We start from the raw sequence: 144,179 nt of genomic DNA, 5'->3' as shown, positions 1-144,179 counted from the left end.
TAGACAACCAGTGTTTTAGAAGGTCCGGGTTCGAGCCCAGTGGCCGGCGAGGGCCTTTCTGTGCGGAGTTTGCATGTTCTCCCCGTGTCCGCATGGGTTTCCTCCGGGTGCTCCGGTTTCCCCCACAGTCCAAAGACATGCAGGTTAGGTTAACTGGTGACTCTAAATTGAGCGTAGGTGTGAATGTGAGTGTGAATGGTTGTCTGTGTCTATGTGTCAGCCCTGTGATGACCTGGCGACTTGTCCAGGGTGTACCCCGCCTTCCACCCGTAGTCAGCTGGGATAGGCTCCAGCTTGCCTGCGACCCTGTAGAACAGGATAAAGCGGCTACAGATGAGATGAGAACCAGTGTTTTAACTGGGAAATTCGTCACTCTTATTCTTCATACAAGCTCATAAGCCTGCGGTTTCACGTGACGTCATGTCATATCCACCTCATTAGTTATTCAGAACTTTAGCCGGTGGTCTACCGAAGCTCAGTTGATGAAGTGTTTGTACGGAGAAGGTGCATTGCTTGTATGAAAAATGCCTTACGCTTGCGTTGGTTTAGGTTGATCAAACCGTGAAACTGATAGAAGTTTCTTCAGGGATCCCCGTGAACTAATAAAGGGTGAACGAACACAGGATTTCACAAAGACATCTAGAAAGGTGGCTTTCGAACCTCTGACTGAAATCGAAGGGAGCCGAATAGTTTGCCGTGATCACTTGGTGAAAGGTTTGCATTTCCCTCTCAGCTCTGTCCTTAGTGTTTTCCAAGTACTTTTCTTGCTATATGTCGTTATTTTACGGTACTTGTTTTAGTCATGAAGCGCTAAAGTCCCCAGCTGTTTCTTTGTTTCCTCCTCACAAAGTCCATATGCATGAAGGTTGCGACAAAATTCTTCCCCAGCTGTACAGTTACAATGCGCCGTGATCACTTCTCCGTCTTGTTTAACTAAGATCCAGGTCTTTAAAGGGGTTTCTGATGATCTTTTATGAATGATTTAGCTGAGAGATAAGAGCCAACACAAGTCAGAATCAAGCCAACTGTTTGTTTACACTTCAACTTGCAGCGCTTCGTTGTAAAGATGTGAATGAAAAGCTGAAAAAAAAATACTGACACGGGCAAAAACAATACAGGATTCATTGGGCAGCGATTTGATACCGAGGTTCTTTACCCAGCTACGTACAAAAAAAGAAGAAAAGTTGTAAGCCTCCATACTCTTCCACGCTTTCATCTGTTTTGCGGTGTAGAAGGACGTCTGCAACACCAGATAGTTCGAGATGTCGGGGAACTCGACTGAAGGGTAGTTTTCCAGATCGTATGACAAATCCTTCTTTCCCAGACTGTAGGGGTCGATTCTATTGCACACAGCTATCTTCTGAATATATCTAAAGCCAGCAGTGGCGTCTAGATTACGAGCGTACTCTGATAAGTCATCGCTACTTGTTTGCACTGCGGCAGCTGTTTTGGTTTGCTAGACCTCCAGTTGTTTTACCAGAAGTGAAATTGTCAAGAAAAGTCACGTGCCAGGAACAGAATGGAGGTCAAATCACAACAATGCCAATTACAATATCTTCCTATTTCTATAGTTATTACTCATTTTCAGAGGGGGAATTAGGAGATATGTATGTGCAGAAAGTACTCTGCATTAGAGGTCTGCGCGGGACAGAATTTTCAGTCCCGCTCCCGCCCGCATTGTGCAGTCCCGCCCACTCCCGCAAAGAATTATGATTTTCAGTCCCGCTCCCGCCCGCACCTGCCATATTTTGTCCCGCTCCCACCCGCAAATCCCACATGATGCAGACGTTCGCGTTATTTCTCACGAAAGTTCTTGTCATTGGCTTGGGGAATTAAATATGCTGAGCTTAGCTGAGCTCTCCACTGACCGATACTTCATTTATTGTAAGTTTATTGTTTAGACTCTGACATTCTGCTGACACATTCCAAGTTGAGCGCTGCATGCGCTCATGATTGACAGCTCTCGCTTTGCGCACTCGCACTCCCACTTCCGAGTCTGTGGCGTTATGATTCCAACCGCGATTTCATTCTCCTCTCATATGAAGTGCTGCGCAACCACAACCAGCTCCTCAGATTATACACTGTCTATTTCTCGCTTTAAATTGAACAATCTGTGCGATACACAGTCCTTTTTAATACTTAGGACTAATAATGACTTTTTAACAGTAAATGTACCTCTTTTTTTAAAGCAGCACTTACTTCTGAAGCACTGTGAGCTTCACTAGAGGAGCTCTGCTCTTCTGCCGTGATCGGAGATCTCAAACACGGAAGAGCGGAAAGGAATCGGAAACGTACGCGAGATTAGACCACATCCGCAAATTTAGGCATCTTAAAATGTTATTAATGCCAAATAAAATATCCAGCACAAATTATATACGATAGACATAAATTAATAATTTAAATTTTATTTTAAACACGTTTTTAGTTAGCGGGACTGCAGCTTATCACCTCTCCTGCCCGCTCCCGCATTGTGCACTCCCCCTCCCGCCTGCAATGAGCTTTCAAAATTTGTCCCGCGCCGCACTGCTTTGCGTCGGGTCCTGCGGAACCCGCGGGAGTGCAGGGCTCTACTCTGCATTGTTCAATTTATGGTATTGATTTTTTTTTTTTTTGGTGTGCAACTGACAGAGCAGCACTGACATCACACAGTGCAGCAGAGCGCCACATATCCACGCTTTGGGGAAAGCCCTAATTTATTTAAGATATTTAAATAAATTAGAACATCTCAGGAAACAACCCAACTATAAGTCTCTTGAGTACTGATATGTTGCTCCCAGAGTAAACAGGTCACTCAAAAACATGAATTATTAGTTCCTTTGTATCAGTAAATCTCTGCAGAGGACCCTCATGTTCTGGAGTAATGAAGGGTTTCCCGGGAGTATCAGAGTTTCATGAAGTCACTCTGGCATAATAATTTGGTCTGTAGTACCGTTAAGTTGCTCTAGAGCAGTGGTTTTCAAAGTGGGGGCGCGAGGGGGGCCTCAAAGTTGGAGGGACGATAAAAAAATTGCGAAAAAAAATATACTTTTTAAAAATGATTATTAAATATATTGTAATTAGTTTTTTAATCATTATAAAATATAATTATTAATACATCATATCGAAACGCTGTTTGCCATGCTCATCTCTCCGATTGCGTGAGATGTTGCGGTTTGCGCCATTTATCAAGCTGCTTTGCTCCTCAAGCTAGCGTATTGCTAGCGCAAAATGGACAGGTTTTTGAAGAAGAGACCGAAGGAACAAACCAACAGCCCTGCTGTGGAGGACACTGCTGCGAAAAAAACTAAGAAGTCCTGGCCAACTAAAATCCGAAAATATGAGGCAGCATACATTAAGTATGGCTTTACAGCTTTACAGAAAAACAGCCATAATTGCCCGAAATGCGTCCTCTGTCTGGAGACCCTGTCAAACGAGTGCTTAAAACCTTCGAAACTTCAGCGTCACTTAGTACAAAAACATCCGACAGATGCCGAAAAAACAGTCGATTTCTTCAGACGCAAAGAAGAGCATTTGGTCAGGCAATCTGCTGCATTCACCCAGCAAGCTACTGTCCCTGAGCGGGCCCTGGAGGCATCATTTTTAGCCTCGTACCACATTGCTCGTGCTAAAAAACCTCACTCAATTGGAGAAGATTTGATTTTACCAGCCACCAAAGACATTGTCCGAGAATTGCTTGGTGAGGATGCTGCCAAAAAAAAAAAAAAATCGATGCTGTCCCACTCTCTAACACCGTGAGCCGACGGATTGGTGACGTGGCTCAAGACGTATCTGCTCAGCTGTTGGAGCAGGTGAGAGCCAGCGAATACTTCGCACTTCAGCTGGACGAGAGCACAGATTTATCCAGTGAGGCCCAACTGCTTGTGTACATCAGATTTATTTCACAGGAAAGATTTGTGGAGGAAATACTATTTTGTAAAGCACTTGAAAGAAGAACTACCGGGAAAGGCATTTTTTCAAGTTTTGGACGATTACATCGAGTCTAACGGATTGGACCGGACCCGTTGTGTGGGGGTGTGTTTGGACGGAGCCACGGCAATGACCGGGAAGATCAGTGGAGTGACTGCGCTCATTAAGCAGAAGGCCCTGCATGTAGTGGCCACACTGCATGCTCCATCGCGAGGCACTGGTCGCAAAAAGGATGGATAACGAGTTGAATCAGGTACTACAGGAGGTTATACAGTTTATTGTTCAGAGCGAAAATGTGTTGAAAACATGTTAGTTAATAATATTCTTACGCTAAACAAATGTAACAATTATTGACTATTGAATAAAAGTAAGAGAAAACATTCTAAAAGTTGAGGTTTCTTTACATATTTTGTAGCATTGTCTGTGGGTTTGCAAAGGGGGTCCCCGGCCAGAAGCTAATGCTGTTTGGGGGGCCTTGGCATGGAAAAGTTTGGGAACCCCTGCTCTAGAGTACCTTTAAGTCGCTCTGGAGCAATGAAGCCAAGTCAATAGTACAAGTACATTGCTCTAGGGCAGTGGTTCTCAAACTGTGGTACGCGTACCACCGGTGGTACGCGAGCGCTCTCTGGTGGTACGCGGGGGAAAGTCATATTTTCGCATTAACATTTTCAGCTAAAAAAAAAAAAACCCTGAAACATACAGTGCATAATAAATACAACGTTTCAAAAGAAATGTGTAGCTACGGGTGAGAATGTGAAAAATTATGTCTGGCTTTTACATTTTTGTGGCAATGCAAGTCTTCAGGATTCATTTTTTGTGCTGAGATGTTTGATGTTTCACATATCTTCTGCTGAGAAAAAAAAAGACTTGATGTTTGTGTTATTTGTGGGCCAGATTAGGAGCATAATTTTGTAGAGGTCGAATATGTACTGTATGGCTCTGTGCCATTTTCATTCAGTTGCAATTTGAGTGTGTATTGCGCTGTGTATGTAGGAGTATGTGAGAATTGTTGGACAGAGTTGTAAATGTCTGATTCGGTGTTAACAGCTATCAATAAATAACCGTAATAAGGAATAAACATCTCTCCTGTGTGGCTGAAGCTAATAGGGAAGGCCTATGCTGCTATATTATAATGGTGGTCATCATGGTGGTACTCAGAGAGCTCAATATTTTCTCAGGTGGTACAGAGTATAAAAAGTTTGAGAACCACTGCTCTAGGGTACCATGAAGTCGCTCAGTAGTACCAATACATCTCTCGAGAGGATCATTAAAGGTAGACTGCCTTTCAGATTTTTCAAGTGGAGGTCATATTTAAAAAGAAAAAAAAAAAATTCCCCCAACGCTCAATTATTTGTGTTTAGTGGACTGAAAACTACTGAATTTGAAGCACAGACTTCCAATTTTATTACTTTTTTTTAAAATGGAGCAATGAATGAATTTATCTCCACATGTCCCTAAATTCTCTGCTATTTTTTTCCTGCTTCACCATGACCCAATACAAGATACGTCATGCATCACATCACGTGGTGGGCTTTCCCTGTTCATGCAAGGCATTGTGGGATACAAATTTGAAACAGGAGAGAAAAATGGAGGACGCGAGTGTGCGAATGAAACATGAAAGACCGACTACAGTAACGGAAAGAAAGCGAGAAGAAAAGACGTTATGTTATATACGAAGGAAAGGAAACGCAGGACCAAACTAATAAATATCGGCGCTCAGTGAGCACCTCGGTGTGATCAGCTGTTCGTTTAGTGACAGAATGATGGAACTGTCAGTGCACGCTCAAAGGGAAACCTGTAGATGGCAGTAATGCAACACTGTGGATGCAAAAGAAGGTAAACCTGCGCATGCACACACGGACTTCCTCTGTCTGCTTGACTGCGCGACGCGAGCGATTTCATGCACATTATTTGCTTTAATTCCCTCAAATTAAATAACTTCCCAGCCACAGAACAGAACAGCCTGATATTTTGTGAGATATTACAGAAATAAACATCTATATCAATGACCACATTTCAGACGGAACTAAATTTCACTGATTTTATGAACTGGAGGGGCGGCACGGTGGTGTAGTGGTTAGCGCTGTCGCCTCACAGCAAGAAGGTCCTGGGTTCGAGCCCCGTGGCCGGCGAGGGCCTTTCTGTGTGGAGTTTGCATGTTCTCTGTGTCCGTGTGGGTTTCCTCCGGGTGCTCCGGTTTCTCCCACAGTCCAAAGACATGCAGGTTAGGTTAACTGGTGACTCTAAATTGAGCGTAGGTGTGAATGTGAGTGTGAATGGTTGTCTGTGTGTCAGCCCTGTGATGACCTGGTGACTTGTCCAGGGTGTACCCCGCCTTTCGCCCGTAGTCAGCTGGGATAGGCTCCAGCTTGCCTGCGACCCTGTGGAGCAGGATAAAGCGGCTACAGATAATGAGATGAGATGAACTGGAAAGGCCGTCTCGCTTTAAGAGAAGAATGACACCAATGTTTCACAAAGTTAGTTTTATGCATTAGACTAATTTATTGAGTAGTTTTTGCACTTTATTTTACCTTTAATGATTACATGTCACACAGTACAAGATGATCCCAAGAAGAACACTAGAACAGACTGTGTAATAACATGTGACCTTCAGTCAGTGACATGGAACTAAACACACTGCAGTATAAGCAGATATGAACAAACACTAACTAAAGAAACTCACTCACTACATTCGGCCATACCGGAATGATGGAATGCATAAACATCGCTTCATGTAGTCATAACAGTAATAAACCCACGGTACACAGTGTTTGTGTGCCGTTATCGAACTACAAACCCGAACTGCAATCCTCTTTTTTTTACATCACTTCCCTTTTTGTCCCGTCGTGACACAAGTCCGAAGAGCCGTTACAGCTACGTTCTGTCTGCTGCTGCTGCTGCCACAGTTCATCAAACTGTTCTTTTACATCCTCATCTTCAAGCTCGGTCTCCTTTCCGAATTCCAATCCGTCTTTCTCACTGTCGAGCACTTTGCAGCGTATGTACTGGAATCTGTATTTCTGCTCCCGAAGTCGTCTTCGAACGGTGGACTGTGACACCATCACTCCCGCCAAGTGGAGGTTGTAGGTGATGTTACTGACCGTTATTTGTGGGTTTTTCTTCACAGCTCTTACGATGTTCCTGTCGTCGACTGCTGTCGTTTTCCTCGGCCGTCCCGTTCGGTGTCTGGTTGCTAGGAGACCGGTGGTTTCGTACTTTTTCAGGATGTTCCAAACTGTTGTATTGGCGATGCTTAATGCTTGTGAAATGACTCGGATCGATTTTCCCTCTTTTCTCAGCTTCAGAATGTCTTCCTTTTCTTCCATCGAGAGCTCTCTGGTCTTCATGTTGGTTTATCCTTTTCAACAACGAATCCCTTTTTCACAGACGAAACCCAGGACTGAAAACAAGAGCAGATAGTCGGAGCGATTAATTGTCAATCTATTAATATGCACCTGGGCAACAAGAAAAAACCCATCAGTCACAGTTAGGGTTGCAAAGGGGTGGAAAGTTTCCGGGAATTTTGAAGGGCCCGGGAATATTGGGAGTTTTCAGGAATTTTCAATTTTGGCATTTATTAAGTTTTAAACATTTTAAAACATTTCATCACCCAGAAAAACAAATTAATACCCATGTTAAGCCTTTCTTTCAATTATGTACTGTTTTGTGCTAATTAAGAATAGGACATATTGCTAAAGGCCAATTAATAAAAGGCTTTTAGTTTTTCAATATTAGTATTGTATTCAGATTTTTCAGTGAAAAATTATTCTCAATTATCTAGTCCGAGGGACACTTAATAGAAATCCAGTCGAAATTGTCAACAGTCAAATGCACATTCCGAAGTTCCCGACCATAAAAGTGTAGAAGGTCTTGTATCCCTTGGTCTACTACACATATTTTGAATAAATTTTTTTGTGTGTTGGGGACCTCTCGACTCTGCATTTGAATAGATTTCTATTAAGTGTCCCTCGGACAAGATATCTAGTAATTTTGAATTGAATAGATTATTTTTCTAGAGTGTACCGTTTGGTAAGAATTAACTGGAAATCTAACTCATTGCATAACAGGTAGTGATTTCTAAAAATCTTGCAAAAACTCAATTTTGACCATTTTTATTACAATTTTACAAAACTTGAAGACTTGTCTACAGATTTAAATCACAAAGGTATCACATCATAAAATGACAAGGAATATTTTAAAAAATGTAAAATTTTAAATTTCTAATTACTAGTAGTCTTAAAGTTTTGCTGCTTGTAAAATATTAGTGCCACTTTTTGCTTTGAATCTGGAGCAAGGCTGCTTAAAGGAACAGTCCACCGTATTTCCATAATGAAATATGCTCTTATCTGAATTGAGACAAGCTGCTCCATACCTCTCCGAGCTTTGCGCGACCTCCCAGTCAGTCAGACGCGCTGTCACTCCTGTTAGCAATGTAGCTAGGCTCAGTATGGCCAACGGTATTTTTTGGGGCTGTAGTTAGATGTGACCAAACTCTTCCGCGTTTTTCCTGTTTACATAGGTTTATATGACCAGTGATATGAAACAAGTTCAGTTACACAAATTGAAACGTAGTGATTTTCTATGCTATGGAAAGTGCGCACTATAATGACAGGCGTACTAACACCTTCTGCGCGCTTCGGCAGCGCATTGATACGGAGATCAGATATCAATGCGCTGTTGAAGCGAGCAGAAGGTGTTAGTACGCCTGTCATTATAGTGCGCACTTTCCATAGCATAGAAAATCGCCACGTTTCAATTTGTGTAACTGAACTTGTTTCATGTCACTGCTCATATAAACCTATGTAAACAGGAAAAACGCGGAAGAGTTTGGTCGCATCTAACTACAGCCCCAAAAAATACCGTTGGCCATACTGAGCCTAGCTACATTGCTAACAGGAGTGACAGCGCGTCTGACTGCGTCTGACTGACTGGGAGGTCGCGCAAAGCTCGTCTCAATTCAGATAAGAGCATATTTCATTATGGAAATACGGTGGACTGTTCCTTTAATGTCATTGTTTTAATAGCATTGTATACTCTAATCATTACTTCTGATAATTTGCAAGCAAATTACTTGACAGGATATGGTTTACAAACCAGTTGCAAAATGGAAAAAGTTGTTGAAGTATAATTAGTAAACAAAAAAGTTACAGGAAGCAATCTTCAAAATCATAAGTAGAGTTAAAGTTGCTTTTGAAGAGAAGTTCTCACAAAGTCTAAGGTTATTATTTAATTCATTATACATGTACCAGGGAAAATCCGTATTGATTTTGTAAAACATTTGGTGGTTATTAATTTTCTCAGTTGTTTAATTAGTTACATGCTTGTTTTTGCTTGTATGTTCTTCTGAACAGAACAGAGACCCAGAGAAATATCCTAATCTGAATAAAAAGGACCTTATTTTTTTGTATCAATTTTTAAGTAAATTTGGTTTTGAAAGTTCCCCAAAATTCCCATAAATTCCTGTTAATTCCCAAAATTTCCATGGAAATTTTCCACTCTGAAAATACAGTGATATTTTTTGTGTGCACGTGACGTCACGCTTATTTTCTAAACCGGAAGTCCACCATGTCAGATTATAAGCAACCACCAAGATGGTGGCGTGTCGTGATTTGCTATTGATTTCATTGCCTTTGAAGAATGATGTGTGTGGGATATAATCGCGGTAATAATGCTACTCGTGACAAAAACGGTTCTTCAGAAAGAATTCCCAAAATAATTAAAAACGGCAACGAAACAGATGAAGAGCTGTCCAGAGAACGCTGTGGTTCATACATCAAACATGCATCACAAGGACGTAACTGAGGAAAAAGCTAATTACACGTGTGTGTGTGTGTGTGTGTGTGTGTGGTGACCACGTTATACCTGGTAAGAGTTTCTTGCTAATTAAAGCTCTGTTTTCTGCTGATTAAATTGAACTTTTGAGCTTTAATGCGAACGCTCTGCTTCTCGCCTTGCAGGAGCTCCGGCAAACCTACGCGATAAAACAAATCCAGATTGGGCACCGACACTCAGTTTAGGACACGATGAGATCAGGACAAAAACTCATCTCAATGAAAGATCTGCCAAGAAATCCAGATTAGAAGCAACGCGAGAAACCGTAGCGAGTTCGGATACACAAGGAGAACGATGTGGGTCAGCTTCACCAGGTGAGATGCCGTTCCAGTAACTTCGCTTTTCTTATGCACTTTTTGTTTTACAGACGTCGAACGAAATTGTGCCTGAGAGCCTCCCAGCAGAGACGCACGCTGTAAGTGGTGGCAGACGGAACTCACTGGGTTACAGATATCCCAAATGGAGCAGCGCAGTCGAGATCTGACTTGTGAACTGGTGGAACTTAAAGCGCATATTCTGGACCAATTTCGTTGTTTTTTTTATATGAAAGAATGTCCCTTTACACACTCATCCAGAAGGGTAATTTTGCGCAAGGCCATCTGTCTACAGTAGAAAAAAATAAAATAACAAAACATGTCTGGAAAAATCCCAAGGGAGTCTGGAGCCAGATTCGTGACGTCACCTGCGGAAGCGTCGGCAGGCTGCGAGAGCTTTGCATGGTTTCAGTGCACAGCCTGTGTAGACCAAGCGCTCCCATTTCTCTCTCATTGTCCGGTCTTTTGGGAAACGATGAGTACTAATCCCATCAAGATTGGTGTTGCTACACCCTCCTACGATACATCTGTTAACCATTTTAATAATTACGTGATAACGTTGAAGAAATTTGCAGAAAACCACCAGGTCATTTTCTCATAAACAAACCAGCGCTGACGTAGGATTCAGAGGGAGGCGTCCCGCACGCGACGTCACAAAAATCAATGTTTGCCGGGAAATCCAAATGCCGAGTTTTTTCAGAGGCAGACCAATTCACCTCAAATGGCTCGATTTCAACTGAATTTTTCTGGTATTGCGCAAAGTAAAAAAAAAAATGCACAATGTTACAGATATTTGACAAGTTTAATATAAAATAGGAGAATTACATTGATCTTGCTCCTGAATTTACCCGTGATATGCACTTTAAGAAAAAATACTGGAATCTGATTGAACTTTGCCAAAGTATGCTGTGTCTTGTGTAACTTCTCTCCATCGACTTTTGATTACAGCGATTTGTCTAAGAAAAGGAAATAATTAGCATGAAATAGTACTACTTGCCTGGTGATGTTTTCATTGCATGCTTTTAGATTGTTTTTTTTGTACTTTTTTTTTGGTCAAAGATCTTTATTGTCTGAAATGTAAAGGTTTATTGGGTTAATAATACAAAAACAAGAATAATCAGAATATCAAAAGATTGGCATTCTGGATCTGGAGATCATCCGGTGTCATACGTCACACTGTTCGTGCCACATGGTTGCACACAAAGAATGCACACTATATAATAAACACTGAGCTCTACGTAAAATAGAAAAGTCTGCAGTAATCATCATTTAAACTCGTTTTTCTGCAATACTTCGTTTGGAAAGCAGTTTTCAAAATGGCGGCGCTGATGCTTCACGTTTCGAAGTCTCGCACAAGTCTCGTGAAGATCGTGTGGATAAGCGACGCCTGCCGTGGACCAAACGAACTGAATTCAACACGGATAAAAACCGAACAGGCCGATAAGTATAATATTTAATTGCGATTAGTTGCCAATACGAGTCACGATATAAGGTTACTAAAACCCAAAACGTAATTGAATAACACGTTAATTAAGAAATAAAGCAAGTTTAAAAATGACTTCAGTTCTCCTTTAAATCAGGGTTGGTCAGATTTCCTGGTCAACGGCTTATTTCCCAGACAGCATCCGATATATAGAAAACAAAGAAAAACTGAAATAATCTCTGTATAAAGAATTACAGTAGTAAAAGAGCTGTTCAAAAAAACGATCAGAGACTGGACTGGGGGGGGGGAACCCACTACAATAAGAATGAAGGGATGCACTATAAAGATATGTAAGGAATGGGGGGGTAAAGTTGAGAAAATAAGACAAGGTCATGAAAAGAACTAAAAACTCAGGAGACACTTTTGGGGCAAATTTGATCGGACACAATGGTTGAATATATAAACCAAATCCACGCGATGTGAGTGGTAAGATGGCGGCCAGATAGCTTCACTTGTCTCTACAGCGGGGAGTAGGGTATTCACCCCTTTCACATATCCCACAATTCACTGCGCAGTTGGGAATTCCAGTGGCCACGCCCAGGCTGCTGATAACGGTACAAAAACAATACTGGGCGATATAATCAGTTTCGACGTTCAAATATTATTACATGTTTACATGGTCTTACAGATTTTTTTCAAGATTAAAACTGCTCGAAATGACTGCACATCTACAATGTGTCATCAATATAAATGTACAGGGTTCAACATTAACTTTTAAACCCACTTGGCCTGGGGGGCGAGTGGGGATTAATTTCCACTTACCCCCCAATATTATCACTTGCCCCCTATTTTGTGAGTACTACTTTTTTTTTTTTTTTTTTTTTTTTAAGAAAACTGTAGAATAGTTGTGAATTGCAACATAAAATGACATGATCACACATGCCCCTTTTCCACCAAAGCAGTTCCAGGGCTGGTCCGGGGCCAGTGCTTAGTTTGGAACCGGGTTTTCTGTTTCCACTGACAAAGAACTGGCTCTGGGGCCAGAAAAACCGGTTCCAGGCTAGCACCAACTCTCTGCTGGGCCAGAGGAAAGAACCGCTTACATCAGCGGGGGGCGGAGTTGTTAAGACTAACAAGACCGCGAAAGATCGCCATTTTTAAGCGACGAGAAGCAGCAGCTGTACAAACGCGAAGTCCTCCATTATTGTTGTTGCTGCTGCTTCTTCCGTGTTGCTTTTGCTTCGATATTCGCGCCAAGGTTTAGGCAAACGTAGCGACGTAACTGACGTATACAGTGACGTAACTGACGTGGCTCCCCTTAGCACCGTGAGCTATGGAAAAGCAAACTGGTTCTCAGCTGGCTCGCAAGTTGAACGAGTTGTGAACCAGCACCAGCAGTGACCCCGAACCAGCCCTGGAACTGATTTGGTGGAAAAGGGGTATCATTGAGTTGAAGTTTGGTTATTGAAACACAAAACATGTAGTTTTGTCTGTTTTATTGACAAAATTGATTGACCTGAGTATTTCCAGAATGCCTAACTGGACTATCAAAACATCTAAAAAGGTAAACATGGTTTAAAAAAAAAAAAAGTCCAACCACGCAAGACGACTGACTAAGGCCATGTACACACGTAGCCGGGTATTTTTAAAACCGAACATTTTCCCCCCCTCCATTTATAAAAATTTTTTTCCACACCACCTCGTCTTCGAAAAAAATCCCTTCCACACATAACCGAACATCTGCGTTTTCAAATCACATTCATAAGCATTCCAAACCTGAAGATGGCATTATTTCCCCAAATCCTACCCCCTAATCACATCAGAATAGCCCTCTGTTGGCGTCACTTCCGCCTAAACATAAAACATGACGCCAAGCTCGTTCGTCTGGACAGACTCGGAGACAGAATTGCTTCTAAACACAATTTTGGAGTATAAACTTCAAAAGACGCAAGAAAACGTTGATTGGGAATCTTGTCAGTAGTTGGGCTTCTAAAATTAAACATGTAAATAGCACCTGCACAATAATTAACGCTTTCAAGGCACTACTCCGATCCTTTACTCTTTGTCCATGCTTAATCTGGCTTCTGCATTAAACAAAGGTCGCACGTTTGACGTCAGGGCAGATTTGTTATTTTTTTGGCACAGATTGTGACGTTCTAAAACGCAAACCTCCGGTTGTCTCTGTCTACACGAAAAGGCATACATGGAGTTTTCAAAAATCTTCACTTTGCCCGGAGTTTTTTTAAATATTCGTTTTTGATGTGTTTTCATGTGGATGACAGGCCAAAACGTAGAAAAATATCTTCGATTTAGCAGATACCCGGCTATGTGTGGATGGGGTCTGAAGCCCCGTCTACATGATCATACATTTGTCCAAAACATTATCATACAAATGTATGATGATGTTCAAGTTTGTATGATCATGTTGTAGATTTCTGTCCACACGATCATACATTCTCTTCCTTGGGGGCTGCCATTTTGTATGTCACATGACAGGCAGTGCAGATCACATGACCCGAATTAACAATCTGATTGGTGGATGACCCAAAATGTTGTGAACATTTGTTGGAAAGTAGAAACACAATTCTAAAAATTTGAACATCATACAACCTCATACAAGTATGACGTTGTTCAAGTTTGTTGGGAAAACCGTCCACACGATTTTACATTTGTCCATGAACAACATCATACATTTGTATGACGATGTCCATGGACAAATGTATGATCGTGTAGACGGGGCTTAAGACAAGTAAGAATTCAAACAGGACATCTAATTACAGAGCTATTTTCACTCTATCATTTATACAGTGATGCTTATTATTGTTAAAACAATATCTGAAGTTTTATTTGTAAAATAATATCCTGCTCTAGACTTTCAAACAATATTGTAAGATTTTATTTTACAGGGATCCCAGCAGTAATTGAAAAAAAATAGAGGAATGTAAGAAACTATCACCGGGCGGCACGGTGGTGTAGGCTAGTGGTTAGCGCTGTCGCCTCACAGCAAGAAGGTCCGGGTTTGAGCCCCGTAGCCGGCGAGGGCCTTTCTGTGCGGAGTTTGCATGTTCTCCCCGTGTCCGCGTGGGTTTCCTCCGGGTGCTCCGGTTTCCCCCACAGTCCAAAGACATGCAGGTTAGGTTAACTGGTGACTCTAAATTGACCGTAGGTGTGAATGTGAGTGTGAATGGTTGTCTGTGTCTATGTGTCAGCCCTGTGATGACCTGGCGACTTGTCCAGGGTGTACCCCGCGTTTCGCCCGTAGTCAGCTGGGATAGGCTCCAGCTTGCTTGCGACCCTGTAGAAGGATAAAGCGGCTACAGATAATGAGATGAGAAACTATCAGCAGGGGTCAAGGGGGCTGCCTGAAGCTGTTGAGATTTTAACATTTAAAGATGCCACAGAACTCATTTTTTACATAGATTTAACACAGAAAAGCAACAGAATTTAACCATAATGTGTATCTACTGTATTTGATGCCATATTTTGTAATCTATGACATAAGTGGCAAAAAAAAAATTATAAAAATTAGACGAAAATGTAGCTTTGAAGAATATACTTGCCTAAATATTCCACTGATTGTTATAACAATAGCATCCATAGTTCATCTCATTTGTTTATTTTTTTTGTTTCAAGTTAATGTCAAAACTAGTCTAATATAAGCCACATTCATTTTTCAAAAATCATGAATATGAGCAGAAATCAATGAGTCAGTAATATTAGATATATACATATGTACAGCAAATACTGGAGATATTTGATTTAAACCTCTCTTTGAAAGATTTCACTGCAAAGGAATTTAATGCTCTTTTCTGGGGGTGCATTCTGTCTTTCCTCCAGTTTTCTCTGCTTTTGTTTCTCTGATCTTTCCTTCTGCTTTTCTGATGTTCCTGCAGTGCTCGGAATTAAGTTCAACGCATTAGAAACAAAAGCACGAACGGAGTTAAAACATGTTTTCTAGCAAATGGGCGCAGCCATATTGTTTTCTTGTTCTATCGCGTACAGTCTCGTGGTCAGTGTTGCCAGATACTCCTGACGTTTTCCAGCCCAAAATATGTTCAAAACCCGCCAAAATGCACTTGAAACCCCCCAACTGGGCGGAGAACCGCGCAATCTAGCAACACTGCTCGCGGTATTTACATCAATTTAACTTCCGAGTGTTCCCGAATGTCAATGAGAACAAACGAAGCCGACAAAAACATCGCTAAACAAGCAAACCAAATCAGAACGTATTCTGCTGGTCATTTTACTTAAACATATTTTTAACGGACATACAAGAGATTTAAAAAAAAAAAAAAACACTTTCGCTAGAAAATAGCAGAATTCCGCTAAATAGCGGACGTCTGGGATCCCTGATTTTATCTAATAGTGGATGGTACAATAATTATGAACGCGAACAGAATCGGCGCATTCCAGTTGTAGCTGTAATCCTATAGTAACTACAAATCACCCTTATAATAATATCAATAAACGGTTAATGTTCAGTTCCCTCTTCATTTATTCTCGATTCAAAAGGCACAAATGAGTCACACAGGTTGATCAGTGTGTAGCGGACAATAACAATTTTATCCAAAATAGTTTTTCCTGCCTTAGTCCATTCCTTTGTTTCACACGCGTGCAGCTGGTGTAAAGTTCAGTGTGTGTGTGTGTGTGTGTGTAGAACTCTCTCACATTGCAGGTTCATTTCTACACTGACTCCATGGAGACATTTTGCACAGAAACAAAGCTCCAGCTCTCTCTGCTCTTAATCTGTTCTGTTCTTTCAGGATTTATCACACGTCACTCTTTGTGGAGTTTTTTATGTCTGAGTTGTTTGAAACCAATCTGGGTTTTCTGTGTCGAATAAGGAAGCGGCTTCACCTGTAAGAAAATCAAACTCTTTCATGAAGGCGCTGACTCGAATGCGAGCAGAAAAAAATAAAACGAGATTCTTAAGAAAAATCTTCCATCCTCACTTCTGACTTTGTTTTTGTAAAATACATTTTAAATACAATCATGAATTTCTCTGGAGTTTTCAGGCTGCACTGAAAAAAGTGAAACAAAGCTGTTGTTCATTTAATTTCAGATGCTTTCTGTTAAATAATTAATATTGTCTTTACATTTTTTTATAATCTTTACTTTCTCTGCATGTTTTAAATTTACTTTAACTTTATTCTATTTTATTCTTTATTCTATTCTGCTGGTTTCTTTTTTCTCCTCCTATTTAAACTACTACTTCATTTTATTATTTTATTTTTACTATTGTTTAATTCTTATTTTCTTTTAATTCTTTTAATTAATTGTTTTAGAATAAAAAAAATTATTTTATGTAATTTTATTTCTCTATTGTTTACTGTTTTTTTTACTTCTGTAAAGCACATTGAACTGCCATTGTGTATGAAATGTGCTATATAAATAAACTTGCCTTGCCTAATGTATTTGTTTTCATTCCAGTGAATAAAAAAAAAAAAAGTTTGCTCCCATATTCAAAAGTTGTTTAAATGAATTTAAAATATTCAGGTTTAACAAAGATTATTTACATTAAGTAATAAAACCAATGTATTTGGGGACGCCGTAGCTCAGTCGACTAAAGCGCCATACCATAAATGCAGGGACCCGGGTTCGATTCCGACCTAAGGTCATTTCCCGATCCCTCCCCGTCTCTCTCTCCAGCTCATTTCCTGTCTCTACACTGTCCTATCCAATAAAGGTGAAAAAAGCCCCCAAAAAACTATATTTATTTTAATTTAGGAAAATCTGAAATAATTGCTTTGGTTCAACCATCAGAAATTGGTTTACATGAAGTTAAATATTTCAAATCAAATGAATTATTTATATTGTATAACACTACAATATTAGGTGTGATCGATTACCTCAATTTTTTTAATTTGAGCCAATGTTTAATTTTTTTCAGTGTGAGCGCCTCTCCTCGTATTCTTTACCCTCTCATTTCCTCGTTCTTGAAGCATTTGCTTCTATTTGTTAACATTTTTCTTGATAGCGGGGAGACGGTGATGCCTTTTATCCATTTCTCTGTTTGAAGAAGCAAAAACAGCACAAAAATTAACCGTACTGAAGACAGATTAAGCTGCTTGAATGAAAGACGGTGTCTGTCTGACCCCAGCTGTAATTATCACGTGATGCCATGCACAAGGGATCTATAAACAGTACGTGTACCATACTACAACAGCGGGGGGATATAAGAGAACTTGCAAAGCAGGAAATGAAACCGAGATAAAGAAAACAGCCAAGACATAATGGCGGATACGTAGTGAGGGACGCTTTTAAGAACTGAAAAAAATAAATAATAAAAAAAGCCTCATTTTTGTGGTGCTAGTTCGTAATATATGCTCATTCCAACTTGCCCGGTCGGGCATGTCAGGGTCATACCCCGCTTGCCCGAATGCAAGTTTCACTTGCCCCGGGCAGTCCTTAATGTCAAGCCCTGAATGTACACTTAATATTGAGCACTGTCGCCCAGGGCTCGACATTAACGCTTGTCCGGGACAAGTGATACTTGATGTCGGACAAGTTCATCATCTCAGTTACTTGTCCGATCGGACAAGTGCCAAAATACGCCGATATCCAGGTTACATATCAAATTTATCAGTTTATTCACATGATTTCCGAAGCAAATTCAACCAATCCCCGCGAATTCAGGGCGGTGTTGCAATTATATCCAATCACCGCAACTTTCCCACAAATTTGACCAATCGTTGGCGTCGTCTTGAGGTGACGTCGACAAACTACCTTCCGCCTTACTTCCGTGTATACGTTCAAGAGAAGCAGCATGTGCGAGTCAGTGTTGTAGGCTTAAACTCTGTTACTGAAAGTGTGTTGTGTTTACAGTGAAGGACTGTGCGCACTTTATTTTTTTTTTTTACTTAATACAAGAAATTAATGGGTGCCAACATTTTTGCCAAAATGGTATTTTATTTTCCATTGTTTAGGCAGCTTCAGCATCATACTGTGAGATTCTGTTCAAATTGCTTTTTTTCTTCTATGAAGCCTGAGCCATTTATTTTATTAGTTTATAATTATTGTGTAATTTAGTCTTCAGGAGAGACTGCCTGCACACAGTACTAGTATTAATAGGTTTTTTCTTACATGAAAGCTGAGGCATTTATATTATATTTTAAGGGAACTTCATGTTGTGCTGTGAGGTTCTCTGCACTTTAACTTTTGAACCAACAGGTGCATTTGGATAAGTAAAGCCTATTTTTCTGCATTTTTGTAGTCCTGGTAATCTTTTATATTGGTAAAGTTGTTTATAGGACCATTTCTTAGTATCTTTGTTTTTTTAATCAATAGTTTTTCAGTAATAACAATATTTAACATACTCAATTTTAATCACAAAAAGAGAAAATCGCAACAATTTCTCGCAACTTTCACTTCCTCCCGCAATGTAATCGCAAGAAAACCCTAAAAAACACCGCAACTTTCATCGCAACCATTAAATACCATACAGGAGCCACACTGAATAATTAGACAACAATTAATCAGTGGAGGATATATATTCAAAGTTAATAATTTAAAAATGAAAATATACTGTATAATTTTAATTTTCTGGTTTTCAATTTCTCATAAATAAATTCATGATTGATGGAGTCCAATTTTTTTCCGCAGTGAATAGATTTTTGTGTTAAAGTAATTCTGGTGAAATTAGTTTATTACAAATAGTTTTTGGTTTTTTTCTCTCAACTTCACATTCGGACAAGTAAATTTCCTTTCAACTTGCCCGATAGGACAAGTGGTTTCAAAAGTTAATGTAGAGCCCTGCTGTCGCCTCACAGCAAGAAGGTTCTGGGTTCGAGCCCAGTGGCCGATGAGGGCCTTTCTGTGTGGAGTTTGCATGGGTTTCCTCTGGGTGCTCCAGTTTCCCCCCCCACAGTCCAAAGATTAACATGGGGCGGCCTTGGGCTGAGGTGCCCTTGAGCGAGGCACCTATAGTTGTGCTCATAAGTTTACATACCCTGGCAGAATTTTTGCTTTCTTGGCCTTTTTTCAGAGAATATGAATGATAACACAAAAACTTTCCCCTACTCATGGTTAGTGGTTGGGTGAAGCCATTTATTGATAAACAACTGTGTTTTCTATTTTTAAATCATAATGACAACAAAAAACATCCAAATGACCCTGATCAAAAGTTTACATACCCCAGTTCTTAATACTGTGTATTGCCCCCTCTAACATCAATGACAGCCTGAAGTCTTTTGTGGTCGTTGTGGATGAGGCTCTTTATTTTCTCAGATGGTAAAGCTGCCCATTCTTCTTGGCAAAAAGCCTCCAGTTCCTGTAAATTCCTGGGCTGTCTTGCATGAACTGTGCGCTTGAGATCTCCCCAGAGTGGCTCGATGATATTGAGGTCAGGGGACTGAGATGGCTACTCCAGAACCTTCACTTTGTTCTGCTGTAGCCAATGACGGGTCGACTTGGCCTTGTGTTTTGGATCGTTGTCATGTTGGGACGTCCAAGTACGTCCCATGCGCAGCTTCCGGGCTGATGAGTGCAAATTTGCCTCCAGTATTTGCTGATAACGTGCTGCATTCATCTTTCCTTCAACTGTGACCAGGTTTCCTGTGCCTTTGTAGCTCACACTTCCCCAAAACATCAGCGATCCACCTCCGTGCTTTACAGTAGGAATGGTGTTCCTTTCATCATAGGCCTTGTTGACACCTCTCCAAATGTAACGTTTATGGTTGTGGCCAAAAAGTTCAATTTTGGTCTCATCACTCCAAATTACCTTGTTCCAGAAGTTTTGAGGCTTGTCTCTGTGCTGTTTGGCGTATTGTAGGCGAGATACCTTGTGGCATTTGCCTGGTTTTAACAGAGCCCCTGATTTTCTATTTGTTAATCACAGTTTGAACACTGCTGACTGGCATTATCAATTCCGTGGATATCTTTTTGTATCCCTTTCCTGTTTTATACAGTTCAACTACCTTTTCCCGTAGATCCATTGACAATTCTTTTGCTTTCCCCATGACTAAGAATCCAGAAATGTCAGTGGCTGGATGAAAGATGCAAGAGTCTGTCTGGATCCCAGAAACTCACTCAGCTTTTATGCACACACACTGATTACAAGCAAACAGATCACAGGTGAGGACGTTGCCTTTAGTAGCCATTCAAACCCATTTGTGTCAACTTCTGTGCATGTTATCAGGCCAAAATCACCAGGGTATGTGAACTTTTGATCAGGGTCATTTGGGTAGTTTCTGTTGCCGTTATGATTTAAAAAGAGAAAAAAAAAGTCGTTTGACAAATGGTTTCACCCAACCACTAAGCATGAGTGGAAAAGATGTTTTTGTGTTATCATTCATATTCTCTGAAAAATGGTCAAAGAATCATAGATTCTGCCAGGGTATGTAAACTTATGAGCACAACTGTACCCCCCAAACTGCTCCCCAGGCACTGTTAGCATGGCTGCCCACTGCTCTGGGCGTGTCTGTGTACTCGTTGCTCATATGTGTGTTCACTGCTTCAGATTGGTTAAATGCAGAGAGGAATTTCACAAGTGTACGTGTGATGAATAAAGTCTTCTTATTCTTCTTGGCCAGAGATATAGTGCTGAGTAGTTGGAACACGTATTTCACGTAAGCACAACTTTATTCATTCATCACACACTTGTGAAATTCCTCTCTGGATTTAACCCATTTGAAGCAGTGAACACACACATGAGCAATGAGCACGCACACACACCCACACACACACACCCAGAGCAGTGGGCAGCCATGCTAACAGCGCCCGGGGAGCAGTCGGGAGTTCGGTGCCGCGCTCAAGGGCGTCCCATATAAACCTAACTGCATGTCTTCTGCATGTAAACAATGCAGAAAGTGAAAGTGCTGTATGAGGAATAAATATAAGGACGACCGATTAAAAGCTTCTGTGCTGATGAAAAATACCATGGAACCAGCAACTAGACATATAAAAGTAATCTAATAAATTGTAAATATGCAACCATTTCAAGCCGTGTTAATCTTGGGGAAAAAAAAAAATCTGCGAGACCATGTAAACCTGTAATAATATTTGAACATAATCAGTGTCCTCCCCAGAGCACTTTTGCGTGTCGGGGCTGACACACACTTTAATTTCATGCCGACACTTTTTTTTTTTTTGCTCCGACACTTGCTGAAAAATCATGTCAAATTTCTACCTTGCAATGTTTGGGGCATAATTTCAAGGGGAAATTTTTTTTTTTTTAAATCAGTGTTTTGGGCTGGTTTACTGGCATGATGCACTCAGGCAGACCAGGGAAACCCCCAGTCACAACAAACACCCTCAATCACTTTGCTGCTGCACTGGTGCCATGATGCTTCAGTGCGCGGCGAGCTTGTGGTTTATGGTTTTTGTGTGGTGGGTATACGGCACATCTCCACGTTTCAATCATGCCGAAAAGAGGCTGCAACACATACAGCACATCTGTCCCGCACTTACACTTTGTTGAATTAATTCAATATCATAGTCGCCACTGAAGTCCACTCGATCCTTGTTTACCGTCAATGGATCGCTCACTCGTCAAACAGTCCGCCAGAATCCGAGTAGGGAATGGCTGAGCGTAGCTGTCAGTCAAACACAAGTTAGCCAATGGGAATGCATTCCTGGACAGCCCACCCACACGTGAAGTTTGTGCCAAAACTGCAAGCAAAAAGTCAGAGAGCGCAAACGAGAAAGCTGGAATCGCAACCAAAATAAATTACGCCAAACAAAACTGAGAAAGACGCGGAACAAAAATAAAAGGTTTCTGAAGAGTAATAGACTGATATTTTGCACGATTACACGAATAATTTGTTTGCCAGTCTAAAAAAAAGTGACTTTTTTTCTTTTTGTGTATTTTGATTTGTCGTTTTTGCTTGATATTTCAAAAGTATTGTATGAACATTTTGGCACAAAATTGATTCCATACTAAACCACCAGATACCTCAGCGGGTGATCAAATGCATCGTGGGTAATGGGTTTTTTTTTCTTTAATGCTGAACAGATGAAATAATTCCTACGTACCAGGCAGGGACTGCGCAGGGCTCTTTCTGATGATCCTTCAGAGAGTCTGGATGAACAGGATAAACAGCAACCTAAACAAAATAAGCCACAGATTAAACACTGTGTATTAAAAAGTGTTGTAAATGTCTATGGGATGAGGTTTTGGATTAAATGGTGCACACAGACCCCCTCAGGAGTGCACTGATGGACCGGATGTAGAATTATACCTGCAGAGAGAGAGACCATTTAAAGTAAACATTTAGCTTCTAATAGTACAAAAAGAACCAAGTCCTAATCAAACTAACAAAACAAGCCCTGCAATCATTATAAATATGCACAAGTTTTCTAAAACTGAAAAGCGCATTCCTTATTCTATCTGAAAGTTGGAAAAGAAACAGGAGCTGCTGAAAGAACTCTCCACAGCTAACTGCTAAACTCTCCACTGAAGAAACAAAGCAAGAGCTAGCATACAGCTTGCTATAGCTAACAGCCGGTTATTATTAACATATTCAACAAAAATATATATTAAATATAACTTCTACTAAATCAACTTTATTCGTTGATAAAACCTCATAAATCTCCACAATTATTTATTATTTTAAAAATTGCTTTCTTTCTCACAGCTCACGGCGCTACACTGGATACAAAAATGGCTGCACTGATACGTCAGACGCAGCTCACCGCGTCGACCAATAGGGAAACACGTTTGACTCGACGTCATGAAACACGGAAGTAAACTTCCATATATGTAAACCATACCCTTCTTTCTTCTTCTTTTTTTGGTTTTTATGGCGGTTGGCAGCTTAGCGTAAAAGCAGCATTACCGCCACTTGCTGGACTGGGGTGTGGTTCAGAAGCCTATTCTATCCCTATAAGGATGGGAGTAAATAAATAAAATAAAGAAATAAAATAAAATAAAATTGGGAAATAATATTCATTCATTATCTCTAGCCGCTTTATCCTTCTACAGGGTCGCAGACAAGCTGGAGCCTATCCCAGCTGACTACGGGCGAAAGGCGGGGTACACCCTGGACAAGTCGCCAGGTCATCACAGGGCTGACACATAGACACAGACAACCATTCACACTCACATTCACACCTACGATCAATTTAGAGTCACCAGTTAACCTAACCTGCATGTCTTTGGACTGTGGGGGAAACCGGAGCACCCGGAGGAAACCCACGCGGACACGGGGAGAACATGCAAACTCCACACAGAAAGGCCCTCGCCGGCCCCGGGGCTCGAACCCAGGACCTTCTTGCTGTGAGGCGACAGCGCTAACCACTACACCACCGTGCCTCCCGGGAAATAATAAAAGAGGGAAAAAGAACTAAATTCTGTGAATAAGGCCTGTATTTTTTGAGAAATCTAAACACAAAGTTGAAGCAAATATCTCCTGAACTTCTTCGTAAATAGACTGGTACCAAAATTCAAAAAAGTGCTTGTAACGGCCAAAGTAGAATTCATATAGATGTGAATTACAATTTATGTTAAAAAGTATATATATTTTCATTTGAGTGTGTAATTTCATATAAGTAGTTTATTTCATGATTAAGATGATGAATAATATGTGGCAAGGTTAAAAGAATTAGAATCAGAATTCATATGTAGAATTAGAACAAGAATTAGAACTGTCTCACACTTCTCAAGAATTAGAATTAGAATTCATTCAGCTATATAAGAACGGTCTCACGCTTCTCAGGGGAGATCTCGAGAAGCCGTGGAAGCGAACAGTTTTTCTTATCTGACTCTCTGACTCACCGACTCTCTGTATCTTAGAACCTTTGTAATTGTTAAACGAGGATTAAAGTTCAACTTTCAAGACGTTTCAAGTGGATTTATTGCAAGGCACACGGACACTGAGAGTGGAAACAGTTACTTTGGGACAGAGACTTCGTCAGTGTAAGCTATAGCACTTTTCTCAAGGTCTCACTACGAACGAGCCTCTACAGTGCTTATTTAAGGAGTTAAAGGCATTTTTGAGACGAAGTCGGCAAACAGTCTTATTTTGTCAATTTGGGTGTGCCGAATTCAAATCTGCAATATGCCGAGCTCTATCTGACCTCTGTTGACCTCTAGAGGTCATTGAACTTTGGGCCTGTAAACGTCTCAGCTGAACCCAGTTTCTCAGCTTTCTAAGGAATGAAATGTGCTAAAATGATTAATGAAGTTAGCAAATGGCCTTGTTTGTTAAATGTTTGGGTGCTGAATTCATTTTTCATTTGTAAAACGACATATGACCTCTGATAACCTCAAGGTCATTAAACTTGGCCTATAGGCCTATGCATTTAACGGCATTTTTAAACTGACTTTACTCCCCCAAAAAGAATATGAACAGACAAAAAACGAATAGAAAGGAACAAATACAACATTAAATGCCAGTCCATGTACATGTGACTTACTTTTCACAATGAGAATGCCTAGGCGATCACCTTACATAACATTGCATTACATTTAGCGGTTATTGTTTATACAAAGCTACTGAAAAAAGGACAGATTCAGCAGCATACAAAATGTGGGGGCATACAGGGTATACAGGTTAATCAGGGTTAGTATATATGAGAGTTTTTTTTCTTTGTTGTTTGTTTTTTGTTTTGTTTTAAATGGGGTAAAGCCTTTACAAAAAACAAACAACAAAGAAAAAAACTCTCATATATACGAAGTGACAAAGTGGCGTTTTAGTTCAAGTTAGGCAGTGCTCTGTTTACCCCACAGTAATGCTGACTGTGAGAGAGTTTTCTCTCAAGTCAGGAAGATACACACAGAGAGCAGAAAGAACCTGAATGCAGACACACTGACCTGGCCTACTGCAGTGTAAGATCAACACAGACACTTGCTGTGACATGCAGCCTAGTGAGGGATTGGTGCAGAGTGCTAAAAAAGCTGTCATGCGCCTCTTTTCCACCAAATCAGTTCCAGGGCTGGTTCGGGGCCAGTGCTGGTGCTGGTTCACAACTCGTTCAACTTGCGAGCCAGCTGAGAACGAGTTTGCTTTTCCATAGCTCGCGGTGCTAAGAGAAGCCACATCATTACGTCGCTGTATACGTCAGTTACGTCGCTGTATATGTCATTACGTCGCTGTATACATCAGTTACGTCGCTACATTTGCATAAACCTTGGCACGAATATCGAAGCAAAAACAACGCGGAAGAAGCAGCAGCAGCAACAACAACAATAATAATAATAATAATGGATGACTTCGCGTTTGTACAGCTGCTGCTTCTCGTTGCTTAAAAATGGCGACCTTTCACCGTCTTGTTATTGTTGTTGGTCTTAACAACTCCGCCCCCCCGCTGACGTAAGCGGTTCTTTCCTCTGGCCCAGCAGAGAGTTGGTGCTAGCCTGGAACCGGTTTTTCTGGCCCCAGAGCCAGTTCTTTGTCAGTGGAAACAGAAAACCCGGTTCCAAACTAAGCACTGGCCCCGAACCAGCCCTGGAACTGCTTTGGTGGAAAAGGGGCAATGGAGTACAATTCAGAACATTAGAGTGACACTTTGTGTTTTTGTCAAACATCGGAGCTTTGTATTCATTCTGAAGGTTTATTGTTATTAATATTGAATAAAAAATAACTGGGATATATCATTGTTAATTATCATTCAAATTTTAGGTAAATTATTTTAATTTGCATCTTATACGGATTTTATAAGGGAAATAAGGATTTTGGAAGTTGGTTATACAGGTTTGATTGACCAAAGGCTGACATGTATGGTGTGTGCTTCTCCCATAGTATGTCAAGAACTGCTCGACTAAGTAAAGAGAAACGACATCTATCATTCCTTTAAGACATGAAGCGTCTTTTATTTAATAAAACAACAAAGAAAAAACACTGAATTACAAGGTTTGTCCAAACTTTTGACTGGGACTGGATATTCGTTTAATATAATAATAGAGATACGGTATTAATCCAGGGGCGGCACGGTGGTGTAGTGGTTAGCGCTGTCGCCTCACAGCAAGAAGGTCCTGGGTTCGAGCCCCGGGGCCGGCGAGGGCCTTTCTGTGTGGAGTTTGCATGTTCTCCCCGTGTCCGCGTGGGTTTCCTCCGGGTGCTCCGGTTTCCCCCACAGTCCAAAGACATGCAGGTTAGGTTAACTGGTGACTCTAAATTGAGCGTAGGTGTGAATGTGAGTGTGAATGGTTGTCTGTGCCTATGTGTCAGCCCTGTGATGACCTGGAGACTTGTCCAGGGTGTACCCCGCCTTTCACCCGTAGTCAGCTGGGATAGGCTCCAGCTTGCCTGCGACCCTGGAGAACAGGATAAAGCGGCTAGAGATAATGAGAGATGAGATGAGGTATTAATCCATCCGTGGTATAAATTCATATGCCCTTATATATGGTCCATTACGGTGCCGGGCTGGGAGTGATGTGTTTTCCTCCTTTCCGGAAGTGTGGAGTGAAATCTGTAACACAGCCCAGGTTTAGGAGAAGATCAGCACTTTAACGGGTTAGTAAGTCTATCTTTATAAGCTTTTGTGTTGATTATTGCTTCCACAAACTAAGTTTAATGCATTACCCATTCTAATAAATTTGTTTAGAGTAAATCTAAACGTTTGGAGTTTTCTCCAGATGTTGAGGTGAAGCTGGTGTTTATTATGACGTCACTAACTAAGTGCAGATTATTGATTATTTACTGTCAGTATTTGAAAATCAACTGTAAAAAGATTTTGTATTGTTGAGAGTATTATTCTCACTATAATTTGCTTCCTGCATGCTGTCCGTGTGTGACGTCATCAATGGAAAATTAAAGGGGCGGTGAAGGGATTCGAAACAGACCCATATTCATCTGGGACACAGGAATGAGTTATGATGAGTTGCCTTTTTTTTTTTTTTAAAGTTAAATCCAATCCACAGAGTATCATACAAACTGACCCAGGAACTGATCTAATCAGAGCAGTTGGGGGTTCAGCCATTCCTGCTGGTCCAGGGACTCAAACTGACAACCTTTTGGTCCTAAAACTGCTTCTCTAACCATTAGGCTATGGCTTCTCCACAACTTTTGACTGCTGTAGATGGTCTCACATGGAAAACTGCTTCCCAGAAACAGTTTACACCCCATCCGAACCCTTGCTTCAGGGTTTATTCTCACGGGGACGCTGTAGAGTCGCTGCTTTAATCATGAAGACTGTCCTGGGCTCATCTCGGAGCTCTTCTTGACAGTGGGCCATGTTCAGGACACTTCAGTTGACCGTCTGGGTGTGCCATTCAGATTATTCAAATCACCTCAAGTTTGAATTCAAATCCATGTGTCTGTTTGCACTTCTGCTCCTTTTTGTTTGCCGGAGCCAATGTTTGTTGATAGAAATTGATCAAATTTCATTCCATTTCTTTTGCTTTAAAGCAAGATCTTGGAAATGGAAAAGTCAGCAAAAACAGTTATTGTTAATTTTCTGGGTTCAGTCGCAGAGGTGGACAAAGAACCCAACTTCATTACTTAAGTCAAAGTACAGATCCCGCTGGTCAGATGTGACTCCGATACAAGTGAAAGTTCTCCAGTCAAATTTTTACTTCAGTTAAAGTACTGAAGTATTTGCTTTTAAAAATACTTAAGTATTAAAAGTACATTTTCTGTCAAAACATTGTTGTATTATTGCCACAACGCTTACAAAACTTAACACCGTTACCAAAGACAGAAATGTGAATTCACAAAATGAACGCATGCTGTGCATCATGGTGGTTTAACGTTAAGCTAGCTAGTCAGTGACGCTCCACCTGACATGCTAGCAAACTCTTTTCAAACTCGAAATCATATTGGGTAGCTAACGCTACTGGAAAAGAAAGATTTCTACATTTTGTTTATTTGGCGAGATTATGCTAAAACATATATTTCTGAAAGGACTTCAGATAAATTAACGTTATTCATGTTAGCATAACTCCGTTTTTACATGCTAACTAACAGTGTCCAAGTTAACTAGCTGTGTGTTAACGTTAGCCGTGGACAAGGTTATGGCAACGTGGCGGGCAAATCCATTGAAAGTCATGTGACTAACCAGACTGTATTGCTATTGCAACGTTATCGCTAGCTCTAAAAGCACAGACAACTTCATTACAAGCTTTCTCTTGGAATAAAACGTTTATATCCCTCAATATGCTTCCGCAGGTCGGACGGCGAGTTTTTGTAGGCCGTGATGTGGTTCGTTTTCAGTAAAGAGCAAGCATTTAAAACGAAACAAATCTTTATTTCTTTCAGAAAACTGAAACATGGGTTCTCGGTAAAGCCATGAGTGCGTGCGTTCCCCAGAAGAACCGCCTCCTTCCATTCTGCCATCGACTGATCGTGTTAAATAACGCTGCGGAGAAATCACTGAGCTTGATTTTATCCGGTCTACGGACGTGATGTGACCCAAGTGATTACTGATCGGCTCTCAGTGTCACCTGCGGAAAAAACAATCACGTTTTAGAAAAGGGGGGAAAAAAACCAATATCCACTTTCAAAGCTGCTTCATAGTAACGAGTAACGAGGACCTTGATAGAAATGTCGTGGAGTGAAAAGTACGATATTTGTCTTTCAAATGTAGTGAAGTTAAAGTCATAAGTTTCCAAAAAAATAATACTCAAGTAAAGTACAGATACTCAAAAAGTGTACTTAAGTACAGAACTCAAGTAAATGCACTTCGTTACTGTCCATCTCTGTTCAGTCTGGAGAGAAATCAGGAAGCTTTGTGTCAGTCAGATGAGGAAAAAAAACACATACAGTGGAAAATAACAAATTGGTAAATGCAGGGCTTTCTACAAGCGCCGGCTGCTGGCCGTACAGCCGACTACACAATTAAGTCCAGCCGGCTACTTTAATGACTATTATTTTTGTAGCCCACAGGCTCTAAATATTAATTTTCGATTTTAATAAAATTAAATGCTTATCTAACGGACTGACAATAATGTCAAACTGAACCGCACTCATTTAAGTTGTGATTCGCACTGTTTGTACCGATAATAACCACAAATTCCCCGCCGACTTCGTTGATCAAGGGAGAGTAACTCATCCGCGGCCCCGACATGCGGTGTGTGTGTGCGCGCGCGCACTCGGCGGAGGCAGTAGTGTGTCGGAGGGAACAGAAGCAGAGATAACGCTTATTTTGTCTCCGGTAAACCAGTCTTCTCTCGTTCAATTACGTGCTGGCATCAAAAGACACCGTTGGTTGTAAATGAACCCAAACTGAGTGGTTGGAGTGTATTTTCATACACAAATGGAGAAATGTTCGCTGAGTGTGTAATTGTGTCGCCCCACTGCAGACCGTTGTCGTTGTTAATTCATAGCATGCTCAGCTGCGTGAATGTGTCATGCACCAAAAATAAGAGATTTACAAGCCAGGAACGCCTCATGATGCAATACGCAAGAAAGGAAAGAAGATTTACTGCCATTTTACTTTGTATTTGAGGAAAGTGAATAAATAAATGGTCTGTGGAAAATACATTTAATCCTGGGAACTACGTGCACAGGAGTTTATTTTGTGTTTACTCCCCCCGGCTGGCTACTTATTTGTCATGGCTGGCTAGTATGAGCCTTAGTGGAAAGCCCTGGGAATATGAGAGGAACAATAGAAAAAGGTGAAGAATATAAAGAAATCTTTCCTGTGCTTGGTAACCGTTTGAGCGTTTTGCTTGGACAATAGACTGGAAGGACCAGCGACGGTAAAGAAAGACTCACCCTGGGATTAGTGGCTGGTGATAAATGGATGCCATGACAGTGGATTTCTTCCAAGCCAATAGCTCATTGGTTGTGCTTTTGTTGTGGAGATGTAGAAAACCCCAGGACTGCCAGAGAGACTTATGGTACTCGAGCAAGACATTTAACCCTGAACTGTGCTACTGAATGAATTCTGCCGCTGGATAATTAAGTTGTTCCATGAAGGTGAAGTGAATATCTGTGAAACGAAGTCGAGGTTATTATTCACCGATATTCACCGAGTATGAGGTGGATAATTGTTTGTTTTTGGATAAATATATAGGTGATTTATGTAAAAAAAAAAAAAAGAGAGAATCGCATGAAATTATTTCAAGCGTCAAAAGCGGTATGTAAATGTAATAACTGTGCGGCGCAGACTCATCACTGATCTACGCCGAGTCACATAAAATACTTTGTTTTGAAATCAGTAAAATAAATCCCAATCCCACCTTCCCTTTCAACAGTTTTAGACCAAACTTTGGAGCATCTTTAGTGCTTTTATTTAAGAACAGCATTTTCTTTCATTATCTGTAATTCTTCCTCCCTTACGGTGACGAAGCAATTGGACGCCATTTTGCCGAGTCGCTTGAGGTGATTGGTCGAGAAATTCGGACTATTTCTCAATAATCAGTGTGCACGATTTCCTACAGTCACCTCCGTATTTATCTCATTCATCTCATTATCTGTAGCCGCTTTATCCTGGTCTACAGGGTTGCAGGCAAGCTGGAGCCTATCCCAGCTGACTACGGGCGAAAGGTGGGGTACACCCTGGACAAGTCGCCAGGTCATCACAGGGCTGACACATAGGTGGGGTTTACATTAGACCGTATCAGCGGATCATCAGATTAACGTTTTTAAAACGATTAGTGTGCACACAGCAACACTAATACACGATTCGCGTGCACACAGCAACACCAATACACGGATACGCTCGGCTCCGCAGGCATCCTGCGCTCCAAATCACTCCGTCCTGAACAGCGAGTGCCCTCTGGAGGGTGCGCACTCCGGCCCTGCGCAGCTCACACAGCGCGCGAGTGAAGTGCACGAGCAGTGATTCGGGACTGAGCCGCTGTGTGTGATCCCAGTGCATATCACTTACCACTTGCAAGTGGAAGGATGGCAAGCCTAAAGACAATCATAACTACACAATGGGCAGTATTTGCATCAGTATTTGCAGTATTTTCATACTTTTATACTCTTTAATGAAAGGTGATACAAGGCGGAAGTCCGCGCCGTTTTTCAGCAGTCGTGTCACATGACCAACGCCAGCGAATCAGGAAGGTGGATGTCACAGTGACGTTGTCCAATGACGACGCCAGCTAGAGCTCAGCACAGCGTATCCGCATATTCTCAGTGTTTACACAGCACCGGACCACACATGATCAGGATTGAATACGTGGACCCTGGCAGATTCCCGTTTCCCGGCGTTTCCAGGCGTTTTAATGTAAACGGACAGTGCATCCGCGAAGAAAACGAGACAGATACGGTCTAATGTAAACTTGGCCATAGACACAGACAACCATTCACACCTACGGTCAATTATTGGCCCTTTTCCACTACCCTTTTTCAGCTCACTTCAGCTCGCTTCAGCTCACTTCAGCCCGACACGGCTCACGTTTCGACTACCAAAAACCAGCACGACTCAGCTCGCTTCAGCCCTGCTTAGCCACTAAAACTCGCACCGTTTTGGAGTGGGGCTGAAGCGAGCCAAACCGAGCCGAGTGGGGCTGGGGGCGTGAGCAGACACTCCCCTGTGCACTGATTGGTGAGGAGGAGTGTCCTCACATGCCCACACACGCCCCGCGAGCGCGCTGGGATCTGTGAACACCGCAAACCCGGAAGAAGAAGAATTACGAATTACGAGAATTTCTGAAGCCTTATGCGCCTCCTCGCCTCATCTATACACTCTTGCCAGTATCTGTCCGCGTTGTCGGTGACAACAAGCCACAGCACCAAGACCAGCAACACTAACGACTCCATGTCCTCCATGTTTATTGTTTACTATCCGGGTCGTGAGACTACCGCTTAAAAGCTCACTGATGTCACTGTTTGTGCTGCTTAACGACATCACCTGACGTCCACCCACTTTCGCTAACTCCACCCAATGTGTCCACCCACTTCCAGCCAGCACGGTTCAGCGCGGTTGTAGTCGAAATGCAACTCCAACAGCCCCGCTCAGCTCGACTCAGCACGGCACGGCTCAGCCCGACTCAGCCGCGTTTGTAGTGGAAAAGCGGCATTAGAGTCCCCAGTTAACCTAACCTGCATGTCTTTGGACTGTGGGGGAAACCGGAGCACCCGGAGGAAACCCACGCGGACACGGGGAGAACATGCAAACTCCACACAGAAAGGCCCTCGCCGGCCACGGGGCTCGAACCCAGGAGCTTCTTGCTGTGAGGCGACAGCACTAACCACTACACCACTGTGCCACCCACTCCGTATTTATACTAAAAGCCATTTTTACTTCCTTCTACTGTAAAAAGCAAAAGCAATTTGCATAATTAATAATAAAAAGGCTACTTTTTTTTTTTAAACATTGTCACTGTTTTGTGAAATTGTAGGCCTTTTTTCCCCAGAAAGAAACTCAATGTTTATGGCATTTTAAAGCAAATTGATTAAATTAAATTATCTTCTTTCTGTTATTTAACATTTTTAAACCTCTTTTTCAAATTTGTAATATTTTATACCTTTTAGCCATGTGAACTAAAGATATTTGTGGGATCACTGTATTTAAATTTGTGAAGGAAATCACTTAATAGCCAATAAAAATACAATAAGGGCAATACGAAGCTCAAATAATTATAAATATGGTCAAATCTGTAATGATATTACTGAAAGGCGCTGACTGAAAAGTTATCTGACGTTTATTTGTTATTTCTTTTCTTGTGTATGGTATTTTGCTCTGTCTCGCAAGAACAATATCATGCGGACGAATGGGATGCGATCATTTTGATGTCCTGAGGGTCTCCGTTTTGGGACCGACTTCCTCCCTCTTGAGGTAAACAAGGTAAATGACACTACGGAAACGGGAAACAGCCGGGCGCGAGGGAGGAACTTTAACTAATTAGCATAACTATGGAACTGCGTCACACCAAGATGGCGACGCCTCCAAGAGAACATCATGATTCTGCATCAACATCGACCCTCGGAGAGCTCGGAGTCGCAGAGATGGAATTTGTGGTTGACATTGGCGAATAGATCCGTGAAACAAAAGATGAATATTTATATCTTTTCTCTGTTCCTGCTTTTGTCATACATGTCAACCTTTGGTCAATCAAACCTGTATAACCAACCTCCAAAATCCGTATTTCCCTTATAAAATCCGTATAAGATGCGAATTAAAATAATTTACCTAAAATTTGAATGATAATTAACAATGATATATCCCAGTTACTTTTTATTCAATATTAATAACAATAAACCTTCAGAATGAATACAAAGCTCCAATGTTCGACAAAAACACAAAGTGTTATCAGCGTAGCTACGAAGGAAATACTTCGTTGTTTGGAGACAGGTTTCACCGAGCGGCTATTATGCGTGAGACTTCATATTAGCCACAAAGTCAGAAAAATCTTTTCGTAAAATTACGTTATAATGACCAAATACAATGAAAAGTATTTTTCCAGTCTCACCTGTGAAAGGTAATCCCATGTGATCTCGTTTGGACGGTAAACCTGTTGGTACAGTTAAACGCAGCACATGAATGAGGCATCTTTATTCTCGGCTACTGTCTAGACGCTATACCAGAGACGGGTGAAGAATCTCCACTTTGCCACATCCAATATGGTGGCAAGGATGACGTATGATTCTACGCAGAAGGCGGCGTCTATGTTTATATGTCTATGACTTCACGGTTGGCGGGATTCTCGCAGTGCGGTGTGCGCATGATCAAAAGTGGAACGAAGTCTCGCTACCACAAGATAACGCGCGATTTCATAAGACTCTTTACTGGCTGTGTGTGGTGTACAGTACGTTTGTAAATGTTATGCGCTCTTTTATCATCGTGGGAATTGATTATAGCTCTAAATAAATATTGAAGTTTTTTTTAAAGAATCCGTATAACTTTATTTATACGCCCGTATACTACGTTTATTGAATCAAATCCGTATAAAATACGGACATTCCGTATAGGTTGACATGTATGTTTTTTGTGTTCTCGTTTCTTTCTCTGAAAGATCAAAACATTAGGTGTGTAATTCCACACTCGCGGCCGGGGAGTCGAGCCCATGCACTGTAAGGCTAAGATAGCTAAGCGCTAGCTAGAATGATTTAGTTAACTGTCCAGAAAAATGGCACGTCAGAGCAATAACCTCGCTCTATCTTGCAGTTGCACTCACTGGGCAGACGTTCCTTTTCTCTTCCGCTGGAGGGAGAGCCGAGTCCGACACGTTCACCCACACTGACTTGTTTTGGTTAAAAGTAGCTCAAACACGCCCCATGGTGGTCACATGATATGATGTTCGCTTGCTTTGGCGATCTCCGGAATTGTAAAACGTGGGACGCTTTTTATCTTAAACATTTACACACAGGATACTGTGTGTGTGTGTGTGTGTGTGTGTGTGTGTGTGTGTGTGTGTGGCAGTGAAACATCTTCAAACTCTAACTGGAATAGAAATAGAACATTCTACCCAGAATTCAACTTTGCAGTTAGAAACTTTAAGATAACCCAGTAGGGTTTGTGGTGGTGTCAGTCATTCATCGTGTTTTACCATTAGGATGATGAAGACGCTTATTTTAATTCACATTTCATTTTAAAATCTGTTTTCTGTTGTTTCTGGAGATGAGTTTATATCATTTGAGGGACAGTTTCTCCTTATCTTTAAATCAGGAACCTTTGTGGGGGGGCAAAACTTTTGCATTGAACCATATTGCTGTTGTCAGGTGAGCAAAGTTCAAAGGTCTTCACTGTGCTGTTGATGCACTTTCGTGTGGAATGACGACACACTCCCACTCAGACCAAACGCAGCTCTTCAGTGATCTTCATTCTTTCTTTCTAATCTCCAGAAGCTCATCAGAGAAGCGAGTTCCTCCAGAGATGAAGGAGGTCACGCCGCTTCAGCCGGACTCGAACCCCGGGACGGAGGCTCTGCGTTACTCACGCTGCACTGCTCGGAGTCTGGAGAACCGGATCCTGACCCAGGCCCCATCGCTTCTCCTCCAGCCGCCTCCATGGGCAAACCTGACCTCGTCGTGTCCAGCTCTCTGCCCGTCCAGCCTGTCCTCCACAGCCTCGTCCTCTCCTCTGCTGTCCACATCATCCAGCCTGCTGTCCTCGTCTCTGCTCAGCACCGAGAACACTCAGCTGAAGTACGACCCGCTCACGCTCTCGTCTCTGTGCTCTTCTCAACCTCTGAGCTCACTGATTCAAAGCACAGCGCCACCTACTGGTTCTGAAGCTCATGAGAAACATGCGGAGATGAAAATGGAGGAAGGTGAATCATGCTCCACTGACGAATTCTCTTCATACAGCGAGGAGCTAAATGAGGTAATTTTTCCCCATCAGCTTTAAAACATCTGTTAGGAGAATTTACCGGAAACGTTTTTACGTCAGGGTTTTATTCAGTACTTTAAAGGAACAGTCCACCGTATTTCCATAATGAAATATGCTCTTATCTGAATTGAGACGAGCTGCTCCGTACCTCTCCGAGCTTTGCGCGACCTCCCAGTCAGTCAGACGCAGTCAGACACGCTGTCACTCCTGTTAGCAATGTAGCTAGGCTCAGTATGGCCAATGGTATTTTTTGGGGCTGTATTTAGATGCGACCAAACTCTTCCGCGTTTTTCCTGTTTACATAGGTTTATATGATCAGTGATATGAAACAAGTTCAGTTACACAAATTGAAACGTAGTGATTTTCTATGCTATGGAAAGTGCGCACTATAATGACAGGCGTACTAACACCTTCTGCTCGCTTCAACAGCGCACTGATATCTGAGCTCCGTATCAATGCGCTGCCGAAGCGCGCAGAAGGTGTTAGTACGCCTCTCATTATAGTGCGCACTTTCCATAGCATAGAAAATCGCTACGTTTCAATTTGTGTAACTGAACTTGTTTCATATCACTGGTCATATAAACCTATGTAAACAGGAAAAACGTGGAAGAGTTTGGTCGCATCTAACTACAGCCCCAAAAAATACCATTGGCCATACTGAGCCTAGCTACATTGCTAACAGGAGTGACAGCGCGTCTGACTAACTGGGAGGTCGCGCAAAGCTCTGAGAGGTACGGAGCAGCTCGTCTCAATTCAGATAAGAGCATATTTCATTATGGAAGTACGGTGGAAAGTTCCTTTAAAGAGAAAACAGGAATTACTGATTTAATGTCCTGTACCTTTTAAATGTCAACCAACATTTAAACCTTGTTTTGGAGAAGAAAATATGCTAACATTTAATATTGACACACACCCCCCCCCCCCCCCCCCAAAAAAAAAAAAAAAAAAAATTTAAATTAAATAATAATCATATCTGAGCGTTGCGACTGACCTGGAGGGCCCTAAAGGCTGCTGAGGGGTCTGGGGCCATGCTCCCCTGGAAAATTTTGAAATTGGAGACTTCAAAGTGCGCATTCTGGTGGCATCTCCGGCTGATTTAGGCACAATTCAGTTATTAGTTACTGTTTTTTACCTTGTCAAATATTGCAAGGAGCAAAATTTGATTTTAAAGGAGAACTAATTTATCATCAGAATACTATTGATCTCATGTTATTAAATATCGGAATGCATGTTTGGTCGCTATTTTGTCGCTGCTGTAGCAAGTTCTGAGTGTGTGAAATCTGCTCTGTAATATATCAGTCCATATGTCAAAGCAACGGCCGTAAACGAGATTCGTTGAGACCTGTGCGAGACATCGTAGGACGGAAGTAAAACGTACAGCGGAAATCAAAGCGACCGACATCTGCCGACATTCCCTGTGTCTGAAATCACTCACTCGTTCACTACTCCCTACTCTCTATATAGGGAATTACTATATAGAGGACTATACAGTGAGCTCATTGGTAAAATGTAAAAACTCTTTCGGACACTAGTCCGTCACGCCGGTATTTACGTCATTACTGTCGCACAATTAAACCGTGTCGGATCAGTCGGCTGGTGGGTTTCAAAATAATAAATCCATGCGTGTGTTTTTGTGATAAATCCATATTATACTGAGCGCATTTCACACATTAATCAATACAAAGTACCTGCAGCTTTCAGTTCTTTTAAATCAAGGCTGAATACTTTCTTCTTTGCCGCTGCCTTTTATTAAATCACATTTGAGACTTTTAATTTGATTTCTTTCAGCGTGACCGCAAAAAAAGACGCGCGCGCCCTCTTTCGAATGCTGATGTAATCAAGCCGGAAGTTTTGTTTGTTTTGATAGCAATCAGGAAAATTTGAAAAAAGTCGGCAGTAATCGTCATTTAAACTCGTTTTTGTGCAATACTTCGTTTGGAAAACAGTTTTCAAAATGGCAACGCTGACACCTGGCTGACACTTCATGTTTCGAAGTCTCGCACAAGTCTCGTGAAGATCGCGCGGATAAGCGACGCCTGCCGTGGACCAAACGAATTAAATTCAACACGGCTAAAAACCGAATAGGCCGATAAGTATAATATTTAATTGCAATTAGTTGCCAATACGAGTCACGATATAAGGTGACTAAAACCGAAAACGTAATTGAATAACACGTTAATTAAGAAATAAAGCAAGTTTAAAACTGACATCCGTTTTCCTTTAAATGGAAACACTGGAAACAGCTAGTTCAGAGAAATATTTAATTTTATTGCACAACAAAAAAAATGCAGAATATTGAACAATATAGGAGCTGAAATTGGAACATTAGCAGTACGGCTCGCAAAAGTCACACACATGAGCCTGCAGTATAGTGCCAGGAACAGAATGGAGCTCAAATCACTCAACAGCGCCATCTACTGATCAGCACTGAGAACATGGTTTTATGTATGGTAGTGAATGACGGTGCACACTAGGGTTCTGACTGTGAAAGTGTTTTTCAAAATTTCTACTTTCCTGATGTTGCATTTGATGAACTTTTACTCATATATTACTTTTTTGAAGTTATTTTTATTGGGTCATGCAAAAACCTCCCGCACCCAACATCACCTCACTTTTGATAAATACATGTATATTAAATAAATAAATCTCATCTCATTATCTGTAGCTGCTTTATCCTGTTCTACAGGGTCGCAGGCAAGCTGGAGCCTATCCCAGCTGACTACGGGTGAAAGGCGGGGTACACCCTGGACAAGTCGCCAGGTCATCACAGGGCTGACACACAGACACAGACAGCCATTCACACTCACATTCACACCTACGCTCAATTTAGAGTCACCAGTTAACCTAACCTGCATGTCTTTGGACTGTGGGGGAAACCGGAGCACCCGGAGGAAACCCACGCGGACACGGGGAGAACATGCAAACTCCGCACAGAAAGGCCCTCGCCGGCCACGGGGCTCGAACCCAGGACCTTCTTGCTGTGAGGCGACAGCGCTAACCACTACACCACCGTGCCACCCAATAAATAAATCATGATTATTAAATAAATTCATTGAAAGATGTGTAAAGTACTTTTATATAACAATAAATTGCTTAACAATTGTTGTAATAATAATTATAATTGTTAATTAATATTAATTAACAATTATTGTTATATATTAATCTCATCTCATTTATCTCTAGCCGCTTTATCCTTCTACAGGGTCGCAGGCAAGCTGGAGCCTATCCCAGCTGACTACGGGTGAAAGGCGGGGTACACCCTGGACAAGTCGCCAGGTCATCACAGGGCTGACACATAGACACAGACAACCATTCACACTCACATTCACACCTACGCTCAATTTAGAGTCACCAGTTAACCTAACCTGCATGTCTTTGGACTGTGGGGGAAACCGGAGCACCCGGAGGAAACCCACGCGGACACGGGGAGAACATGCAAACTCCACACAGAAAGACCCTCGCCGGCCCCGGGGCTCGAACCCAGGACCTTCTTGCTGTGAGGCGACAGCACTAACCACTACACCACCGTGATGCCCTTATATATTAATTATATATATTATGTTATATAATATTAATTAACAATTATAATTATTACAACAATTGTTAAGCAATTTGTTATATAAAAGTACTTTACACATCTTTTGATGAATTTATTTAATAATCATTTATTTAATATACATGTATTTATCAAAAGTGAGCTGATGTTGGGTGCGGGAGGTTTTTGCATGACCCAATAAAAATAACTTCAAAAAAGTAATATATGAGTAAAAGTTCACCAAATGCAACATCAGGAAAGTAGAAATTTTGAAAAACACTTTCAGTCATAACCCTAGTGCACGCAGTGAAACCCGTTTTCACTTCTGGGTTGAGTAGCAGGATAGTCTCGACCTATATATTCCAATATCTTCCTATTTCTATAGTTATTACTCATTTTCAGAGGGGAATAGGGGAGATTTAGGTGTAGGGAAAATACTCTGCATTTTTCAATTCATGGTTTTTTTTTGGGGGGGGGTGCAAGTGACAGCATGGCGCTGACATCGCACAGCTGCGTTCGGTCCGTACGGTATGACCTTGAGCCAAATGTTTTCCCATCCGGCCCGACCTGACTGTCAATAAGCATTTTATCATATGACCTTTTTGAACTAACATACACAGCATAAAACGATGAACAACGGCGTCTGAAAAATGAACCAATCAATTTTTATTTGATTGACAGCAAACCGTTTATATGCTGAATCACATTTGCACAAGTTTGAAAGAAGTTTCAGTTCTACAAAATACAACTGACTTTACTGTTCTCTCAAGGCAAGGCAAGTTTATTTCTATAGCACATTTCATACACAGTGGCAGTTCAATGTGCTTTACAGAAGTAAAAGCAAAACAGTAAACTATAGAAAATAAAATTACATAAAATAAATGGGGAAGAAAATTAATAAGAATTAAACAGTAGTAGAAATAAAATAATAAAATGAGAAGTTCAATTAAAAAAAAACAGCAGAATAAAATAGAATAAAAGTTAAGTAAAATTTAAAACATGCAGAGACTGTAAAAGTAAAGCGTTTAAAACATGTAGAGATGGCAATATTAATAATTTAGCAGAAAGCATCTGAGAACAGCTTGGTCTTTAGTCTAGATTTGAAGCTGCCAACAGCAGGAGCATTTTTAATGTCCTCTGGCAGTTGGTTCCATAGCTGTACTGCATAGTAGCTAAAAGCTGCTTCACCACACTTTGTTTTAACAACTGGTTTTAATAGTAAATTTTTCTGTTGCGATCTGGTAGATCTGATTGGGTTAGGCCGCTGCAACATATCAGAGAGGTAATTGGGCCCTGTACCATTTAGAGATTTGTACACCAGCAGCAATGCTTTAAAGTCAATTCTGTAGCTTACTGGAAGCCAGTGAAGGGACCTTAGAATTGGAGTAATGTGCTCTGTTCTTTTTGTTCGTGTGAGAACCCTAGCCGCTGCATTTTAAACCAGCTGAAGTCGTTTGATGGTCTTTTTTGGCAGGCCTGTGAAAAGGCCATTGCAGTAATCAACCCTACTAGAGATGAAGGCATGTATTAGTTTTTCCAGATCATTTTTTGACATAAGTCCTCTTAGACCCCGTCCACACGTAGCCGGGTATCTGCTAAATCGAAGATATTTTTCTACGTTTTGGCCTGTCATCCACATGAAAACACATCAAAAACGAATATTTAAAAAAACTCCGGGCAAAGTGAAGATTTTTGAAAACTCCATGTATGCCTTTTCGTGTAGACAGAGATAACCGGAGTTTTGCGTTTTAGAACGTCACAATCTGCGCCAAAAAAATGACAACAAATCTGCCCTGACGTCAAACATGCGACCTTTGTTTACTGCAGAAGCCAGATTAAGCATGGATTTAAGCTAGCCGCACACCACGGCGATCCACGCGGTACCGAACCGACCCATTTCAGAGCCGACTCCCGACTGTTGACGAGTGCAGTCGCGATTGAAGCGACACGTGACAACTTAATAGCTTTGTGATTGGCTATTGGATATCTCCTCGCATCTCATTATCTCTAGCCGCTTTATCCTTCTACAGGGTCGCAGGCAAGCTGGAGCCTATCCCAGCTGACTACGGGCGAAAGGCGGGGTTCACCCTGGACAAGTCGCCAGGTCATCACAGGGCTGCTATTGGATATAGTTACTGTTAAATCCAACACTTGAAGATGCTACAGGCTGAATTACAAATGACACAACACGGAATATGTAGCGCACTATCTAGGCTGCATGAGCTATTATTCCCAACCTTAAATAGTGCACTTATATAGGGGAGTTAAAGCGATTTGGAATTCAGCCACACAACTTGAGCAGAGTGGCTTTCCAGCCCACTGTGTCTATGGATAAAGCTTCAGTCTATGGAATTACAGTATATACCTGCATTAGGTGCTACCAACACGTATTTCTCGCGCTAGAAATTGTGTTTAATGATGTCACGTGTTATATGCGAAAGATATGATTGGCTATTGCTAGCGACTCTCGCCGATCAGTCTGGCTCCCGATTAGTTTTTCGAATCGGCTGTGAGATGAGTCGGTACCATCGAAAACTAGTCTTTACGCCTGACTCGCGACTTCAGTTGGCTCGGTACGCTGAAAATCGGCGTAGTGTGCGGCTAGCTAAAGAGTAATGGATCGGAGTAGTGCCTTGAAAGCGTTAATTATTGTGCAGGTGCTATTTACATGTTTAATTTTAGAAGCCCAACTACTGCTCCAAGAGCACAGGCGATGTGATTAGGGGGTAGGATTTGGGGAAATAACCATCTACAGGTTTGGAATGCTTATGAATGTGATTGAAAACGCAGATGTTCGGTTATGTGTGGAAGGGATTTTTTTCAAAGACGAGGTGGTGTGGATAAAACATTTTTATAAACGCAGGGGGGGGAAATGTTCGGTTTTAAAAATACCCGGCTACGTGTGTACATGGCATTAGTTTTATCGCACCGCTCCTGTGAAGGACGGCCCCATGAGGACAGTTGAGGGTTATACCTGTTAAAACTGTTAATATTATAGTCAGGCTGTCTGTTGTTGCCCAAATGAGGATGGGTTCCCTTTTGAGTCTGGTTTCTTCCTCATGTCGTCTGAGGGAGTTTTTCCTTGCCACCGTTGCCACAGGCTTGCTCATTGGGGATAGATTAGGGATAAAATTAGCTCATGTTTTAAATCGTTCAAATTCTGTAAAGCTGCTTTGCGACAATGTTTATTGTTAAAAGCGCTATACAAATAAACTTGATTTAGTTTGGAAATGTTTTTTAGGTGATAAAATGACGATTTAGTGATTGCTTTCATATAACTGTCAAAGTTTAGCTCGCTGTCAATGAAAACACCAAGATTTTTAACCATATCTTTAGTTTTAATCCCTTTTGTGTCAAGAATAGTGGTAATCCTGAGTCTTTCATCTTTTTTTCCAAATAGAATTACTTCTGTTTTATCTGTGTTCAGCTGAAGAAAATTTTGTGACATCCAGTTGTTGATTTGGTCGATACACTGGTAGAGACATTCAAGGGGGGCATAATCATTAGGTGATAGAGCAAAATAAATTTGGGTGTCATCTGCATAGCAGTGATACAAAATTGAATTGTTCTTGATAATTTGCCCAAGTGGGAGCATATAAAGGTTGAATAGTAATGGTCCAAAAAATGGTCTCAAAATGAAAACGATTTGAAGAGAACATCCTTAAAGTCAGTTGAGACTCGGCTCAGCTCATGGAGACGCCGTTAATGCAAACCGACGAAGTCGATACAAAAGAACTTTGATTTGAAAGCAAAATAGAGTCGAGTCAGTTGACTCTTCATCTGATGATGACTCAATAACAAAACGTCTTTCTTTTTTTTCGGAATAATGGATCGGCTGGAAGAACAAGACTTTGTATATTTATTACACCAGTGTTTTGCTCCAGTAAACAATCCGCTCCCTTCTGCCTCTGGCGCTTTTCTGTTTTAAGCTTTTCCATTTTTTTTCTGACGTCTCTGTGCTTGCACTTCAGGACTTTTTCAAGTCTTTGTCTTTCAGGATGTTTGTCTGACTGTTGTCGTCGTCAAGGTAGCGTTGAATACTTCGCGAAAAGGAAGACAAAATGTCAGGTTCGTAGTCTAAAATTTTTTTTTTTCCCTTCGCTTGGAGATAGAAACTACATCGCAAGCTGTCGAGCTCCTTAGAGGGGATGAGTGTTGCGTCTCTTTCCTCCTTCACCTCAGCAAGAAATCTTTTGAAAACGTTCACGTCATACTTTAGTATTTTTAACGTTTTTTTTCAAGTGAATTTCTTCACTCGAAAGTACCCCTTCTTATTTATTTATTGAATTAATTTATTTACTTATCCATCCCTCCATTTTCTTCAACAACTTCAGCTTGTTGGGGCGTCGTGGCTCAGGTGGATAAGGCGCCATACCATAAATCCGGGGACCCGGGTTTGATTCCGACCCGAGGTCATTTCCCGATCCCTCCCCGTCTCTCTCTCCCACTCATTTCCTGTGTCTACACTGTCCTATCCAATAAAGGTGAAAAAAAAAAAAGCCCAAAAAGATATCTTAAAAACAATTTCAGCTTGTTTAATGAGGCCTGTGTCTGATATATCGTTTGCATAATAAAACCCGCTTTCACTGTGCTCAGTCGTGTCACCCATTTTTTAATTTGGAGCAAAACGAAAACTGCGGAATCAAGCAAGAGAAACGGCTCCGGGGTTGCTTGCGGCTTTTTCCGAACCGGATTCAAAACTCCACATCTCCCCAGTCACATGACTTTTCGCAATGGTTTTATTAAGCGCGCACATGCAGGTCTGTACAGGTCATATGATAGTCATATGACCTGTAATGATATTTTGAGCAGATATTTTTTTCTGTTAAAGCTATACTGACTTTCAGAGTTTAAGTGTAGGTCATAAGAATTTTCCCGACACCCAATTTATTTTTGTTTAATGGACTGAAAGCTACTGAATTTGAATCCCAGACTTCCAATTTTATTATTTATTTTTTTTTTAAATAGAACAATGAATGAATTTATCTCCACGTGGCTCTAAATTCTCTGCTATTTTTTTTCCTGCTTCACCATGACCCAATACAAGATCCTACGTCAAGCATCACATCACGTAGTGGGCTTTCCCCGTTCACGCAAGGCATTGTGGGATACAAATTTGAAACAGGAGAGAAAAATGGAGGACGTGAGTGTGCGAATGAAACGTGAAAGAGCGACTACAGTAACGGAAAGAAAGCGAGAAGAAGAAAAGACGTTGTTATAGACGAAGGAAAGGAAACGCAGGACCAAACTAATAAATATCGGCGCTCAGCGAGCACCTCGGTGTGATCAGCTGTTCGTTTAGCGACAGAATGATGGAACTGTCAGTGCACGCTCAAAGGGAAACCTGTAGATGGCAGTAATGCAACACTGTGGATGCAAAAGAAGGTAAACCTGCGCATGCGCACATGGACTTCCTGTGTCTGCTTGACTGCGCGAAGTGAGCGATTTCATGCACATTATTTGCTTTAATCCCCTCAAATTAACTAAATAACTTCCCAGCCACAGAACAGAATGGCCTGATATTTTGAGATAGAAATAAACAGATATCACAATGGCCACATTTCAGACGGAACTAAATTTCACCGATTTTATGAAATCAAAAGGCCGTCTAGCTTTATTGCGTGTAGTTCATAATATAACTGATGATGAGAATGTCCGTGACGTGCACTATGAGTGCGTGAAGTCTGTATGTGTGCTCTTAAAGACCTTCGATCATGAGGAACAGATGGCGATGGAGGTTGAGGGTGAGCCCCCAGCTGAGATGCCTGTCCTGAATCTCAGGCTTACTGAGGAAGAGGAGAAGCCAACGCTTGACCTGGATGAAGGGTTTGGAGAGTTCGAAGCAGGCTCAGATGAACAAGCAGAATTACTGAAGGAAAATAAGGTGGGTTTAAACTTTTTTTTTTTTAGTTCAGTTTGTCTCAATTTTCAGATATAGGATGGTACGAAGAAGCTCTTTTGACTGTTCTGATGTTCTGCAAAGCTCTTCTCTGAGGAGTGAGAATGGGACGAGCAAGTGTTATTTGCCTTATAAGCAACAGAAGACATTTCTTGTACTGTGTGTGTGTGTGTGTGTGTGTGTGTGTGGTTTATCCAATCAGTATAAGCTGCTGAATGTGGTGTGCTGCTCCATGGTGCACAAGACCAATTTTCCTGGACAGCAGGACTGGGATTCTAGTGGATCTATGTGGAACAGAATAAAACTCCTGGGTACCCATATCACTCTTCATGACCCGGAGTTCCTGCTCAAGGTATGCTTGAGGTGCTGTGTATGCTTTTCTATGGTGTGGTGTCTGTGATGAGTTTAGAGGGGACACGTACTTTTGGAAAGTATCCTCCTCTATTCCCGATACAGGGCTGTAATGAGTAGATCATCTCTGAAATCCTGGTTCATTCCCAGTTCTGTAACTTTACTGCACCAGGTGGCTGTTTACACCAGACAGGAACTGAACATCCGCATCACAGCTAACTTCCTGCTTGCCCTCGCTGCTCACCTGCCCAACTCTAAACCGCACCTGAGGAGGTATTTCTGCTCCGCTGTGCAACTGCCATCCGATTGGCTGGAAGTGACGAGGATATACAGCACGGTACGCTGAGTGTTTTTATTTATTTATTTTTTATTTATTTATTTATTTATTTATTTTTTTATTAGAACGTATAATGTTCATATGGTAGTGGAATAGTGGTGTAGTCCAAAAAAGTTGGGGTGCTGTGTGAACTGTAAATAAAAACAGAATATGATGACTTGTAAATCACGGAAACCCGATATGTCATTGAAAAATGGTACAAAGACAACATATCAAATGTTGAAACTCAGAAATTTTGTTTTTTGAACAAATTTGATGTCAGCAACACGTTTTAGAAAAGTTGGGACAAGTGCAACAAAAGACTGAAACAAGTTGTGTAATGCTAAAAAAAAAAAAAAAATTGGTTAATTAGCAGCAGGTCAGTAAGATGACTGGGTATAAAAAGAGCATCCCAGAGAGGCGGAGTCTCTCAGAAGTAAAGACGGGGAGGGGTTCAGTGAACGACTGCGTGGGCAAACAGTGCAACAATTTAAGAATAACGAAACATTCTCAATGTAAAGCTGCAAAGGATTTCGGGATCACATCATCTATGGTCCATAATAATCATTCAATGATTCTGAGAATCTGGAGAAATCTCTGTATGCAAGAGACAAGGCTGAAAACTGACACTGGATGCCTGTGATCTTCAGGCCCTCAGGAGACACTGCATTAAAAGCAGACACGTGTCTGTAGTGGAAATCACTGTATGGGTTCAGGAACACTTCAGAAAACCATCGTCTGTGAAAACACTTCATTACTGCATCCACAAATGCAAGTTAAAACCAGATATAAACAAGATCCAGAAACCCCGCCACCTTCTCTGGGCCTGAGCTCTTTTACAATGGACTGAGGCGAAGTGGAAAACTGTCCTGAGGTCTGATGAATCAAAAATAGAAATTCTTTTTCGAAATCACGGACACCACGTCCTCCAGGCTAAAGAGGAGAGGGACCATCCGGCTTATCAGTGCACAGCTCAAAAGCCAGCACCTGTGATGGTATGAGGGGGCATTAGTGCACATCTGGGAAGGCATCATTAATACTGAATGATCTAAACACATTTCAAAGCAATATGCTGCCATCCAGACTAAATACGGTACATGACCTACTCATTCTAAACCTGCCAAGCTTCGCCAGAGAAACTCTCAACCCCAGAGGGTTAAAATACGATGGAAAAAACACTGTTCAGGGTCCAAACCCTGTAGTAGTCTATTTTCTTTTAGCATTTATGGTAAACCTACCCAACTGATAACAGCATGGCGTGGTGTCGGACCAGAACGCGGTCCTATTCGCTGATCAGAGGCGACTTGTCATCGAGAGCCTCTGTGATCGGCCAATCACAGGCCTTGTTATGACATGTAATGTATTCGCCCAGTGTCACATTTGGAAGAAAATTAGAAGTAGACCCATATCTTTACAATTTTTCATGGGCCATCCGGTTTGATGCTTTTGAAATACAAGTGGACTTTTTTGTCTGTTCTGTTCCTATGTGGTCTTGCACTTTAAGGTTAGCTTATAATTTTGTTGTACTTGGTACAATGTCAAATTGATTTCTGATCTGAAATACAAAAATTACCGGTCAATGTCCGCCGGTCCCACCTTATTTCCCACACTGGTACTGTATATTATACCGTACTATACTGCAATCATGCCTATATACGGTAGTTAGTACAGTAATAAGGTATGAAATATCACAATATGGCATTAATATAATTAGAATAGGGAGGGAAAGTGAAACACAGCGTTCCTAAGCCGAGAGCCATACTATTGAAAATCCCATAGACCCAATTAAAAAAAAAAAATCCCACGAAGTTATGATGTGGAACTTGTACACCCCCCAAAAATACGTTGTATATGTTGGGATTATCTACTAACTGTGAAAGTATCAGGTGAAATTTCGCTGTCTTTTTAAGAGATCGAAATTGCGCCTAACCTGTCAGAAACGGACGACAACCAAACTGTCTCGTCAGAGTCGCTCATATTACATCAGCAGTAGGCTTGGTAAGTTTTGTTCTTCATACTCACCCTTACGAGTGCTGACAGCTCTCCCTGTGAATAGCGGCAGTTGACTACATGCCCTGATCTGTAATGGTTATCCCCACGAGGGATGCATTTTTCTTATTGGTACAGAAATACTTCGCCAACCACGCTATACAAATCGGCATGTTGATGTAGGCTACTCGCCGGCCGCTACCTGCTACAGATTTGGAAAGGCGCTAGACTTGCGGTGGCGTCATATACGCTACCGTTCAAAAGTTTGGGGTCACCCAGACAATTTTGTGTTTTCCATGAAAAGTTCCACTTTTATTTCCCACCATAAGTTGTAAAATGAATAGAAAATATAGTCAAGACATTTTTTCTGGCCATTTTGAGCATTTAATCGACCCCACAAATGTGATGCTCCAGAAACTCGATCTGCTCAAAGGAAGGTCAGTTTTATAGCTTCTCTAAAGAGCTCAACTGTTTTCAGCTGTGCTAACATGATTGTACAAGGGTTTTCTAATCATCCATTAGCCTTCTGAGGCAATGAGCAAACACATTGTACCATTAGAACACTGGAGTGAGAGTTGCTGGAAATGGGCCTCTATACACCTATGGAGATATTGCACCAAAAACCAGACATTTGCAGCTAGAATAGTCATTTACCACATTAGCAATGTATAGAGTGGATTTCTGATTAGTTTGAAGTGATCTTCATTGAAAAGAACAGTGCTTTTCTTTCAAAAATAAGGTCATTTCAAAGTGACCCCAAACTTTTGAACGGTAGCGTACGCGACGTCGGGTCCGTGTAGTCTTTGATCAGCTTATTAAAAAAACATTTCAAAACAATTCAAATCGGTGGAAAAAATAAAGTATGATCAGCAGGATCGATAGAGCTGCCCGATATGCACACGCATGGAAGCCGTTGTCTTAACTTTGAAGTGTAACCCGAAATGTAACTTTTTGAAAAGGTATTCCCATTCATTTTGCCATAGATCAGTGGTTCTCAAACTTTTTTCACCAAGTACCGCCTCAGAAAATACTTGGCTCTCCAAGTACCACCATAATGACCAACATTAAAATACAGTAGCGTAGTAGGTCTAAGCTGGGTGCGATTTGCTGGGGGGGATGGTGGGGATCATCCCCCCCCCCCCCCGGTTTTTATCTCTGCTGAAAAAAAATCCTCGGGGACAACCCCGTCAATAAAACAAACAAACCAAAAAAAAAAGTTGACATGACAGGCATGTTGTGAGACAGTTTTCTATGGTCTACATTGCACTCACTTTCAAAATGACCCGAAGTGGCAGCTTTGATGTTCACGAACGTCCCCAGCAAATAGATACATTGTAGATAATAATAATATCCGGAGTGTGAACGTGGATTTAGCACCATGAATCACATCCTTACTGATGAGCGCAACAGAATGAATGTATCCACACTGAACAGCCTTCTTTTCCTCGCTGTCAATGGGCCAGACGTGCGCTCCTTCCCTGCTGAGAAATTCGCAGAAATGTGGATTAAAGAAGGGTGAAACGCGGCGGATAGCGCACCGACGGGAAAGCAGAAAAGGCCACATGAACTGCGCCATCAGAGCAAACTGTTCATTTAGTATTCATGTATTTTAGTGATTTTCGAGTCACTGTCCATTTAATCCGGAGGGAGAGAAACATCACAGCAACGCGACAAGCAATGCGAACTTTGTTGTGTTAGTGTTCGTGTATTTAGTCAGAGAGATAGGAAGATGAATTTACTATCTCTGGTTTAGTGTTCGTTTTCATTTAGTGTTATTCATTTGATATCATCGGATGTTATTGAGCTGTTAGCCTATTGTTACCTTAATTTTGTGACGTTTCATGATTTAAAAAAAAAAAAAATCCCCCCTTCTGTCTTTTTGACAAATCGCACCCTGGGTCTAAGTATTCATTAAAAACAAGGCGGAGGTTTTATTTAACAAGTATATTTAATATTGTTGGCCACTGTAACATTACACACAGTACTTTGAACAGTAACACTGTGTTTAAATATAGGAAAATAAAACACTGTACTTAAATAATGAATCAAATAAAATTAATTGCACATAAAAGTGAAATAAAACATTGTACTAAAATAAATATTAAGACAGTTCTTAAAGATTAAATGAAAATGTACTTAAGTTAAATAACTGTACTGTACTTAAATGTTAAGTAAAAAAAGTACTGTACTTGATGTACTTGAAAAAAATCAAAACAGGCTATGCATAGCTGCAGTTCTTGCCGTTTCTTAACTCCAGTGACTGCTTTCTGAAACAGAAGCACACACCCACAAACAGAGGAAGAACAATAAGATTAAGAATAAAACAAGTGAGGAAAAGCATTAAGAATAACAGCTTATAATGTTAAATATACACAGACTATTGACTGATTTTGATTACTGATTGACAACTTACTGAGCTTAATGTGATGGGTGTGCATGCCTCTGTGAACACAGTCCTGCAACGTCCAATCCGAGCCATGCTCCTGGATGAACTTGTTCAGTAACTGGAATATTTGCTCTGATGTAGTTCTGGTCTCCAGTGATTTACAGAACATAAAGTCCTCCTGCGCCACACCGTCATATTCATATCTCACATAAACCAATAAATTGGCCAAATCTGCAACATCTGTAGTCTCATCAAGCTGTATGGCAAAATATCTACTGTTCTTAATGCGCTCCATCAGTGTCTTTTTAACATCGTCAGCCATGTCGTTTATTCTCCTTGACACGGTGTCATTTGAAAGCGGCACCAAGTTTAACTCTCTGGCAGCTTTCTCTCCACACATGATACGTGTCATCTCTTTGGCTAATGGTAAACACAGCAGTTCCCCGATTGTGTGCGGCTTACCGGCTCTGGCGATCAGGAGGCTGGCACGATATGAAGCTTCCTGTGCTTTGGCTACGGGTGTACCATAGGACAGAATGGTGGACTTGGACTGCTTCAGTTCATCACGTTTTCGTAAAAAAAAAAAAATCCATTGGTTTGCCCTTTAGTGCTGTGTGTTTGGTTGTAAGATGCCGTTTGAGATGCGATGGTTTCATGGACTCATTGCTCAGAACGTCCCCGCATACAACACACTGCAGCCTGGGCAGCTCCTCTGTCCCGCTCCAAATGAATCCCAGTTTTATGTATTTTTCGTCATACTTCCTCTTTACTGGTTTCTGCCGTTTGCTAGCAGTTCTGGGGCTGGTTTTGCCACTGTCGTTAGCATCCGCGCTCGGCTCACACACGTCCTCTTCAGTTCTCCCTCTCTCCTGATCCACGCTCCCATTCGCGGATTTAAGCCACGACAGTAATTTTGTCGTACTCGTCATAATTAGCAAAGCCACCTCCACCTTTTCTCATCACAGCCTAGTCTACCAATGGCGGATAACCGTCTGTCAGCGGAACCGGCGGGAATGCGTACATACGCTACGTATGGCTACCCAGAAGCACTTGCAAACTTACAAATTAAGTTAATAATTTTAATCTCCTTTCATTTTCTTGTCATCGGTTGATAAGATATTTTCATCCATTCGGATATTATGGATAGTATTTCACGTTTTATTTTTTAAATTTTATTTATATTTAATTGATTCTTTGGCGTACCACTAGAATGGAGCCCGCGTACCACAGTTTGAGTGAGAATCACTGCCATAGAGGTTGGAACGCATCCAGTAGGGGGCGATGAGATTACTTTCCCTCCCTATATACAAACCCCATTTCCAGAAAACGGGAAGTTTTCAATGCAAAATGCCATAAAAGCAAAAATTAGTGATAATTCACGTGAACCTTTTTATTTAACTGTCAAAAGTACTAAGAAAAGATTTTCAGTAGTTTTACTGACCAACTTAAGTGTACTTTTTAAATATAAACGAAGTTAGAATTTGATGCAGCAGCACACTCAAAGTTGGGAGAGAGACAAAATAAGACTGAAAGGTTTATCAGATATTCAAATCGCACAATTTTGGAAGATTCCACAATAAGCAGGTTAATTGGTATCATGATTCAATTTAAGAAGGAGCAGCAACAAAGGCTCAGTCTTTGCAAGCAAGGATGGGGCGTGGCTCACCGCTTTGTGGCAAAATTCATGAGCGAATTGTTCGTCAATTCAAAAACGTTTTTCAACGCAAGATTGCAGAGATTTTAGGTCCTTCACAATCTACAGTGCATTATATTGTGAGAAGATTCAGGGAATTCGGAGACACCTCGGTGCGTAAAGGGCGAGGTTGGAAACCACTGTTGAATGGGCGTGACCTTCAAGCCCTTGGGTGGCACTACCTGAGAAACCGTCATGCTAATGTGACAAATATAGCCACATGGGCTCGGGAGGACTTCGGAAAACTGGTGTCACGTTACACAGTCCACTGCTGCATCCAGAAATGCAACCTGAAACTGTATTCCACAAGGAGGAAGCCATTCATCAGTTCCATACAGAAATGCTGCGGAGTTCTCTGGGCCTGAACTCCTCTCCGGTGGACTGAAAGACAGTGGAAATGTGTGCTGTGGTCAGATGAGTTCACCTCGTTTTCAGGAAAACCAGACATGGAGTTCTCTGTGCCAAAGGTGAACCAGTTTCAGAGAAAGGTGTAAAAGCCAGCACCTGTGATGGTATGGGGGGGCATCAGTGCCCACGGTATGTGTGAACGTACTACTGACGCAGAGGTGTATATTGGGATCTTCGAGAGACATATGTTGCCATCAAGGCATCGTTACTTCCAGGGAAGTCCGTGCTTATTTCATCAGGACAGTACCAGGCCTCATTCTGAAGAGGCTACAACAGCGTGGCTTCATAGACCGAGTGAGTGCATGCGCTTGACTGGCCTGCTGCCAATCCAGATTGAGTGTCTCCTATTGAGAATGTATGGCGCATCACGAAGAGGAGAACCAGACAACGGCGACCATGGACTGCTAAGCAGCTGAAGGTTTTTTTTTTTTATTTATTTATTTATTTTTTTTAAAGTTATGCAGTATTTCATCGAGTCATGTTTCTTGTGGTTTGTTGTGTCAGTGTTTCAGCAGGTCTCTGCCATCGGGTCTGAAAAAATCTCTGACTGATAAATTCAAGCAGTTCAGCGAGTATCAACTGGCCAAGTATAACACACGCAAACACCGCTGTAAACACAAGAAAAAACGCAAAGAAAAGGTATACAGACACAGCCATTAATGTTCCTGTTCTGATCACCGATTTATCAATGTTGAGTCTTGCTGATGCTGTGTGTGTGTGTGTAAAAGTGTGTGCAAAAGGTCTCTCCTGAGCAATGGGATAATTGGGCGTGGCTCGTGCTTGCAGAACCTTCTGCTCTTAAGTCATATGTGAGTGTTTTCCTCATGTCCTCTTCTACTGGCTGCATGGCCGTTTGGTTCATCATGTTTTTTTGTTCTTGTTGACTTTTTTATTATTATTTTTTTTTAATATTAAAATATTCCAAGTATTACAGAGCAACGACAATAATAATATATAAAAATTGTGTGTGTCTGGCTTTAGCTGAAGATGGACCAGAGACCAGCGGTGGATAAAAAACAAAGCGAGTTTAATATGAAGAAGCTGATAAAACGACTCCACATCAAACAGCCGGCCGAGTTCGTCATGAGCATCCTTGGGAAAAGGTACGAACTGCAGTGCTGTCAGTCATCCACATAGAGTCAGGGGTGCAGAGTGTAAAGGCGTGGCACGAGCTGCAAACTGTAGTGCTGTTTAGTCATAATTTCTAAGTCTGATTCAGAAGCAGGAGTCAGGTGTGATGACACCGAGAACAGAAAAAGGCCCGGAAAGGCTCGATCCCCCTCGCTGAGACCCTTCCAACAAGAAACGTTTGGAAGTAATCAGAAAATAAATTTTCTCTATTCATATTATATTGTATACAGACTCTAATAGAATCAATGAGCCAAAATAATTGGTGATCTTTTTTTAATGGGCCCTGACTCGTTACAAGTATGAAGAGGTTCCTTAAAGGAGAACTGAAGGCAAACTTTTTTTTTTTTTTTTTTAAATTATCAAAATTCTATTGATCTCATTTTATTAAATATATCGGAATGCATGTTTGATCGCTATTTTGTCGCTGCAATAGCAAGTTCTGAGTGTGTGAAATCTGCTCTGTAATATATCAGTCCATATGTCAAAGTAATGGGTGTAAACGAGATTCGTTGAGACCTGTGCGAGACATCGTAGGACGGAAGTAAAACGTACAGCGGAAATCAAAGTGACCAACATCTGCTAACGTTCCGTGTCTGAAATCACTCACTCGTTCACTACTCCCTACTCCCTATATAGGGAATTACTCTATAGAGGACTATACAGTGAGCTCATTGGTAAAATGTAAAAACTCTTTCGGACACTAGTCCGTCACGCCGGTATTTACGCCATTACTGTCGCACAATTAAACCGTGCCAGGTCAGTCGGCTGGTGGGTTTCAAAATAATAAATCCATGCGTGTGTTTTTGTGATAAATCCATATTATACTGAGCGCATTTCCAACACTAATCAATACAAAGTACCTGCAGCTTTCAGTTCTTTTAAATCAAGGCTGAATACTTTCTTCTTCGCCGTTGCCTTTTATTAAATCACATTTGAGACTTTTAATTTGATTTCTTTCAGCGCGACCGCAATGCATGATGGGATATATTGCTTTGGTTAGTGACCATCATTGTACACGACTTTTCATGAAGCGTTCTGGGATACTTTTGAGTGCACTATATAGGGTGTAAATAATCCTCACTAAGGTTTTGGACGGCACTACAAAATGGCATCCTCACAATATCGTGAATAGGGAGCGATTTCAGACACGGGTTGTCAAAAGCCGCGCGCGCCGTCTTTCGAATGCTGACATGATCAAGCCGGAAGTTTTGTTTGTTTTGATAGCGATCAGGAAAGTTTGAAAAAAGTATGCAGTAATCGTCATTTAAACTCGTTTTTGTGCAATACTTCGTTTGGAAAACAGTTTTCAAAATAGCGGCACTGACACCTGGCTGACGCTTCACGTTTCGAAGTCTCGCACAAGTCTCGTGAAGATCGCGCGGATAAGCGACGCCTGCCGTGGACCAAACGAACTAAATTCAACACGGCTAAAAACCGAATAGGCCGATAAGTATAATATTTAATTGCAATTAGTTGCCAATACGAGTCACGATATAAGGTTACTAAAACCGAAAATGTAATTGAATAACACGTTAATTAAGAAATCAAGCAAGTTTAAAAATGACTTCAGTTCCCCTTTAAAGTAGAAAAGGTTGAGAACCCATGATCTAAAGGGATAGGGAGAGAGCTAATGGTGGTAAAGAGAGTTACACTGAGTAAGGTAGAAATGTCCAGTTAGAGGAGGGAAATATCTCTCATCCTTTTTTTTTTTTTTTTTTTTTTTTTTTTTTATCACATGTGATGGTCATTCTTCAGCTTTTACACCCGAGACTGACTGACTTTATTGCTTTGTGTCCAGCGGAGACAAAACACATGGCGTTCGTCACCATAGGAACCGCGATGTGAGGAATGGACAATACATGACGTGAACAATTTGCACATGAATATAATTACAGAATAAAATGCACAAGACTTCTGACACACAGATACGCAGGTTGTGTTGCGAGCGTTTTATTAAAGAAGCGTTCCAAAGTAAAAATTCAGTAATGAATTGAGCTGGAGTCAGTGAGGCTCCCGGAATATAGTGTCTTTATTTACGCCACAACTGAGCAGGGTTTCAATCTACAGCTAAGCACACGGGTGAAAACGTTGCAGAATTCTCCAATCACAGCGTGAGGGCGGAGACTACGACAGGAAGCAAGAACTGAAATGGAACCAAACCATGTTCAAGTTGCCACAGGAAAATTTGTACATGAAGAAGGAAGTGTGTGTGTGTGTGTGTGCACGCAGATACCCGGCGGATGTGAGGGCGTTCTGGCGCAGTGGGCTCAGTGGGGTGTGGCAGAGTGAAAGAGCCAATCAGAAGATGAGACTGAAGCAGCCGGAGACGTGGGAGACACGACTGAGTCAGGAAGGAAACAACGCCAGAACCTGGGAGAAGCTCATAGGTTAAAATAATAATTAATATCTTTCTATCTGTCTGTATTTTTTGATTGATTTTTATTTCTTAAAGTGAGACGGCCTTTCGATTTCATAAAATCGGTGAAATTTAGTTCCGTCTGAAATGTGGTCATTGATATAGATGTTTATTTCTGTAATATCTCACAAAATATCAGGCCATTCTGTTCTGTGGCTGGGAAGTTATTTAATTTGAGGGGATTAAAGCAAATAATGTGCTTGAAATCGCTCGCTTCGCGCAGTCAAGCAGACAGAGGAAGTCCGTGTGTGCATGCGCAGGTTTACCTTCTTCTTTTGCATCCACAGTGTTGCATTAGGCGGCACGGTGGTGTAGTGGTTAGCGCTGTCACCTCACAGCAAGAAGGTCCGGGTTCGAGCCCCGTGGCCGGCGAGGGCCTTTCTGTGCGGAGTTTGCATGTTCTCCCCGTGTCCGCGTGGGTTTCCTCCGGGTGCTCCGGTTTCCCCCACAGTCCAAAGACATGCAGGTTAGGTTAACTGGTGACTCTAAATTGAGCGTAGGTGTGAATGTGAGTGTGAATGGTTGTCTGTGTCTATGTGTCAGCCCTGTGATGACCTGGCGACTTGTCCAGGGTGAACCCCGTCTTTCGCCCATAGTCAGCTGGGATAGGCTCCAGCTTGCCCGCGACCCTGTAGAACAGGATAAAGCGGCTAGAGATAATGAGATGAGACAAAATGCACAAAATCAACACTCAAATCTCAAAATCAAATCTGACTCGGCGAGATAACGCATAATCTACAGTGGGGCAAAAAAGTATTTAGTCAGCCACCAATTGTGCAAGTTCTCCCACTTAAAAAGATGAGAGAGGCCTGTAATTTTCATCACAGGTACACTTCAACTATGAGAGACAGAATGGGGGGAAAGAATCCAGGAAATCACATTGTAGGATTTTTAATGAATTAATTGGTAAATTCCTCAGTAAAATAAGTATTTGGTCGCCTACAAACAAGCAAGATTTCTGGCTCTCACAGACCTGTAACAACTTCTTTAAGAGGCTCCTCTGTCCTCCACTCGTTACCTGTATTAATGGCACCTGTTTGAACTCGCCATCAGTATAAAAGACACCTGTCCACAACCTCAAACAGTCACACTCCAAACTCCACTATGGCCAAGACCAAAGAGCTGTCAAAGGACACCAGAAACAAAATTGTAGACCTGCACCAGGCTGGGAAGGCTGAATCTGCAATAGGTAAGCAGCTTGGTGTGAAGAAATCAACTGTGGGAGCAATTATTAGAAAATGGAAGACATACAAGACCACTGATAATCTCCCTCGATCTGGGGCTCCACGCAAGATCTCACCCTGTGGGGTCAAAATGATCACAAGAACGATGAGCAAAAATCCCAGAACCACACGGGGGGACCTAGTGAATGACCTGCAGAGAGCTGGGACCAAAGTAACAAAGGCTACCATCAGTAACACACTACGCCGCCAGGGACTCAAATCCTGCAGTGCCAGACGTGTCCCCCTGCTTAAGCCAGTACATGTCCAGGCCCGTCTGAAGTTTGCTAGAGAGCATTTGGATGATCCAGAAGAGGATTGGGAGAATGTCATATGGTCAGATGAAACCAAAATAGAACTTTTTGGTAAAAACTCAACTTGTCGTGTTTGGAGGAGAAAGAATGCTGAGTTGCATCCAAAGAACACGATACCTACTGTGAAGCATGGGGGTGGAAACATCATGCTTTGGGGCTGTTTTTCTGCAAAGGGACCAGGACGACTGATCCGTGTAAAGGAAAGAATGAATGGAGCCATGTATCGTGAGATTTTGAGTGAATACCTCCTTCCATCAGCAAGGGCATTGAAGATGAAACGTGGCTGAGTCTTTCAGCATGACAATGATCCCAAACACACCGCCCGGGCAACGAAGGAGTGGCTTCGTAAGAAGCATTTCAAGGTCCTGGAGTGGCCTAGCCAGCCTCCAGATCTCAACCCCATAGAAAATCTTTGGAGGGAGTTGAAAGTCCGTGTTGCCCAGCGACAGCCCCAAAACATCACTGCTCTAGAGGAGATCTGCATGGAGGAATGGGCCAAAATACCAGCAACAGTGTGTGAAAACCTTGTGAAGACTTACAGAAAATGTTTGACCTCTGTCATTGCCAACAAAGGGTATATAACAAAGTATTGAGATGAACTTTTGTTATTGACCAAATACTTATTTTCCACCATAATTTGCAAATTAATTCATTAAAAATCCTACAATGTGATTTCCTGGATTCTTTCCCCCCATTCTGTGTCTCATAGTTGAAGTGTACCTATGATGAAAATTACAGGCCTCTCTCATCTTTTTAAGTGGGAGAACTTGCACAGTTGGTGGCTGACTAAATACTTTTTTGCCCCACTGTACATACCGACGCAATCAATCCCATTGCCATAGCAACACGATTCTTTGTCTAAAAAGATTGCGTTTCTAAGTGAATAAAAATGAACAAAAGCATGTCGCGTAAAATGATCAATGAGCCATCGATGCAGTGTAATAAATCCGTGTTCTCGTTATCATCGCAGTAAATTCTTTATTTATATCTTCAAGATGGAGCCAAACCTCACAAAAACAACCAGAAAACCACAGTGAGAATTCTTCTCAAAAAGGGGAAAAGGGGGGGAAAATAAAAAGGGAAGCGCTATAAACTGCTAAAACTTTTGTGCTTGACCTTGTCGAGGGTTCGGTTTACCTGACCGCTTGCTCTCCGGTATGATGTTGCCATGTGGTCGGCTAGCTGCAAAGAGCCGGTGAAAGAGTGAGATAAAAAGAGCGACTGGTGAGGGAACTGTTTATAGCTGCTTTAACCCAAGTGAGAACAGGAACCAACTTGTTCAGCAACAAGCAGACGCACGATGGAAAGTAGGCCGGGTTATTATTTAAAGCTCGACTGCCTTTCAGATTTTTCAAGTGGAGGTCATAAAAAGAATTTTCCCCGACACCTAATTATTTTAGTTTAGTGACTGAAAGCTACTGAATTTGAATCACAGACTCATCTCATCTCATTATCTGTAGCCGCTTTATCCTGTTCTACAGGGTCGCAGGCAAGCTGGATCCTATCCCAGCTGACTACGGGCGAAAGGCGGGGTACACCCTGGACAAGTCGCCAGGTCATCACAGGGCTGACACATAGACACAGACAACCATTCATACTCACATTCACACCTACGCTCAATTTAGAGTCACCAGTTAACCTAACCTGCATGTCTTTGGACTGTGGGGGAAACCGGAGCACCCGGAGGAAACCCACGCGGACACGGGGAGAACATGCAAACTCCACACAGAAAGGCCCTCGCCGGCCACGGGCCTCGAACCCGGACCTTCTTGCTGTGAGGCAACAGCGCTAACCACTACACCACCGTGCCGCCCACATTTTGTATTTTGTTGATGGTAAAAAAAAATCCACATGGTTGCAGAATTTCTGATTAGATTTTTAGAATTGGAAGCTTTTTATTTTTTGTCACACACACAGCTGATAGGGCGGCACGGTGGTGTAGTGGTTAACGCTGTCGCCTCACAGCAAGAAGGTCCGGGTTTGAGCCCCGGGGCCGGCGAGGGCCTTTCTGTGCGGAGTTTGCATGTTCTCCCCGTGTCCGCGTGGGTTTCCTCTGGGTGCTCCGGTTTCCCCCACAGTCCAAAGACATGCAGGTTAGGTTAACTGGTGACTCTAAATTGAGCGTAGGTGTGAATGTGAGTGTGAATGGTTGTCTGTGTCTATGTGTCAGCCCTGTGATGACCTGGCGACTTGTCCAGGGTGTACCCCGCCTTTCGCCCGTAGTCAGCTGGGATAGGCTCCAGCTCACCTGCGACCCTGTAGAAGGATAAAGCGGCTAGAGATAATGAGATGAGACACAGCTGATAAAGGGGAAAGAGCTGAGAGGAGGAGGGAAGCCGAGCTTCGTGTATATATCGCAGGAAAAGATGGAGCCAAAAACAGCTATATACCACGAAAACTTTTCATTATGGAGCTTTTGGAATTACAATAAGTGCTTTTACAACTTTTATTTTTTAAATTGGTCTATATAGTTTGCGAAGTCGCTGTGTTGTTGTTTGGCCGCAACGATCCAAACGCTGTCTGTTGAAAGTGAATGCCTTCGCGATCAATTTTTTTTTTTCCTGTAAAAATGAGCCGAAAGTAAACTTCGAAAACTACACTGACCGTTCTTCTCGAAAAGGGATGAGATTAAACGCTGTAAAGAACGCACTGCTGAAACCAGTTCTGTGCTTGACCTTGTTGAGGGTTTGTTTACCTGAACGCTTGCTCTCCAGTATGGCGTTGCTATGTGGTATCCAAGCATGTGACCTCGAGCTACAAGGAGCCTGTTTATAAGATGAATAAAGCGCAGCATGTCCTGCTCCTGAGAAACCACAACGCGTTAAACTCCTCCTCCTCCTCGGTCCTGAGCCTTAGTTTCGCCCTGACACTGGAGACCCCTTCAGTAAATGTTCAACATCTCCTCCTTACAGATGTTTACTGATTTTAATCCGTTTACGTGTAGCGTCCACTGGACACGTCTCTGTTAACGAGGTGTTACTATAGAAATGAGAACGCGTTAGAGCGAGCGTGTTAATTTATATAAACCTGTGATGATGTTCTGCGCTGCTGTTGTAGAAAATGAACGAGCAGCTTCTGACCAATCAGAATCTAGAACTCGGGCCTGATTCTCAGTGTGTCTGTGTGTGTGTGTGTTGTAGATAATAACTCTCTCCCCTTCATGGCCATGCTGAGGAACCTGAGGAACATGATCACGCAGGGCATCAGCCACAAACACCACGACAAGATCCTCAAACGCCTCAGCTCAAAGGTGGCTCACTCATTCACTCTCACGCTCTCTCAAGCATGTGCTCTCTCTCTCTCTCTCTCTCTCTCTCTCTCTCTCTCTCTCTCTCTCTCTCTCTGACACATTGTGTGTGTGTGTTTTCAGTCGGCTGTGATCCAGAGCCGTCAGTTCCCCTTCCGCTTCCTGTCGGCTTATAAAGTCATTCTGCAGCTCAAGAGTTTCAGTAAGAAGTACAATCTCACTTCACAGGAAACATCCTGAAGTGCCCTTAATCTATGGAATCAATTTTGTGCCAAAATGTTCATACAATACTTTTGAAACATCAAACAAAAACGACAAATCAAAATTAAAAAAAATTAAATAAATAAAAAGTCACTTTTTTTAGACTGGCAAACAAATTATTCGTGTAATCGTGCAAAATATCAGTCTATTACTCTTCAGAAACCTTTTATTTTTGTTCCGCGTCTTTCTCAGTTTTGTTTGACGTAATTTATTTTGGTTGCGATTCCAGCTTTCTCGTTTGCGCTCCCTGACTTTCTGCTTGCAGTTTTGGCACAAACTTCACGTGTGGGCGGGCTGTCCAGGAACGCATTCCCATTGGCTAACTTGTGTTTGACTGACAGCTACGCTCAGCCATTCCCTACTCGGATTCTGGCGGACTGTTTGACGAGTGACCGATCCATTGACGGTAAACAAGGATGGAGTGGACTTCAGTGGCGACTATGATACTGAATTAATTCAACAAAGTGTAAGTGCGGGACAGATGTGCTGTATGTGTTGCAGTAGTGCACGTTATGCAGGCGTGTTTAACGTTAGCAAGACAGCTATTATATTGGGTAGTGGAGCGAAGTCTAACATTTGACTTGCCACGAAACACCTGCATAATGTGCACTACTGCAACACATCTGTCCCGCACTTACACTTTGTTGAATTAATTCAGTATCATAGTCACCACTGAAGTCCACTCGATCCTTGTTTACCGTCAATGGATCGGTCACTCGTCAAACAGTCCGCCAGAATCCGAGTAGGGAATGGCTGAGCGTAGCTGTCAGTCAAACACAAGTTAGCCAATGGGAATGCATTCCTGGACAGCCCGCCCACACGGGAAGTTTGTGCCAAAACTGCAAGCAAAAAGTCAGGGAGCGCAAACGAGAAAGCTGGAATCGCAACCAAAATAAATTACGTCAAACAAAACTGAGAAAGACGCGGAACAAAAATAAAAGGTTTCTGAAGAGTAATAGACTGATATTTTTCACGATTACACGAATAATTTGTTTGCCAGTCTAAAAAAATTGACTTTTTATTTTTTTATTTTGATTTGTCGTTTTTGTTTGATATTTCAAAAGTATTTTATGAACATTTTGGCACAAAATTGATTCCATATTAATATACTGTTCACTTGTTCTAAATGAAACACAGCCGTCGTCATGGTGATAATTTTGGTCACTTTGTGGAATGTGGTGGTTGATGATGAAATAATGAAAGAATGAATCTGCACTGTTTAAATCAGATCACCTTTGACTGGCTGGTTATCACTTAATTTAATTTTGTTTTAAAAAAAAAAATTCAGTAAGTAACAAAAGCACAAACCAAAAAATAAGTATATTTATCAATTATTCCACCAAATGGAGCCGTACGCGAGCTGATAGCCGGCGAAGCGCGTAGCACCGAGTTGTCTAGAATCCGTGTACGACGAGATTGAGTGGAATAACTGTTTCATTTTATTCACATTCACTGGATTTTGAGGAACTTTTTTTTTTTGCAAATTCAATAAATAAAAACTTTTTATACAAAGCATCTAACAAAATCATTTCCGCTTAGAATGTAAACAAACCGGCGAAACGACAGGAGCAATTTGTGAAAAATGCGATAATTCTTGAAAGAATTAAAAAAAAAAAAAGTTCTGACCATCAAATACTTTTTATTTATTTTTAAAATTCTTTAGGGTTTTTTGGCGGTTGGCAAACCAATTTAAAGATGCATTACTGCCACCGACTGGGCTGGAGTGAAGAACAGGAGATACTGGGGGGGGCGCTATATTCTTTTAGCCATTTCTGTTTCTTTTAAATACTTGATAATTTTTGGGATTTTGTTTTTGAGTTGAGTTTTTATTTCGTCCTCAGTTGGTTCAGCAACACGCGCCGCCATTTTGGTTTTCTCTACTCACAGTATAGACCCCTTTCACTGACGTCACCCGAAACCGGAAGTAAACAGACCCTGCGCCATTTTGGAAGACCAACAAACTCGTGATAAGGGGATAATAACGGCAGCGGTATGTGAACCCACGAGAATAAAGTGGAGTGGCAAACGACTTAAACAAGCAAATCTGAGCTGTTTTATTTATGATTTATTGGCCCAACAGTAGACTTGAAAGAAACCTGTGTGAGACTTGGCAAAAAACTGTGGATAGAATGGATAAGTCTGTGCATGATCTGCGGACACTTTGAGGTAAGCAAACGCAAGAAATTCAGATTTAAAACATGCTAAAGTGGCCCCAAGTTGATAACTGTATGAGGAGCAAGCCTCCCAGACTTCTACAATTTAATAATAATAATAATTTAGGATGGTTTGGGGCTTGCTCGCTGCTGCCAGGTTGGTTGTTGAGTAGCCTGACTTTTTTTTTTTTTTTTTTCTTGCGTGTGGTATCATTGTTGACGCGAGGTTGTTTTTTGAACATGCCAATGCGGACACGATTTCCCCTGATGAGTTATGACGTCAGACGCGATGCGTGTGTGGAGGTGTGGAGTCCGCGTGATATGTGTGTAAGATAGGCTCCTCATGTGTTTGGAGATCCGCGCTCTGAGAAAAGCGCAAGCCCCCCCCCCGGAAAAAAAAAGGACCCCCCGAAAATATCGGCATAGTTCGAACACTGAGTGTAGGCACTGGGTGTAAACAACAAATAGTTTATAATGTCTGGGTAGCAAACAGATGGCAGAATTGGTGTCCGGTCCTCCTTATGTTTCCATTCTCCCTTGCCCCGAGTCTTATCATATGGGTCAAACCCATCAATCACAGCCAGTTTCTCCACATACCGTGCCCTTTCTGCAGCTGGTAATGTACTCACATAACCAGAATTATCAGCCATCGTGTCACTTTACTCTCGCTCGTACTTTGTTTTATACTGTGAGTGCATGTACTCGGTCTTCCAATATGGCGCCTAACAAAATCTCGCGGTGCGGTGACGTCATGTGAAAGGGGTCTATATGAGCTGATAGCCTAGTAGTAGAGTAGCCAATCAGAGCATGCGATTTGCTCATATACAGTGAATGTAGATAGAATAAATGTTGTTTAGGAATATTTTATGCTATTTAAAAATACTTAACTAAAATACACATGACAATTTGCATTGAATAAATGCAAGGAAATTTATTTATTTTTATTTTTAAGATTTATGTAGGCCAGCTTGATTTTTTTTTTTTTTTTTTTTTTAAATCTCTGGTATAATTTCAGTCTCTCGCCTCACCCACTTCATGCATTTATTTTTTTTAAATAAAAGATTTAACCCGTTCTAATCAGTTCCTTTTGTGTGCCGTTGACTCCTCATGCTCCTGCTGTGTTTTACTCTTCAGTCAGTGATGAGAAGGCGAAAATCATCAGGAAGAATGTCCTGCATGAGATTTTGCAGAAGATACCAAGGAATCCAAAATGTAGGCGAACTTCTTGGTCGACAGTGAACCGGAGCAGGCTACGCCTTACACTCCGGATTCCTTTTATCCGTGGTTTCTATCGCTCAAAACTCAAAGCGCTACAGAAAGTCAGGTCTGTATAGAACAGTGATTGTTCATGAAAATGTGTGGATTTTTTTTTTTTTTTTTTTGTAAATTGCTGCTTGCTATGTGTTCTTTGATATACTGCTGCATGTTATTAGTATGAGTGACCACCAGGGGGCACTGTGGCCTCACTACAGAACACCTGAGATTCATATGCCCAATCCCAATTCTAATTTCTACCCCTACCCCTCCCCCTTCCCCTCTCCCTTCCCCTTGGCCCTTCCCCTTGAAACTGAGCTACAAGGGATAGGGCTTGAAATTCAACCCTTACGTATTGGGATAGCCCTTCAACGATCGCATACGTCATCGCGTACCTCCATCAGCGTTTACGTTAGCAAAACGCGACCAAATGCGTCATTGGCTGCGACCAGCCGCTACAGTCAGAGCCAGAACCAGAAATCTCTGCTGGCAGGGTGTGATTTGTTAACTAACACCACTGAATGGGATATCTTTGGCGCTTCGTGCACCACATCCGACAGAATGAGGTGTCAGAACACTCATGTAAACAATAAAAGCGAGAATAACAGAACAAAACGTACGCAGTCAAGCAACCGAAAACAATACTCACTCCCAAAGCTTTTTAGCAGCAGCTTGGATTTCAGAAATCGCTGCTCATTCTCAGCTCGAAAGCGAATCAAGCGGCGTGTTTCCTCTGGATAACAACTTAAAACACGTAAATAATGGAGAAAATACATTTATGACAATCTTTCGCCGCGGGAACCGCCATCTTTCTGAAATCCGCATGGCATTGTGGGAAATCACTCAAACCCCTTCGTTCGGAGTCAGCTCCAGGAAAATCTCCGTTTGGAGGGGTACAGAAGCCCTACCCCTTCCCCTACCCCTCCGCGTTAACTGGGATTGGGATACCCCTACCCCTTCACGTGAACGCGCAAAATGGAGGGGAAGGGCCAAGGGGTTGGTCCAAGGGGTGAAATGGGATTCGGCCATATTCTGTTGTCACAGCTTTATCTGGAGAAGAGTCGTACCACAAATGTAATTACACTGGGATTACTGGGGGGGGGGGACATAAAATGCAAGACACAGGTGGTGCATTAGCAAAACTTTGACTTCATCTCCTTGAGTAAAAAATAATCCGCAAATCTGACTTTTTAAATAATTACACACAAACTTGGGTCAGCTCTGAATGCAGCTCCTTACTGCATTGTGTTTTTTCACTTTCATCACTACGTTGCAGTCGTGCTACACTGAAATGCAGTCACACTGTCCAATCACTCAAAGCTTTGCATCCATTACCACCCCAAACCTCCAATCCTCTCCACCCCCTTCAGTATTACCGTATGGGCTATTTTGTGTAGATTCATGACCCACAGTGCCCTCCACAATTATTGGCACCCCTTGTAAAGATTAGAATAAAATCCACCTTTTGGTGAAGCCACATCATCTCACACTAAAAAAAAAAAAAAGTCCAACCTTTACTTGAAATCAGTTTATTCAAAGCAAAAACAAATCCCTCAAGAAAATCATTTTCAACAAAAAAAAACCGCGCCACTATTACTGGCACCCCTGCATTTAATACTTTGTACACCCTCTCTTTGCCAGTAAAACAGCCCAGAGTCTCTCCTATAACATTTTTTATAAGGTTGGAGATACAGCACAGGGCATTGAACCCATTCCTCTTTACACAGTCTCTCCAGATCATCCAGGGTCCTCGACCCGCTCTTCTTGTGCCCTCTCCTCTTCAGCTCAGCCCCTAGGTTTTCAGCTCCGGGGACTGAGATGGCCACGGCAGACGCCTGAACCATTTTTGTGTTGATTTGGACATCGGATCATTGTCCTGCTGGAGATCCAGCGACGACCCAGTTTTAGTTTCCCCTCAGAGGAGCCAGATTCTGATTTAAAATGTCCTGGGATTTTATGGAGACCATGATGCCATGGACCCTAACAAGGTTTCCAGGGTCTTTGGAGGAAAAACAGCCCCAAAATATCACAGAACCCCCACCATATTTTACAGTAGGGTTCTTTTCATTATAGCCGTCCTTCTTTTGACCCCTAATCCACTGCGAGTGTTTATTAAAAAAAAAAAAGCTCCATTATTGTTCCCTCAGACCAGAGAACATGGTTCCAGGCAAAGCCGTTGTAGCTTTTCACAAACTTCAGGCGCTTACGTTTGTGGTTAACTGACACAGGTTTTTTTTCTGGAACCTTCCAAATAATCTGTTGGCGTGGAGATGGAGTCTGATGGGGGGTTTTGGAGACTCGGACACCCCAAGATTTTACTTTTTCTTGCAATTCACCAACAGTGATCTTTTTGCCTCTCTTACCCTCCTCCTCACTGTACATGGGCCAAAATAAACGCGGCTCATCTTCTAGGTGATTCTGTAACAGTTCCACTTTTTGGTGTCCCCTTTTTTATTATTGCTCTAACAGGATCTAGGAAATGGCCGTTTTCAGGCGAGGAGCTATTTTTTTTGTAACTGTTCCCTGATTTATGAAGATCGACACACTTCTCCCTCGTTGGGTTTGTGTGTCTCTCTTCTCTTTCCCGTGTTGATGTTGAGGGAATGTGGCCTCTCTGTGCCCTCATGTTTGTTCCCCAGTTAATCAGGATGTCATGGATTCCAGCGTGAAAGTTCCTCCACACTCCAGTCAACTCAGAAACACTGCACAGTGTAAATGGGAAACATGCTTCAGTTACATTGGACTGACCGTGTCTGAATCTATTCCCAGTTCTCTATATACAGTGCATAAGTTTTCACCTCCTTCAACATTTCTACGTTTCACATTTTCCACTGAAATGACTTAATTCAGATTTTCTGGTGCCTTCCACAATTATTGGCACCCCTTGTAAAGATTAGTTTAAAAAAAAAATCACAAATTTCCAGGGGTGCCAATTTTTTGTTTTTTTTTTTTTACTTTTGAGAGACTCTCTGCATTGCTCTCTAAACTTAAAAAAAAAAAATCATGGAATTGATAAACTGGTCTCCTAACGAAATTGACAGTTTTCTCGACAAGAAGCCTGGGTTCGGGGGAACCCGCCTGTCCTGCTGGAACGTTCGTGGCTGGTTACACGATGGATGCGTGGGAGCGGTGGTGGGTCGTGTGCCTGGCGATTCTTTCTGTGGAGGACATTGAAGACATTTACCTATTCGGAACCTAGATTACAGGACTTTTGCCGATTGGACTAGGCATTGCCCTGGTTTATCGAGGAAATCAGACAACAGTGACAGCTGTTCAAAGCCCCATAAAGCTGCCCGATATGATTGAAGCGGTGGGCAGAGCTGTTGGCACTCAGACTGTGGCTATTCAGAACTTGAACTACAACATGGATGACCTTATGGAGAAGCTTTCGGCTTTGCAAAGGAAATGTTTTTCGGAGACCAAATTGGACAATATGGACAGAATGGACAGAAATGGACGAACGGAGCGGACATGCATAAAATGCATCTGTTCGCCCCAAGACCAAACAATCCCAATCTTATCTATTTTCGGCTCCCTGAGACAGCACTGGCCTCGGCCAAGGCTGTTGCTGGGACAACATCTCCCCCTGAAGGTCACTGCTGTGAGACGCTCTCGCATTCCTCGCATTCCTTCCCCCACTTCCCGTGGTCGCCGCTTTCACCCCCAGTGTGACAAGCGGGTGCGTGACTAGCGCCCTCATGGCTGCAGGAGCGGACGGCTGCTTGCTTGCGCTGGGTTACTGCTACCTCCTCCCCTCAAGTCCCGTGTTTTCATGTTGTAAAGTGTATTTGTGTTTTTTGTGCTTATGTGCTGAGGTTTTTTTTTAATGTTCCCACACTGTACCCCTCGCAGGACCATAGAGTGGGGGTTGCTCTTTTCTCCTCTCCTTTCCTCATGTTCTCTGTAATTTTTCTTTTTTTTCCCTGTCTTCCTGTCCTGTCTACTCCCCCTCGTATGGTATGTATGTATGTATGTATGGACAGGTTGATGGTCAATTTCACTGGTACAGTGATAATAAAGGGTTCATTCATAATAGTGGTACATGAGGTTTTTTTTTTTTTTTTTCTTCCTCTGAATACATTTTTCAGTTAAAGGTTGGATCCCCCCCGGCAGAGTGAGATGAAGCGATTTTCACCAAAAGGTGGATTCTTTTTTTTTAAACTAAAGTTAGGAAAAAAATCCACCTTTTTGGTGAAATCGCTTCGTCTCTCACTGAGAAAAATCCAACCTTTTAACCGAAATTTATTCAGAGAAAAAAAAAATTCCCTCAAGAATTTTCAACAAAAACTCATGTACCGCTATTACTGGCACCCCTGGAAATTTTCATGAATTTTTTTTTTTTAAACTAATTTTTATGAGGGGTGCCAGTAATTGTGGAGGGCAGTGGAAAATCTGAATTAAGTCATTTCGGTGGAACATGTAGAAATGTTGAAGGAGGTGAAAACTTATGCACTGTACATAGAGAACAGGGAACAGATTCAGACACAGTGAATCAAATCAAGTATACAGAGTTTAAGGAAAAAATATTCTCACGCATAGGGCACAATTAAAACAAAGAGTAACACTAAAGCTTCCTCGGAGACATCTTGACCCCCACCATCTCTCTCTCTCTCTCTCTCTCTCTCTCTCTCTCTCTCTCTCTCTCTCTCTCAGACTGAAACACTACACTCCAGAGCTGCTGCAGCGTTACTGTCAGGCCCTGGACAAGGCCATACAGATCTCCTGCAGGTTCAACATCCCTCCTCTGTCAGGACACACAATCATCATCATGAACGCTTCCTGCATGTATAAAACAGTGCCAGAAGCTGATTTCTGCCTCCCTCCTGAGTCTTCAGACGGAAACCCGGAGAACACAGACCTCTCACCTCGGGTGAGGAAAAATAATCCGACCGTTCTGTGAGCGTGGAGTTTGTCTCAAACGCAAGCCATATACAGTCTCCAAAATTCGGAACATATAAATATTATGTTATTATAGTTAACAATTATTTGCCAAAGGTGAAGTGAATATTGGTGAATAATAATCGAGACGAAGTTGAGATGGTTATTTAAAGGGGAACTGAATGCAAGTTCTTTATCAAAATTCTATTTCTCATGTTATTAAATATCGGAATGCATGTTTGATCGCTATTTTGTCGCTGCTGTAGCAAGTTCTGAGTGTGTGAAATCTGCTCTGTAATAGATCAGTCCATATGTCAAAGCAACGGCCGTAAACGAGATTCGTTGAGACCTGTGCGAGACATCGTAGGACGGAAGTAAAACGTACAGCGGAAATCAAAGTGACTGACATCTGCCAACGTTCCCTGTGTCTGAAATCGCTCACTCGTTCACTACTCCCTACTCCCTGTATAGGGAATTACTCTATAGAGGACTATACAGTGAGCTCATTGGTAAAATGTAAAAACTCTTTCGGACACTAGTCCGTCACGCCGGTATTTACGTCATTACTGTCGCACAATTAAACCGTGCCGGATCAGTCGGCTGGTGGGTTTCAAAATAATAAACACATGCGTGTGTTTTTGTGATAAACCCATATTATACTGAGCGCATTTCCCACATTAATCAATACAAAGTACCTGCAGCTTTCAGTTCTTTTAAATCAAGGCTGAATACTTTTCTTCTTTGCCGCTGCCTTTTATTAAATCACATTTGAGACTTTTAATTTGATTTCTTTCAGCGTGACCGCAATGCATGATGGGATATATTGCTTTGGTTAGTGACCATCGTTGTACACGACTTTTCATGAAGCGTTCTGGGAAACTTTGAGTGCACTATATAGGGTGTAAATAATCCTCACTAAGGTTTCGGACAGCACTACAAAATGGCGTCCTCGCTATATAGTGAGTGGGGAGCGATTTCGGACAAAGGGGTTGTCAAAAAAACGAGCGCACCCTCTTTCGAATGCTGATGTGATCAAGCCGAAAGTTTTGTTTTTGATATTTTGATGGCAATCAGGAAAGTTTGAAAAAAGTAGGCAGTAATCGTCATTTAAACTCGTTTTTGTGCAATACTTCATTTGGAAAACAGTTTTCAAAATGGCGGCGCTGACACTTCACGTTTTGAAGTCTCGCACAAGTCTCGTGAAGATCGCGCGGATAAGCGACGCCTGCCGTGGACCAAATGAACTAAATTCAACACGGCTAAAAACCGAATAGGCCGATAAGTATAATATTTAATTGCGATTAGTTGCCAATACGAGTCACGATATAAGGTTACTAAAACCCAAAACGTAATTGAATAACACTTTAAGAAATAAAGCAAGTTTAAAAATGACTTCAGTTCTCTTTTAAATAATATTAGCTGGCTTTTTTGTGGTCTATCAGATATATTCCATTCAGCTAGCATGATACTGAACGAGTTGAAGACGAGTAGCTGAATGGAATCTATCTGATAGACCATGAAAAAAAAAGCCAGAGATGATTATTATTATATACGCGCACACACTCACTCTCTTCCAGTTTTTCGATGTCTGTTGGTATGTTTTTCTCTTGTAATCAGAGGGAAACTATCAGGGCCTTCTTGACCTTCAGAGAAGCCCAAACATATCAGCATTTCAAATGTGACATTTAATTTCTTTCATTGTAATTATTCTCTTCTAATTCGGCCTCATTTTCTATCAAATGTGCTTCAGAAATGAAAGGGTTACTGTCCTGAAGACATTAAAATCGAGTTATCTAATGAGATTTTGTTTGTTGTCTCTACGGTAGGCTGAGAAGAGTTTAGAGCTGCTCACTCATTGGTTAGGACTTCATTGCTGGGACAGAAGGCCATGGCGGTGTATGTTTATATAGGAAGTAACAGATGACTGACTGGTTAAATCAGATTTTGATTTATAGGGGGGAGGGACTAAAAATTTTTCATCCTAGGCCTCTCGAAGGCCAATGCGAGCTCAACTATGAATCAACGCTGTCAGCGCAACAGTGAGGTCACCTTCCAGCCAGTGTAGTGTTCATCAGTAGTGTTAGCGAATGCTAATAAAGCAGTGAAGCCAGTGCTATTGAAAACTACAGGCTAATGACTTTGAAACTAAGATTTCTGTTTCCAGACTCTTCTTCCACGCTGCACACTCGCTCCAGTATTTTTCACTCAGACTTGAGTATTCATTTCCCTGTGTAATTTACTGAGTTACTTTTAAAATCAACAGCGACACACAACGGTGCGACCTGGCAGCCAAAATTCTCTCAATCTTCCATATTTAACGAAGCAAACCTGCCGGCCATGTTCGTTTACAAATTTTTGCAGTCGCTCGCGAGCACGGAAGTTTTACGTTTCCAATGTGTGACATGTCTTGACAACCATGCAATATCGTAATATTTGAATATGGTATTCAACGCTCATCCTCCATTCGGTAGAGTGACGTAATACATGTAGGATAAACGATACGCTAACAATATTGCATGCTATCAAACCAAATGAATGAAACCTGCTAGAAGGGAAACGGAACATGTTTTTATTTGACTGAAAGTGTCCTGTGTTTATAATAATCACCAATATTCACGGAGCCTGAGGCGGATGGTTGTTTTAGTATAAATACACAGGTGAGTTTTATTTTAAAATAAATCGTATTAAAAAATAATTTATTTCAAACTTCAAAAGCTTCATGTAAATGTAATAACTTTGCAGCGCAGACTTGCGTCACTTATCTTCGCCGAGTCGCACAGAATACTTTGTTTTGAAATCGATAAAATAAATCACAATTCCATCTTTTGAATAGTTTTAAACCAAATTTGGAGCATCTTTTAATGCTTTTAGGAACAGCATTTTCTTTCTTAATTTGTAATTCTTCCTCACTTACAGTGACAAAGTGATTGGATGCCATTTTGCCGAGTTGCTTGAGGTGATTATCGAGAAATTTGAACTATTTCTCGATAATCAGAATCATAGTGCGTGATTTCCTAGAATCACCTGTGTGTTTTATAGTAAACAGTAATCCATATTCCATCCTCATTATTTGTGTTATGCTGTGTAATAACATTCACTGTCTGAAACAATATTTTTACTTCTATTTCAGTTGCAAGTATTTTATTAGTGCAATATTTAGTTGTGCACAGTGGTGCTTGAAAGTTTTTTGAACCCTTAGAATTTTCTATATTTCTGCATAAATATGACCTAAAACATCATCAGATTTTCACACAAGTCCTAAAAGTAGATAAAGAGAACCCAGTTAAACAAATGAGACAAAAATATTATACTTGGTCATTTATTTATTGAGGAAAATGATCCAATATTACATATCTGTGAGTAGCAAAAGTATGTGAACCTTTGCTTTCAGTATCTGGTGTGACCCCCTTGTGCAGCAATAACTGCAACTAAACATTTGCGGTAACTGTTGATCAGTCCTGCACACCGGCTTGGAGGAATTTTAGCCCGTTCCTCCATACAGAACAGCTTCAACTCTGGGATGTTGGTGGGTTTCCTCACATGAACTGCTCGCTTCAGGTCCTTCCACAACATTTCCATTGGATTAAGGTCAGGACTTTGACTTGGCCATTCCAAAACATTAACTTTATTCTTCTTTAACCATTCTTTGGTAGAACAACTTGTGTGCTTAGGGTCGTTGTCTTGCTGCATGACCCACCTTCTCTTGAGATTCAGTTCATGGACAGATGTCCTGACATTTTCCTTTAGAATTCACTGGTATAATTCAGAATTCATTGTTCCATCAATGATGGCAAACCGTCCTGGCCCAGATGCAGCAAAACAGGCCCAAACCATGATACTACCACCACCATGTTTCACAGATGGGATAAGGTTCTTATGCTGGAATGCAATGTTTTTCCTTTCTCCAAACATAACGCTTCTCATTTAAACCAAACAGTTCTATTTTGGGGCGGCACGGTGGTGTAGTGGTTAGCGCTGTCGCCTCACAGCAAGAAGGTCCTGGGTTCGAGCCCCGGGGCCGGCGAGGGCCTTTCTGTGTGGGGTTTGCATGTTCTCCCCGTGTCCGCATGGGTTTCCTCCGGGTGCTCCGGTTTCCCCAAAGACATGCAGGTTAGGTTAACTGGTGACTCTAAATTGACCATAGGTGTGAATGTGAGTGTGAATGGTTGTCTGTGTCTGTGTCAGCCCTGTGATGACCTGGCGACTTGTCCAGGGTGTACCCCGCCTTTCGCCCGTAGTCAGCTGGGATAGGCTCCAGCTTGCCTGCGACCCTGTAGAAGGATAAAGCGGCTAGAGATAATGAGATATGAGATGAGTTCTATTTTGGTCTCATCTGTCCACAAAACATTTTTCCAATAGCCTTCTGGCTACTGCAGAAAATCTTTAGCAAACTGCAGACGAGCAGCAATGTTCTTTTTGGAGAGCAGTGTTTCTCCTTGTAACCCTGCCATGCACACTTTGTTGTTCAGTGTTCTCCTGATGGTGGACTCATGAACATTAACATTAGCCAATGCAAGAGAGGCCTTCAGTTGCTTAAAAGTTATCCTGGGGTCCTTTGTGACCTTGCCGACTATTAAACGCCTTGCTCTTGGAGTGATCTTTGTTGGTCGACCACTCCTGGGGAGGGTAACAATGGTCTTGAATGTCCTCCATTTGTACACAGTCTGTCTGACTGTGGATTGGTGGAGTCCAAACTCTTTAGAGATGGTTTTGTAACCTTTTCCAGCCTGATGAGCATCAACAACGCTTTTTCTGAGGTCCTCAGAAATCTCCTTTGTTCGTGCCATGATACACTTCCACAAACATGTTGTGAAGATCAGACTTTGATAGATCCCTGTTCTTTAAATAAAACAGGGTGCCCACTCACACCTGATTGTCATCCCATTGATTGAAAACACCTGACTCTAATTTCACCTTCAAATTAACTGCTAATCCTCGAGGTTCACATACTTTTTTGCCACTCACAGATATGTAATATTGGATCATTTCCTCAATAAATAAATGACCAAGTATAATATTTTTGTCTCATTTGTTTAACTGGGTTCTCTTTATCTACTTTTAGGACTTGTGTGAAAATCTGATGATGTTTTGGGTCATATTTATGCAGAAATATAGAAAATTCTAAAGGGTTCACAAACTTTCAAGCACCACTGTATATTCTGTACGTCACCCATATCTTTTTCTTTACTGTTTTTTATACGTGTGGGGTTTTTTTTTTATTTTTTTTATATACTTTTTATTGCACTCCCCCATTTATTTATTTATTTATTTATTTATTTATTTATTTTTGTTACTGTTTCTTCCTGACTTTTGTTTGTTTAATATGTAATTTTCCCCACTGAGGGATGAATAAAGTTTCTCGTCTTAACATTGTGCAAACATGTAATTAGTATAATTCAGCAGTTGAAGTGTCGCTGTATGTCCTTGTAAACCTTAAATATCCAGGCATAGGGTCGTTGACAATCGGTTAATCATACACACTTTAGATTTAATTTGAGATGATGAGCAGGAGGAGGTCAGGGGTGTCGGGGCAGAGGTCACATGACTCGCTCTGTGTTTTTAGTTGGCGGAGGTGGCATCGCTGCTGGCCGTGATGATCAGCTACTGCAGTGAGCACACACAGTTCCTCCTGGGAGACGATGATGGTTTACAGGAGATCCAGTTCGAGTCTGATGGGCTTTTGGAGAACGCGAGAAGAGTGGCCAAGCTGGTCTCGGTTAGTCATTTTATATTATATATGTCATGTTTTTTTGTTTTAGCATTTTTCATTGTTTCAGTGTGGTATAAAAATCTGACTCGACTATCAAGAACTATTTTTAATTATACTAATTTACGATAAATTTGAACACCTATATATTGCCTAATTAATTTTCTAACATTAGCCTTATTTATATAAAGCTAATGTTATCATGATTCCAGGAAACACGTAATTACATAAAATATGAAAAGTGAGAAATGAGAGCTTCATGGTTATACCATTGTACTAGATCATGGAATGCTGAAATGTTTGCGTTCACATTTATTCTAACACCATTTGATTTGACTTTTGATCTCCCCTCTCTCTCTGTCAGGAATGTCCAAAAGCGTCTCGGAAGATCATGCACGGCAACTTCTTCTGCAAGCTTCTTGAAGAGAAAACAAAGGTCTCCACTTAAAGTTGACATGAACCCTCATATATTTTTAATACTTTTTTTTAAAAATGGCATTTAAATATAAATATCCTTTTTTTTTTAAAAATATTTTGCATGTTATTGTTTGGTCCCTCAGGTGGATAACATCATCGTGGTGGGTGAATACTATTGGGATCGGGAGACGAGGCATGCGATTCAAAGATTTCGGAAACTCTCCGTCAACGAACCTTTGGTGGTGAACATTTTTCTCAGCCTGGGGTAAGTTCTCTTCAGTTTATGATTTATAGAATAAAGAGAACACACTGAAGATGTGTTCCAGTGGATGATGTGGACTGGAACACAGTGGCAAACTTTTATAAAATGTTTCATTTTTACTGAAGCCATAATAAGTTCCTTTTACTAAATACTATACTTAATTTTTGGTTGTAATACAGTGTCATTGTCTGGATCAGTTTTCATGTTCATAATTAAACTGGAAATGGGCGTGGCCTTGGCGGTACGGTGGTGTAGTGGTTAGCGCTGTCGCCTCACAGCAAGAAGGTCCTGGGTTCGAGCCCCGTGGCCGGTGAGGGCCTTTCTGTGTGGAGTTTGCATGTTCTCCCCGTGTCTGCGTGGGTTTCCTCCGGGTGCTCCGGTTTCCCCCACAGTCCAAAGACATGCAGGTTAGGTTAACTGGTGACTCTAAATTGACCGTAGGTGTGAATGTGAGTGTGAATGGTTGTCTGTGTCTATGTGTCAGCCCTGTGATGACCTGGCGACTTGTCCAGGGTGTACCCCGCCTTTCGCCCGTAGTCAGCTGGGATAGGCTCCAGCTCGCCTGCGACCCTGTAGAACAGGATAAAGCGGCTAGAGATAATGAGATGAGATGGGCGTGGCCTTTACTGGAAACCCTACCACTATACTGAAAAATCGTAAGTTCCGAAACAACAGTGAGCCTCATTTACCAAGCTGTACATGAACAGATTTATGCATAAATAATTTGTATTGAGCATTTACACCAGAAATTTCATATTAATGGAAATCCCATAAATTTGGAAAACGTTGGTATTGTACTCCTGAGTGTGTGTAAATTTACACATAAGACGACTAACTAAAGTAAACCAACTTTATTGACTTCATATAATTGGATTACTGCAAGTGTTTTTTTTTTTTTTTTTTTTTTAATTTATACTAATATATCTCGTCTCATCTCATTATCTCTAGCCGCTTTATCCTGTTCTACAGGGTCGCAGGCAAGCTGGAGCCTATCCCAGCTGACTACGGGCGAAAGGCGGGGTACACCCTGGACAAGTCGCCAGGTCATCACAGGGCTGACACACATAAAATGCAGGGCTTACCCCAAAGTGCAGATAAATGGCACTTCAGCATTGCGCTGCTGCTTGCACACCAAACAAACAAAAAAAAAATCAACCCCGTAAATTGAACAATGCAGAGTACTTTCCATACCTAAATCTCCCCTATTCCCCTCTGAAAATGAGTAATAACTATAGAAATAGGAAGATATTGTAATATATAGGTCGAGACTATCCTGCTACTCAACCCAGAAGTGAAAATCAAGGGTTTCACTGCGTGCACTGACTGCCATTCACAACCATACATAAAACCACGTTCTAGGCGCTGGTCACTAGATGGCGCTGTTGCGTGATTTGATCTTAATTCTGTTCCTAGCATTGGAAAATGAAGAGGCGTGCTACGAAGTGTTTTTTTCGTTTCAAATCTAATTTTGCCCTTTGACGTTGCCCCTTGTATATTTGACGAGGTAAAAAAAAACCCAGCAAATTTAATAATGTTGAATTGTGCCTAAATTAGCACAACTCTGAGGATTGGGTTTTCCAGCAGGACAGTGCTCCATGCCACACAGCCAGTTCAATCAAGGTGTGGATGGAAGACCACAAGATCAAGACCCTGTCATGGCCAGCCCAATCTCCAGACCTGAACCCCACTGAAAACCTCTGGAATGTGATCAAGAGGAAGATGGATGGTCACAAGCCATCAAACAAAGCTGAGCTGATTGAATTTTTACGCCAGGAGGGGCATAAAGTCACCCAAGAGCACCGTGAAAGACTGGTGGAGAGCAGGCCAAGACGCACACAAGCTGTAATTTTAAATGTCAGGGTTATTCCACCAAATATTTATTTGTAAACTCATTCCAAGTTCAAACGTGTTGTTTAAAGTTGAACATGATCTTGAGTTCTATTCTGCATTCAAGGTCTGGAAACACTTCATCTTTTTTATTTTGACCAGTTTTAATTTTCTGCAATTAAATGCTCTAAATGGCAATATTTTATATGTTGAATTTGGGGGAAATGCCAGTAGTTTATGGAACAAAACAAAAATTTTCATTTTCTTCAAACGTACCAATAAATCGTAAAACCAGAGAAACTGACGATTTTGCAGTGGTCTCTTTAATTTTTTCCAGAGCGCTGTTTTTCTGTCCACTTTCACTGGCTATGAGCAATTGCACGCTTTGATAGGCTACTCTACTATTAGGCATATACCATGAGGAGAGAAAGGAAAATGGCGGCACGCATCAAGTTAGATATTTAAAAGTCAAGTATTTCAAAGAAACCGAAATGGCTAAATAAAAGAATATAGACACCCCCCCCCCCCCCCCCCCCCCCCAATCTCCTGTTCCACACTCCAGCCCAGTCGGTGGCAGTAATGCACCTTTTTAGGTTGGTTTGCCAACCACCAAAAAAAAAGAAAAACAAAATGGCGGAGTGTTACACTGAACCAACCGAGAACAAAATAAAAACTCTACTTGAAAACAAAACCCCAAAAAAAAAAAAAATATGGAATGAAAAGTATTTGATGGTAATGTATCTTATTTTTCAAGAATTATTATTATAGCATTTTTCACAAATTGTTCCTGTCATTTCTCAGGTTTGTTTACATTCTAAGCGGAAATGATTTTGTCGGATGTTTATATAAAGTTTTTATTTATTGGATTTGTAAAAATAAAAAATGCTCTGTTTCTCAAAATCCAGTGAATGCGGATAGAAATGTTATTTCCCAGCTGGGAGGTCCGTATGGTGAAATACCGTGACCGAGGTCTTGAAAGTACTGAGCGAGGCCCTCTGGGCGGAGGTCAGTATTCAAGGCCGAGGTCACGGTATTTCACCATACGGACCGACCTTAAGCTGGTAAATAATATATTTTATTTTTTTCTTTATCAAATTCTAACAGAAAACGAGAGCGCCCGAAAGGGAAAACCGAGCCGGGCCGCCATTTTGAATCCTCATTCACGGCTGTAATGCAAATGGCTTCCTCCTCGGTATACAAGTGCACTTCCATGGCAGGAAAAAAACTACATTTTGCCGCCTATGTAGTCCCCTATTTATACAAAATTTGAGTCATTCAGGATTCAGCCATGTTTTTGCTCGGCGTTAGCAACAGTTACAGGTTTTTAGCTTTCTCCTGAAATGTTTTCTTTTATTTCTTCTTCCTCAGGGTAGTAAAACTCGCTTTCGCTGTGAACACTGTCGTTATCGCTATCCATGCTGTAAAATTAATGCTGTTCTCCTGAGAAATGCGAAAATAAAGGATTTATAAGATTTTTGATAATCTTATAAATAAATCTTATAAAAAAAAGATAAACGTTGGCAAAAAATGCTACTATGTTTGTTGTTGTGAATGAGCGAGTCACCAGAGGTCCGTAACTGGGGTCCGTATCGTAGGATACTGACCTGCTCGCCAGCCAATCAGAGCGCAGGATTTGATGGAAACCGGACCGCAAAAAAAAAAAAAAGTTATTCCACTCAATCTCGTCGTACATGGATTATAGACAACTCAGTGCTACGTGCCTCGTTGCCCAGCAGCTCATGTACAACTCGATTTCGTGGAATAACTTTTGCGGAGACGGAGTTATAAAGCTCTGTGCACTGTCTGTGTACGCTATATGGAGCAGTGGCTTAAAATATGAACACCTCTTTCCTTTGTTTGTGGAGAAATATGATGTGGGGTTTTTATTTTTATTTATTTAGTTTTTGAAACCTCAGTGTGGCATGTGGTGAAGATGTATATAATGTAAATCAAAGTCTTAACTTTTTTTTTCAAGTATGTTTTATCTGCTCAATCCAACTGATGTATTTGTATTTGGTTACACTTCTATTTTCTTGATTTTCAGTAATATTTGGGACGACACTGAAGCGGATTCTAAAATGGTGAACTTGCACGGCTTCAGCGAGCAGATCCTCAGGTAACGCCACATCCCTTGATGATCTGTCACATTGATGATCTCGTGGTATATTTACAAATATAGATTTACGACACATTAAAGTCCAGTGTGAGCAGGATGGAAAATATTTACTAATTATACTGAAGTGAAAGTGTAGATACTGTTTCAAAATCTCGCTCAGTTAGACATGAACGTTTCCAGCTAAAGATGTGCTCACGTGACACTCAGTGGCCCTTAAATGGCCCTAGGTTATTAAATGATGTGTGGTCTAAAACTAATGTCCATAAATTCCATCAGCAGATGTCTGTCTGGTCAAACTCGCGTCTGATGGTGTGTAAATTTACACGTGGCATTTTAACAGCCTGAAAAATGCTCCGTTAGTGCAGTCATTCAGTATCCATATTTATATTGAGTATAGCAAGTAAAGCGATATACTTCACAATCAAACGGCAAATAAATTGAATAATCGTAATTGCACCTGTAGGACAGAATGTCAGTGATGGGGTTTAGCTGGAGTTTGTGTGAATCAGAGGTGCAGATGTGGCTCGGTTATTGTATTGTGTCGTTGTGTATTGCCTCATGGTGATATTAAAATGAATTCTTTTCCTGCAGGTTCATTTCTGAGCGCGGTTCCTCCAGATTTTTGGATCATGTAGAACAAATCGACAAACTGCACAACATTCCTCCTCCAGCAGGTTCTACGGCAAAACCAGAGAGAACCAGCGATGTCATGCCCCTGCCTGCGGTTCCCAAACTCCGGTACCTCCAAACACATCATTAATGAAGAAAATGTCTGTGTATGAATGAAGTGCCAGAGTCCAGCTCCAAAAAATACAAATAGTGGGACAAAGTAAAGGAAACAAGTTTAAAAAATAAAATAAATAGTGCAGAATAGGAAATAAGACTTGAATAAATAATGAAGAACATGGGGGGAAAAAATCTGAAAAAGCAAAAGTTAGTGATGGAAATGAAGTGCGATTTAAAAATGTTCTATATCAGAAGAAAAAAGGAGAGAAATAAGGGTGAAATAATAATAATAATAATAATAATAATAATAATTTATTATTATTTTTAATTGTTTTTAAAGGGGGGGGGAGGGGTGTCAGACAAAAACAAAGTTCAGGAAATAATGATTTAAAATAAAGTCTATGAGAGAGAATGGAGGAAATGTCTGAAAAAAGGAAAGGGTAAAGAAATAACTCTCTTATTAAAAAAAAAAAAAATCTCAGAGAAAATGAGACAGTCAGCGACAGCGTATCTCACTCCGCCCCCGTCTAGTCCAGAAGGAGTGATCGAAAGTGGTCCACGTTCCTTGCACAATAAATGTTGACGCTATATATAGAAGTGATATCCACCCTCGGAATACCGACCTATTTACCAGAAAGAATCCAAAACAGCGAAGAATTGACCGAGAAGAAGTGATTTTTGTTGAACTGCTCATTAAGGCTTAACGGGGAACCGAAATCATTTTTAAACTTGCTTTATTTCTTAATTAACGTTCAATTACGTTTTTGGTTTTATTAACCTTTTGTATTGTCAAGTCAACTTTGTCAAATATACTATACATGCTCGACATACAGCACAGACGAAATATCAGTCCTCTCTGACCCACGGTGCAAACTGGCAATGCAATAAATAAAAATGGAATAATTGAGAAAAAAAACAATAAATAGGAACTAGACAGAAACTAAACACTCAGACAAACAATATAAACAGTATAAACACTAGATAAGAACAAGACATGGACTAAACACTCAGACAATATAAACAGTATAAACACTCTAGATATGAACTAGACGTAGACTAAACACTAGTGCTGTCAAGCGATTTAAAATATTTAAATATTTAATCGCGATTAATGTCGCGACTGTCATAGTTAACTCGCGATTAATCGCACATTTTTGTCACATGAAAAACCATTGTAATTCTCTTATCAGCATAAAAAAGTGAATGGGCTTGCTTTGTACCAATGTTTTTTTTAAATTTATTTATTTTTTTTATTTTATTGCAGAGCATAACACGTCTTGTCACAGCCACTGACATCCATAACTTCCATATTAGATGAGAAAACCAAGGGATGAAAAATAAAGTGCATATCACTGTGAAAATAAAAAAAGTTTTATTTTACTCTTCATTAGTTTCTTTTGAAGAGAAGTATTTGCCATAAAAGAAGAAAAAAAACAGATAACAAAAATAAAAACATTCATCATACGTTCAAAAACGTTCATCATAGTGTGGCACTGTATTCTCTAATTCTCACTGCTTATAACTCTACACCCCCCCGGTGGAGATGAGCTGGGAAACTGAAGACTGAAGGAACAGTATTGAAAAGTATTTTTCCAGTCTCACCTGTGAAAGGTAATCCCATGTGATCTCGTTTGGACGGTAAACCTGTTGGTACAGTTAAACGCAGCACATGAATGAGGCATCTTTATTCTCGGCTACTGTCTAGACGCTATACCAGAGACGGCTGAAGAATCTCCACTTTGCCACATCCAATATGGCAGCGAGGATGTTTATATGTCTCTGCCTTTCTCCATCACTCACACGTACTCTTATTGAAGCAGCGCGCGACAAGCCTCAACAGGAACTGCGGGTGACTCGCAGGGCCAAACTAGAATTTGCGTTAACGGCACTATTTATTATTTTTTTTTTAAAATCGCGATAAATTGAGATCGCGTTATCGCGTTAACTTTGACAGCACTACTAAACACTCATATATATATATATATATACACACACACACGCACGCACGCACGCGCGTGCAAATTGGTTCAAATAACCAAACAGTCAAGGGCACTTGAGGTATAGCAGGTAAACATGAAATAAGCAGAATAAACAAACTAGCAGCTGTTAAGGTGAGGTAGTGCGGAATAGTGCAAATGAGCGAGGTAAAGTGAGGTCCCTGAGTTCAGTGTGTTAATGAACGATGAGATATATGTGTGTGTGTGTTTGGGGGGGAACCTGTGAGGATGACATGTCCGATGCTGAAGGGGGGGCAGGGGGGTGTGCGAGCAGAATCTGTGGTAGGGGGCAGAGGGGGGCAGAGGGGCAGAACAGGGAGGGAGTTGAGCCTCCTGACTGCCTGGTGAAAGAAACTGTTCTTGAGCCTGCTGGTTTTGGCCCGGAGACTCCGCAGTCTCCTCCCCGACGGCAGCAGACTGAAGAGGCTGTGAGATGGGTGGGTGGGGTCACCTGCAATCCTGATGGCTTTGCGGGTGAGGCGGGAGTTATAGATATCCTTGAGAGAAGGGAGAGAGACACCAATGATCCTCTCAGCTGCTCTCACTCGTGTGTGACTCGTGTGTGTGATATATAGTATAATATACGCACACACTCTATCTGTCTGTCTGTCTGTCTGTCTATCTATCTATCTATGAAAACGTTCAGACTGCACCCTGAAACGACACAGATCCAATTTTTTCACATGCGACCCAGGCCGCTTGGATATGTGGTCCTAATTCCGATGCATATCCGTTATTTTCACATGCGACTGCAGTCTGACCGGACAGGTCGCATTCATGCGACCTACACGTCATCAACAAGAGACAAACGTCACTATTCTGCGTTGGCTAATCCCGCCTCTTTGGTGGAAAACAACAACATTTGTACAGTTTTCAGAATTTAAATAGACTTTTATAGAATTGATCAAGCTAATGGTGGATTTGGTAGGGACCTGGATGTTGATCTGTTAGCCTGATTAAATAAAACAGTTTCTATAACTGATTTATAACTTAAACCATCCTGTATTACAAGATTATAAGATTGTTCTGGAAATTTCCAGTAATTTACACCTTCGGTCTCATTACTCTGCTGCCCACATTAATCAGATTATTGTGCGAGTTCCGCCGCCGCCACAAAAACCACATCGCCAGGTCTCGCCTCATCTCCATCGCAAACTGCACTGGTGTTTCTGCACCTTGAGCCAGCGCTGAGAGAAGCTGCAGAATTCAGCTGGCTATAAACAATCTAAATAAATATTTATAAAAATGTAGAAAAAGTTTATTAATATGACGAAATAAATATGTGCAAATTATTAAGCCTGAATTAAGAGTTTGGTAATACAGCGGCCGTATCCCAAATGACTGCCTACTGAAGCTCGAGTGCACTATATAGAGTTTAAAAATCCATTACTTCCTAGTAACATGTAGTGCACTTATATAGAAATTAGAGAGACATTTAGGAGTCAACCCTCGTTACCAGGCTACACGTTTTCATTTCAGTTCAGAAACAAAAACACACACGAGACCTCACACTTTAACACTAACCAGATAATTAAACAAGCAAACAAAAAGAAATCATTAAACATGAAGAGTGCGCTTTTTTTTTTTGTTTACGTATTACGTAGATGTGCTTATTACGTGTCAATTTGCGCATGCGGGACACTTTTGGGTCGTTTTCCGTTCATGTTGGAGATCGCATACAAGTCTCATATAATTGGTAATGTGAACGGCCTAACAAAAAAAATTGGATTTCACAACAAATCGGATATGGGTCGTTTCAGGTTGCAGTCTGAACGTAGTGTAATATATTACACTTATCAGCCTTTTCGGTTTTTAGCCGTGTTGAATGTAGTTTGTTTGGTCCACAGCAGGCGTCGCTTATCCGCGCGATCTTCACGAGATTTGTGCGAGACTTCAAATGTGAAGTGTCGGCGCTGCCATTTTGAAAACTGCTTACACAGCGGCCAGATCGCCATCTCATTCCAATTTAGATTAATTTCGAGATTTGCCAGCTTCATCAGTGATGGAGATTATTCCATACGACTTCGAACCAACGTAGAGTAGAGAAGAGTTGGAAAGGTGACAGGATAAGGACGAGTCCGTCACGCTGGTGTTTACATCATTACTGTCTCATGATTAAAACGTGCCAGATCAGGCAGCTGGTGGGTTTTCAAAATAATAAATACATGCGTGTATTTTTGTGATAAATACATATTATACTGAGCGCATTTCCCACATAATCCTCACTAAGGTTTCGGACCGCGCTACAAAACGGCGTCCCCACTGTATAGTGCCCTGTATAGTGAGTAGGGAGTGATTTTGGCCACAGGGAAAACTTCCGGCTTGATTACGTCAGCACTCGAAAGAGGGCACGCGCGTCTTTTGACAGCGTTAGCAGATGGCAGTCACTTTGATTTCCGCTGTACGTTTTACTTCCGTCCTACGATGTCTCGCACAGGTCTCAACGAATCTTGTTGACGGCCATCGCTTTGACGTATGGACTGATATATTCCAGAGCAGATTTCACACTCAGAACTTGCTATAGCAGCGACAAAATAGCGATCAAACATGCATTCCGATATTTAATAAAATTAGATAAATAGAATTTTGATAATAATTTGCCTTCAGTTCTCCTTTAATTAGTCCATAACTTCATTAATAATTGTAATGAAGCAAATCTGGGTAGAAGTTACAGGAGATGCACCCTAGGTCCCCCTACCTTCCTGCCAGAAAGAATCAAAATGGGTGAAGAATTGAGGGAGAAGAAGTGATTTGTGTGGAAACTGCTCATTAGGGATTGATTTAATTACTCCATATCTTCATTATTAATTGCAGTTATGCAAATTTGGGTAGAAGCTATCTATATGCACCCCAGGCAGACCGACCTTCCTGCCAAAAAGAATAAAAATCAGTGAAGAACTGAGGGAGAAGAGGCGATTTTCGTGAAATGTCGACAACGCTGGACGGTCAATGGGTGACGCGTGATGGCATAAACTCATCACCTGTCGGCCGGATGAGAATAATGATGAAAAGAAAAGTGTAGAAAGTCAAGATTTCCTTCACTTAAAAAAAACCCGAAACATTTATTACTTTATTAGAATCAGAATCGAGTTTATTGCCAAGTCTGTTCTCACATACAACGAATTTGCTTTGGTGATTTTGGTTTTTGAACAGTGAAGATTAAAAAAAAAAAAAGTAATGATATATAAATAGAATAAAAAGAATCTAATTTGAAAAGTGGGCATATTTTAAGGAGTATGTGTATGGGTTTTCGACCCAAGCTGTACAGTACATTCCGGACTGTGCAAAAACGGGTCACATGATGGTGATATGAATGTGCGGTGGGCTATACGGTAAATAGCCAAGCTGTACAGCGTGAGCTGGAATGTACAGTAAAAGTTCACAGACTGAAGATGACCATGAAATGTGCAAAATGGCCACTCAGAGACAAGATGCTTTAATGTTAGAGTGAGTGTGTGAGGTTCGAGTTTAGAGTTGGTGGGGTCTTGGGCCTTATTGATGAGGCAACTGTAGCGGGGGGAAAAACTGGCCTTATCGCATGAGGTTTTGGTTCTAATGGACCGCAATCTCCTACCAGAGGGGAGTGATTCAAAAAGGTTATTATTAAACTTGTATTATTTATTACTTTTATTAAAGCTGTACTGCTTTTCAGATTTTAAGTGTAGGTCAGCAAAAGAATTTTCCTGACACCCAATTATTTTTGTTTAGTGGATTGAAAGCTACTGAATTCAAATCTTAGACTTCCAGTTTTATGAGGTGTTGTGGTTTAAAAAAAAAAAAAAGTTAATGAATTTATCTCCACGAGGCCCTAAATTCTCTGCTATTTTTTCCTGCTTCACCATGACCCAATACAAGATACTACATGCATCACATCACGTGGTGGGCTTTCCCCGTTTGCGCAAGGCATTATGAGATACAAATTTGAAACAGGAGAGAAAAATGGAGGATGTGAGTGTGCGAATGAAACGTGAAAGACCGACTACAGTAACGGAAAGAAAGTGAGAAGAAAAGACGTTATGTTCTATACGAAGGAAAGGAAACGCAGGACCAAACTAATAAATATTGGCGCTCGGCGAGCACCTCGGTGTGATCAGCTGTTCGTTTAGCGACAGAATGATGGAAGTCAGTGCACGCTCAAAGGGAAACCTGTAGATGGCAGTAATGCAACACTGTGGATGCAAAAGAAGAAGGTAAACCTGCACATGCGCACACGGACTTCCTCTGTCTGCTTGACTGCGTGAAGAAGCGAGCAATTTCATGCACATTATTTGCTTTAATCCCCTCAAATTAAATAACTTCCCAGCCACAGAACAGAACGGCCTGATATTTTGTGAGATATTACAGAAATAAACATCTATCACAATCACCACATTTCAGACGGAACTAAATTTCACCGATTTTATGAAACCGAAAGGCCGTCTAGCTTTATCAATTAATACTGCACTAATTAGGTTTTGTTGCTTTAATATTTGGATCATTTTTAATCATTTTCTTGGAGTTTTATAATTTCCATAAACACAAGTTATTCCACGAAATCGAGTCGTACATGAGCTGATATCTGGCAAGGCGCGTAGCACAGAGTTGTCTGTAATCCATGTACAAGAAGATTGAATGGAATAACTTTTTTTTTTCTATCCGCATTAACTGGATTTTGAGAAACAGAGCATTTTTATTTTTTGCAAATTCAATAAATAAAAGCTTTTATACAAAATGTCTGATAATCATTTCCACTTTGAAATGTAAACAAACCGGCGAAATGACAGGAGCAAATTGTGAAAAATACGATAATTCTTGAAAAATTTAAAATTGTTCTTCCCATCAAATACTTTTTTATTCCATATTTTATTTCTTTTTTTTGGGGGGGGAGGGGGGTTGTTTTCGAGTAGAGTTTTTTTCCATCCTTGGTTGGTTCAGCAACACGCTCCACCATTTTGTTTTTCTCTACTCACGGTATATGAGCTGATATCCTAGTAGTAGAGTAGCCAATCAGAGCTCATGATTGCTCATATCCAGTGAATGTGGATAGAATAATTAGTTATATTTTAGAGAAATGACAAAGTGGGGTAAAGATGTACTGAAATATATATTTTGAGTAATTATAAGGTTAATTTTATTTGATAGGTTCTATTTCTCTGAGAGTTAGAGAGAGTCTGGGGAAGTGAAACCGTAAACGCCTTCACGTCTTCCTCTTTGCATTGTCAGGTGGCATGGCGTGCGTGTCTTCATCTCGTCTACGTTCAGAGACATGCACGGCGAGCGAGACGTCCTGGTCCGCAGCGTTTTCCCTGAGCTGCGGCGGCGAGCGGCTCCCTTCTGTCTCCACCTACAGGAAGTGGACCTACGCTGGGGCGTCACCGAGGACGAATCCGCACGCGCCGCTGAGATCTGCCTCCAGGAGGTCTGTCGCTCTCAGGTGCTGCTGGGAATTCTGGGAGAGAGATACGGCCTGAGGCCGCCTCGGCCCTCGCTGCCTGACCTGCCTCACTACAGCTGGGTAGGAACTGAAGGAAAAATCATTTTTTATTAATTATTGCAATGAATTAATTACTAACTATTGCATTATTTTCATTTCCATGTGATACCCAGTAACCTGGTGTCTGGTCACAAAATCGCATCAAGTTTCTTCCTTCTGTATCTTTTTTATACTTTACAACAAAATATTCCGTGACGTATTTATAGTGTGGTGTTTGTAGATAAATACGTTACAGCTGTATAAAGTGTATAAATGTTCTTTCGGTTTGATATTTTACCCTTCTTACTGCGTATGATTTGTCCTTTTAAGTACAAAATAAATTTAACTTTTATTAAAAGAATTAAGAAAAACTAGATAGAGACTGACTCAAGTCACAGTAAAGCCTCGGTCACAACCGGCCGTACGTGCTCCTACGGCCAGTCTACGTGCAAAAAACGCAAGAAATGCACGGAGGGCGCGCATGTGATGTGCTGATTTTCAAGCCGTAGACTGGCCGCAGACCGGCCGCAGAGGTTCTTTGTCATGTCAAACAAACTCTACGGGTGCTTACATTTTTTTTTCAGGTTGCAAGACAAACTTACGGCCAACGTGCGTCTTTCTCTACGAACAAAAAAAACGCAGCGATTTGGGAAATGCCAAAAATCGTACGGCCAAAAAATCATACGTCCGGTTGTGACCTAGGCTTAATTTGCACTAACTGTTACAAACCGGGACGTCTCCTCACTGCATCCTCACTGCATCCAGAACGGTAAGAGATAGAGAATGATGCTTAATGAGGAAAAGTTGCGGCCTGCTGCCCTGAACAAGATTTAAAAAAATAAAAATTCTGATTGAAAAAATCATGAAAATTGACAGAGTTATAAGTGACTGAAAAAAATTGTTTTTCATGAATCATTCCGGATCAGTGATCCAGATCAGCACCAAAAGTCATAGCAATGTAATTCAGCCCAGAGGGATCCTTCATGTGAAATTTGATGATTGGTTGAAAAATGAGGGAGAGATAGTGTCCTAAAAAAGTTAGAAGAATAATAAGAGAAGAAAGTAGAAAGCTCCTGAGTGAGAGTAACAATTTGCACCAGCACTGCTAGCTCAAGTTAACTCAACAGAATGAAAAAAAACCTAGAATAAATAATCTAGTCTTGCTTTTCCAGACAGTTAAATTCTTTTTTTTTTTTTAATCACTTTAATTTTAGTTGTAAGTGACATGGGACAAAAAAAATAGACATTTGAATTATTATTATTATTATTATTATTAATGTATATATTTTTTTAATTTAATAAAACCAACGTAACATGACCCTGTTGATGTGCTGATATCCAAACCCTCAGTCTAACAGTAAAATGTATTTTTAATTTCACACCATCACAGAACGCCATCATTCAGATAAACCCATCATATACTTCATCTCATCTCATTATCTGTAGCCGCTTTATCCTTCTACAGGGTCGCAGGCGAGCTGGAGCCTATCCCAGCTGACTACGGGCGAAAGGCGGGGTACACCCTGGACAAGTCGCCAGGTCATCACAGGGCTGACACATAGACACAGACAACCATTCACACTCACATTCACACCTACGCTCAATTTAGAGTCACCAGTTAACCTAACCTGCATGTCTTTGGACTGTGGGGGAAACCGGAGCACCCGGAGGAAACCCACGCGGACACGGGGAGAACATGCAAACTCCACACAGAAAGGCCCTCGCCGGCCACGGGGCTCGAACCCAGGACCTTCTTGCTGTGAGGCGACAGCGCTAACCACTACACCACTGTGCCGCCCACATCATATACTTAATTGTGATATTTTTATTTTCTGTATTTTTTTTTTTTTTTTTATAATCTTCAGTACTTTCAGTAATGCCTCATAGAGAACCGAGAAAGTGCTCGTATACAGAAATGACCGATTTATAATATGATTGAAGGTATTTCATGACTATTATTCAGAACAGTAGTGCACAGGTAATCGAATGAATGAAATTAGTAGTGCACAGGCAGTCCGATGAATGAATGAATTAATACTGCCCAGGTAATCTGATAAATTATTTTTGGAATTATATCGCAGTTTAATGTGACGTAGTTAAAGAGTTATGGCTTTTATATTTCTGTCTGTCAGTTGAAGTCGGCTCCTGACGGTCTGTCAGTCACAGAAATGGAGATTCGTCAGTTTCAGGCCGTGTTTCCTGATTCTGCTCAGAGCCGCATGTTCTTCTACTTCAGAGCTCCTCAGCTGCTCAGGTACGGACTCGCCTCCTGACCTTCTCACAGCGTCCGGACTAGATCACGATTTTGTAAAGACAAGGCTCTGTATGTCACTCTGAGCACACGCTTTAATCCTTTTTAGCTTTAAATAAATGCTGGAATATCTGAAGTGCAGCATTATAATAGATTTATTGAATATAAAGGAAGTATACACTACCGTTCAAAAGTTTGGGGTCACCCAGACAATTTTGTGTTTTCCATGAAAAGTCACACTTTTATTTCCCACCGTAAGTTGTAAAATGAATAGAAAATATAGTCGAGACATTTTTCTGGCCATTTTGAGCATTTAATCGACCCCACAAATGTGATGCTCCAGAAACTCAATCTGCTCAAAGGAAGGTCAGTTTTATAGCTTCTCTAAAGAGCTCAACTGTTTTCAGCTGTGCTAACATGATTGTACAAGGGTTTTCTAATCATCCATTAGCCTTCTGAGGCAATGAGCAAACACATTGTACCATTAGAACACTGGAGTGAGAGTTGCTGGAAATGGGCCTCTATACACCTATGGAGATATTGCACCAAAAACCACACATTTGCAGCTAGAATAGTCATTTACCACATTAGCAATGTATAGAGTGGATTTCTGATTAGTTTAAAGTGATCTTCATTGAAAAGAACAGTGCTTTTCTTTCAAAAATAAGGACATTTCAAAGTGACCCCAAACTTTTGAACGGTAGTGTACGTTTGGTACTAAATAAAACGACATGCTGTTTTTGGACAATAAGCAAACACGGGGTGTTGTGATGAAGTGGAGATCCTGTTAATATCCTGAAGTTGATTATTTTTCTATAACGGCACATCCTGAAGATTTTGCCATTTGAAAACCATTAAGATTTTTTATTTAATTAAAAAATGAAGCATCATATTTTGTAACATTTTATTGTGGAAAGTCCATGAGACAATTCATTCCTTTTGTATAATTATGCGTCTTTAAAACTGTAAAGCAAAATTTAGATTTTCCCCCTCCTTTCCAGTTGTTAATTATTTTTACAAACATGTAAAAAAAAAAATTTTTTTTTAATGCAACATCAGTTTTGCTGGAAGTTATTGTATTAATGATTCCTTTTTCTTTAGCTCAATGCCTGAGGCTTGGAGAGACGACTTTGCAGCTGAATCTGCGGAAACTGCAGCTAAAATGAATGAACTGAAGGAATGGATCAGGAACAACGACTTCAGAGTGACGGAAAAGTCAGTACAAGATCCGGATTATTTCTAATACTCTGTTTTTTTAAATAAATCTGGTCTGTCGGTTTTATGTACGTTCTCATCTGCTAAACTCTGAGAAAGACACCAGATGAAAATAATTAACTGTAGAAGACGATTTTATTCCTGTACGATGATATTAATACAGCAAAAGTTCAAAAGGAGTTATGATTAGGGCTTTATTTATGCTTTATGAGGTATTATTCGAGATCAGAACGCCTATAGAGTTGTGTTAATGAGTGATTCAAAGTGATATGTAAATGATGTTTAATTTAAATGAGTTTCACAGAAAGTGTTACGATGTTCTTTACTGTTGAATTAAATTTTATTTTGGTATAGCACTTTTAACAGTGGACATTGACGCAAAGCAGCTTGACCGAAATCTGTAAGTTCACTGATTTCTTCTCTCTGTTTCCCTGTAGTTATCCGTGTGAGTGGGGCGGAGTCGTAGACGGAAAAGCATACGTTAAAGCTCTGGAGGATTTTGCAAAAGCTGTGATGGAGGATCTGTGGTCAGCAATACAGACGCTTTTTGTGGAGGTCAGGCATTAAAATAAAAAACAAAACAACTAAATTTAATCGAGTTAAAGATACATTTACTTAATTCTACAATACAGTTTCCAGGTGATTGAGATAAGGCAGTCTGAAACGGAGTAATTTACGTTTATACAACGAGTTTAGTTTTAAACAATGCTTCCTTCACTGGAACAGAGGCCACACCCATTTACTAGACTGACAATCAGAGGCCACACCTCCTGAACTGAAATTAAGTCACACAGGCTAGACCTCTTTAAATGAAATTAAGTCACGGAGGCCACACATCCTTGGATGAAATTAAGACATAAGACACAGCCCTTTTAATGGACTGACAGGCCCAGAGACCACACCTCCTTGAAGTTAAGATAGAGTCCACACCTCTTTAGATGAAATAAACAGGCACCGAGGCCACACCTCTTTTAGATGAAATTAAGACATAAAGGCCACAACCCTTTGAATGGACTGATGGGCCCAGAGGCCACACCTCCTTCAATAAAGTTAAAACGTATAGGCCAAACCTCCTTAGATGAAACTCAGAGGGAGGCCACACCTCCTTAGATGAAACTGAGAGGTAGGCCACACCTCCTTAGATGAAACTGAGAGGGAGGCCACACCTCCTTAGATGAAACTAAGGGAGAAGGAGGCCACACCTCCTTAGAAGAAACTAAGGGAGAAGGAGGCCACACCTCCTTAGAAGAAACTAAGGGAGAGGGAGGCCACACCTCCTTAGAAGAAACTAAGGGAGAGGGAGGCCACACCTCCTTAGAAGAAACTAAGGGAGAGGGAGGCCACACCTCCTCCTTAGAAGAAACTAAGGGAGAGGGAGGCCACACCTCCTCCTTAGAAGAAACTAAGGGAGAGGGAGGCCACACCTCCTCCTTAGAAGAAACTAAGGGAGAGGGAGGCCACACCTCCTCCTTAGAAGAAACTAAGGGAGAGGGAGGCCACACCTCCTCCTTAGAAGAAACTAAGGGAGAGGGAGGCCACACCTCCTCCTTAGAAGAAACTAAGGGAGAGGGAGGCCACACCTCCTCCTTAGAAGAAACTAAGGGAGAGGGAGGCCACACCTCCTCCGATGAAACTAAGGGAGAGGGAGGCCACACCTCCTCAGATGAAACTAGCGGAGGCGGAGGCCACACCTCCTCAGAAGAAACCAGCGGAGGCCACACCTCCTCAGAAGAAACCAGCGGAGGCCACACCTCCTCAGAAGAAACCAGCGGAGGCCACACCTCCTCAGAAGAAACCAGCGGAGGCCACACCTCCTCAGAAGAAACCAGCGGAGGCCACACCTCCTCAGATGAAACTAGCGGAGGCCACACCTCCTCAGATGAAACTAGCGGAGGCGGAGGCCACACCTCCTCAGAAGAAACCAGCGGAGGCCACACCTCCTCAGAAGAAACCAGCGGAGGCCACACCTCCTCAGAAGAAACCAGCGGAGGCCACACCTCCTCAGAAGAAACCAGCGGAGGCCACACCTCCTCAGAAGAAACCAGCGGAGGCCACACCTCCTCAGAAGAAACCAGCGGAGGCCACACCTCCTCAGAAGAAACCAGCGGAGGCCACACCTCCTCAGAAGAAACCAGCGGAGGCCACACCTCCTCAGAAGAAACCAGCGGAGGCCACACCTCCTCAGAAGAAACCAGCGGAGGCCACACCTCCTCAGAAGAAACCAGCGGAGGCCACACCTCCTCAGAAGAAACCAGCGGAGGCCACACCTCCTCAGAAGAAACCAGCGGAGGCCACACCTCTGTAACTGAAATTAAGACACGGAGGCCAGATCACCTTTACTGAGATTGATCGTTATAGTGGCTAAGCTTCTTTGATTGTGATTGACAGGTAGAGAGGCCATACCTCCTTCACTGTGACTGACAGACAGCAAGACGCATGCCCCTTTTACCAGACAGATAGGCACAGAGGCCACGCCTCCTTCACTGTGAAGACTGGCTGTATGATCAGATGACCACCATGTGACCGTCCTCAGAGTTCTTGTTTTCTCTCTTGACCCGATCCTTAGGAATCCGATGAGGTGGATCTGACGGTGGAGATTAAAGAGCAGGAAGTGCACCAGGATGCTCAGCGGCGGCAGTTTTACGGCAGAACGAAGCTGCTTTCAAAGGCAAAACAGAGAATCGAGGAATGTCAGCAGAAAGGCGGGGTTCTGCTGGTGGAGGGCGGGGCTGGCGTCGGCAAAACGGCTTTCATGGTAAGTTTATTTTTTACTCGTTTATGGCATCTGACAGAAATGGACAGAGTCACAGTCCTCTCTCTCTCTCTCTCTCTCTCTCTCTCTCTCTCAGGCTGCGTTGGCTCACACGCTCCAAACTCCAGACAAGATGAAAAAAGTACCGATGTGTGATGTCATATCCTACTCTACAGCTGCTAGCCAATCAGCTTCTGGGGTTGAGCCCCTCCTACGCTGCCTGGTCCAATGGTTGAGGAAGAGGAAGCAGCAGGAGGAGGAGCTTCCTTCCAGCACACCTTACAAGTGAGGGATGTTTACTCTTCTCGGTAGCAGAATGTGTATTTTTGGTAGAACGTATCGGGAGGATTCGCGGTTGCGTTGTGGGAAAATTTTCCGTCATGTAGAATGCGGAAGTGTGAAAATTTCTCATGGAAAATAAAAGGTGAGTGTTCCACCCTGGCAACAAGGAAACCCAGAGTTTTATACCTTTTTTTTTTTAAATAAATTATGTAAAGGGGCGGCACGGTGGTGTAGTGGTTAGCGCTGTCGCCTCACAGCAAGAAGGTCCTGGGTTCGAGCCCCGGGGCCGGCGAGGGCCTTTCTGTGTGGAGTTTGCATGTTCTCCCCGTGTCCGCGTGGGTTTCCTCCGGGTGCTCCGGTTTCCCCCACAGTCCAAAGACATGCAGGTTAGGTTAACTGGTGACTCTAAATTGAGCGTAGGTGTGAATGTGAGTGTGAATGGTTGTCTGTGTCTATGTGTCAGCCCTGTGATGACCTGGCGACTTGTCCAGGGTGTACCCCGCCTTTCGCCCATAGTTAGCTGGGATAGGCTCCAGCTTGCCTGCGACCCTGTAGAAGGATAAAGCGGCTAGAGATAATGAGATGATGATGAGATGAAATTATGTAAAGGAAACAGAATCTGACCTTTACTAGAACCCTGTGGAACTCCGTGTAGTATTTAGAGAAACTGAGAGTAAATGCAATGTTTGTTAACAGAGGTCTGCTGTCGGAGTTACTCTCGCATCTGAAGGAGGTGAAGAAAGGACGATCTCTCGCTTTACTCATCGATGGAGCGGATTTGGTGCACGATGCTACAGGGCAACGAATTTCCGAATGGATACCACAACGCGTTCCTCAGGTAACACGTTCACACAGTAATAGCATTCACACCTATCTAGGGAAATATTATGAAAAGAATAAAAAACTGTGTTGTATTATTGTAAACTAATAAACAACTAGCTGTGTAATGAAGAGGTGCTACTTTTAAGGTGATTGTTTTCCTATCACTGCACGTCCCGAAGTGTTTTATTCTTCTTGAACCACAGCAATTCTCCAACAATTAAAATTTTATTTAAAAAAACAAAAACAAAAAATGACGAGGTTTATTTTTTATGTCTTTAGATTTTAAGTTGTGAAATGTCTCACTATAAACGATCATGAACGTTCTGTTCATCGTACCTCACAGGGTGTGTGCCTGGTCCTGAGCGTCGCTACGGATTCAGTTCTCCACAACATTATGAGCAAAAATAAAAGCTGCACGCTGTTTGCGCTGGGGCCGTTACTGCTGCCGGACCGGAAAGAGATTGTCCAGAAGGAGCTGAGTGTGTACGGGAAGAAACTGAGTGATTCCGCCTTCAATAACCAGGTCTGAGATTACGTTACACATTACAGTGAGTATGCAGAAGTGATGTACTGACATGTTTCTCCTCGTGTGTGTGTGTGTGTGTGTGTGTGTGTGTGCAGCTCCAGATGCTGCTGATGAAGAAGGGAGCTGTGAGTCCACTGTATCTCCGCTTGGCCTGTGAGGAGCTCAGGAACTACGCCTCGTTTGAAAAGGTGATGCTCGTTTCTGTTATCAAAGAATTCTGCACTTTTACACCGTATGGAAAGAACAAACATGACGTCAAGAGCTAAAATCTTCTTTAAAGCAGCTCAGGTTTCATCCTGTGTAGTAACGTGATGCAGAACAATGGACGCAGATCTTTAACTTTCAGTGAATGTCCTGTAACAGGAGGCAGAGAGAGTAATTAGTTATTCGTGAACTTCAAATTTTATTGGTCTCTCACACACAACCGTACACAGTACGACGTGCAGTCAAATGCTTTTTTACGACTGTCCGGTAGAGCCCTGCACTCCCGCGGGAGTCCCGCGGGACCCGACGCAAAGCTGCAGTCCCGCTAACTAAAAACGTGTTTAAAAACTAAGCTGCAGTCCCGCTAACTAAAAATGTGTTTAAAATAAAATTTATAAATTATTAATTTATGTCTATCGTATATAAATTTGTGCTGGATATTTTATCTGGCATTAATAAAAACATTTTAAGATGCCTAAATTTGCGGATGTGGTCTAATCTCGTGTACGTTTCCGATTCCTTTCCGTGTTTGAGATCTCCGATCATGGCAGAAGAGCAGAGCTCCTCTAGTGAAGCTCACAGTGCTTCAGAAGTAAGTGCTGCTTTAAAAAGAGGTACATTTACCGTTAAAAAGTCAAGAGTCCTGAAATCAGACATTTGGAAGTCGTTCTCACTCGTGTACGACGCAGAGGGAAATCGGCTGCCCTTTGCTTGTTGTGATAAGTGCCAAAAGGTTCTGACATACAACGGCCATAAATCAGGTACATCAGGCCTGAATCGCCATGTATGTACTGTCTTAAAAGGACAACAATTCCCCGAGCCAATGACAAGAACTTTCGTGAGAAATAACGCGAACGTCTGCATCATGCGGGATTTGCGGGCGGGAGCGGGACAAAATATGGCAGGCGGGAGCGGGACTGAAAATCATAATTCTTTGCGGGAGTGGGACTGCACAATGCGGGAGCAGGACTGAAAATTCTGTCCCGCGCAGACCTCTACTGTCCGGTGAACACACAATTATCATAAAAACAAACTTTACTAACGTTGGCGTAAAAAAAAAGAGAAGATATATAAAAGCTATAAGGCAGAAAAGCGTGTGAACCGTATGTGGAGTGAAGTGCAGAAGTGCGCAGCTGTAGATGTGATGCAGTGCTGAGGTAGTTGCAGTGAAAAAGCTAACATAATTATTTATAAATATGGGGTATTATGCCGTACATGCGGGCGCTGTACAAACCGATCCAAGCTCTGTATTTATATGTAGGTATTATTAGCGTATATAAATAGTGTATGATGCGCTGCATGTTTGTTTGGCTGTTTTTAATGATTAATGTGGTTTTGTTTGTCTGGCCATGTTAGACTAGCGAAACCATGGCAACTAAAGATAGGACCGCCCACTAGTGACCAGCAGACAGTGACTGGAGGGATGCCAGAAGCAATTTTGATTATTTCTGGTGATAAAATATTAATTTAAACACACCTATGGATTACGAATTACAAATCCTCATCAATGCCATGATGAGTCATGATTATTTTTTTTATTATTGTTTTATTTTATTTATTCATTTTAGCTCATCAGCTGTAGCCAGTGATGGATGGATGATTGATTGATTTGATTGATTGATAGATATTTATTTACTGACACATCATCTACATTTTTTATTTATTTATTTTTTAAATCTCACGGGCCATAGCTTGCTTTTTTTTTTAAGCTCACCAGCCATATCTTATTATTATTATTATTATTATTATTATTTAGGCACGGTGGTGTAGTGGTTAGCACTGTCGCCTCACAGCAAGAAGGTCCTGGGTTCAAGCCCCGTGGCCGGCGAGGGCCTTTCTGTGTGGAGTTTGCATGTTCTCCCCGTGTCCGCGTGGGTTTCCTCCGGGTGCTCCGGTTTCCCCCACAGTCCAAAGACATGCAGGTTAGGTTAACTGGTGACTCTAAATTGAGCGTAGGTGTGAATGTGAGTGTGAATGGTTGTCTGTGTCTATGTGTCAGCCCTGTGATGACCTGGCGACTTGTCCAGGGTGTACCCCGCCTTTCGCCCGTAGTCAGCTGGGATAGGCTCCAGCTCGCCTGCGACCCTGTAGAACAGGATAAAGCGGCTACAGATAATGAGATGAGATGAGAACTCATGATCAGAGAATTTTATTTATTTATTTAATTTTACGATGTGTGATGTTTTTGTCTGCGGCAGCAAAATCCATCAGAAACTCGTACAGTGTGAATCAGGATTAAACCATGTGTCGTTTCCAGATGAAGGAGAACCTGCAGTGTCTCCCCGTGTCTCTGTGTGAACTGATTCAGCACAGTCTGATCAGGCTGCAGGCTCAGTACGGAGGAACAGGACTCAACTGGACCCTGGCTGCTCTGACTGTCAGCTCCACTGGTACGACTGACCACCACCATCATCACTAATACATAATAAACACAATGGTTTAACAGTTGTGGGCAAGTGAACAAGTAAATCACCCAGGTGTTTTGTTCAGGATGGATTTTTGTTCGTCTTTTCTGGTTCACTGTCTCAAGTTCAGGAAGCTTTGAATGAACAGATTTTGGTACCAGCCCCTTACGAGTTATATCTGTACAGTGGACACATTAATATTTAATGTGTTACTTGGTGACTAAACCCAGTTTATAGCTTCATCGCACTCTATTTCCATGGGATTAATAGGTTTTCTGTTGCTCGTCCCTGCACAGGTTTGAAGGACCGAGATCTGCACTTCCTGTTGAACCTGTGCACCGATCTGAGCTCCACACACACTGTGCTGAACTGGCAGGAAGTGATCAAACTCGCCAGGAACCCAAAAACCAGAGTGCCCATGGCCACGTTCTCACAGCTGGCTCGAAGTCTGCACAGGTAAACCTCATGCTGTGAAAAGGTTATGAGTAAGGAATAAACCCGGGCTGTCATGGTGAAATAATGGTTCTTTGTTTGGCGCTGTGGGAGAACCATGAATTAATTGTTGAGCCCTAGGAATGAAAACCCTTTTAGGAATCTGAGAACTACGGAAGCCGAGAGAGGCCCTTCATATAATCCTTTTTTTTTTTTTTTATTCACCTTGTTATCCCGAGATAACGATATAATTAATTCAGGATCTCGAGAAAACAAAACGAGGGTTATGTATATAACCGCGGTTCTATGAGTTTCGGATGACTGCCAGAGGCGGTGCTTTCAGCACATGGATATCCATCACACGAACGTGCAGGTCGAGTAATAGTAACAAAGTCACGTGTGACGTCACCCTGTGACCCCGGCACAAAAGACCGGTGAACCCAGGAAGTGACCTCTTGGCAAATCTTCTCGTGTACACTCCGAGTGACTGCCAAGCTCTAGCGGTCATCCGAAACTCATAGAACCACGGTTATATACATAACCCTCGTTCTATTTCGTTTCTCCTGACCACCAGAGGCGGTGCTTTCAGCACATGGATGACTAATACCAACCAGGTCATGAGGAGTGCCTACCCGTACTCAGTGCTGCTGCGACGGGCCTGGAATGACGGCCGTCGCCACAGGATTATGTGGGATGACATTAAGATGGTAAAACCTGGTGAAGGTGCAGCTGGATGCCCAGGAGGCTGCGCTGCATATGTCTGAAAGGGGTATGCCCTTCAGTGATGCCCATGAGGCCGCCACGCCCCGTGCAGAGTGCGCCCTGACAGCTGGAGGAATCGGGGAGCCACTGTGCCTGTAGGCATGTAATATGGCCTCGACTATCCACTTGGATAGCCCCTGTTTAGAGAGCGCCAGACCCCTCCTCGGCCCTGTGTGGCACAGAAACAGGGCGTTACTCCTACGGAAGCCCTCCGTACGGGACACGTACACCCTGAGGGCGCGAACTGGGCACAAAAGTTCCGACCTCTCACCATGGCCCGCCTCGAACGCCGCAAGGCTAAGGGGCTGGTTGACGAAGGTGGCAGAGAGGATCTTCGGGAGGAAAGAGGGGTTAGGCCACAGAGTGACCCCACTGTCGCCGGAGTGCCACTGCAGGCACTCCCCACTGACTGACAGCGCGTGTAATTCCCCGATGCGCCTCGTCGATGTAATGGCCAGAAGAAAAGCAGTCTTCAGGGAGAGCCATGAAATGTGTGCCGTGAGCAGGGGCTCAAACGGTGCGTCGCAGAGAGCCTGCAGCACCAAGTGAAGATCCCATGTGGGTACCCGGCTCCGTCGGGGGGGTCTCAACCGGAGAGCACCCTTCAAGAAACGTGCCACCAAGGGGTGGGACCCCACGGTCCTTCCCCCAACTCTGGCATGCTGAGCAGAGATGGCAGCTGCATAGACCTTGATGGTGGAAGGAGTAAGACCCTTATCAAACAGAGACTGGAGGAACAGTAGAATGGTCGGCAGGGGGCAGCATGTAGGCTCCTCCCCCCCCCCGAGTCAAGCACCAGTTGGAGAAAAGCCTCCATCTGTTGGCGTAGAGGGCATTGGTGGAGGGTGCCCGAGAGCTTGCAATGGTGTTGACCACTGCTGGCTCACAAAGACCTAGCAGGGGGTCCGGCCCTTCAGCGGCCACACCCAGAGCTGCAGACGGGCTGGATCCAGGTGCCAGATCTGCCCTCCCAGCTGTGATGGCAGGTCCGTCCTCACTGGCAGGCACCAGGGGTCGCCGTTCAGAAGTTGCAACAACTTGGGAAACCACACTCGGCCCGGCCACCGAGGGGCGACAAGCAGCAGCCCGTGGTGGTCCGTCGCAACCCTGTGTAGGGTTGGCACGATCAGTGGCAGAGGGGAGAAGGCATACAGCAGTTGCCTCGGCCAAGCATGCGCCAGCGCGTCCTGGCCCAGGGAGCTGGGGCCGTGGAGGCTGAACCACAGAGGGCAGTGTGTCGACTCCAGGCAGGCAAAGAGGTCCACCTCTACCCTGCCAAAACGTTCCCAGATGGCGAGAACCACCGCTGGGTTGAGTCTCCATTCCCCGGGATCGGGGTCCTGGCGGGACAGCAGATCTGCTGCCCTGTTGGCAGGGCCTGGCAGGTACATGGCACGCAGGCTCAAGAGATGTCGATGGGCCCACCGCAGAAGTTGGCCGGCTACTTCCAAGCACTGGAGGGACTTGGTGCCTCCCTGGTGGTTGATGTAGTACACTACCGTAGCGTTGTCCATCCACACCAGAACGTGTCTGCCGGCCAGGCCTGGGAGGAAGTGCTGTAGGCCGAGGAACACAGCCCGTAGCGCCGGGTGGAGGTGGAGACCGTTGAGCCACCTCTGAAGCGGACGCAAGTCCAGGAGCCCCAGCGGGACCAGAGAGGAGGCTGCCGTAAGCATGCCCAGCAGGCGCTGAAAGGTCTTCAGGGCGAGTGACCTGCCCCGTCCGAAGCAGCCAAGCAGCAGGCGGATGTTGTGGATCCTGGTCTGGGAGGGGGTTGCCATCAACGACCTCGAATCCAGGTGCCTGCCCAAGAAAATCGTCCCCTGGCTGGGCACCAGCGAGCTCTTCTTGTAATTCACCCTGAGCCCCAGCTCTGCGACATGTGAGAGCACAGTCGCGATGTTGGTGTGGGCCTGAGCTGCTGACCGTGAACAGACGAGCCAGTCATCCAGGTAAGGCAGGACACGCAAACCCCGTGCCTGAAGTGGTGCCAATGCCGCTGCCACACCTGGTGAACACACGGGGTGCCAGCGATATCCCAAAGGGCAGAACATTGAACTCGAAAGCCTGGCCCTTGAAGGCAAACCGCAGGAACTGCCTGTGGTGTAGCGCAATGGGGACATGGAAGTAGGCGTCTTTCAGGTCGACAGTGCAAACCAGTCGCCCGCCTGGATGTGGTGTAAGACATCCACTGTACGCAGCATGCGGAATCTCATGGTCTTCAAGTGGGAGTTGAGGGACCTCAGGTCGAGGATCGGGCGGATACCGCCGTCCTTCTTCGGAACCAGAAATACCTGGAGTAGAACCCACCTTGCTGTCTCTGCCTGTCAATGGGAGAGATTGCTCCTTTCTCCAGGAGGGTGGTGATTTCCTGCCGGAGGACGAGGGACTTCCCCGGATGGCTCATGGTGGTGTGTTTGACCCCATGAAAACGTGGCGGTCGGCGGCAGAACTGGATGCGGTAACCTTGGGTGAGGGTCACCAGCACCCAGGGGTCTGGGGTCAACGCTCTCCAGCGTTGGAGCTGTTCGCTGGAAAAGCGGCCGACCGCCGGCGCGCTGATGTCAGCGCCGCCCAGACCGCCCCCGTCGGTCACCAGGGGGGCGACGAGGAGCGGACTGGGTGTAGGGGGCGGCGCCGCGGGTCCGGGAGGTGGTGGGGCGACGAAAGTCATCAACCCGTCTGGTCTCCTGGCGGGTGCGTGGCCGAGACGGAGTCGGTGTGGGCCCCCTGAAGGACTGGGCAGCGTTGCCGTGGTGGTCAACCTGGCGGAGGCCAGCGAACTGCTGTCGCGCCTGGACGACCTGGGCACTCCGGTCCAGGGCTTGTTGAGCGGCCTCGCCAAACAGCTCCCCGGGGACAACAGGGAGAGAGCGCAGCACACGCCGGTCAGGCTTGGCCAGAGGGGACTGCGCCAGCCATATCTGCCGGCGGGCGAGGGTGAGATACGACGTCAGCCGGCCCAGTTCCCGCGACGAGTAGGCAAAGGCCTGGAGAGCCGCGTCGCACAGCTCCGTCGCACAGCTCCCGTGATGCCGCGCTCGTCCCCTCCAGCGTCCGGGCGAAGGCCAGCAGCAGGTGGGACATGGAATTGTCGATACGACCCATCCGTGCCGCCGTGTCGTATCCCTGCACGATGAGGTCGCCAGTCACACAGCATTGAGTGCGGGGGCATCGGGCGTCAGGCTGCAGAGCCTCGTTGGGCGAAAGGACGAGGGCAGCCACGGAGGGCTCAATGTTGGGCATCTGCTGGAGGCCGTAGGTGGGGGCGTCCTGCATTGCTGCCAGGGCCCTGCAGTCACTAGGGAGGTGGGAAAGGCGTCTGGGGTTCGCCCAACACCTCTGTAACTCCTCGATGTATGGGGCCGAGGGCGGAACAGACAATGAGGAAGGCTGTGTGGAGCCTCTGAAAAAAGCGCTCTGATGCTGGGCCACTGGGGGCGTGTCCAAACCCAGACGGGCCAATGCAGCCCTCAGCGTTGGCTGGATGGATGAGCGTCCGCCTTCCGACGCTGCCACGGTGCCATGGCTGGTGGCCTGGGAGCCGGCCGGAGAGGTGGAGTCGTGACCGTCAGACCCACCGCAGTCAAAGCTCTCCGACGCCCGGATCGACAGCTCATCCAGGCCGCGTGCATCAACGGCCGGTGACAGAAGCGGTGGTGATGGCGAACGGTCGGGCTGCCAGGCAGATGGGGTGGCTGCGGGAACACTGCTGCCCTGTGGCGGAGGCTGGAGATTCACCAGCAGGGCCTTCATCTCCTCCAGCTTAGCGGACATCACCTCCACCTTCCGAGCCAAATCGCCCGAGCGCTTCTTTTTCGCCTTGGAAGCGGAGACGCGTGGGGGAGCCCCACGGCGCTTGCTGGGCCCCGCTGCTGCAGCCGGCACCATGTCCTGTCCCCCCGAGGCCCGGGGGATGTCAGACGGAGGATCCATCCGAGCTGGCAGAAGGGAACTTAAAAAAATAGGGCGAGAACACCCCAATAATTAGTAAGTAACACAAAATAAGCAATCAGGCGGCAACGAAAAACGACCGGGCGAACACACCCGTGGTCGGGAAAAAAAATGGTGCGAGGGCCAAAGCGGGAGCACCCGGACCTCGCGAACCCCGAGCCTACTGTCGCGGGTTTAAAAGACAGCCGCAACTAAACAGTCATTCACTAGCGTGAGAAGACATCATACGCCGCTAAACACACAAGACAGCCGGCCCGTGAGCAGGCCGGAGGCAAGGTTACACAAAACAAGGCGGTCGATAATATTAACAAAGATAGGCGCCGTGCGCCACAGAACTGATAAACAGCGGCGAGAAACACCGCTTTAATTTAAATGAATGAAAACCGCTTACCTGAACGAAAACAAGCCGGCCTCCAGCGGCGAGGATACCGCCTCGGAGGGCTAGTCAGCTAACTCCACCGAGCGAGAGCACTCAGCTTAACGGAGTAACAAACAATACGAATACAACACACAAGACAGCCGGCCCGTGAGCAGGCCGGAGGCAAGGCTACACAAAACAAGGTGGTCGATAATATTAACAAGGATAGGCGCTGTGCGCCACAGAACTGATAAACAGCGGCGAGAAACACCGCTTTAATTTAAATGAATGAAAACCGCTTACCTGAACGAAACAAGCCGGCCTCCAGCGGCGAGGACACGCCTCGGAGTGCTAATCAGCTAACTCCACCGAGCGAGAGCACTCAGCTTAACGGAGTAACAAATCAATACGAATATAACGACAAGAGAAAAGGAATTGGTGGACTTAACGCAGTTTCTTGGAGGATGCGTAAGCACAGCCCCAACCCTATGGGTAACGAAACTAACACGGCGCTTTGTCCAAATTCCAATCCAACTCGCAACCTGCAAACGCGAGAAGATGCAAGAGGTCACTTCCTGGGTTCACCGGTCTTTTGTGCCGGGGTCACAGGGTGACGTCACCCAGGTCACATGTGACTTTGTTGTTACTATTACTCGACCTGCACGTTCGTGTGATGGATATCCATGTGCTGAAAGCACCGCCTCTCGCGGTCAGGAGAAACGAAATAGAACCGTTATTCCGAGATCTCGAGAAAACAAAACAATTATTCCGTGATCTCGAGTAAACAGCTGAGAAATGGTTCATTCAGGTGCGCCAAGAGACTTGTGATATGCTGACTTTGGGGCTATTTCTCATTCTGTATAGACGCAACTTTGGTCATTAGAATGTCTGGAATAATCGATCACCTAATAAGGCAATATTTTGATCAGGGGTTGACACAGGGAGAAATTGCATTAAGTCTTTTAATAAGGGATCATTTCAAAATTAGTCCGCGGCACCTCCGCAGAAGACTGGCCCGGCTTCGTCTCTACTGATGGAGATACAGTGATCCAGCTGAGATCATGAAATAATTGTTTTGTTTTCTCGAGATCCTGAATTAATTATGTCGTTATCTCGGGATAACAAGGTGAATAAAAAAAAGGATTATATGAAGGGCCTCTCTCGGCTTCTGTAGAAAACCTTTTAACTATCCAATAAATTCTATATATAAAAAAAAAAAGTTCTCTTCATTTTCAAATCCAAAACCGTTTAAAGGGGAACTGGAGGCAAATTTTTTTTTTTTTTTTTTTTTTTATCACCAAAATTCTATTTATCTCATGCTATTAAGTATAGGAACACGTTTTTGATCGCTATTTTGTCACTGCTATAGCAAGTTTTGAGTGTTTTGAAATATGGACTGATGTATTACATGGCAAGCGATGGCCATAAACGAGATTCGTTAAGACCTGTGCGAGACCTCGTAGGATGGAAGTAATGACCACATTTCAGAGGGAACTAAATTTCACTGATTTTATGAACTCGAAAGGCCGTCTAGCTTTAAGAGTGAACTTGACAAAAAAAAAAAAACCATGGTGCAACATCAAACTGAATTTAAAAGCAAGAGAAAAAAGCTGCGTCTTTAAGTTCAACTTAAAATCCTCAGCAGTAGAGCAGAAGCCACTGTGGGGTGGGACACTGTTCCCAAACCTGGGGGCAGCAAGAGAGAAGGCTCTATTCCCTTTAGTTTTGAGACGTTGAAATGAAATGTTTCAACATTTTAAAAATACTGTAAGCAGTAAGCCATAAAAAATGGAACAAAGTCGATGATCAATATGAGACGACCCGTTTATGCGGAAGTGATCTGTAGGTTTTACTGAGCATCTTCCAGAACCAGCCACAGTTCTTCTGGACACTTTGACCGTCACACTCGCTTCATTTTACACCAAAACCCAGCAGCCTTCATCATTTTTGAAAGGTGTTCTGTCCTGTTGCAGTCTGATCGGGTCGTCTCTGTCTGTGGAACCGGATCAGTCCTTGGTTCTCACCAATCCAGATGTGAAATCAGCGTTTGAGCAACTTTTCCTCTCTGATCCGGACAACAGAACCAGAGCACACGTGATTCTCGCAGGTACCAAACTCGCGTTTACAAAGCTATTATTATTATTACAGGGGTGATAGCGTTCCGGTGCGCCGCGCCGGATTTCCGGCGCGCCATGGCTGGGGGGAAAAAAAAAATAAAAATCTAGTTCGCCCATTGTCCTGTGTCATTCTGAGATGCGCAGATAGACAGTAAAGGGAGAATTCCCTTTACTGTCTATCTGCGCATCTCAGAATGACACAGGACAATGGGCGAACTAGATTTTTTTTTTTTTCCCCAGCTACGGCACGCCGGAAATCCGGCGCACTGCGCCGGAACGCTATCACCCCTGTTGTTATTATTATTATTATTATTATTATTATTGTTGTTGTTGTTGTTGTGATGAAAGTGCGTATGTCTGTTTTTCCTAGCCCACCTGTGGGTGCGGTCAGATCCACACGGACACGACACGTTCCTGCACTGTGACCCGGACGCACTCGCGCAGCTTCCTGCTCACCTGGTCAGTGTCTCTTCCGACTGCCTTCCACACTTCAGCTTTCCCACGATTACAGAAAATCTCACTGCGTTTCTGTTTCATCTCCAGGTGAAATGTGGCCAGTGGGAGGCGATGCACTTCCTGCTTTGCAGCTACTACTTCCTGTATGCTAATGTGCATCATGGACTCCTGCGCAGCCTCATGGAGAATTACGTTCTGTATGGTAGGGATTTAAACCAATCCAACGTTTCTGGAGAGTTTTTTAAGAGTCCTGTATCTCTGCACGTCTTTAACATGGAAAAATTGTAATGTTGTGATTTGTAGAACTAAAATTTATACAACCCCGATTCCAAAAAAGTTGGGACAAAGTACAAATTGTAAATAAAAACGGAATGCAATAATTTACAAATCTCAAAAACTGATATTGTATTCACAATAGAACATAGACAACATATCAAATATCGAAAGTGAGACATTTTGAAATTTCATGCCAAATATTGGCTCATTTGAAATTTCATGACAGCAACACATCTCAAAGTTGGGACAGGGGCAATAAGAGGCTGGAAAAGTTAAAGGTACAAAAAAGGAACAGCTGGAGGACCAAATTGCAACTCATTAGGTCAATTGGCAATAGGTCATTAACATGACTGGGTATAAAAAGAGCATCTTGGAGTGGCAGCGGCTCTCAGAAGTAAAGATGGGAAGAGGATCACCAATCCCCCTAATTCTGCACCGACAAATAGTGGAGCGGTATCAGAAAGGAGTTCGACAGTGTAAAATTGCAAAGAGTTTGAACATATCATCATCTACAGTGTATAATATCATCAAAAGATTCAGAGAATCTGGAAGAATCTCTGTGCGTAAGGGTCAAGGCCGGAAAACCATCCTGGGTGCCCGTGATCTTCGGGCCCTTAGACGGCACTGCATCACATACAGGCATGCTTCTGTATTGGAAATCACAAAATGGGCTCAGGAATATTTCCAGAGAACATTATCTGTGAACACAATTCATCGTGCCATCCGCCGTTGCCAGCTAAAACTCTATAGTTCAAAGAAGAAGCCGTATCTAAACATGATCCAGAAGCGCAGACGTCTTCTCTGGGCCAAGGCTCATTTAAAATGGACTGTGGCAAAGTGGAAAACTGTTCTGTGGTCAGACGAATCAAAATGTGAAGTTCTTTATGGAAATCAGGGACGCCGTGTCATTCGGACTAAAGAGGAGAAGGACGACCCAAGTTGTTATCAGCGCTCAGTTCAGAAGCCTGCATCTCTGATGGTATGGGGTTGCATTAGTGCGTGTGGCATGGGCAGCTTACACATCTGGAAAGACACCATCAATGCTGAAAGGTATATCCAGGTTCTAGAGAAACATATGCTCCCATCCAGACGACGTCTCTTTCAGGGAAGACCTTGCATTTTCCAACATGACAATGCCAAACCACATACTGCATCAATTACAGCATCATGGCTGCGTAGAAGAAGGGTCCGGGTACTGAACTGGCCAGCCTGCAGTCCAGATCTTTCACCCATAGAAAACATTTGGCGCATCATAAAACGGAAGATACGACAAAAAAGACCTAAGACAGTTGAGCAACTAGAATCCTACATTAGACAAGAATGGGTTAACATTCCTATCCCTAAACTTGAGCAACTTGTCTCCTCAGTCCCCAGACGTTTACAGACTGTTGTAAAGAGAAAAGGGGATGTCTCACAGTGGGAAACATGGCCTTGTCCCAACTTTTTTGAGATGTGGTGTTGTCATGAAATTTAAAATCACCTAATTTTTCTCTTTAAATGATGCATTTTCTCAGTTTAAACATTTGATATGTCATCTATGTTCTATTCTGAATAAAATATGGAATTTTGAAACTTCCACATCATTGCATTCCGTTTTTATTTACAATTTGTACTTTGTCCCAACTTTTTTGGAATCGGGGTTGTATTCGGAGACATCCATGTGATCCGGAGCTCCTTTATATCTTCGGTTGTTTACCAGGCCCCGCCCCCTCATTGATTTTGATTTCTTTCTCACCTTTTTTTTTTTTTTAAATTAGAAAAGAGGAATGATGTAGACAAGCCACACTGTCCAGAGGCATTCGGTAAGATCATCCATCTTCTTCATCTCAGCAGATGAGTCCAAGCAGTTTAGCGTCCCTTTTTTTTTTTTAAATAGTGATGTTCACATATTAATAGTTATCAGTACATAATTATAATTAATTTGTGTAAGCAGCACTTGTGCAAATTCTTACTCTCACTCAGGATCTTTCTACTTTATTAGCTCATCCGGCTGAAAGGCAATGAGCTTATGCCATCGTGTGTTGTCCGCCGTCATCCACGTTTCATGAAAATCGCTTCTTCTCCCTCGATTCTTCACTGAATTTTTTTTTTTTAAATTCTTTCTGGCATGAAGGTAGGGGGACCTAGGGTGCATAGAACTTCTACCCAGATTTGCTTCGTTACAATTATTAATGAAGTTATGGACTAATTAAGACTTAATTCAACAGCAATTCAACAAAAATCGCTTCTTCTCTGTCAATTCCTCACCGTTTTGGATTCCTTCTAGTAAATACACTACCGTTCAAAAGTTTGGGGTCACCCAGACAATTTTGTGTTTTCCATGAAAAGTCACACTTTTATTTCCCACCATAAGTTGTAAAATGAATAGAAAATATAGTCGAGACATTTTTCTGGCCATTTTGAGCATTTAATCGACCCCACAAATGTGATGCTCCAGAAACTCAATCTGCTCAAAGGAAGGTCAGTTTTATAGCTTCTCTAAAGAGCTCAACTGTTTTCAGCTGTGCTAACATGATTGTACAAGGGTTTTCTAATCATCCATTAGCCTTCTGAGGCAATGAGCAAACACATTGTACCATTAGAACACTGGAGTGAGAGTTGCTGGAAATGGGCCTCTATACACCTATGGAGATATTGCACCAAAAACCACACATTTGCAGCTAGAATAGTCATTTAGCACATTAGCAATGTATAGAGTGTATTTCTGATTAGTTTAAAGTGATCTTCATTGAAAAGAACAGTGCTTTTCTTTCAAAAATAAGGACATTTCAAAGTGACCCCAAACTTTTGAACGGTAGTGTAGGTCGGTATTCCTAGGGCGGATATCGCTTCTGTATATAGCGTCAACATTTATTGCACAAGCTGGCTCACTTTAGATCGTTCCTTCTGGACTAGACAGGACCGGAGTGAGAGACACCGTAATTGTCATCCTTATTCTTTTGTCATCGTCGTTTCCTTCCTTCCTTCTTCTTTCTTCTTATTCTACTCACATTTTTTAGGACGCTATTTCTCCCTCAGTTTTCAACCAATCATCACAGATTTTCACCTGAAGGATCCCTCTGGGCTGAATTACGTTGCTGTGACTTTTGGTTCTGATCTGGATTACTGAACCGGACTGATCCATTAAAAAAACAAACATCTTTTCAATAATTGTTTTCTTTTCCTCACTACGTGACTCTCGCTGATGGCGTGAGCTGCGAACTGATGCATGTCCGCGCGCTGCTAATGACTCAGACCGGCACTGGATTAAGGCACACTCAGCGCGCGTATATAAGGACGCCAAAGACTAACTCAGTTCTTGAAGTATTGAGTTGTTTAGCCACATTACTGAGTCGTGTGTTGTTTTGATTTCCTGGTTTCTGAATTCCTACTTCCTGTTCCTAGTCCATTGATTCTGCCTTTGTCTGTGCCTATGATGTTCTGTTTGTGCCTCGCCCGACCTACTGCTTGTTTACCGTTTCTGATTTATACCTGCCGATTTGGACTGTTTGCCTGATCGATTGCAGTTTTCTTAATAAATATCTTCCGCACATACGTTCGTCTCCGCCCTTCCCTGACAGGTACAGTGACCACACGTCCCGCTTTGTCACAGCTAGCACAAATTACCGTGACTTTAGTCACACTCTATCTCATTTGATTTATGAAGCTATATATACCCACGTAGACTGATGATTTAACACCTCCTCATAAACCTCCACAGACTGCTCAGACGAGCTCGTAGCTTCTTGTCACTCGTTCCTGAAGCGCCACGCCCCCTTGCTCTCCCATTGGCCAGCTCTGTTTGTGCAGCAAGCCCTAAACGAACCAGACGCCTCAGCGGCTCACGCCTGGGCTGTTGGTGCAGTGGAGGAGGGAAACGCCCACATTGTCAGATGGATGAACAACTTGAGAGAATCCCAACAGGAAGCTGGGTGAGAATCACGCCGAGCCCTCGGACTTGCACCACTTTATTCAAAAATAAACCGCCTCGTTTCTGTGTCCAAGTTCAACTTGTGTGTTCATGTGATGTGTGTAATCCTGCAGTGAGCTGCTGTCCACGTTTCGGCGCACTCCGTCCTGTGTGTCTCTGAGTCCTGCGGGGATTCTCATAGCGGTGGGGACAGAACAGGGTTCTCTCCACCTCTACCACACACACACCAACCAGGTCACAGCCACATCTTCCTTCCTCATCTCTTTTTCATGGTTTATATTTGTTGTAGAAGAGGGAACACCTGTCTCTCTCATGCTTTTAGGAAAACACTTTAATTTTTTTTGTTTTTTGTCCTCCTTCGATCACAACAGGAAGTGAAGTCACTGGTCAGTAACTGTGACGGGATCTCAGGCTGTGTGTTTCTGGATGAGTGTGTGCTGTGGACGACGTCATACGATGGACAGATGGAGGCATGGGATGTTAGCAGTGGCTGTAGGTGAGTGGGGTGGGGTGTTTTTTGGTCTGCCTGGATGTCTCTCTGGACATCTGTCTGTCCACCTGTCGAGACTTTTGTTTCATCACCTGTCTGTCTGTCGGTCTTTGATGATTTAAAGATCTGAAAATTCTGAATCGGTGTTTTTGAACTTTCCTGTGGCGTTTTGTGTAGGACGGCCCACCTGACCGCCCACTCCAACAGGATAACAGGATGTGATGTCAGCTCAGACAGGAAACACTTTGCAACTGTTTCCTTAGACTCAAGTCTGAAGGTCAGAATTATTCACATTTCAAGTTTGTTGTGTAGAAGGAATATTTTATTTAGTGTGTGTGTGTGTGTAGGTGTGGTCCTCCCAGAAGGGGAAGCAGGAGGCGTCTCTACTGAACCCATCCCCTCTGAACTGTGTGACCTTTGACCCTGAGGGGAGTCTGGTGGCGGTGGGCTGCTGGGACAGAGCAGTGCGCGTGTGGGACTGGATCAAACAGGAGAACTGCATGGTGAGGAGGAAACAGGAAGTGAACAGAGAATTATGGGTATTGGAGTCCTAATTATCAACCACATGTTAATCAAATCTCTCTCTCTCACACATCTCTCCTTTCTCCTTCATATCTGTCCCCTCTCTTCTTTCTCTCCTCTTGTCTTTCTTTTCCTTCCATATCACTCTTATTTACTATTTATTCTCTTTATCTCTCTTCTATATCTTCCTTTTTTTCACAAATTTTTCATCACTTCCTCACTTTTTCTTTTTGCTTTTTCTCACATTATCACTCCCCATCCTTCATTCTCTCTCTCTCACTTTCGACCTCTTTTTGTCTGCATCGCTTCTTTTCCATTTCCTGTTGTTTTCACTTTGTGCTTTTTCTCTTTTTCTTCTTGTACTTTTTCCTATCACCTCATTCTTTCTGTGTGACTTTCCTTGTCATTTCTATTCTTTCTTCTCTCTTTCCCCCTCGCCTCCAGACTCTGTCAGGTCATCAGTGTTCGGTACGCAGTGTGTCGTTCTCTCCGTCCTCCTCTCTCTCCCTCCTCTGTTCGGGGGCGTTGGATGGAGAGATGAGGTTGTGGTCGCTTCCCGGCGCGTCCTGTGTATGGGGCTCTCGCGCTCACTGCGGCTCCACTGAGGCTCTTCACTTCCTGCGTGATGGAGAGTCTCTGCTCAGTGCTGGACACGATGGCAGGGTGAGGGGACGCGCACACAGAATAACATTGTGTATTACTCCTGTACACTAAGAGTGTGTGTGTTTCAGGTCCAGCTGTGGTCTGGAGGTCTCGGGCGCTCGGTTTCCATGTTGGGGGATGAAAAGGTACTTTGTGTTGAGAGAAAATACTGAGTATCTCTTTCTGTCTGTCTGTCTTTGTTTTTGTCAGGGTTTTTTTTCTTTTTTTTTTTAAATATTCCATTTTGTCTGGTTTATCTGTCTGTTTTTATCATGACTGTGATGGTGGTGATTGTGATGGTGGTGATTGTGGTGGTTATTGATGGTGATTGTGATTGTTTATTGATGGTGGTGGTGGTTATTAGTGGTGGTGATTTATTGATGGTGGTGGTGGTTATTAGTGGTGGTGATTTATTGATGGTGGTGGTGGTTATTAGTGGTGGTGATTTATTGATGGTGGTGGTGATTTATTGATGGTGGTGGTGGTTATTAGTGGTGGTGATTTATTGATGGTGGTGGTGGTTATTAGTGGTGGTGATTTATTGATGGTGGTGGTGGTTATTGATGGTTGTGATGATCGTTCTTGATGGTGGTGATTGTTATTGATTGTGGTGGTGATTGTGATGTTATTGATGGTGCTGGTTATTGATTGATGGTTATTGATGGTGATTGTGATGGTTGTTGACAGTGGTGATGGTGACAATGGTTGTTGATGGTGGTAATGGTTCTTGATGGTGGTGATGGTGATGTTATTGATGGCGGTGATGGTGGTAATGGTTATTGATGGTTATTGAGGGCGGTGACCTTTCGCCCATAGTCAGCTGGGATAGGCTCCAGCTTGCCTGGGACCCTGTAGAACAGGATAAAGTGGCTAGAGATGATGAGATGAGATGATGGCGGTGATGGTGGTAATGGTTATTGATGGTGCTGGTTGTTGGTGATTGTGATGATTGGTGATGGTTATTGATTGATGGTGGTGATTGTGGTGATGGTGACGGTGGTGGTTATTGATGGCGGTGGTGGTTATTGATGGTGATTGTGATGATGGTTGATGATGAACTCTTCCATTACAGAAGCTGTTGAAGTCCTCAGGGTCCAGACATGCAGTGATGTCTGAAGATGCCGCTCTCTGTGTGGCTGTGAGGGGTTGCTATGCTGCTGTGGGTTACCATGGAAACGGACTTAAACTCTACAACATACAGTCGGGTACAATTTAACTTCAGCCATAAACTATCCTGGCTTTTATAGGCGTGACTTATTTTTTTCTTTCCCACTTTAAAAATGCTGAAAATCTAAACTAACTTTTCCACACAGAAAGGGATGATGATGCTTTAGTTTATTTTCCAGATGAGTTTTTATTGATTTCTGGTTTTACGTTTTATTTAAGACATGGCAGAATTATAATTATTTATTTGACATTTATAGAATGTCCACAATATTTCTGGGTTTTGAGTGGGTCAAAACTTATATTAGTAAATATTTCTATAATGTGCTAAAATTGACCACCTTTAAGAAGCTGATTGTCCTCAGCAACACTGAATTTTGCCTTTGTGTTTGATTTCATTTAGGTTTACGTACAGTCTGCAGATTATGTGAGAAATAGGATTTTTATTTGTGTGTGTGTGTGTGTGTGTGTGTGTGTGTTGTAGGTGGCTGTGTGTGGTCCAGTGAGGACCTGCGTGTGTCCATGCTGTGTGTGCTCTGGTTGAAATCTGCAGCAGGCGACGTCCTGCTCTCTGGAGGTTTAGATCAGCGTCTGCGTCTGTGGAGGATGCGGAGAGGACATGAGGACACTCTGACACTCATAGGAGTTTTGGGTGTTCAGACGGGCGCTATTCTGGCTCTAAACCAGAACTCCTCTCACGTTGCCTCTGCATCGGGTCAGTACCACACGTCGACTCTAAACTGTGAGGTCTGTGAAGAGACGTTTATGTAATATTAATGGACAAAGTCTCCAGTGTCGGTGCTTTTAACCTGTAATTTTAAGTATTTAGACAACTTTGCATGTTTTTATCTTACTAATTTCAAAAGAGGTTAAAAAAAAAAGAGGCTGGTAAGGGAATGACTCCTAGCTGCTTTAATGTACATCAACAAATCTATGTAATCGTAAATGGATAAGAATATAACGTGTCATTCTTTAATAATAATAATAATAATAATAATAATAGTTGTTGGCACGTTGCAGTGGTGCAAGAGGAATAAAATGCTCCGGGACGTGTAGTTTGAGGAAAAATTAAATTCAGGTCATTTATTAACTCTGTTTCATGAGTGTGGCACCACTCTGTCGTTTATTGATTATTTTCCCGTAACAGCATGGCACAGAGCGTTTCATTCCTTCCATCCGAACAGAATATTTTCACATCCCCTTCCTCAGTGTTGAAGCTCACTGGCTTTAATCCTGTGTTTGACCCCTCAGATGACTTCACGATCGCACTGTGGCTGAAGAGAGAGTTGACCTCTGACCCCTGGGTTGAGCCGAGAGCAGTGAGTGTTCTGAGGGGTCACAATGGAGGGGTCACGTGTTTGGCCTTCAGTCCAACAGGAGATCAGCTACTGTCAGGAGGAAAAGACAAGGTACAGAGACGTGTAAACACAAGCCAGGACACGGGGAGTTTCTTCCGTGAGGCTCTGTTCCTAATGTCTGGCCCAGAAGGAAGTTGATTGTTTCCCTTTAATGGCGTGTTTGTTTCAGGCTCTGATGGTGTGGACAGTAAACTCCTCTCCTCCATCACTCTCTCGCTCTTTCCTACACTGTCATGGGGACTGGATCACAGGATGCGCCTGGACTCCGTCTGCCCTAGTGAGTGTGTGAAACTGTAAAGATAATTCCTGAGGAATTCAGCACTTAAAATGGACCATCAGCTCCATAAGTATTGGCACCTTTCATAAAAATCACTTCGTGTAACTTGCTGTAATGCCATACTGAGTACATTTTATTACTTGTTATAACGTGTATAAGCACTGAACAGTATATTTATACTGTGTGTGTGTGTGTGTGTGTGTGTGTGTGTGTGTGTGTGAGAGAATAAGAGGATGAATCATATTAATTCAGTTGAATGTGTCTGTAGCTGAGCTGCTCGAATGACTGCAGACTGCGACTGTGGGACATCCAGACAGGAAGTTGCATCAGAGAAGTCTCGACTGCATCCTCTGTGGGCACGCTGTGCTGCTGGGTGAGTCCATGGGCGTGCCCCAAACATTCATGTTCCAAAGATGGCCACTGATCTATCTGTCTGTCTGTCGGTTTGGCTTTCTGTATGACTCCCTGTCTGTCTGTCTTTCTGTTTGTTCTCAGTCTATTATTCTCTCTCTCTCTCTCTCTCTCTCTCTCTCTCTCTCTCTGGCTGTTTTTCAGTTTTTGTCTTTCTCTCTTCATCCATGTCTCCAGTTGTCTGTATATCTGCCTTCATATCTGTCTTTCTGTTTGTCTTTCTGTTGACGTGTATCTATCTGCCATTTTGTCTGCCTTTTGTCTTTCAAGCTTGCTTTCTCTTGATCTGAATGTGTCTGTCTGTCTTTCCATTGGTTGGTCAGTCTTTCCGTCGGTTGGTTGGTCTGTCTGTCTTTGTCCATCTGTCTGTCTTTCCCTTGGTCTCTTTGTCTGTCTATCTTTCTTTCCATTGGTCTATTTATCTGTCTTTGTTTGTCCGTCTGTCTTTCCATTGGTCGGTCTGTCTGTTTTGGCCCGTCTGTCTGTCTTTCCCTTGGTCTAGTTATGTCTTTGTCTGTCTGTCTTTCCATTGGTCTATTTATGTCTGTCTATCAGACATGAGAGAATGTCTTCTACTCTTTGTTCCCATTGTATTTTTATAGTATATAGATGTGTGTGTGTGTGTGTGTGTGTGTGTGTGTGTGTGTGTGTGTGTGTGTGTGTGTGTTTTGCAGAAGGACTATGTGATGTTGGGTTCTGCTGATGGACAGCTGACGGTGTGGAAATCTGATTTAGGAGTGATTACTGAAATCAAGGCCCATCTTTCTCGCCTCCACCACACCACCGTCATCTCTAAACCAGGTCTCTCACACACACACACACACACACACACACACACACACACACACAAATGATAATAATGTTTATTAGTTGTATAGCACATTTTGCATGCATATATGATCAAATGTGCTTAAAATTTGCGCACACAGGACAGAAATCACTTCCTGAATACTTGGCACACAGACTCAGCAGAATGCTGTTGCTTTTCTGCAAGACACACATGATATATACAGGGTGGCACGGTGGCGTAGCGGTTAGCGCTGTCACCTCATGGGAAGAAGGTTCTGGGTTCGAGCCCAGGGGCCTTTCTGTGTGGAGTTTGCGTGTTCTCCCCGTGTCTGTGTGGGTTTCCTCTGGGTGCTCCAGTTTCCCCTGCAGTCCAAAGACATGTGGTTAGATTAACATGGGGTGGCCTTGGCCTGAAGTGCTCTTGAGTGAGGCACCAAACCCCCAACTGCTCCCTGGGCTCTGTAGCATAGCTGTGTGTGTGTGATAGATATATATATATATATATATATATATATATATATATATATATATATATATATATGGCCAGATTTCACTGTGCTTAAGTGTACGTGTGATAGATAAACAACTCCTTCTATATAGCTCACCTTCCTCTTCTTTACCCGCAGGTGTAGCAACTCCTCCATTACCCACAGTCTCATACCTGCACCATCAAAGACTACTGTAATTCCCACAAAATTATTATTAATTAATTTCATGGATGTATTCGCAGGACTGGTGAAGAAACCCGAGGACGTACTGATCGCTACAGCGTCTGATGATGGATCTGTAAAGCTCTGGCAACCGCTGCAGGTAGAAACAATCTTCATGTATTTTATGTAATTTCCTGGTGACACAGTTATACTCTGACTCTGTACGACACACTTGTAGAAGAGAGTTCTTTATAATCACGCTATCTGTCATCACCCAGATGAGGATGGGTTCCATTTTGAGTCTGGTTCCTCTCGAGGTTTCTTCCTCATGTCGTCTGAGGGAGTTTTTCCTCACCATCGTCACCACAGGCTTCATCATTGGGGATAAATTAGGGATAAAATTAGCTCATGTTTAAAGTCTTTAATTATCTGTAAAGCTGCTTTATGACCGTGTCTGTCTGTTGTACAAGTCAAGCTCTTTTAACAGCTCGGATACGATCGCTGGTCATGGAAAAAAAGAAAAAATCGTCAGTTATTTCTGTAGTAGCTGCTCATTCATGAGGATTTTATTTAACATTAATGGAAAGCGTGTCCAGTGTCAGCGCTTTGTAATAATCAGACATAAAGCTGTAAGTTTTTTCCAACATCATATTTTTTTTGTTTTATTAACTTCGAGAAAGAAAAAAGAGAAGCTGGCAAAGGAATGAGTGTTTATAGTGAGATCAGGAATTAACAGTTCCTTAAATATAACAAATAGATAAAATGTCTCGTCTCCTTCCGCTTATCCGGGGCCGGGTCGCGGAGGCAGCAGTCTGAGCATGGAAGCCCAAACTTCCCTTTCCCCAGACACCTCGGCCAGCTCCTTGGGAAGGTGTTCCCAGGCCAGCTGAGAGACATAATCCCTCCAGCATGTCCTGGGTCTTCCCCGGGGCCTCCTCCCGGGGGGACATGCCTGGAACACCTCCCCAGGGAGGTGTCCAGGAGGCATCCGAAAGAGATGCCCGAGCCACCTCAGCTGATTCCTCTCGATGTGGAGGAGCAGCGGCTCTACTCCGAGCTCCTCCCAAGTGACTGTGCTTCTCACCCTATCTCTAAGGGAGCGCCCAGCCACCCTGCGAAGGAAACTCATTTAGGCCGCTTGTATCCGCGATCTTGTTCTTTCGGTCATTACCCAAAGCTCATAACCATAGGTGAGAGTCGGAACGTAGATCGACCGGTAAATCGAGAGCTTCGCCTTTTGGCTCAGCTCCTTCTTCACCACGACGGACCGGTAAAGCGACCGCATCACTGCAGAAGCCACACTGATCCGCCTGTCGATCTCACGCTCTATCCTTCCCTCACTCGTGAACAAGATCCCGAGATACTTAAACTCCTCCACTTGAGGCAGGACTTCTCCACCAACCTGGAGAGGGCAAGCCACCCTTTTCTGGTTGAGAACCATGGCCTCGGACTTGGAGGTGCTGATTCTCATCCCAGCCGCTTTACACTCGACTGCAAACCGCCCCAGTGCATGCTGAAGGTCCTGGTTTGAAGAAGCCAACAGGACAACATCATCCGCAAAAAGCAGAGATGAAATCCTGTGGCTCCCAAACAGGATTCCTTCCGGCCCCTGGCTGCGCCTAGAAATTCTGTCCATAAAATTTATGAACAGAACTGGTGACAAAGGGCAGCCCTGCCGGAGTCCAACATGCACTGAGAACAGGTCTGACTTCCTGCCAGCAATGCGAACCAGACTCCTGCTCCATTCGTACAGGGACCGGACAGCCCTTAGCAAAGAGCCCCGAACCCCATACTCCTGAAGCACCCCCCACAGAATACCACGAGGGACACGGTCGAATGCCTTCTCCAGATCCACAAAGCACATGTGGACTGGTTGGACAAACTCCCATGAACCCTCGAGCACCCTATGAAGGGTATAGAGCTGGTCCAGTGTTCCGTGACCAGGACGAAAACCGCATTGTTCCTCCTGGATCCGAGGTTCGACTATTGGCTGAATTCTCCTCTCCAGTACCCTGGAGTAAACCTTCCCTGGGAGGCTGAGAAGTGTGATTCCCCTATAATTGGAGCACACTCTCCGGTCCCCTTTCTTAAAAAGAGGGCCCACCACCCCAGTCTGCCACTCCAGAGGCACTGTCCCCGACTGCCACACGATGTTGCAGAGGCGTGTCAGCCAAGACAGCCCCACAACATCCAGAGACTTGAGATACTTGGTGCGGATCTCATCCACCCCCGGTGCCTTGCCACCGAGGAGCTTGCTAACCACCTCAGTGACTTCAGCTTGGGTAATGGATGAGTCCACCCCTGAGTCATCAGCCTCCGCTTCCTCAATGGAAGACGTGACTGTGGGATTGAGGAGATCCTTGAAGTATTCCGTCCACCGCCCGACAATGTCCCCAGTCGAGGTCAACAGCTCCCCACCCGCACTGTAAACAGTGTTGGCAGAGTACTGCTTCCCCCTCCTGAGGCGCCTGACGGTTTACCAGAATTTCTTCGAGGCCAACTGATAGTCCTGTATGGCCTCACCGAACTCCTCCCAGTTCCAAGTTTTTGCCTCTGCAACTGCCCGAGCTGCGGCACGCCTGGCCTGCCGATACCCGTCAGCTGCCTCAGGAGTCCCGGAGGCCAACATGGCCCGATAGGCCTCCTTCAGCTTGACGGCATCCCTTACTTCTGGTGTCCACCACCGGGTTCGGGGATTGCCGCCATGACAGGCACCGGAGACCTTGCAGCCACAGCTCCTAACAGCTGTGTCGACAATGGAGGCAGAGAACATGGTCCACTCGGACTCAATGTCCCCTGCCTCCCTCGGAAGCTGGGAGAAGCTCTCCCGGAGGTGGGAGTTAAAGACCTCCCCGACAGAGTGCTCGGCCAGACATTCCCAGCAGACCCTCACCATATGTTTGGGCCTGCCAGGTCTGTCCGGCTTCCTCCTCCGCCAGCGGATCCAACTCACAACCAGGTGGTGATCAGTTGACAGCTCAGCCCCTCTCTTCACCCGAGTGTCCAAGACATGGGGCTAGAGATCAGATGAAACGACAACAAAGTCGATCATCGACCTCCGACCTAAGGTGTCCTGGTGCCACGTGCACTTATGGACACCCCTATGCTCGAACATGGTGTTTGTTATGAACAAACCGTGACTAGCACAGAAGTCCAATAACAAAACACTACTCGGGTTCAGATCGGGGAGGCTGTTCCTCCCAATCACTCCCCTCCAGGTGTCACTGTCGTCACCCACGTGAGCGTTAAAGTCCCCCAGTAGAACAATGGAGTCCCCAGTCTGAGCACCTCTCAGTACTTCTCTCAGGGACTCCAAGAAGGCCGGATACTCTATACTGTTATTCGGCCCGTAGGCACAAACAACAGCAAGAGCCCTCTCCCCAATCTGAAGGTGCAGAGAGGTGACCCTCTCGTTCACTGGGGTAAACTCCAACACATGGCGGCTGAGCTGGGGAGCTATAAGCAAGCCCACACCAGCCTGCCGCCGCTCACCGTGGGTGACTCCAGAGAAGTGGAGATTCCAGCCCCTCTTGAGGAGCTGGGTTCCGGAGCCCAAGCTGTGAGTGTAGGTGAGCCCAACTATCTCTAGCCGGTACCTCTCAACCTCCCGCACAAGCTCAGGCTCTTTCCCCCCCAGCGAAGTGACATTCCATGTCCCAACAGCTAGCCGCTGTGTTCGGGGATCAGGTTGTCGGGGCACCTGCCTTCGACTGCCGCCCAATCCACACTGCACCGGCCCCCTACGGCTACCTCTGTGGGTGGTGAACCCACAGGAGGTCGGGCCCACGTCACCGCTTCGGGCTGAGCCTGGCCGGGCCCCATGAGTAAAGGCCCGGCCACCAAGCGTTCGCACATGAGCCCCAACCCCGGCCTGGCTGCAGGGTGGGGCCCCGGCTGCGCCATACCGGGCGATGTCATGGTCCTTGATTGAGAGTTATCCATAAGGGGTTTTGGTGAACTGCTCTTGGTCTGGCCTGTCACCTAGGACCTGTCTGCCTTGGGGGACCCTAACAGGGGCATAATGCCCCCGACAACATAGCTCCTAGGATCATTCAAGCACACAAACCCCTCCACCACAATAAGGTGGCAGTTCTAAGATAAAATGTCATTGGTAAATTAGATTAAAATTAAAAATTTAAATAAAAAACTGCTGTGATTGTAACAGGACTAAAACCCTTCAGGACATGCTGTTACAGAGAATAATAAACTTTGGGGTGCTAACAGTAACTCTGCTTTATTACACCACCCTGCTGTAACGGAGCTGAGAACAGGAGCTGACTGGTGTCAGACATTCTGCAGGATTATAAGTAAAAATAACGAGACAAAGTGATTCTCTAATAAAGAAAACAAAAAAGTAAGAGTTCTCCTTCATCACCCGACCTGTCGCTCACAAACACCATCACTGCGTAACGCACACTGCTTTATTCCTTAAGAGCTTTGCAGCCATCGGCATATAATGCATCCTAATATAATCTCTCTATAATCATCCTTATATAATCTCTATATAATATTATATTATATAATATAATCTCTCTCTCTCTCTGTCTGTCTGTCTCTTGCTCTCTCCGTCTGTCTCTTGCTGTCGTCTGTCTGTCTGTCTGTCTGTCTGTCTGTCTGTCTCTTGTTCTCTCTCTGTCTCTCTCTCTCCCCATCTTGTCTGTCTCTTGCTCGTGCTCTCTCTCCCTCTCTCTAGGTTGAGCACCGCGGTACTCTGGTTGGTCACAGCGGTGGTGTTCATGCTTTAGCGAGCAGTTCTGGTCCAAACTTCTTAACCGTGTCTGAGGATCGCAGTCTTCGAGCCTGGAGCGTTAATTCAGGTGTGCGGTCTCCTCCTCATGTCCGCTATGTTCTGATGTTCTCACACTCTGTACTGATTTCAAACTGAACTATCAACAACAAAACTCAGTGGTTTTATTTAGCGCTCTTTAGTCCTCTTCTGTATCAGTGGAAGAGGAATATCAGTCCTGATAATAGAAGTAAACTTCACATTGTGTGTGTGTGTGTGTGTGTGTGTGTGTGTGTGTGTGTAGACGTGCCTCCCAGACAGATGGAGAGTGTGAGTGCGATGTGTTTCCTGGAGCTGCAGGATGTGCTGGTGTGTGCTTTCAGCTCCGGCAGGCTGGAGATGTGGCAGCAGCTCAGACGTCTTTACTCCAGTCAGGTGAGTTTAACAGCGTGTGATTTTCACAGTGAACCTCGCAGATCAAACTGCACGCGTCACATCATCGTTACGGGGCGGTTTCAGAGTCCGCGACTGATTTCATACGTCGGGGGGGAAAAGTTCCTCAGAGTCGGGTTCCTCGCCTGCGTCAGTGGATTTTCAGATTATTAAAGTGGGATTTGGACCCTGTGAGGTTTCCACATTTTCTATCTTCAGTGAGCGAGTGAGACAAGGAATTTTAGTAGCATCTAGACCACTGCCCTTACACACAAGGATTCACTATTCAGGGAATTGAAAATAAGGACTGAAGGAGCAGACAGACAGATGGACTGAAATAAATGGCTAGGCTGACCGACTGAAATACACAAACAGATAGACAAACTGAAATGGAGAGAGACGGGCAGACTGACTGAACAAATGGAACTAAATAGACAGACAGACTGAATTACGCTACCGTTCAAAAGTTTGGGGTCACTTTGAAATGTCCTTATTTTTGAAAGAAAAGCACTGTTCTTTTCAATGAAGATCACTTTAAACTAATCAGAAATCCACTCTATACATTGCTAATATGGTAAATGACTATTCTAGCTAAATTCTACTAAATGTCTGGTTTTTGGTGCAATATCTCCATAGGTGTATAGAGGCCCATTTCCAGCAACTACTGTATCACTCCAGTGTTCTAATGGTACAATGTGTTTGCTCGTTGCCTCAGAAGGCTAATGGATGATTAGAAAACCCTTGTACAATCATGTTAGCACAGCTGAAAACAGTTGAGCTCTTTAGAGAAGCTATAAAACTGACCTTCCTTTGAGCAGATTGAGTTTCTGGAGCATCACATTTGTGGGGTCGATTAAATGCTCAAAATGGCCAGAAAAATGTCTCGACTATATTTTCTATTCATTTTACAACTTATGGTGGGAAATAAAAGTGTGACTTTTCATGGAAAACACTAAATTGTCTGGGTGACCCCAAACTTTTGAACGGTAGTGTATGTAGACAGACAGACAGGCTGAAATAGAGACAGGTGTTGATGGAGAGATACCTTGCTACATACTATCTGCATTATCCATCCATCCATCCATCCATCCATCTTTTTTCTTTCTATTTTTCTATCTTTCTTTCTCTCTCTTTCTATCTCTTTCTCTTTCTATCTCTCTATCTCTTTCTCTCTTTCTTTCCTTCCTTCTTTCTATTTCTTTCTATTTCTTTCTTTCTTTCTTTCTTTCTTTCTTTCTTTCTTTCTTTCTCTGGTTTTCTGTCAGATTTCCTGTCTGTGTGTCTTTCTGATGAGACAGTGACAGTTTCCTCTCCTTTTTGTTTATGTTGCCTTTTTACAGTATGTGGATATGTATAAAGTGTGTGTGTGTGTGTGTGTGTGTGTGTAGCTGAGTGATGGCTGTATCACTGCACTCAGCAGTTTGCCAGATGAGCAGTTAGCGGTGGGCTGCAGTGACGCTTCAGTTAGTGTGTGGAAGCTGGAGAGAGACATGGAGCAGTGTATCACGGGGTAAACACACACACACACACACACACACACACACACGGTAATAAAACACACCAGCAGAATAATAATAATAAAGTGGTTGCTGAAAGTGCGTTTATTCACAGAGTAAAATTTGAATCCTAAACTGTAATGGAATAGAAAACACAAGGATGAAATAAAAAATGAAATTAAAATGTAGGAGGAGCTTAAAGAACTAAAACACAAGTACAGCATGCAACAGAATGAAATGCATAGAGAATTAAAATAAAATTCAGTGCATTTTAAAATAATGCAATTAAAAAATAAATCCGTAACTAAAATATAATGAAACTGGAAACACCAGAGCAGTGAAAGTGCTTTGAATGAAATGACTAATGTAACAGATGTGTTTTTATAAATGCACCATCTTTTTGCTTTTATTTCAGTCTTTCGAAAGTTTCCTCGTACACGCTGAAGAACAGTGTGATGTTTTTGCACTACTGCACCTCCCTGCTGGCAGTGTGTGTGAACTCCAGCATCATCGACGTCTTTCCAAATGCAAAAGGGAGATGCAGAAAATTGCAGGAGTAAGCGAGAGAACACACCACACACAGGAGTTTGACCCCGACCTGAGTTTTTAAATCTGTATTTCTGCAGTACTGTGCAAAAGTCTTAGGTGCACGTAAAAAAAAAATCCTTTAAAGCAAAAAGAATGAAATTAAGTATTTTTACGCACAAAAAAAGTAAAAAGTGCAGTGAACAGTAATAAACTAAATGAAGTGGATGTTTGGTATGATGGCGCTTTGCTTTTTAAAAACGCCTCAGTAATCTCACTTTGTACAGTTTTATAAGGAAATTAGCTGATCGTTTATTTTGAGCATGAAGAATCTGCCGCGCTTCTCCCGGACGCTCGGACTGTCGCGTTCACGTCGGTTTTTGCAAATAAATCCTCATGAAGAAGTCATCAGATAAATGTACAGAAGTCTTAGGCGCATGTAAAGAAATGCTGTCGACCAAAAATGGCTTAAAAATAATGAAATGAACTGTTTCAACTTTAAAAAAAAAAAATACTATAAACGGTGCAGTGTTATGCGGAAAGGAGCTGCAGGTTTCGCTGAGCATCTTCCAGAACCAGCCACAGTTCTTCTGGACACTTTGACTGTCACACTCGCTTCTTCATTATGTGCCAAAAATTTTGCACCAGTAGCCTTCGTTATCTTTTCTTTTTTAATCTGAAAAGTGCTCTCTTTAACAGTTATTCCATGAAATCGAGTCATACATGAGCTGATAGCGCTATAACCCATGTATGACGAGATTGAGCGGATTAACTGTTTTATTCTATCCACATTCACTGGATTTTTATGGAATCAATTTTGTGCCAAAATGTTCATACAATACTTTTGAAACATCAAACAAAAACAATAAATCAAAATTCAAAAAAAATTTTTTTAAAAGTCAAATTTTTTTAGACTGGCAAACAAATTATTCGTGTAATCGTGCAAAATATCAGTCTATTACTCTTCAGAAACCTTTTATTTTTGTTCCGCGTCTTTCTCAGTTTTGTTTGGCGTAATTTATTTTGGTTGCGATTCCAGCTTTCTCGTTTGCGCTCCCTGACTTTTTGCTTGCAGTTTTGGCACAAACTTCACGTGTGGGCAGGCTGTCCAGGAACGCATTCCCATTGGCTAACTTGTGTTTGACTGACAGCTATGCTCAGCCATTCCCTACTCGGATTCTGGCGGACTGTTTGACGAGTGACCGATCCATTGACGGTAAACAAGGATCGAGTGGACTTCAGTGGCGACTATGATCTCATCTCATCTCATTATCTCTAGCCGCTTTATCCTTCTACAGGGTCGCAGGCAAGCTGGAGCCTATCCCAGCTGACTACGGGCGAAAGGCGGGGTACACCCTGGACAAGGGCGACTATGATACTGAATTAATTCAACAAAGTGTAAGTGCGGGACAAATGTGCTGTATGTGTTGCAGTAGTGCACGTTATGCAGGCGTGTTTAACGTTAGCAAGACAGCTATTATATTGGGTAGTGGAGCTAAGGCTAACATTTGACTTGCCACAAAACACCTGCATAATGTGCACTACTGCAACACATACAGCACATTTGTCCCGCACTTACACTTTGTTGAATTAATTCAGTATCATAGTCGCCACTGAAGTCCACTCGATCCTTGTTTACCGTCAATGGATCGGTCACTCGTCAAACGGTCCGCCAGAATCCGAGTAGGGAATGGCTGAGTGTAGCTGTCAGTCAAACACAAGTTAGCCAATGGGAATGCATTCCTGGACAGCCCGCCCACACGGGAAGTTTGTGCCAAAACTGCAAGCAAAAAGTCAGGGAGCGCAAACGAGAAAGCTGGAATCGCAACCAAAATAAATTACGTCAAACAAAACTGAGAAAGACGCGGAACAAAAATAAAAGGTTTCTGAAGAGTAATAGACTGATATTTTGCACAATTACACGAATAATTTGTTTGCCAGTCTAAAAAATTTGACCTTTTTGAATTTTGATTTATCATTTTTGTTTGATATTTCAAAAGTATTGTATGAACATTTTGGCACAAAATTGATTCCATAGATTTTGAGAAACGGAGCATTTTTATTTTTTGCATATTTGATAAAACTTTCATATAAAACGTCGACAAAATCATTTCCACTTGGAATGTAAACAAACCGACGAAATGACAGAAGCAATTTCTGAAAAATGCAATAATATCTCATCTCATCTCATTATCTGTAGCCGCTTTATCCTGTTCTACAGGGTCGCAGGCGAGCTGGAGCCTATCCCAGCTGACTACGGGCAAAAGGCGGGGTACACCCTGGACAAGTCGCCAGGTCATCACAGGGCTGACACATAGACACAGACAACCATTCACACTCACATTCACACCTACGGTCAATTTAGAGTCACCAGTTAACCTAACCTGCATGTCTTTGGACTGTGGGGGAAACCGGAGCACCCGGAGGAAACCCACGCGGACACGGGGAGAACATGCAAACTCCACACAGAAAGGCCCTCGCCGGCCACGGGGCTCAAACCCGGACCTTCTTGCTGTGATTTTTATTTCGTCCTTGGCTGGTTCAGCAACACGCACCGCCAATTTGTTTTTCTCTGCTCACGGTATATGAGCTGATTGGCTACTCTACTACTAGGCTATCAGAGCACACGATTGCTCATATCCAGTGAATGTGGATAGAATAAATATGTAACATGCTGCTCATATACAAACTTTTTTTTTTTTCTTTTTCTCTAACATTTTAATTTTGTGCTGAAAAAACAAACAAACAAAAAACGAGCATTTGGAACTCAAATGTTTTTGTAATGTTTTGACTCAATAATGTAGAAGTCATAAAATAGAAATCTATAAAGTTTGGATGAAAATTTATTTATATATATATATATATATATATGGGGGACTCAGACTTGTGCACAGTACTGTATATCGTGACCTTTTGTATAAAACATGTCGAGTCCCTGTAAATTTTGTACAATACAGTAGAAGGCCTGAACCAGATCTGATTCCTGCGTTTACATTCGTTCCTACGCTGAATTGCACTCGTCCCTGTCTATAGCCTAGGTCACAACTGGACGTACTTTATTTTATTTTTTTTTTGGCCGTGCGATTTTTGCCGTTTCCCAAATCGCTGTGTTTTTTTTGTTCATGGAGAAAGACGCGCGTTGGCCGTAAGTTTGTCTTGCAACCTGAAAAAAACGTAAGCGCCCGTAGAGTTTGTTTGACATGACAAAGAACCTCTGCGGCCGGTCTACGGGTCGAAAATCAGCACGTCACACGCACGCCCTCCGTGCGTTTCTTGCGTTTTTTGCATGTAGACTGGCCATAGGTGCACGTACGGCCTGTTGTGACCGAGGCTTATAAAACAGATGAATATCTTCCCACTGTGATTATCGTGATGTTTAGCCTTTTTGTATTTTAACTTGGCCTTTTAATTATTTCTTGTATTAATTATTCCTGATAGATGGCCCGGCTAAACAGTGGACCATGACAGATGTGGTGTGGGTTGGTTTTTTTTTTTTTTTCCTTGTTTTTTGAGACTGATGGTTTCTTCACACTGTTGTCGTCTCAGGTGGCAGGAAGAAGTGCGAGTGTTGGGAATTGAGGCAGACGGTGAAAACGGCTTGTGGCTGCTGAGAGAAGCTAGAAACGTTGTTCAACTGGCTTACCTGGTTAGTGAAAACCCACACACACTGCATCCGTATGCTACACTTCTACACATCCACTGCAGCGGAGCTCCCTGATGTTCCCAAAAGGAGCGGTCACGCAGAATTTGTGAAGGAGTCCGTTTCCGAAGTAACACCTGAATATTTGGCGGATTATGACAATATGGATGTCTGACAGACAACGTAGAAAGGATCCCTTTGATAAACCTCAGTAAACAGCCCTACAGGCTCTCAGCGGTGCGCTGCGTCAGACACCAGAAGACACAAAAGCTGTTTATCGGTTGCTGGTTATAGTGTTTTAACTTAATACTGGACTGATTTCAGTTATTGTATTTTTTTTTTTTTTTTTTGTTCCTAGTAAATATTTGGATGTAAAGAGATGAGAAAATGTGACGTGGTTTCAGAAATCCCACAATTTTCATTTACATCTTCTGTAAGGAATTAAAAAGCTCAAACTTTCAGTGTGAGTCAACGAGAATCAAGAAAGTAGCTTTCACTCAACTAAAACCCACCGATATCCACCACTGACACGGCTGGAGACGGGATTAATGTAGGAACGTGTTTTTAGCAACAGTGAAAACCATCATTCAGAAAGAGAAGACGTGGAAACAGACACCAAAGAGTGGAAAAAGCAAGTAACGATAACACAACAAACAGGCCTTCAGGCAAATGAGAAATCGAATATTAAACAGTTATTCCACAAAATCGAGTCGTACATGAGCTGATAGCTGACAAGGTGCATAGCACCAAGTTGTCTCTAATCCATGTACGACGAGTTTAAGTGGAATAACCGTTTTATTCTATCCACATTCACTGGATTTTGAGAACTAGAGTATTTTTATTTTTTGTAAATTCAATAAATAAAAACTTATATACAAAACTTCTGACAAAATCATTTCCGCTCAGGTGGACTTCTTAATAACGTATCGATGGCAGCACGAATTGACTTGTGGTTTTTTTTTTTTTTTTTTTTTTGTAGAAAGTGCCGTGTTGCTGTCGAGGTATAGAATAACTTTAGACATTTACTGAATTCTTCCTTGGACATTTCAGTTCTGTAATTTTCAAACTACTTTGAGCTTTTGAACCAGACTAAAAAAAAATAAAAAATTCAGCAAATTTTAATGCTTAAAGATGATGAATGTAAACAAACCGGCAGCAAAATGACCGGAGCAATTTGTGAAAAATGCTACAATAATAATTCCTGTAAAATTAAAAAAAAAAAAAAAGCGTCCTTGCCAGGCTTGTCCGACTTGTGCCCTAATTTTAAGGACTCGTGACTCGACTCAGATTTGAGCACTGATGACTCGGACTCGTAAATTGGAGACGAGGACTCTGATTTTTTCTTTATTTTTTGTAACCTGCCATAATAATTTGGCATAAGATATTTATATCTACATTAATTTTTGTATGAATTTCATGTAAGAGTGTCACACCTGCGCGCCTTGGCGTGTGCATCAGATATCTCGGGCGCGCTCCGTAAACAGTTTCATGTAAAGGCAGCAACAGCCACCATCAGATGGTGTGATTTGGCGTCTTGTTCTTGGACTTGACTCGGACGTCACTTGAAATTTTCTTGCTGTCGTCGAATGACTCGATTCTTATCATCAAATACTTTTCTTCCATTTTTTTGGGGGGGGGGTTGTTTTTGAGTGGAGTTTTTATTTCGTCCTCTGTTGGTTCAGCAACATGCTCCGCCATTTTGTTTTTCTCTACTTATGATATATGAGCTGATATCCTAGTAGTAGAGTAGCCAATCAGAGCATGCGATTGCTCATATCCAGTGAATGCGGGTAGAATGAAATTCATTTATACCACAGGACTGATCCTGATTAATCCTGAAAATGTCAATAAAAAACGAAAGCAGTGATTTCTAAATGTACTTTGACTTCTTTCATTGCAGACCCGAGATGTGAACCCAAAATGTGTTTCATGTTTTGTTGGCCAACTTCATTTAATTTGTGAATATACATCCATTCCTGCGTTTTCAGATCTGCAACACATTCCAAAAAAGTTGGGACGGGGGAATTTAGGGCTGGTAACGAGGTGAAATAATTAAATAATGATGTGGTTTGAAGCAGGTGATCGTAATCATGATTTGGTAGAAAATCCGTCTCCAGGAAAGGCCGAGTGTTTGAGGAGCAAAGATGGGCTGAGGATCTTCAGTTTGTCAATAAATGCATGAGAAAAATAATTGAAATGTTTAAAACCAATGTTCCTCAAAGAAAGCTAGGAAGGGATTTGGATATTTCGCCTTCTACGGCGCTGAATATCATCAAACGATTCAAAGAATGGAGGAGTTTCAGTGTGTAAAGGTCAAGGGCGTTTCAGGACGTGCTGTTCAGCAAAAAAATAATGGACTTTGGGGTGTAACAGTAATTCATGCTTTTGGCCGTATTTTGGAATCGTGACTGACAAAACTGTCCTGATGTTTTAATTGTGAAGGAGTCTGCTGTGTCTCGTTCAGGATTCAGCTTTTATTTATCCTTTTGTTTTTAGCGTGATAATTACAGAGGAGAATGTGAAGGGGAAGGAACCAAAAGGAAGAAAAGAAGACAAAACGATAAAGGACGGCTGCAGCTGGACACAGAGGTCAGCCTGAAACCAGGTTTCGATCAGACGCAGAGGGAGGAGGAGGAGGAGGAAGAGGAGGAAGAGGAGGAGGAAGAGGAGACATGCAAGCGCAGGGAGTACAACATCACGGCTGTGGCTTTACGCGGCGGTGCGTTATTTATTTCACACACTAAAGAGCAGACACCTGCTCATCCTTATTTTCATTTTAAATTAATTTCAATGATATTTCATGAAATATTTACAGTGCTGTGCAAAAGTCTTCAGCACGTGTAAAGAAATGCTGTCGACCAAAAATGGCTTAAAAAAACACTGTAATCAGTAATCCATAATGAATGAAACAAAGTCAATATTTGGTGTGAGACGACCCTTTGCTTTTAAAAAAAAAAATAGTAGTCTGAGGTCCAGTGAGTGCAGGTTTATGCGGAAATGAGCTGTAGGTTTTACTGAGCATCTTATGGGCCTTTTCCACGACCCTTTTTCAGCTCACTTCAGCCCAACACGGCTCGCGTTTCGACTACCTCAGAGCAGCACGACTGAGCTCACTTCAGCCCTACTCAGCACCCAAAACTCACACGGTTTTGGAGTGAGGCTGAAGTGAGCCCAGCCGAGCCGAGTGGGGCTAGGGGCGTGAGGAGACACTCCCCTGTGCACTGATTGGTGAGGAGGAGTGTCCTCACATGCCCTCACACGCCCCGCGAACACGCTGGGATCTTTTTAACCACCATCTGTAAACACCGTAAACCCGGAAGAAGAAGAATTACGACGAAGAAGATCAGAAAACTAGCACCAAGACCAGCAACACTAACGACTCCATGTCCTCTATGTTTATTGTTTACTATCCGGGTCGTGAGACTACCGCTTAAAAGGTCACTGATGTCACTGTTTGCGCCGCCTAACGACATCACGTGACGTCCACCCACTTTCGCTAACTCCACCCAATGTGTCCACCCACTTCCAGCCAGCACGGTTCAGCGCGGTTGTAGTCGAAATGCAACCCCAACAGCCCCGCTCAGCCCGACTCAGCACGGCACGGCTCAGCCCGACTCAGCCGCGTTGGTAGTGGAAAAGCCCCATTACAGAACCAGCCGCAGTTCTTCTGGACACTTTGAATGTCACACTCGCTTCTTCATTTTGCACCAAAACCCAGCAGCCTTCATTAAGTTTTCTTTTTTAATCTGAAAAGTGCTCTCTTATGGAATACGCTGCTCAGATACATTTTTTTTTTCTGTAACATTTAATTTTGTGCTGGGAAAAAAAAAAACCGAATGTTGGGAACTCTAAAATGTTTTTGTAACGTTTTGACTCTATGTAGAAATGATAAAATATAAATCTATAACAAAGTTTGGATGGAAAAAAAAATGGGGGGTGTCTAAGACTTTTGCACAGTACTGTACAGTATGTGTGTGTTTATGTATGCACACAAAGGTTGGTGTGGTGTGATTAATTCATCAGTTTGTGATTTATTTGATGAGTGTTTTTAAAAATTATCACGACTATCACTACACTAGTGACTCGTTTTAATTTTGCGTCTCACATACAGTATTTTATAAACATTCACACGGTATTCGTAAAAAGAACTTGTCACTAATTTAGTAAATAAAATATATTTATTTTTTATATTCATAATAATACCCAATGGTAAAAGAATGCTGGAGGTGGAGTTGCCGTGTAGAAGGAAAAGAGGAAGACCAAAGATGAGCTTTATTAATGGATGTGGTGAAGGAGGACATGAGGATGGTTGGTGTGACCGAAGTAGATACAGAGGACAGGGAGGAGATGGAGGGACATTATCCTAATGGGAACAGCTGAAAGAAGATGATTGTTCATAATAATACATAAAATTCGATACAGATTGTGACTAAAGTTACAGTAATTTGCTCTAGCTGACGTTTGTCAATTGAAGGTCGTTTTGCTGAACAAAATACAAAAACTGATTGAAAAGATCATGAAAATTGACAGAGTTATGCGATTTGAAAAAAATCATGGATCAGTCCAGATCGGTGATCCAGATCAGCACCAAAAGTCACAGCAACGTAATTCAGCCCAGAGCTATTCTTCATGTGGAATTTGGTGATGATTGGTTGAAAACTGAGGCAGAAATGGCATCCTAAAACCATTAGGATAATAATAATAATAATATAGTAGAAAGGTCCTGAGTGAGAGAAACAGTTGTGCCAGTGCTGCTAGCGCAAATTAATTAAAGTCTCTGATTAATTAGTTCACTTCTCAAAATGTATGTCTATCAGGTGAAGTCTGGAGGCACATACAGTTTAAAATGTTTATTTCACAGAGAGGGCAGACAAATCCAAAGTCAGAGACGGGCAGAAAGTCAGGCGATGTGCAAACAGCTTAGCAGGGCCAATACATAAACCAGATAACAAACCGGGTTAGAACCAGAATATCAGTACATGAACAATAGGTTTGGTAAAGCCATCGATCAGAACTGAATTCACATGATGAATGAGAGAGGAGATACAATTCTAGTCAGAAGAAAATGTGTTAAGTTGACCTCATTACTAATTTATAAAAAAAAATTGACAATACAATGACCAGGTGTTGTGCAGAAGGTCGAGTTCTTTCAAATAAAACAATCAGAACTGAAATCCATTGAGAACTGAGAGAGGGGAGGAGATACGATTTAACCGAAAATAAACAAACAAACAAACGACCAAGTTTTGTTTCCTGAGGGAAGATCGACCCAAAACATCATTCAGAACTGGAATCGGGTGAGAAATGAAGTGAGAGAGGAGCAGAGGTGGACAAAGAACCCAACTTCATTACTTAAAGCTCATAGGCAACGGTTTCAATTTTATGCACATTTGAAACTTTATATGTTAAAAAACCCTCTGTAATTTTCTTCCGGTCCCAAGAAGTATTGTTAAGAAGTAATAATTAAAATAAGTTAGCGCGGATCGCGGCGAATTTCTGTTCGGCTGTTTTCGTGACCACTCGGTGCGTGACATCATTTAAGCCAAACAAACCGCTTGAGTTGAGTCCGCTTCCGTTTACTTACATTGCCGCTCGGCTTGAGTGCAGACGTGCGTTCAGGAATTTCCAAAGAAAAACCCCCATGCCTTATTGTTTTGCAGTGAACTGTAACAACGGGACCGGTTCAGGAAGAAGGTTTTACCTTTTTCCGAGAAAGGAGAAGAGGCGGAGAGAGTGGATTGGCTTTTTCCAGAAGAGGAGAAAAGGCGGAGTGAGAGGATTGGCTTTTTCCGAAAAAGGAGAAGAGGCGGAACAAGAGGGTTGGCTTTTTCCGAAAAAGAAGAGGCAGAGTGAGAGGATTGGCTTTTTCCGAAAAAGGAGAAGAGGCGGAGCGAGAGGGTTGGCTTTTTCCGAAAAAGGAGAAGAGGCGGAGCGAGCGGGTTGGCTTTTTCCGAAAAAAGGAGAAGAGGCGGAGAGAGTGGATTGTGCGCGTGAAACAAAATCGAGCAGTCAAAGAAGAAACGGAGCAGCAACGCTCAAGCAAAAAGGAGAAGATTGGAGGGAAACATTTTTACTTTTGCTTGCAATTGACAAGTCAAGAATCCTGAGGGATCCTGTACAATCATTGTGGAAATGACACAAAGGGATATTTCCTCGCTTAGAGTCGGCTATAAATAGTATAATGCCGCGGATGGCAGGCTAATGTGGCCTACCGGCGCGCTGTCCAGTAATCGTTCCCTATATCCACTAGGGAGGGCGGTTTAATTATTCTTCAAAAGGGCTCTTATTTAGTATTACGATGAAAGTAGGAATTTATCATAACTACCAGGATAAATTGTTTGGGCGCGAGTCTTGTTGAGGTCCGGGGTCACCGCGATCAGAGTCGGCCGAGTCGCTGTCCGATTCCGAGGCCGCGCAGTCAAACCAGTGAGCCACATTCACGGATTGCTTTGCAACGGCCATAGGTTCGTACATATAGTTTCACCTCTCGATGTTCAATTTGGAGAGTTCCTACTTCAAAATCGCTCTCGCTTTCAGACATTTTACACAACCTCTCACGACCAAAGTCCGTACACGTGTGCTCGGTTCGCAAGTAAACACAGAGCTGCTCCCGGTCTGTTTGGCTTAAATGACGTCACGACGACGGTCCCCTGGCAGTGAAAGTGCGCGTAAGTGAGATATAAACAAACCTTCGGAAATTGGGCAAAACAGTATATTTTAACCGTTTTATTCAATTTTAGGGTGCAAATTGGACACTAGGAAGATCGAATTCGCTTTTTGGGTCGTTCTTCTAGACAATAAAATTGATATTCTATGTTTTACCTCCGACCCTTGCCTATGACCTTTAAGTCAAAGTACAGATCCCGCTGGTCAGATGTGACTCCGATACAAGTGAAAGTTCTCCAGTCAAATTTTTACTTAAGTTAAAGTGCTGAAGTACTTGCTTTTAAAAATACTTAAGTATTAAAAGTACATTTTCTGTCAACGCATTGTTGTATTATCGCCACAACACTTACAAAACCTAACGCCGTTACCAAAGACAGAAATGTGAATTCACAAAATGAACGCATGCTGTGCATCATGGTGGTTTAACGTTAAGCTAGCTAGTCAGTGAAGCTCCACCTGACATGCTAGCAAACTCTTTTCAAACTCGAAATCATATTGGGTAGCTAACGTTACTGGAAAAGAAAGATTTCTACATTCTGTTTATTTGGCAAGATTATACTAAAACATATATTTCTGAAAGGACTTCAGATAAGTTAACGTTATTCATGTTAGCATAACTCCGTTTTTACATCCTAACTAACAGTGTCCAAGTTACCTAGCTATGTGTTAACGTTAGCCGTGGACAAGGCTACGGCAACTTGGTGAGCAAATCTATAGAAAGTCATGTGACTAACCAGACTGCATAGCTATTGCAATGTTATCGCTAGCTCTAAAAGCACAGACAACTTCATTACAAGCTTTCTCTTGGAATAAATAAAATCTTTATATCCCTCAATATGCTTCCGCAGGCTGGACAGCGAGTTTTTGTAGGCTGTGATGTGGTTCGTTTTCGGCAAACATTTAAAACAAAACAAATCTTTAATCCTTTCAGAAAACTGAAACATGGGTTCTCGGTAAAGCCATGAGTGCGTGCGTTCCCCAGAAGAACCACCTCCTTCCATTCTGCCATCGACTGATCGTGTTAAATAACGCTACGGAGAAATCATTGATCTTGATTTTATCCAGTCTACGGACGTGACGTGACCCTAGTGATTACTGATCGGCTCTCAGTGTCACCTGCGGAAAAAAACAATCACGTTTTAGAAAATAAACCCTGAGCTGATTTCTGATATTGGGTTTTAGTTTTATACTCTCTTCAATACAGCGTGTGAGACGGTTTCAGTAAATACAAAGCAGAATAACGAGTGTGTTTTGGAGACCGGGGTTTGTCACACACTGCCAGTCAACCTGTGTTATTCCATCACGAACACACGCTCATTAACAGTACACACACTCAAACTGTTCTGTTTTTATCCACAGAGCTGGTTGTATGCGGAGATTCGAATGGCCACATGTGGTTTAATCAGACGCCGACCCTGAGCTCATGGACTCCAAGGAGACCTGTGAGTCTGATATTGTGCACTTTTCTCACATTTTAGCTTTTCACTGACATTTTATTCACCAAACAGCATCATTTACTTACCGTACATCATTGACACGCTCTTTGTTACTTTTAAGCCCCGCCCTGCTTTGATTGGCTCTTCTTTCACATTTCATGAATACATGGTAAACACAGTAGTGAGGTCAGAACCCTCGAGGTGTGTTTATTGTAACTTTACATAGTCCGAAATCTCCGAATATTATTTTAAACAAGACAGGAAATCCAGTTTTCTACAATATAGCATGTGTAGGTTCATTACGAGAGTCCACACTGTTGATGTGCGTGAGAGGAAAATAATCAGGAATTGGTTAAACGTAACGCTACGGCTTTATTTCCGAGTGTTCTGAAGCACTGACACTGGAGACTCCTTCCAGTTTAATACAAGCCTGTGGTTTCCCCCGCTGTCAGAGCTGCAGCTATGGAGAATAAATCGTTGCCTTGTGATAAATTAGTGCACGGTGGTGGAAATGGAGTTTGAAGTGACTGAAACTGTGTGAATTCTGCAGGCGCACAGCGACAGGATCAGCGTCCTGCGTCTCACAGAGAGCGCCGTCATCTCCGCCTCGTACGACAGGACCGTCAAACTGTGGGACCGAGACACACACACACAGGTAGGAGTGTGTGTGTGTGTTGTAGTGCCATCGTTTGTTTAATCTATCTGCATCTTTCTTTCTTTCTGTCTCTTGCTCTCTCACTCTCCCCCTTCTCTCTTCCTCCATTAATGATTCTCTCTATCCCCACCTCTTTCTTTCTTTTCTTTCTTTATGTCTCTCTTGTTCTCTCTTTGTCCACCTCTCTCCCTTCTCTCTCCCTCCATTAATGATTGTCTCTATCCTCAATTTTCTTTCTTTCTCTCTCTCTTGCTCGCTCACTCTCCCTCTCCCCTTCTCTCTCCCTCCATTAATGATTCTCTCTTTCTCTCCCTCTTTCTTTCTCTCTTTCTCTGTCTCTCACTTGCCCACTCTCTCTCCTTCCATTAATGATTGTTGCTATCCCCACCTCTCTTTCTTTCTTGGTCTCTTTTTTTTTTTTTTTTTTTTTTGTCTCTCGCTCATTCGCTCGCTCATGCGCACTCACTCTCTCTCCTCAGCTGGGCCTGTTTGTGTGTGGCGCTCCGGTCGAGGTGCTGCAGGTGAACCCGAATGACCCGAGTCAGATCGTGTGTGGAGACGCTCTGGGGCAGATTTACTTCTTGTCCTGGAGAGGATGACGAACACCTCCACACGGCCTTCCACACTCAGTCCAACATTCACCATACGAGCTCGGAGTTTGTCACTTTACCGCTTTGTTCCAGAGCAGTTTGGTATGAATTTGTTTTGAAACACTAAATGTTCACAACTACGCACTACGTGAGTGCACTTTATGTTCCTATTGAAGTCGCCCCGAGTGTGTTCTTTTACACCTTTCATATAATCCGAGACACATGACCTGGCCGTCTCTATCCTTTTACACTCCTTCGGAACACCAGGAACTCTCTCATTTGCATGCCACGTGTATTCATAACACTCCCCTGTCTTCCTACTCCTCCCAAACGCAGTACTGGGCTGCGTTTCAGTATGTTCTGGTCATTAATGCTTTAATTATATACACTTTACTGGTGCAGGATGATTTATATTTTTGTCAAATCATTTCGATCTAAATGCGATAAAAATGTGGAAATTTTAATGGGATTCAACAATTGAGTTGCTTAATTTCTTCTTCACTGAAGCTGCAGGCCACAGTGACATCATACGGGTTTTTGGAGGCCAAGCAGCAAAGCTGCATAGGTACTCCTCCTTCTCCTGCTTCCTCTTCTTCTTTTGATTCTTCTTCTTCCCTGCTTCTTCTTCTTTTCTTCTTTTTGTGTCAATGGCGACCCATAGAACCATATCATAAAAAATTTTGAAATTTGCCACACCGATTGGGGACGGTCCCCTGAATCTTTCCAGCAAGTTTCATTTTCGCACCTGAGTGCTCTAGCGCCACCAATGGGTCAAATTTATACAAGTAACTTGAACCGTGTGTCCAGTTTTCAAAAATGAGGCATCATTGGATTCCTTGGCTCAGGCCAAGTTCTCGGCCAATTTTTAATCAGCTGACATGAAACTTGCTGCGAGTGGAGATAGCTGTGTGAACTTAATGTCATTTTGCTTGGTTTTTTTTATTTTGTTTTTTTGCTTTAATTTGAATTTTGGAATAAATTGCTGAATAAACACTTATGGAAAATATGTACTAGCTGATTTATTTCACTAAAAGCCTCAATAAAGATTAATTAAAAACACCTCTGACTGTTACCAAGTTGTCCTGAAAACCAGGTTCTGCTGGAACCGTTTTCTGTCTCCACTCCTCGACGCATTTCACTCCCTCTCTTACCAATGGTAAAAGAAAGAAAGAAAAAAATGCATGGAGCAATAGGGAGTCATGTGAAAAGTGAAACGGTAAACTGAATAGTGTGTGCCACCTTTAGTGATGGTACCCAAGTGAACAGAGTGTGAGAATGTGTGCACCAGTGGCATGGTTATTGCTTGTGCTTTGGATTTTCCTGTACTTCAGAGCAGCTCCAGAAGCACATGGCTCAAATCCTCGAGGGTCTAGAGAGCATTCTGTGTCAGATGAATGATGTATTTATCTGAGGAACCACCCAAGAACAGCATGATGAGAGGCTACACGCAGCGTTCTCACTACTTTAGGAGGGCGGGGTCACACTCAAGAAAAAGTCTTGTGACAAATGTTGAGTTAAAATAGCAACAAGAAATACAAATGGAGGAAATGAGTCCTACGGGTTGTGAAACTTTATTTAATAGTCTGCTTAAAAAGAAAAAGGCATTTTATCTCGGAAAGGGGGATGTTGTATTGGGGCAGTTACACAGGTAGGATGATTACTACAGATGGGTTGCAGCTGATGTCGCATCCGCCTCATTAGATATGCGAGACATGAAGTGGTGGTCAGCTCACTGTTCACAAAGCGTTACTATCACTGGGGCACCTTGCTAGTTGTTAAAATGCCCTACGCTTGTGGTGTTTTTGGCTGTTCGAATTGAACAAACCATGAAAGTGATGCAAGTTTCTTCTGGGCTCCCTGTGAAGCGATAGTGTGAAAGAGCAAAGGATTTTACCAAAAGATGACGAGAAAAGTGGCTCTCAAACCTTTCACTATGATCAAAGGGAGCTGAGACGAAGAACGCTCGAGTTTGTAAATACCTCTGATTTATTTCATTTGGATTCACAAATCACTGACTTGTCTTGCCATTTTTATTACTCCGCCACCTTAAGGTGCAGGAGGCATTATGTTTTCGGGTTGTGCGTCCGTCCCGAAACCTTATGAACACGATGTCTCAAAGGCTAATGAAAGAAATTTCACCAAACTTTCACCATTTGTGCACTTTGGGGCAAAGATGAAATGATGAGGCCTTTTGATATCAAAATCTAATCATTTCATCTTTGCCCCAAAGTGCACAAATGGTGAAAGTTTGGTGAAATTCCTTTCATTTGCCTTGGAGATAGTGTTCACAAGGTTTTCGGACAGACATTTGACCTCACCGTGACCTTGACCTTAGACCTTTTGATGTCAAGGTCACTGTGAGGTCAAATGTCTGTCCAAAAACCTTGTGAACACAATATCTCCAAGGCTAATACAAGTAACTTCACCAAACTTTCAGCATTTGTGCATTTGGAGACAAAGATGAACTGATTAGATTTTGACATCAAAAGGGCAAAGGTCAAGATCACTGTGAGGTCAAATGTCTGTTCAAAAACCTTGTGAACACTATCTCAAAGGCTAATCAAAGGAATTTCACCACACGTTCAGCATTTGTGCACCTGGGGACAAAGATGAAATGATTAGAATATGAAGGCCAAAGGTCAAGGTTACTTTGAGGTCATATGTCTGCCCCAAAACCTTGTGAACAACAAAATATTATCTGTTCTTGTAAACGTCAAGGTCACGTGGCATATCATAATTTGCATAATAGCACTAAATACCAAGTTAACATTAACTTAATCACAACTTCATAAGGCGTGTAGTCTACCAGGCGGAGGCATCCCCATAGACGCCGTTGGCGTCGAGTTCTATCTAGTCTGTTATTTCATGATGTTTTGAAGTTCAGGAGACGCTTAAGTCCTCATATGTTTTTGTTTACTGTGTGATGGTGGTCGCCGTATTGTAAACAAATGCATACAGTGCCTTGCAAAAGTATTCATCCCCCTTGGTGTTTGTCCTGTTATGTCACATTACAAGCTGGAATTAAAATGGATTTTTGGAGGGTTAGCACCATTTGATTTACACAACATGCCGACCATTTTAAAGTTGCACATTGTTGTTTTATTGTGACACAAACAATAAGATGAAAAAACAGAAATCTGGAGTGTGCATAAGTATTCACCACCTTTCATATGAAACCCCTAAATAAGAGCTAGTTCGACCAATTCACTTCATAAGTCACATAATTAGTAAAGATCCACCTGTGTGAAATCAGTGTCACATGATCTGTCACATGGGGCGGCACGGTGGTGTAGTGGTTAGCGCTGTCACCTCACAGCAAGAAGGTCCTGGGTTCGAGCCCCGGGGCCGGCGAGGGCCTTTCTGTGTGGAGTTTGCATGTTCTCCCCGTGTCCACGTGGGTTTCCTCCGGGTGCTCCGGTTTCCCCCACAGTCCAAAGACATGCAGGTTAGGTTAACTGGTGACTCTAAATTGACCGTAGGTATGAATGAGAGTGTGAATGGTTGTCTGTGTCAGCCCTGTGATGACCTGGCGACTTGTCCAGGGTGTACCCCGCCTTTCGCCCATAGTCAGCTGGGATAGGCTCCAGCTTGCCTGCGACCCTGTAGAAGGATAAAGCGGCTAGAGATAATGAGATGAGATGATCTGTCACATGATGTCTGTATAAATCAACCTTTTCTGGAAGGACCCAGACACTCTTACACAACTAGATTAGAGATCAGATTAGATTAGATTAGATTAGATAGAACTTTATTGATCCCTTTGGGCGGGTTCCCTCAGGGAAATTAAAATTCCAGTAGGATCATTACAGGATAAACAGAGAATAGAGAAAAACTTCTAGATAAATTAAATTATGCATTTGCATATACAAATATAAAAAAAAGAATAAGATATAGGGAAGAGGAAGGGGGGGGACCTCCAACAGAAGAGGTATTGCACATTATATTGCACATTGTCCAGTATTGCATTTTGTCAGGCTAGGCTACTGCTCCTTCCCGTCCTCTGTCCTCCTGTTACCCCTCCTCCCCCCCAAAGAGGAGTTGTACAGTCTGATGGTGTGAGGGACAAAGGAGTTTTTAAGTCTGTTATGCCGCTTTTCCACTACAAACGCGGCTGAGTCGGGCTGAGCCGTACCGTGCTGAGTCGGGCTGAGCGGGGCTGTTGGAGTTGCATTTCGACTACATCCGCGCTGAACCGTGCTGGCTGGAAGTGGGTGGACACATTGGGTGGAGTTAGCGAAAGTGGGTGGACGTCACGTGATGTCGTTAAGCAGCGCAAACAGTGACATCAGTGAGCTTTTAAGCGGTAGTCTCACGACCCGAATAGTAAACAATAAACATGGAGGACATGGAGTCGTTAGTGTTGCTGGTCTTGGTGCTGTGGCTTGTTGTCACCGACAACGCCAACAGATACTGGCAAGAGCGTATAGATGAGGCGAGGCGCATAAGGCTTCATAATTCTCGTAATTCGTAATTCTCCTTCTTCCGGGTTTGCGGTGTTTACAGATCCCAGCGTGCTCGCGGGGCGTGTGTGGGCATGTGAGGACACTCCTCCTCACCAATCAGTGCACAGGGGAGTGTCTGCTCACGCCCCCAGCCTCACTCGGCTCGCTTCAGCCCCACTCCAAAACGGTGCGAGTTTTAGGGGCTAAGCAGGGCTGAAGCGAGCTGAGTCGTGCTGTTTTTTGGTAGTCGAAACGCGAGCCGTGTCGGGCTGAAGCGAGCTGAAGTGAGCTGAAAAAGGGTAGTGGAAAAGGGCCATTAGTCCTGCACTTGGGAAGGAGCATTCTGTCACTGAACAGGCTCCTCTGGTTGCTGATGATGGTGTGCAGAGGGTGACTGGCATCGTCCATGATGTTCAGTATTTTGTCCATAGTCGTCTTCTCTGCCACCGTCACCAGAGTGTCCAGCTTCATGCCAACCACAGAGCCGGCCCATCTGATCAGTTTGTCCAGCCTGGATGTGTCCTCCTTGGATGTGCTGCCCCCCCCCCAGCACACCACGGTGTAAAACAGGACACTGGTGACCACGGACTGATAGAACATCCACAGGAGTTTCCTGCAGATGTTAAAGGACCACAGCCTGCTCTGTCCCTTCCTGTACAAGTGGTTGGTGTTGCAAGTCCAGTCCAGCTTGCTGTCCAGCCACAGCCTGAGGTACTTGTAGGAAGGGGCTGGATGGTGTTGAAGGCACTCGAGAAGTCCAAGAAGAGGATCCTCACTGTGCCATTTCCCTTATCCAGATGTGAGTGGGCTTGGTGTAGCAGGTAGAGGATGGCGTCTTCCACACCAACACCTGCCTGGTACACAAACTGCAGACAGTCCTGGGCGTGTTGCACCTGGGGTCTGAGGAGGCTGAGGAAGAGCCGCTCCAACGTCTTCATCAGATTTGAAGTGAGTGCCACTAGTCGGAAGTTGTTCAGCTCGCTGGGCTGGTTCTTCTTGGGAACTGGAACGATGCATGTCTTCCAGAGGATGGGCACTCTCCCCAGCTGCAGGCTGAGGTTGAAAATGCGTTGGAGTGGTTCACCCAGTTCAGCAGCACAGGTCTTCAGTAGTCGGGGACACACCTTGTCCGGGCCTGCTGCTTTCCTGGGGTGAAGCTTCCTCAGTTGACCACTGACCTGGTCTGCAGTCATCCATAGAGGAGTCTGTGTTGAGGTGGGGGAGGAGGGGACTGCTGCGATGACTGGGGGGAGGTGTGTTGAGGGAAGAAGGAGAGATGGCTGCAGTGAGGGGGAGGGTGGGGGGGACGTGGGCTGGTTGAACCGGTTGAAGAAGTCATTCAACTCGTTTGCCCTCTCCACTGTCCCCTCAATGACTCTGGTCTTTGTGTTGTGGCCTGTGATGGTTTTCACACCTTCCCAAACCTCCCTCATGCTGTTCTCCTTCAGCTTCTGTTCCACCTTTCTCCTGTAGCTATCCTTAGCTTCCCTCATGCAGTGCTTCACCTCCTGCTGTGCTGCTTTCATTGCCTCCCTGTTCCTGAAGGCGGCCTTCTTCCTGTTGAGGACAGCTTTGACTTCCTGTGTTACCCATGGCTTGTTATTAGGGTAACACCGTACGGTCTTAGGCCCTATCCACACGGCAACGGATTCAGGTGAATCTGATACAATTGTTTATCGTTTCGGCCTGTTGTCCACACGGCACCGGCGTTTTGGGTGCCCCACAACGCAATCTTTTGAGAACGGGTTCCAGAGTGGAAAGATCTGGCAACGTTGCCGTTGCGAAGTCGTCTGGATGAGTAGAACGGATTTGTTTACGATGACGTCACAACCACATGACTGTGAGTGCTTCACATCGGGTAGAAGTGTAACGAACTCAATGTGAGTTGTCAACAAATCCTATAACTTGGTTCATGAAACGCGCTTACAAAATATTTTCACTGTGAATATTTATTGTGTAATGGTGCAAAGTGAGAGAGAATAGCCCTTAGGGCAGAGTCAATCCCGCCAGCAAAAATAGGGAAAAAAAGGAGCAATCTCACCTCTTCAGATATTGGTTTAAGTCTTACAATACATTCCTCAAAAAGGGCGTAGAAGAAGAAATTAATCCATCAACGTGTAGCATTCAATTTATTCCGGACCATTAAAGACGCCGCCTTTCGCGTAGAATCGTACGTCATCCTCGCCGCCATATTGGATGGGTCAAAGCAGAGAATAAAGATGCCTCATTCATGTGCTGCGTTTAACTGTACCAACAGGTTTGCCGTCCAAACGAGATCACATGGGATTACCTTTCACAGGTGAGACTGGAAAAATACTTTTCATTGTATTTGGTCATTATAATGTAATTTTACGAACAGATTTTTCTGACTTTGTGGCTAATATGAAGTCTCGCGCATAATAGTTTATGCGCATGCGTCCTTACTTCTATTGTTCTGGTGTCTCCGAAGGGACCGTCTTACAGCGCCCCTAGAGGTGTGGCATGTGTATTGCATCGTTTTCAGCAAGCGTTGCGTTGCCATATGGACCTGATATTTTACTGATCGTTGCCCATGTGGACGCGATATTTTTTAAAATAACATCTCATTGCCGTTGTCGTGTGGATGTAGTGGGGGAAGCCACATCTGCACAGAAGTTGAGGTAATCTGTCAGACAGTGTGTCAGCCCCTCTGTCCTCACAGTGTATGTGTGTGGGGGGGTGTACTTCGGCTGTAGATGAACCAGGTTGTGGTCAGACTTCCCTAGTGGGGGGAGGGGTGTGACTCTGTATGCATCCCTCACATTAGCATACAGCAAGTCAATTGTCCTGTTGTTCCTAGTTGGACAGTCCACAGCCTGGTAAAAGCAGCCAAAGTAGAGTCCAAAGTAGCATGATTAAAGTCCCCAGAAATGATGATAAATGCCTCAGGGTGCTGTGTCTGCAGCCTTGCTGTGACAGAGTGAATCCTCTCATGTGCAGCGGATGCGTCTGCCCTCGGAAGGATGTAAACACAGATGGTCATCACGTGACTGAAC

General features: G+C 43.0%; 1 protein-coding gene across 2 annotated transcripts; it reads left to right on the top strand.

Moving 5' to 3' along the window:
• Positions 1–26,780: 26,780 nt before the first annotated feature.
• Positions 26,781–137,729, top strand: tep1 (telomerase-associated protein 1). 2 transcript variants are annotated; one of them, XM_060897784.1, is made up of 56 exons: positions 26,781–26,867; positions 35,091–35,571; positions 44,817–44,996; positions 45,214–45,363; positions 45,535–45,699; positions 52,659–52,793; positions 52,883–52,963; positions 53,136–53,257; positions 55,515–55,672; positions 60,376–60,485; positions 60,606–60,684; positions 64,031–64,220; positions 68,804–69,020; positions 74,592–74,744; positions 75,100–75,171; positions 75,296–75,417; positions 79,286–79,357; positions 79,949–80,095; positions 87,283–87,574; positions 89,665–89,786; positions 90,885–90,998; positions 91,436–91,553; positions 93,565–93,753; positions 93,848–94,035; positions 94,729–94,870; positions 95,198–95,377; positions 95,476–95,568; positions 97,842–97,974; positions 98,286–98,445; positions 105,469–105,602; positions 105,983–106,071; positions 106,156–106,270; positions 108,102–108,146; positions 110,045–110,255; positions 110,368–110,488; positions 110,626–110,750; positions 110,922–111,021; positions 111,092–111,247; positions 111,711–111,929; positions 111,998–112,054; positions 112,981–113,113; positions 113,557–113,787; positions 114,324–114,481; positions 114,600–114,707; positions 114,976–115,080; positions 115,793–115,919; positions 116,638–116,717; positions 121,251–121,374; positions 121,588–121,718; positions 123,104–123,225; positions 123,627–123,767; positions 127,283–127,382; positions 129,873–130,095; positions 135,402–135,484; positions 136,029–136,133; positions 136,613–137,729. In XM_060897784.1, the coding sequence occupies exons 2-56, from the start codon at positions 35,122–35,124 to the stop codon at positions 136,730–136,732; spliced, it is 7,797 nt and encodes a 2,598-aa protein (XP_060753767.1). In that variant the 5' UTR covers positions 26,781–26,867; positions 35,091–35,121; the 3' UTR covers positions 136,733–137,729. The 2 variants fall into 2 exon arrangements, with proteins under 2 accessions (XP_060753767.1, XP_060753768.1); XM_060897785.1 differs by lacking the exon at positions 108,102–108,146.
• The last annotated feature ends 6,450 nt before the right edge of the window (positions 137,730–144,179 follow it).

The sequence above is a fragment of the Neoarius graeffei genome, chromosome 17, assembly GCF_027579695.1.
Source record: "Neoarius graeffei isolate fNeoGra1 chromosome 17, fNeoGra1.pri, whole genome shotgun sequence".
NCBI lineage: Eukaryota > Metazoa > Chordata > Actinopteri > Siluriformes > Ariidae > Neoarius > Neoarius graeffei.
This window is presented reverse-complemented; position numbering and strand designations above follow the sequence as displayed.

What these genes read in the sequence shown, in the direction of transcription:
- tep1 (XM_060897784.1), top strand. Translation starts at nt 35,122, where the DNA reads ATGAAGGAGGTCACGCCGCTTCAGCCGGACTCGAACCCCGGGACGGAG. An exon ending in GACTTCAGAGTGACGGAAAA is followed by an intron (nt 90,999 to 91,435) that starts GTCAGTACAAGA and finishes GTTTCCCTGTAG; the next exon opens with TTATCCGTGTGAGTGGGGCG. An exon ending in AGCACACGTGATTCTCGCAG is followed by an intron (nt 105,603 to 105,982) that starts GTACCAAACTCG and finishes TGTTTTTCCTAG; the next exon opens with CCCACCTGTGGGTGCGGTCA.